The sequence below is a fragment of the Mus musculus genome, chromosome 9 (genome assembly GCF_000001635.26).
Source record: "Mus musculus strain C57BL/6J chromosome 9, GRCm38.p6 C57BL/6J".
Taxonomy (NCBI): Eukaryota; Metazoa; Chordata; class Mammalia; order Rodentia; family Muridae; genus Mus; species Mus musculus.
Window position 1 is genome coordinate 102,701,298 of NC_000075.6, and position 108,809 is coordinate 102,810,106.

Here is a 108,809-nt window from a genome sequence, read left to right on the forward strand (position 1 = left end):
ATTTCTCAACTTTTCCTCTGAAAGCAGTTCACAACTCCCTGAGCACGTGCTCACAGGAGAATGAGGAAGGCCGAACCAGAGCGGAAGCTATGCAGCCTGGAAAATGAAGCTATGCCAGAGGAAACACGGGAAGCTCAGCGTCTGTGGTCCTGGCTTGCCATTTTGCAAAGGATGCTTCATGCCTTTCCTGTATCGATTCTTCTTTAATTTCTCCCCAAATTCACTCACTCACTCATTCACTCACTCACTCACTCACTCACTCACTCACTCACTCACTCACACACATATTCATTCACTCACCCAATCACTTACTTAGTAACACCTTTACACACTCACTCATTCATACACTCACTCATTCACACCTTCACACACACACTCATTCACTTATTCACTCACTCTCACACACATTCACTACATATACACACACTCATACACATACTTACATACACACACACTCACTTGCATACACACATTCAATCACTCTCACATATATACTCACTCACACACACTCAGCCACACAATTCACTCATTTATACACTCACTTATTCAATCACTTTCACACATACTCACACACTCAGCCACTCTCACACATATACTCACACACATACTCACTCATACACTCACACATACACACACTCACACTCACTCATTCACTTACTCACTTTCACACACTCATTCACATACACACACCCATACACACACTCATACACACACTTGCATACATACTCACAAACACACTCATATACTCACTTGCACACTCACACACTCAGTCACACACACTCACTCATTTGTATACTCACTTATCCGATCATTCTCACACACACACTCACACGCATACACACAGCCACTCATTCACTTATTCACTCACTCTTACACATACACTCACTCAAATACACACTCACACACATACTCACTTACACACTCACACTCACTAAGTAACACAGGTTCACTCATTTATACACTCCCATATCAAATCACTCTCATGCATACACTCACACACTCAGTCACTGACACATATCATCACACACACTCACATGCACACACTCACACTCACTCATGCATTCACTCAGTTCCACATTTGCATACACTCCCTCATTGACACAATTCCCACTCATTCACACACACCCTCATTGACACACTAATCCACTCATTCACTCACACACTCACTTGGACATTCATTCATTCATTCTCTCATTTGTCCACTCACTCGTTCACTAACAGTGATAGAAAGTCAAACATGGCTGGCAGCTTCTAACAGGGCTCCCTGTGGACCTCACTTCTGGTTTCTATCTTGCACAATCCTCTCCCCTTGACAACCCACCACACCTAGAATCACATTCCTAGTAAAAAGAAGATGGTGAAAGTGACAGATTCGTGGTCATAAGGCAGTGCTAACGATACTAATTTCAACTTAGTTAAAACTACAAGGTTGGCTAGCATATGAAGCCAACGATGAGGTGTTATAGCCTGACAGGCCATAGGACCTGTCACCTCAAAGGAGCTTAATAGGTTCAGACCCATGTCATGTGTCTAATATCTGAAAGAACTACTTCTCACACCTAGAAGAACATTCCTGTATGTTCTAGAAACAACTTAATGAGAATTCTGGCTTCCTTCAGGCAGCCACCAATCACAAAACAACTTGGATCTTCCTATGGGGGTGGGGAGGGATCACAAAAGTCCAAGTTTTCCTGCACTCAGCAAAAAATTATGGAACCCTCTGGTAAATGCCAAATGTTGTTCTACCTATTAGGGATACAGCCAGTGATAAACAGACAGAAGTCTCTGGTCGTGTCCAGGTTATGTCAAAATTGAGAAGAAAGCAATGGGTGGACAGCTGAGACAGACAACCCATAGAAAGGCAATGAGTTGACATAGGAGAAAGTGGGCAGCACAGAACAGGGACCCCTGGTGTCTTAGGGTTTTACTGCTGTGAACAGACACCATGACTAAGGCAACTCTTACAAGGACAATATTTATTTGGTGCTGGCTTACAGGTTCAGAGGTTCAGTCCATTATCATCAAGGCAGGAACATGGCAGCATCTAGGCAGGCATGGTACAAGAGGAGCTGAGAGTTCTACATCTTCATCTGAAGGCTGCTAGCAAGAACACTGGCTTCCAGGCAGCTAGGACTAGGGTATCAAAGCCCACCCCCACAGTGACACACCTACTCCAACAAGGCCTCACCTCCTGATAGTGCCACTCCCTGGGCCAAGCATATTCAAACCACCACAGTCTCCCTGGGAACACCATCTGAATCAGAACCCATCAACCACGACAGTGTATTCCCTATAAACAGGATAGAGGCAAGGACTAACTCCAGCAAGAAAACCTGTGCTGACACAGTGCATTTCCCATTCTTAACTCACCTGTGAGGCCTGTTGGAACTGATCACAGGAATCCAACGGTAAGGGGTCTCTCCCCCGTACTTTCACCCTCTGCCTGGACAATGTCACTCAGACACATAGTCCCAGGTGGCAGGGTTGAAACAGGAGAGCCATTCAATGGCATCCCCCTGACACTACTGAGAAGAGATGGTAGCTGTTTGGTGTTGGGGCATGCCTTTAATCCCAGCACTAGGCCGAGGTAGGTGGAGCTGAGTTCCAGGCCAGCCTGGTCTACAGAGTTCCAGGATAGCCAAGGCTACACAGAAAAACCCTGCCTCAAAAAAGAAGAAGAAGAAAAAAAGTGTAACATGTTTGTATTTGTGGCACCACATGTGAGTGTGCAGGGTGTGTGCCCATGCACAGCACCTGGGAGTCTTCCTCTATGGCTTTCCATATTCTTCACTTGAGACAGGGTCTCTCACTGAACTAGCTGCTCTCCGTTTTGGTTAGGCTGGCCAGCAAGCTCTCAGTATCCTCCTGCCTCTGCTCCACATCACTGCCAGGGTTACAGAAAAGCTCAGACAAGCTGTACTTTTTTATGTGAATGCTGGGAATTCACCCTTACATCCAGGCCCTCTGCTTGCAGAGAAAGAACTCTTACTTGCTAAAACCATCTTCGCTGACTCAGATTTAAAATGACTTGTTCTGGGGCCCGGGAGATGGCTTAGTTATAGAGCTTGCTGAGCAAAGATGAAGTTTAGAAGAAGTTCGACACTACTTTCATCAAAACAGCTAAGCGCATAAGGCCTATAATCCCAGTCTGGGGAGGTAGCGGAGAATTGGATGAGCCCTGGAGTCTTCAGTCTAGCCAAATCGGTGAGCTCCAGGTTGAGTTGACCCTTATACCCCACACAGATGCGCACATGGATGCAAATGCACGTGTATGCACACATACACACAGATACACACACATGCACCCATCCACACACATACAAAGGTATTTTTAGAGATTTAAAAATCACAGAAAAAGGCTGGCGTGGTGGCACACACTTTTTTTTTTTCTTTTTTGGTTTTTCGAGACAGGGTTTCTCTGTATAGCCCAGAACTCGGGAGGCAGAGGCAGGTAGATTTCTGAGTTCGAGGCCAGGCTGGTCTACAAAGTGAGTTCCAGGACAGCCAGGGCTATACAGAGAAACCCTGTCTCAAAAAACAAAAACAAAAACAAAAACAAAAAAAAAAACAAAAAGCAAAAAACAAAAACAAAAAACAACAACAACAAAATCACAGAAGATATTTAAATTCAAAATGATATGTTTATATATATGTATGGTTTTATTTGTTGCATTGTGTTGGGACAGAGTCCAGGATGGCCATCACACCCAGCTTCAAAATGTCAAAGGCATAGATAAAGTATGGTGGCAACTCCAAGTTGCTATTTAATGTGCCTTATATTACAAGAGAAAATACCAATCTCTGACCTATGGGGTGGTAAACAGACATACAAGACAGTCAAAGCATGCTGTCCAATATCCCACTATACCCTGGTCTAATATTCATAGCCAAAAAATAAACATGCAAAACAGTATCTCATTTAAAAAATTTAAGAAGGATTTATATTTAACAAGTGTGGCAAGCTGAGATTCCTTTTCTCTTAAAATATTTCTAGAACTATTAACTTACTAGAGAACTACTAACTTAGTAAGGAACTGGTCCTTTACCAAATCATTGCCATAAAATATCCCCCTGTGGCTGTGGATTTGGTTCAGTTCGTAGATTACATTCTCAAGGCCCTGGGTTCAATCCCCAGCACCGCCTAAACCAGGCACGGTGGCACACACCTCTAACCCCAACACGGAGGGAGTAAAGGCAGAAGAATAAAGAGTTCAGAGCCATCCTCGGTACCTAATGGAGTCCGAGTCCAGTCTGGGCTACGTGAGTCTCAGAACATTTTTTTTTTCTCTGTATCATCATACAAGAGGGAGATGGGACCACTGACAAAGCCGGGCAAGATTATCATCAGCCTCGGCTTCTTCTGCTCCTGCATCATGAGGGACTGGATGCTTATTATTATTATTAATTATTACATTTATCTGTGGGGGTGGCGTTTATGCATGTGACATGGTACATCTGTGGAAGTCACAGGACAACTTTTGGGAGTCAATTCCTTCCTTCTACCATGTGGGTCCTGGGGCTGGAGCCCAAGTCATCAAGTTTGATAGCCAGTGCCATTCCCTGCTGGGCCATCCCACTAGAGCAGAGGCATCTTGTCCTTGCAGTTGCTCCGGGAAGTTCGTCTTTGGATTGTGTGTTAGCCACTCTGACCTGTTCCCCTCCTGCTTCGAGTCACTGTGTTGTTCTAATAAAGCAAGCAGCAGGGGAGAAAGCTGTGGGCTTGCGTTCTGGCCCCAATTCTTACTCTGTGGCTTTGATCTAGTTGCTTGGCCTCTCTGTGCTTCCTTCTGCTCATCTGAAAACTGGAAATACCTAATAATGGTTTGTTCACACTCCCTCCCCCCTGAATTTTCCACCCCAGCCTGCTCTTTCTTTTCCACTTTCAGGAGCCTGGGTTTACATGACAACCTCAAAGATCCTTTCTGCGTCTTCTACAGAAATGACCTTCTTGAACTCTGTGGTGGTGGCGGTGGTGGTAGGGGGGCATGTACTAGTTGTGAGGTCTGTGGTGGCATTGATAGCCTCCGAAAAGCCAGCTTGCTGGCTTTCACCACTCCTGTTACTTCTCAAGCTTCCGGACTGAGAAGTGACACTTTGTATTCTTAGCTTATCTGTTCTCAGAGAGGTTAAATCATGGGTCATTTGTCCAAGGTTGCCCAGGGAGTAAGCCCTCCATCTCCTTCTAAAAAAACCCAAAACAACCAAGAAGGCCAGGTAAAGGCACCTGGCAACAAGCCAAACATCCTGAGTTCAATTCCCAGGATCCACAAGAGGGAAGAGAGGGCTGATTCCTATAAACTGTCTTCTGCTCTCCATGCCTGTACTGTGTGGAGCACACGCACATGTGCAAGCATGCACACTCATGCATGCATGCATGCACAGACACACAGGCACACACAGAGACATACATACACATGCATGCACACACACTAAACAATAAAGTAATGGTTTTCTAAATTTGTTTTTTTTTTCGAGACAATGTTTCTTTGTATAGCCTTGGCTGTCCTAGAACTAGCTCTGTAGACAAGGCTGGTCTTGTGTACTGGCTGGTTTTCTGTGTCAACTTGACACAGGCTGGAGTTACCACTGAGAAAGGAGCTTTAGCTGGAGAAGTGCCTCCATGAGATCCAACTGTGGGGCATTTTCTCAGTTGTTGATCAAGGGGGGAGGGCCCCTTGTGGGTGGTAGTCCTGGGTTCTATAAGAGAGCAGGCTGAGCAAGCCAGGGGAAGCAAGCCAGTAAAGAACATCCCTCCATGGCTTCTGCATCAGCTCCTGCTTTCTGACCTGCTTGAGTTCCAGTCCTGACTTCCTTTGGTGATGAACAGCAGTGTGGAAGTGTAAGCCAAATAAACCCTTTCCTCCCCAACTTGCTTCTTGGTCATGATATTTGTGCAGGAATAGAAACCCTGACTAAGTCATCTTGAATTCACAGAGCCACCTGTTTCTGCCTCTATCTCCTGAGTGTGCAGGGATTAAAGTTTGCCACCATGCCCGGCTGGCTTTTTTTTTTTTTAATGGTATGTGAATGATGAATTACCCCAGCCCCATACTGGGTACTTAAGAAGGGTGCTCAATATGGAGCTGCGGTGATTGTTTAGCGGGTACAATGCTTGTTGGGAACTCCAGCTCTCTCATAAAAACTGAGTATAGAGGCAACCTCAGCACTTAGGACAGAGACAGGTGGACCCCAGGGCTCCAGCACCCATAGGGTGTCTCACAACTGTGTCACTACAGTTCCGGGGCAACAGACATCTTCTCCTGGCCTCCAAGAGTACCAGACATACATGCAGTACCCACAAACATGCATACCTACAGGCGAAACACCCATACATAAAACATAAATAAATAAATAGTTTGGGCTGGAGAGATGACTCAGCGGTTAAGAGCATTGACTGCTCTTCCAGAGGTCCTAAATTCAATTCCCAACAACCACATGGTGGCTCACAACCGTCTGTAATGGGATCTGATGCACTCTTCTGATGTGTGTCTGAAGACAGCTACAGTGTACTCATATAAAATAATAATAAATAACATTTTAATTAATTAATTAAAAGAGAAAGAGTGTTTGTGCTGGGTGTATGCCTTTGATCCCAACACTTAGGAAGCAGAGGTATGCAAAGTGAGATCCTATCTCAGACAAACAAACAAACAAACAACAAAAACAAGGCAAAACAAAAACAAAAACAAACCCTCCCTCTTTATTGGAATATAGTTATATAACTCTACACACTTGCCAAAGGTCATCAAACTGCACTAAAATGGTCAGATCTCATTATTTTCTACTTACTATTACATGCTTTTATATTAAATTCTACCGTATTACACATGCAGCTTTAACACTGTCCAAACGTCCCACTAATGATCTGCCTGTCCCCTCTACTCTCCTCCTCTGTCACCTCCCCTCACCTCTGACCTTCCAGGGACAAGCCCCCTGTGCTTCCCCCAGATCAATTTCTCTGTTGAAGGCCAGATTCCAAGTCACTTCCAGTGCTATTCACTTTGAATATAGTCTGGGTTTGAGAAAATAGCTGCCTGTCTTGGTCAGCGTTCCTATTCCTGTACAAGACATCATAACCAAGAAGCAAGTTGGGGAGGAAAGGGCTTATTCAGCTTACACCTCCACATTGCTGTTCATCACCAAAGGAAGTTAGGACAGGAACTCACACAGGGCAGGAACTTGGAGGTAGGAGCTAATGCAGAGGCTCCGGATGGGTGCTGCTTACTGGCTTGCTTCCCCTGGCTTGCTCAGTTTGCTTTCTTATAGAACCCAAGACTACCAGCCCATGGATGGCACCACCCACAATGGGCTAGGCCATCTCCCATTGATCAGTTATTGAGAAAATGCCTTACAGCTAGATCTCATGGAGGCATTTCCTCAAGGGAGGCTCCTTTTTCTGTGATAACTCCATCATGTGTCTAGTTGACACACAAAACCAGCCAGTACACTGCCAAAGGGTTTGAATATACAGGCTGGGGAGCTGGGGCCGTCATGTCTTCTGCACAGGGTTAGTCAAGGCCCAGACTTCACGTGGGCATCACTGTTCACTGACCCTCTCTGGAAATATCTTGAATTCTCTACTAAGATGATACGTTTATTGGTTTGTTGGTTTATTTGAGACCAGGTTTCTCTGTTTAGTCCTGGCTCTCATGGAACTTACTCTGTAGACCAGGCTGGCCTTGAACGCAGAACCTTCTGAGCGCAGGGATTAAAGGTCTGTGCCACCACTGCCCAGCAATGATAACTTCTTTACTCTAATTCATCTACTCCCTAGTTTCTTTTTAGAGTGAGTCTTATTTTTTCCCACATATCCTCACACATATGGCTTCTTTCCTGCAGAGACCTGCAGTCTCTTCACTCAGTAGTGTGCTTCCCAGAAACCGTTTCTCTGAGTCTGTCAGGAAGGTGTGCTAACCACCCACAAAACACACCGGGAGAACACCGGGAGAAACTCTGTACAAAGCCAGGCCTTATCTTGTCTCCCAAGAGACTCCAGCCCCAGCCCAGCCTGGATAATCAGCAGAACTCTTCCTAAGAGGTTGAAAGGGGCTCAGGAGCTGGCCACAGCCTGAGGAAAGCAAAGGGCCTCTTCACATGTTTGCTCCAACTGTTCCTACGTTTTATTGAAGAGAAATTTGCAGGCGGTGTCAGGAGTTCCCTGAGTTGCAGGTTCAACCCTGGGTTTCTAAATTTTTAGGCCTGAAGGACTCTTTCTTTCCAAGGTTATACCTTTGGCCTCAGAATTCTGGAGACGTGGAGCAGGTACCACACATCTCTGTAGTCCCAACAGACATGCCTCATCCCTGGGCCTGTCCTTGGCAGAGCGATGGGAACTAGCGATGGGAACTACCTCACACATGGAGGTAGTTCACGCTCTGAGGTAGTAGAACCAGCCCAACCACTCTGACTGAGCTTGCCAGCTTTCTGTCCTGACAAGGCCTGGAATGAGCTAGCACCATGGGCAAAACCAAAAGGAGGCTGCCTGGGAGGCTGGAGCGGGAGCAGCGCCTTCACGCAAGGCAGAGAACAGGAGGAACAAACTCTACCCCTGGGCCAAAGAAGACCTAAAGGCCTCTCTGGACCGGAACATCCTGGAACGCAGGAAGCAGATAAAAGAGGCTCCCACTTTCTCTCCACTGTCGGGTGTCCCCGGGGAGGACAAGGCCCTAACTCAGCAAAGCCTAGGACAATCTCAGGAAATGGAGGCGCCGGGTGCTAGGAAGGGGGAAGGGGTGAAAAGAGGCTGCAAGCAGGAATGCTGATCAAGCTCTCCAGGGTGCCCTCCTTCCGGTGTGAAGAGGCAGACCCACATCTCAGCCATGTCGCTCCAGAGACACTGCGGCAGCGGCAGCGTGCTGAGGGCTGCCCAGCATGGCCCCTCTCCTGCTTCGGCTTTCTCCCAGCTTGCTCTCACGTCTGTCAGCCCAGTTCCTTCCTACATCAGCTCAGTTTCCAGAAGATTCAAAGCTCACTCCCTTCACCAAAAGCACAGATAAGAAATGACCTCCATGGTCTCCTCACTGTCCCCGAGGCACAGCCACGGCCTTATTCTGTTTTTGTTTTGTGTTTTCTGAGAGACTCATTGCTATTGCTCTGACATGAAGCTCCCATTACTGCTAAAGTCATCACACTTTTGTGTGTGCATACCCTCGCCTCTGTGTGTGTGTGTGTGTGTGTGTGTGTGTGTGTGTGTGTGTGTCTGTCTGTCTGTCTGTCTGTCTGTCTGTCTGTCTATCCAATGGACCCCTAAGATACACTTGTCTCCCAGCCCCCAGTGGCCTTTCCAGGCTTTTACATGGGTGCTGGGATGCCTAAACTCAAGCAACAATGCTTTTGTGTGGAGACTTTACCTCCTAAGCCATCTCCCAGGCCCTAAATGCCTCCCTCTTAGAGAGGACCGGGCCGCCAAGAATCACATTTGAGGGAAACCGTAACCATGAAAGAGAGAGAGGCAAACAAACAGAAACAAGTGAACTCCAAGGAGACCAGGCAATGTGGACGCAGGCAGAATGAAGAATTTCTACTAGACTTTCAACTCCCAGAGGACTGAAGATGAGTTGAGAAACAAGAAGACAGTGTTAGGAAAAGGGGATCGAACAAGAACTATTCTAAAAGTTCAAAGTGATAGCGAAATACAGAAAGGTTGGAGTAAAAGAGAGAAAACTTCTAAGAAAAGAAAGATACCAGGTCAGGAAAAAAAGACTTAAAAGTTAAGCAATCATTTTTTGGAAGGTTTGACATCCAAATGACTGAACTTTCAGAAAAGAAAAGGAAGCAACACAGCCAACCATATGTGGCGACTTGTACCTATACTGACCCTATCTATAATCCTGTCACTATCAAGGCGGAGACAGGAGGATCTGTGAGCTCAAAGCTAGCCTAGTCTACATATTGAGTTTCAGGTCAGCTAAGAGCTATATAATGAGACCCTGCCAGAGAGAGAGAAGGGGGGGGAAGGAGGAGGAGGAGGGGGGAAGAGGAGGAGGAGGAGGAGGAGGAAGAGGAGGAGGAAGAGGAAAGGGAGGAGGAGGAGGAAGGGGAGGAGGAGGAGGAACCTGTATGAGGCCATCCCAGAGAGCTTAGGGACATGAAATATGGGATGAAAGGGACCATTTAAGGACCAGAGCAAAGGATAAAAGCACCGGAAGACATGCCATACATATGCCAGGGCACCAGATGTGTAGAGAAATCCCCAAAAGCTTCAGGGAAGGAGAGAATGGTTTACACACAGGGATGTGCAGCCAGGATCCTGTTTTCCTCCGTGGCAGCAATGGGAGGAAGACAGTGAATAACTCTTTCTAAATATGGGGGTTGGGGTAAAGATACCTTGGAGACAGAAGAGCTGGCTCAGCAATTCAGAACACTTGCTGAACTAGAAGAGAGGACTTGAATTCAGTTGCCAGTGCACACATGCACACATGAAGCAGCTCACAATCTGCCTGAATCAGCTCCAGGGGATCCAATGCCCCTTTCTGCCTCTACAAGCACACACATGGCACACACACAAATAAATAAAAGTATTCTTATTTATTTATTTTATATGTATGGTTGTTGTGGTTTGAATAAGAATGACCCCCACAGACATGCATTTGAATGCTTAGGGAGTAATGTTTGAAGATATGGCCTTGTTGGAGGAAGTGTATCACTACCTGTGGGCTTTGGGTTTAGTTTAGTTTTGTTTTTTCAAGAGCGACATTGTTTCTCTGTGTAGCCCTGGCTTTCCTGAAACTGATTCTGTAGACTAGGCTGGCCTAGACCTCACAGAGACCTACCTGCCTGTTTCTGCCTCCGAGTGCTGGGATTAAAGGAGGGCGCCTACACTGCCATCACGACCACCCATCTGGCTTTGGGGTTTCAAATGCCCAAGCCAGGTCCAGTGGCTCTCTCATGCTGTCTGCAGATCCAGATGTAGAACTCTCAGCTCTTTCTGCAGCATCATAACAGCCGATGTGCCGCCATGCTTCCCAGTGTGATGAGAATGGACTAAAACCCTAAACCTGCAAGCCAGCCCCAACTAAATGTTTTTGTTTGTAATTGTTGCCACAGTCACGGTGTCTCTTCACGGCACTAGAAGAGGCCAGAAGAAGGCACCAGGTTTCCTGGAATTGGAGTTACACATGGTAATGAGCTGCCTTGTGCGCGCTGGAAATAGAATCCCAGTCTTCATGAATAGCAGTCAAGATGACTTTAACTGCCAAGTAACCTCTCCGGTCACACTTCCTCCAACAAGGCCATACCTTCTATTGCTACTCCTTAAGCATTCAAATGTGTGTCTGTGGGGACCATTCTTTATTTGTTTGTTTGTTTGGGTTTTTTTGTTTTGTTTTGTTTTTTTGTTTTTCAAGACAGGGTTTCTCTGTATAGCCCTGGCTGTCCTGGAACTCACTTTGTAGACCAGGCTGGCCTCGAACTCAGAAATCTGCCTGCCTCTACCTCCCAAGTGCTGGGATTAAAGGCGTGCGCCACCACCATCCGGCCTGTGGGGACCATTCTTATTCAAACCACAACAACCATACACATTAAATAAACAAACAAACAAACAAACTTTGATTTGTGTGTGTGTGTGTGTGTGTGTGTGTGTGTGTGTGTGTGTGTTTGGTTAAAGGTCCTCTGAATCAAGAACAGCTTCTTTAAAATTTGCTACCTGGGGACTGGAGAGATGGCTCAGTGGTTAAGAGCACTAGCTGCTATTCCAGAGGTCCTGAGTTCAATTCCCAGCAACCACATGGTGGCTCATAACCATCTATACATAGATGGAGATCTAATGTCCTCTTCTGTCATGTAGCATACATGCAGGCAGAATCCTGTGCCTTTAAATTTGCCCTCTGCAAGTCTGTTTTTAGGGATCCTACAAGACAGCAAACCGAGAAAGATGAAGGCAAAGAGTCCAAAAAACACAGGACCAAAGAGAAGTAAATTAAGGGGAACCCTGAAATAACAATGAAGGGGGGATCTCAAGGAGAATACTGTCGGCTGGAGCCACTGTCTATGGTGTCCAGGGAGTGTGCCACCAAGACTGAGCAGGCCTGCCTTTGAAGTGGCAAAGCTTTGAAACCTCAAAGCCTGCCTAGAGTGACATACTTCCTCCAGTAAGGCCATACCTCCTAAACATGCCCGAAGAGCACCACCAACTGGGGCTCAAATACTTAACACAGGAGCCTCTGGGGTCCACCCACATGCAGACCACCAGAGATGGAGATTCTTTCAGCTCTGACGGTGCCTCTCAGGGGGCGCCCAGGACATATTTGAACAAATAAATGAGATCTGTGACAGAATAGATGCCGGGAAGGGTGAACAGGGGAGTGGCTGTGTTTCATAAGTGTCAACCCTCTTTGTCTTGAAGGCTGTGCTCCTCTAAGGCCACAGAAAACCCAGGAAAGGCTGAGAAGGGAGAAAAAGTCAAAAATCAAAATTGAAGCTATTAATCTGTTTTCTAAAAGATCTGGGTGCTGGGAATGGTGTCACACATTTAATCCCTGCACTCAGAGGCAGAAGCAGATGGATCTCTGTAAGTTCGAGGCCAGATTGGGGTCTATGTAGTAAATTCCAGGCCAGCTGGAGCTACACAGTGAGAATGTCTTTAAAAAAAAAAAACCTGGGAGATGTCTAGCCCTGAATGAAACCTTGTCCCAAACACTACTCTGTCACCAATACCTTACCCCAGATTTAAGACCCACCCTCCAAGCACTTACCCCAACAGCTGAGATGCCCAACACTAGGGGGCACTCTTCCATCACAGTGGCCCTGTCCTCACTCCTCCTCTAGGGGAAAAAGTGGAGGCTCTTTTCTGTAAAGACTGACACCCCAGAAACTCCTCATGTTGGATGCAGCTTCTTGTCACGGCTAGAGAGTCTTCCCAGACATCAATGGCTCATCCACTAAATCATTATCCACCATTCTTAGTTTCACAGCAAGTAGAGGTGTCAGGGGTTAAATTCATCTGTCTTAGTTCAGGGGCCTGAAGGTGGCAGCTCTGGGCTCCCTTCCCCATCCTCCGTGTGACAGCTATCTAGAGAAGAATAAACTAAAGGGCATCCTTCTGCAGTTTCTTCTTCTATGCCAACATCCATTTGCCATGACTTCCATGTGGAACTAGGTTCATGGTTGGTCTGGCCACATGTACACCCACACGGGGAAGGAAATGGAGCAATGGGCAAAACTCCTCTCTCCTTACCATGGCCATGGATAACCCCACTCCTGCAGCATCACCAGACTGAAGACCCACAGAGGATGGCCAGAGGCTCGAGGAGTACACGCAGCCCGGAAAGTCCAGCCCCTTCGGTTGTAGAAAAGCCACTCCATACCTTCACAGACACGGGGCCTTAATTCACAAATGCTCCATCTTTTGAGGATTTAACCCCCGAGGACACAGCCCCTTCCCAGCTACCCTATGTGAGCCTGCTGGTCTGAGACCTGGGAAGAAAAAGAGGAGGTCACAGTGATGGAAAGCTGGGGATCTAAAGCAGAGGTAGGGGCCATTGAGGATGAGCAGAAAGTGTGCAGAAAAACAAAACAAAACAAAACAAAACAAAACAAAACAAAAACCACCAAAGGCTCTTGCTTGGCTCCTCCACCAGTGGAACAGAGAAGGGTTGGTATTTTCATCTCTGTGGCACTTACATCATCAGCTCTTCTAGTGTTTTGTTTCTGGCCCTGGATACTAGTCGGCTTCCTGTTCCCATAACCTGTCAAGTAGAGTGTCAAGGGAAGCTGGGAAGGGGAATTTCACAACCAGCTGGTTTCCTTTGATGTTGCCACGAGAGCCCCAGAGTCCCTCCCCCCACCAACCAACCATTTGGGAAGTAAGTAAGCAGGTCTCTTCTGGGTAGCTCAAGGCAGGGGGCTCGGCAGAGGACCTGCCCTCACATTCCAGCAGGGGGCTGGGAGGTGCAGCTGCCTGATCAGGATGAGGAGGGAGGAGAGGGTATGGGCATCTGAACAATTTGCTAAACCCAGAACACACCTCGGATGCAGCCACACCCCTGTGAGCTGAGCTCTCCAAAGCAATGGCTTTCTCTGAGAACTGGGTCAGCTTTGCAGCTATCCCCGGGCAAGTTTCCAAACCCAGCAAGTCCCAGAGTCATCAGGGAAGAATCGTTACCTGCAGGGGGTGGGGAGAAATCAGGGAGAGAGAGACCGAGGTGAGGTAGGAAGCACCTGCCTCCCTACTTGGGTCTCTTTCTCCCTGTTCTCAGTGAAGATGGATGTGCAAGCAGGCTGGCCACCCCAGGGCCCACCAGTGTTTAAGCTCCCCTGGGACATTTGAGACAAGGCCACGGTCTCAATCCAGCACCCTGCAGAGCCAGGTGTGGTTGCCAGCTCAGGCAGATTCCACTGAGGCCTCAGGCCTGACCTTCTTGCAAAGAGGAGAAAAAAAAATGTGTGTAAATTCCATCTGAGACTCCCTCCCCAGACTCTGTCCCTTTGAGCCACATACCTAAACTGACTCAGGGCTTGTTTTGGACTGAAGTAGGCTTGCCCACCCCCCCAAATTGAACCTTTGGATTCTAGCTGCCTTAAACTGGCCCCTTTCTCAGAGTATCTCAGGAATGCTTGTTAGTCAAACATTTGTTAGGTGTCAGTGAATCCCAGGACTGCGCCATATGGCCTTTCCCCTGATTTTGTAATGCAGAGCATATGTGCCTGCACCTAGTAGGTGTCTCTCCACCAAGGGTTTCCAAGAATGCTGCCCATGAAGTGAGGGCACCTGGGAATCCCTTCTCTAGTCTTTGTCATAGGCTCCTACCGCAGCCAGCGGGGACAATGGTGTGTGTGTGCGAGCCACAATTTCTCTTTGTAAGGTAGCCTTTAGCTTGGCACATTTGTTATTTTCTCATCTGTGTCAGACACAAACAGAATCTAAAATGCAATATTTGGATTTCAAGTAAAACATATACACATTTTTTTGTTTTCTTTTTAGGCTTTTTGTTTTATCTTATATGTATGAATGCTTTGCTTGCATGTACGGTCAAACACCATGTAGGTGCCTCGTACCAGCATAATTTAGAATTGCCTATCAGATCCTCTGGAACTGGAGTTACAGATGGCTGTGAACCACCAGGTAGGTGCTGGGAATCGAAGGCACATCCTCTGTAAAGGCAGCAAGGGGGGTTAACTCCTGAGAACCCCTCCCTTTTAAAGGAAAGCTTTATACAAAAATAACCACATCCCTGACTATTGAGTTTGAAAGGTTTCTTGTCCTTGGTCCCCTCCAGCAAACTTAGGAATTGAGAACGCCGAGGGAAGGAGGGGGTTGGGCCCGGCAGTCCCGCAGCAGAAATTGGTCCTGATTCGAGGTGGATGGGACTGAGGAATGCACGCTCTAACCAGAAAGAGGGTGGGGGGGGCGGGGAGGGGAGGGAGTCAGAGCAGCTAAGCTGGAGGAGTCTCCTGGGGAAGTAGAAGGGTCCAAATGACAAAGGAGTCGATTCCACACCAAAAGCCAGAGAAGCGGAAGACAAAGAGGGTTGGCTAGGTGTAGACGAGGTGGAAAAGACACTGAAACTCGGGACAGGTAGGTGGAAGCAGAGACTCTCTGCCTTGTCAGGTTACGGAGACCGGATTTTGAAGACCAAGAAAAGGGACCTGGCTTCATTGGCTACTCTCTGTGTGACCCTAGGCAAGTTGTTTAGACTCTCTGAACCTTGGTTTCTTATTTATTACAGACATGATAAGAGCACCGTCGGAGGGTTACTGGAGTCGGATGGCCGAGTAAAAAGCAAGTGGTGACCCGCCGCGTGCTTGGCTTAAAGATGAGCGGAGTTAGGGAGGAGTTGGACCGAATGCCCAGTGAGTGGTTGATTCATTTAGTTAGGTAGTGGGTTAAATCCACCAGATTTTCAACCCAGATTCACACACTTCCTGTAGAGGCAGGATTAAAAGAGCTGGCCAAGGTGTTTGTAAACAATAAAAGTGCAATTCAAAGTTTGCCGCTGGGGGGTGAAATAGTAGGAGTTAGGAAAGAGGCTGGGCAGCGGCGGGCCGAAACATCGTTTCGTCTGCAACACTGTCAAGGCTGGGCGGATGTGAACTGCTGTGCAGTCCTCCCGCCATTTCCAAAACGCCACAGACCCTTCTTACAGCCACCATAGGGGCGTGAGAGGCTGATCCCTGGAGTCGTCCCTCGGTGCCTGTAGGAATGGAGGGTGAGAACCCGGTGCGGGCAGTGGTGGGGCGATCTTGGGACGAGTTGGTTAAGACACTCCCAACAGCTAGGACACAAAGCAGGGTGGCAGGGAATGAATGCCGCACGGCCGCCAGAGCCCAGAGTGGCAAGGGGACAAGGCTGAGGCCAGCCCAGCGGCCAGCCGCAGCGCCGCCTCCCGGGAGGAAGGCGGGGGCTGGCCCGGGGAGCGGAGGGAGGCGGAGAGCGGAGGAGGGCGGCGCGCTGAGAGGTTATTTGTGGTTCGCTTTGATCCCGAGGGGGAACCTGAAACTCTCACATTCCTGGCATAGCAGCCGCCTCCAGCGCGGGCTGACCTAGAGGCTGCGCACTGGGGCGCGAGCAAGCAGATCATCGGCGCCACCGACTAGTGCGCACCTCCGTTGCTGACTGTACCTAAGCCGAACCGGGTCTGCGTGCGCCGGCAGCCGCGGGCCGCAGCGGTAAGCAAGGTGCCGGGCACTCCGGGCAGTGCGCGAGGCCGGCGGGGACGCTTCCCAGCAGCAGCGGGACACCGCGATCAGTCCGACCCTTTCTGGAGATCGGAGCTGGGGTGGACGAGCCTCCCCGGGAGCGGGAGGGGAGACTGTGAACCCTTTCGAGGATCGATCCTGGGTGTCTAGCCTAGACTGCTCGCGCTTTTGTGGGGGTGAGGACACCATTCTCCGACCCACTGGGGCTGGAGGAAGGACAGAGGATCAGTGTTTGGGAGTGTGCGTCTCGCGTGCGGGGCAAGTGAAAAGCTGCGGTAGGCATATCTCGCTGAATTATGAGGTTACCGTGGCTGCTTTGTCTGGATTGGGGATACAGGTGGCTTTTACCCTCAGCTAGCTCAAGAATTCCTCTTTGTCTTCCTTGGAAAATCCTCTGCGGAGCCACGAACTGGCTCTCACTTAGAAAGAATGCAGCCTGCTGTCCAGTCCGGTGACGTCAGCGCTGAAGTATTTGGAAAACAAAGAGGGTTAGGGAGAGAGGCGTACCCGCGATGCTTAAAGACCTCTCGCGGTTGCGGGTTTTGCTCGCCCGGGGCGCTCGGGCAGCCACCGGTGCTAGTGGTCTGCCTCGGTAGAGGTGAGTAACGCCGGGACCCTGGACTGGCCTGGTTGACTTGGAGACTAGCGTTGGTTCCTTTTGCTGGAGTGAGCCCAGGCCAAGGCCAGAGACCCGTGTTTGCTTAGAAAGGTGGCTGGTTTTCCGAGTGCAGCGCTCCAGTGCAGCCCAGGTACAGCGCCCGTGTAAGGAAGTTGATTTTCAGTAAGTGCTCTTATATAAGTATTTGAAAGAAAGATTGTGCATCTAGGGGATTCGATTGGGACGTTTGTGCGATGAAAGGCCTCGGAAATGTTCGGTGCTCCGAGAGCCTGGCTCATAGTCGGCGCGCCTGGAATCTGCCGGGAAGGCTCAGCATTCCTTCTAGCCGCTCCCGGATCCTTAGCGCGAGTCAGCCCAGACAGTGATTAACTTAGGAAATACCGCGTAGAAAAAGCCGCGTGTGAGCAGACTCTTCAAGTCTTACACATTGCAGGGTGCAGTTGGGGGGGGGGGGGAGGATTAGTTGCTGGCTTGGGTATCGTCAGGGCTCATTACCTTTCTCCAGCTCTGCCAACATACCATTCCCAAACTGAGGTAGGACAGGGGGCTAGCATTAGTATGGCACAGAAAGGGGCCACCACCCCCTTCCTTTGTCTCCCCCCTCGCCTCATTACCCCATCAACTGGCATAGGTAGTTGTTACTAATATCAACAGAGATGCAGAGGGATCATCCCCTGTGTGCCTCTAGCATACACGTAGGGAGGGGTTTTTCTAAGTAGCAAATGTGTGTGCCAAGAAAAGAGGTTGGTGGTCATGGAAAATGTTTCCCTGGCTCAGTTACTGCAAGCTCCCCTCTGCCTCCTCACCAATTTCCATGGGGCTTCTTGTGCTGCTCACCTTGCAGAGTGGCTGCTAAGGTCATCTGTGACAGGGAGACTCAGATTTATTTTATCAGCAGCCTTTGAGCCCAGGGTCTGGCTCACGCGTCTTTATTCTAAAGAATCAATGGAATTATTTGCTTAGGGCTTCTTTCTGCTGGGCTACATTCTTTCTTTACCGCCTGCCAGTAAACTGGGAACCCTATTGCTAAGTGGTTGAATTTGATGGACGCCTGTCCTACAGTTTGCCCATGAGATTGTTTGGGGTAATGGCTGACTGCCGGGGACTGTGATATGAGATAGCCTTCTGGTTTTCTGTTGTATATCTGTAAGATCAGCTAAATCTCCATAAATGTTACAATGATAAGCATTTGCCAAGGATTTATAGCATACCAGGCGCTCAGCTTCTTACATTTCAACTCCAAGAGACACACTGTGTGTGTGTGTGTGTGTGTGTGTGTGTGTGTGTGTACATATATATGTATGTATATACATATATGCATATATATATTTATATTAATGGCAAACTAAGGATCAGAAGCTCAGTAACTAAACTTAATCAATAGATGGCCATATTAGCACTTGCATCTGGGCCTGTGTAAAACCACCCACCTACCCACCCAGCCTCCTCCTTCATCCAGAGTGTTCCTGCAAGTGCCCCTCCCTCCTTTGTTTGTGCTTCCTTTGACTGCTATTCTTTCTGTCTCTTAGGTGCTCTGAGACCAGGTGCCTGCTGGCCATTGTCTAGGCAGGTGTGTGCAAGCCAGAGAAGCATGAGGACACTGGAAGACTCCTCAGGGACAGTCCTGCACCGTCTCATCCAAGAGCAGCTGCGCTACGGCAACCTGACAGAGACTCGCACTCTGCTGGCTATCCAGCAGCAGGCCCTGCGGGGTGGGGCTGGAGCTGGGGGCACGGGGAGCCCCCAGGCTTCCTTGGAGATCGGAGCACCCGAGGACAGTCAGGTGCTGCAGCAAGCCACCAGGCAGGAGCCCCAGGGCCAGGAGCATCAGGGTGGAGAGACCCACCTGGCAGAGAACAGGCTGTACCGGCTGTGCCCACAGCCCAGCAAAGGAGAAGAGTTGCCCACCTATGAGGAGGCCAAAGCCCATTCGCAGTACTACGCAGCGCAGCAGGCAGGGTCCCGGCCGCATGTTGGGGACCGGGATCCTAGAGGAGGGGTGTCCGGAGGCGGCCGGCGACAGGATGAAGCTCTTCGAGAGCTGAGGCATGGCCATGTGCGCTCCTTGAGTGAACGGCTTCTGCAACTGTCCCTGGAAAGAAACGGTGCTCGGGTCCCCAGCCACATGAGCTCTTCCCACAGCTTCCCTCAGCTGGCCCGCAGCCAGCAGGGCCCCCAACCCCGAGGGCCCCCAGCTGAGGGCCCAGAGCCCCGCGGGCCACCACCTCAGTACCCACACGCTGTAATGGCTCAGGAGACTGCGGCTGTCACTGACCCAAGATACCGACCCCGAAGCAGCCCACACTTCCAGCATGCCGAAGTCAGGTAACCCCAGATTTCTTTCTAGTTCGGTCTCCCAGGAGGAGGAGAACCCCAAGATCATATATATCGTGGATCTCAACTGTCATGATCCCAATCCCAGGGCACCCCCACCAGTTCCTAGGGCTGTCTGATCTAGATCTACCCTCTCCTGTCTTGAGAAGGGAGAGCTGGGGGGGCTGGAGGGTAAGGGGATTTAGCTGATCCAGTCATGGTAGCATGCCTGTAATGTTTAGGTGAGGCAGGAGGATCACACCACCAGCCTGGACAACGTAGCAAGACTGTCTAAAACAAAAAGAAACTGACATCATTGCTTTAACTCAAAATATACATAGCATTGTCTATAGCATTCAAATAAGGAGGGCTCCCAGGGATGTGAATGGGGTTCAAAGGTGAGCATTTCTTTTTTTCTAAGAAAGAACTAACTAAAGACAATAGGAATCCTTACCAAACTTCTCCCGAGTTAAGTAGGCCAAAGGTGGAACTTATTGAAGGTTTTTAAGAGAAGGTGGACATTTTTTGTTGTTGGCTCATCATTGGGAGGTGTTGCTATTGAGGCTGAAAGAACTAGGTGGCTCGCTGGGCCACTTCTGTATAGTTACTGTCTGCCAGTTAATTACTTACTAGCTTTTCCCTTGTGCTTATGGGCCTAGATGAGTGAGTGAGTGAGTGAGTGAGTGAGCTGCTTTGGGGGGAAAGGGGGGGCTCAGGATGCTGTTGGACCAGAGTAGTGACTTGGCTTGACTTCCTGTGAAGTGAACTCTCGGGGAGTGTGTGTGTGTGAACTCTCGGGGAGTGTGTGTGTGTGTGTGTGTGTGTGTGTGTGTGTGTATTGGAGGGCATGATATGATTGGCTCTTAAGAGATCAATACTAGCCTTAGAGAATGGGTCATTGGAGCTAGGCTGGGAGCCCAGTTAGTATAAGCAGGAAGCCAGATCATTGCAGGAGTCCATGTTCCTAGAAATGAGGGGCTGCCTTAGTCATCTTTATTGGCCCCTGTGCCTTTTCCAGAGAAACAGGCACCATTGCTGTACCTCCTTTGGGGTGGGGTGAGGTGGGCTCCAAGGAACCTGGCTGGGGACCCTCTGGGTTCAAAGTCAGTCACCCTTGCTGAATCCTTATTTGGTCCCTCCATTTCCCACCAATTCGGTTTTCTTCACTCTGGAAGAGAATAGCCGCCTTGGGCCTAGTAGGGGAGCCAGGGGAGCGGGGATGTGTGGGGGTGTGGGGGGGGTGGAGCCTCGTGGGTTTACTCTAGCCTCCACTCCCCCAGACCCCCACCTCACCTCCCTTTTCAGGGCCGGTCAGGAAGAGTTTCTTCTTTTGGACCAGCCCTATTGAACCCTGCCAGGAAAAGATAATATCCAGGCAAGGAAGTGGGCTGTTTTGCAGGAGAACAAAAAGATAGGGAGGAGGGCGGTGGGAAATGGAAGAACCAGGAGCAAGTGTGAACGGAAAGGAGTCGTCGCCATTCTTCCCTGGAGCTCTCGATCATTCTCGAAGAATGTCAGTTGTGTCTGCCTGGCCTGTGGTAGGGAGGAGGGGGACAACAGTTATCTGAGGCAACCCTAAGAGTGACCACACTTGGCAGCAAGGGGGAGTTTAGTCAGTCTAGTGGCAGCCCTCTTCTCTGCACTCCCTGGAGCCTATAGGAGGAAAAAGGATGGGCAGGCTTTAGGGACTGAGTCAGGGGCTCAAAGAACAGGGGAGCGAGCCATAGGCTAGAGGGGTGATTTTGGACACTGGGGATGGCAGAGGGGGCATGAGAGATCCAGAAGTGAAATCCAAACTTCCAAGAGGCTTCTAGAACATTCTGAGTACAACTGAGAAGGCACTTGTGACACTTGGGGGTCACAAGGCCCCCAGAAAGAGCCTCTGGCTACCTGGGCCTAACTGTTCTCTAAACATTAGAGTGTAAGGATGTGTTACACTCATGGCCAAGGGCCGAAAGAACACAGTCCTGAACTCTGCTATGGAGCTAATCCAGGGGTTGCCCCTTAACTGAGGTGATCACCAACAGAGATGGAAGCTAGACAGTCATGGGTGAACCTGCTGTTACCAGCCATTTGGTCAAGCCTGGCTTCTGTGGCTGGAGACCCTTGTGATTTCGCCGACACAGGTGCCACTTGGCAGCTACAGCACTGGTCTGCTGAAGGCCTAGCAGCTGGAGCTGAAATCTGTTCCCCCTGGCATCTGATTCCCTGCTCTAACCTTAGCTGGGGTCTTGGAAAAGAATTTCGGTAGTTGTGGGTAGCAAGACCCTTGAAACAAAGAGGAGAAAAAACTCAGGTGAGCCGTTTTAGCTGACATGGCTTACCTGCTAGAATCCACTAGTAAGTGCCCTTCCTGGGGCCTGGGGACTCTGTGTGGCTTCCATCCCAAAAGATCCTTCTATCAATTCAAAAGGTCATGAGCGCGTCTTTAAAGGTAATATTTAAGCTGTATTTGCTTAGGACGACCCAGGTTGCTTGAACAGAATGAGCATCTGGATACAGCGCCACCGCCACCCTACCCCACACCCATCCTGCTCTCTGACTCTTGAGTCTTAGGCACATACCTTGTGGCACAGGCCCTCCCTCTGGTGGCTGCCTAACACTGGGGAGGCTCAGTCACTGGCAGTAATAGTCAGAGTGCGCGTGCACACGTGCGTGCTGTGTGTCTCGGGGCTCTGAGCTTTATTCACCTCTTCTTTCCCAGGATCCTGCAGGCCCAGGTACCACCGGTGTTCCTCCAGCAGCAGCAGTACCAGTACCTGCCACAGCCCCAGGAGCACTCTCCACCCCTCCACCCGGCAGCTCTGGGCCATGGACCCCCAAGCTCCTTTGGTCCACCTGCAGTGGAGGGACCACCCAGTGCCCAGGCCACCTTGGGCAGTGCCCACCTGGCCCAGATGGAGACTGTACTGAGGGAGAATGCCAGGCTGCAGAGGGACAATGAGCGATTGCAGAGAGAGCTGGAGAGCACTTCAGAGAAGGCTGGCCGCATAGAAAAGGTGGGGACTCCAAGGACACTCAGAGCGGTGGCCGGTGCAGAGGGAGGCAGAGGGGCAGGAAAGCCTATCAGGCTACCTTTTGCACCATATTCTCCTACACACACCCCCAGACACACACACACACACACACACACACACACACACACATCCCAAGCTGACTCCAGACAGCTGAGGACCGACCAAGAGGCCTGCCCTAATGCATGAGCAGTTGCTGGCCAGTAGTGGTTAGAAAGGACTCATTCACTAGCTCCCTGCACACTTGTACCCTCACCCTGCACAGCCCCTCCTGTGGACACCTCCCACAGAGAGCCCTTTGTGCACCCACACAACAGCCAGTCTGTTCCAGGCCAACACTGGCCAAAGAGAAAGCCCCTCCTCTCAGGGAAAAGAAAAAGCAACGCATTGGCAAAGCAAGCCAGCTAGGAGCACGTGGAAGACCTGTGGCTTCCAAGTGGGAGGGGCAGCCACATGCTCTGGGCAGAGGCAGCTCAGGCTGGGGTCTGGCACCCCCACTTCCTCGGTGAAGCCTGGCCAATTGTGTACTAAGGTTCAACTTTAGCAATAGCCTCAGGCTTTCCACTTGCTGTCTATCTACAGTGTTCTGGATAGGCTGAGCCACCTAGGTGCTCTCATCCCTGGTCCTTTGTAAACACTAGGCATGGGGCATGCTGGAGGTAGCCCCCTTGTAGAGCAGCTAGCCCAGTGTCTAGGCAGCAGTCTGGTCTACCTAAGAGGCTGCAGTCCTGTGGCAATCTCAGTAAAGTCACTGGCCTCCCTCCCTAGGACCCTTCCTGAAGTTGAATTAATTATCTGTCTCTTACAGCTGGAAAATGAAATCCAGCGGCTCTCTGAGGCCCACGAGAGCCTGATGAGGACCTCTTCCAAGCGTGAGGCCCTGGAGAAGACCATGAGGAACAAGATGGACGGTGAGATGAGACGGTTGCAGGACTTCAACCGAGACCTTAGAGGTAAGGACCAGGCACGAGGGTTGGGGTGTTGGGAGGACATCATCTGTCAGACTTTGGGGGCTCTGTTTTCAGGGGGAAATTTAGAATCTGTTCTGAGCTATAGAGGCCTACATTAGCCCCCATCGTTGGGCCCTGAGCTGAGCTGGGACTTCCTTATAATCCCATCTCCCCAGTTTAGAGGGTGCAAGCCTACAGTTAGGACCCGAGGGTAAAGCCCAGGCTGATAGCATCCCTCTATATTTAAAACATCTTTTCTCCTTATTTGAAACAGAGAGATTGGAATCGGCAAACCGCCACCTGGCAAGCAAGACCCAGGAAGCCCAGGCGGGCAGTCAGGACATGGTGGCGAAACTGCTTGCCCAGAGTGAGTAGGGGACCAGCTGAGAAACCTGGGTGGGTGTAAAGGCAATGAGGCACAATGACGTGGCCCCACTACCCCTGCCACTCCCTTCCCCTTCAGGTTTAACCCACCCTCACTACCCCCACCCCCCTTGCAGAGTGGTACAGATTCACTGAATGGCTGCTCTGGGAAGGGGTGATTTCCAAAGATGAATAGGGACTAGGGAGCCTTAACTGGCTGAGCCACACACTATGGACTCTCAGTCTCTCCTGTAGGGAGGCCATGACAGCCCTGGCAATAGATAAATGGAGGATGATGAGGGTTCTTTGGAGTTTTCCTAGGAATGACAGACAACAGAAAGGCTGGGGACATGGGAAGCTGCAGGGGATGGTCCACATGGTGAAACTTCCTGGGACAGCCACAGATGGGTTTAGTCAACAGCTACAGTCTGAAGGAGGCATTCAGAAAGTTTCTCTTTAAAACAGGGAGGTCCAGGCATCCTGGAAGCTTTATAGACTAATCAATTTGTTCCTTCATTAGTGGAGCCAGGCTAAGCACCTGGCCAGCGCTGGGCTGAATGTGAGAATCCATCCAGAGGATGACAGGGAGGTGAGATGAGCTTAAGGCAGGAGCAGGTACCCACAAGTTCAAGGGAAAAAGTGTTCCTGAGCCATGTTCCTGGTGATTAGGAAGCCCCTGGTGACCCTGGGAAATCTGGGAACAGCAGAAGTATGGAGGCAGTGGAGGAGGTCTCAGACACTGAGGGGAAATGACAGGCTTGTAGGTAAGAGGTATTTAGGAGGAATATGTATGAGGGTACTTTGTTAGGGGTGTCTAAAGAGGGAAAGACTCCAGAGAGAGGGGGTTTCTGAATGCTAACCGCCCCACCCCCTTCCTTCGGGGACTTAGAGTGCTTGCTAATAAATAAGCCTTTGGCAGGGAATGGGCTCAGATTGGGTAAGACCTGTGCTATCCACTACTACCTTTCAAAATGAGGTGGTTAAAGGTCTCTGGAACGGAGGTGAAGGGGAAAGAGGTGTGTCGCCTAGGGGTTTGCCCTTGGGAGTCTGTAGAAGCACCTACTGCTGTGGGAAGAGAGATTAGGGGTGCTTTGGTGGGAGGGGTGGGTTTTGGAGCCCGGCTCTGACGGAGAAAGGAAGTCTTAAGGAGGGTTTCTGGAAGCTTGCAGAGGGGGAGGGGGGCAGAAGCAGCCGGGAGGCGTTTCCTCTCCCCGGGGAGCAAGCTAGCGCCAGGCTGTTCTTGGCTTCTTGCTGGAGCCATTAATCTCGCAGCCGCGGGTGACCTGGATGCCTGGCATACCAGAGCTGCTGGGCTGTTCCGCTCCCAGCCCGTCCCCCCCTCCGTTCCCTCCCCTGTGCGCCTGACAGTGGCGCCCTTCGGCCCCGGCGGCGCCCAGCCTGGCTTTGGGAGGAGAGAGTATGAATACAAAGGGAGGCTAGGACCTGAATGTGGAGAGCTTGCTAAGATAGGCTCAGCCTCCCACCCTCAACCAAGGTATCTTAGAGATTGTACAAGGCATCTGGAAACAAAAAACACTGGATCCACAGCTGGAGGAACTAAGAAACCCCCCTAGCATTAGAAGGCTGTTTTGCTTTGTTTGTTTTGTTTTTCTATATAATCGCCATTTCTAAAGGGCTGAGGTTGACACTTTTTTCTGGAGGGTACAGAATTCCTCCCCATAACTGGCTTTCCCCAACAGCAGCCCCCATCTCTGCCTGAATTGTCTGATATGGGCCTTCAGGAGCTGACTCTGAGGCCTGACAACTGGTCCTGCCTGCTTTTGGACAGGTGTTGCCTTGGCCTGGCACAGGCTACAGAAGCATCTACCTCCTAGTACTGCTAGGTCTGGAGTGAGGCCTGGACATTCAGACACAGGCTGTAGTGCTAGTGGGTGAGAGAGGATGCTGTTTACGGGTCTGAACCTGGCTTCTTCCCTCCACTCCACTCACCAAAGGCAAGCCAGCAGAGTATGACCAAGTCATGTGTAAAGCATCATGGAACAGCCCCGTCTTTTCCCTCCACACCAAAGAGTGAGGCAAGCTAGGCCGATTGTAGCCTTCAGAAGGGCAAAGGAGATAGCCTAGATTGCCCCTTAGTGCCCCTTAATGCTGTTCAACGAGTTGGTGAAGGGAGGCCTCTGCATACTAGGGCCGTGTCCTAGCCACACATAGCCCAAAGAAAGTTAACATTTCTTCTGTCTTTCCAGCCACATTTTGAGAGTTCGGTAGCTGAGTGTAACCTTGGTAGTTACTGTTTTGGATAATGTAGAGCCATCCACTGTAGCAGAAAAATCTCACCAATATAGTTTTGTTCCAAACCCTGTTCCCTACGAACTCTCTAGAGAAATAAGCAGCCATTCTTGGTCGACTAGCCCAAGACTCCCAAAGGGCGAACATCCAGGTTCTTTCTTGCCTTGGCCAGGCTAAATGGAGAGGTTCCTCTAATGTGCAAAGTGCTCGGCAATTGCTGGAATCTTAGACACAAGTCTTTGGACCAGCATCCTTTTCAGTGTGATGCATGGTTTGAATTCTCTTATGATGTTGCATGTGGGCCCCCAGACCATGCAACAAAAGGGTCGGTGAACAGGAGAGGCTACCGTCCGCAGACTGTACTTAAGAGTTCATTTCGGCAAGCCTATAGGGAGAAGGACTGTGAGCAAAGCCTTATAGCCGGAGCCTCCCAGTCAGCCATTTGGTTCCTATGTTTCTTCCTCTATAAATCAGGAGCCTCAAATTCCTCCTGGGGGATCAAGTGTGATAAGGTTAAAAGTGCACGTCCTGCTTGCACAACGAATGACCTTGTCACAGTACCCTCCCTAATCTATAACAGGTTGGCACAGTGTCTGCCTGAGCAGTCTAGTTATCATGAAGCTTAAGGAAAATATGTTTTGGTAATGGTCATGTCTGGCACAGTTCAAGCAGCTGAAAGGCCACTTTGGTTTATTTGTTTGTTCCAGCAAGGGTCATGGGGGTCAGGCTCTGCCGTTTACTCTTACCTTAGTCTGCATCTCGCCGAAGTGCAATATGTAACTCGCAGACGCGTCGAGGGGGAGAAGCAGTTGTCACAAGTAGGCAAAGGTGGCCGCCATCACTGACCCTTTCCTCTTTAATGTCTCCTCGGACAGGCTATGAGCAGCAACAGGAACAGGAGAAGCTGGAGCGGGAGATGGCACTGCTGCGTGGTGCCATCGAGGACCAGCGGCGACATGCTGAACTGCTGGAGCAGGCTCTGGGCAATGCACAAAGCCGTGCCGCCCGGGCTGAAGAGGAGCTACGCAAAAAGCAGGCCTATGTGGAGAAGGTGGAGCGGCTGCAGCAGGCACTGGGGCAGTTGCAGGCTGCCTGTGAAAAGCGAGAGCAGTTGGAGCTGCGTCTGCGCACGCGCCTGGAGCAGGAACTCAAAGCCTTGCGTGCACAGCAGGTAAGCCCAGAAGACCTGTGCAGCTGGCAGTACCGGGCACAATTCAAAGAGTCCCTCCCTGCTCTCTAGTCTTTGTCCTCTTTGAAAGATGATTGCTTCATGTTCCCCTTGGCGCTGCTTGGTCCCTCTCAGGTGCTTTGTATAGCAAAGGCTCTGCCTCGAGCCCTACTGTGGCTAATAACAGAAATTTGGTACCTTAGTACCAGTCAGTAATAATGTTCGTGCAGAAGGCTTGACCACTCTAATCCATCTTCCCAAAAATAGGAAGGAAGATGTCTGAGTCTGTGCTTGGACATAAACATCTCTTGTGTTTACCAACCAAATAGAGTTCTGTCTCTACACACAACTTTACCCTGTCATAGAAGGGGGGCCAAGACTTTGTCCCAATGTGATTGCCACTCAAACCCAATTCCCACTTCAGAGAATTGCTTTTTAGTCGTATGTGTCCCTAGTCTCCTGACCACCAGAATTAAGGAGAGGATGTGAGGAGTTTTGCTATTCCCTATATCTCTGGGTGGAAGTAGGAAGGGCTGTCTGTATGTGCTGTCCATGACTGAACAGAGGGATGCATGTGAGAGACTTCATGTGAGCCTGAGGAACAAAGTCCCCCTCGTGCCAGCCTTTACCCTTGACCATGCTATTCCTTGCTCTACAGAGGCAGACAGGCACCCTCGCAGGTGGTGGCGGCAGCCATGGTGGGTCCGCCGAGCTCAGTGCCCTGCGGCTGTCTGAACAGCTGCGGGAGAAGGAGGAACAGATCCTGGCTCTAGAGGCGGACATGACCAAGTGGGAACAGAAGTATTTGGAAGAACGGGCTATGAGGCAGTTCGCCATGGACGCGGCTGCCACTGCGGCTGCCCAGCGCGATACCACTCTCATCCGGCACTCCCCCCAGCCCTCGCCCAGCAGCAGTTTCAACGAGGGCCTGCTGCCAGGCAACCACAGGCACCAGGAGATGGAGAGCAGGTACCACAGGGTCAGGCAGGGGTATCTGCGGTCAGGGGTGGAACGGTGCTACCCAGTCTCTTCCCAGTGTCCTTTGTCCCTGGTAAATAGGCCCCACCCATAGCAGCTCTGTATGTTTGACATTCCAGAAATTATAGACAATTGTTTCCCTGAGTGAATCCCTGGTATTCGCAGGCTGGAGGTGGGTGGGTACCTCCTAAGCTCTGGCCACTTCTCCTTCTCTGTAAGAGATCTTCATCTGAGTCTTGCAATAATAGGTGGGCTTCCAAGGCCAAGAGGTCCTGCCTGCCCCAGGGAGAGATGTCTGGGTTTCTTTGCAACTTCTGTGAGGTGGGTGGGCTGGAGGAGCTGAGCCTGTGGGTCTGACAGTGTGACCTCCTCCCTGACAGATTGAAGGTGCTCCATGCTCAGATCCTAGAGAAGGATGCGGTGATCAAGGTCCTTCAGCAGCGCTCCAGGAAAGACCCTGGCAAGGCCACCCAGGGCACCCTACGGCCTGCCAAGTCGGTGCCGTCCATCTTCGCGGCTGCAGTGGGAACTCAGGGCTGGCAAGGGCTCGTATCCAGTGAGCGGCAAACTGATGCACGGCCAGCGGGAGGTATGAGGAGGCTTGGTGTGGGAGGGAAAGGGGTAGGAATTTTGGAATGCATATTACCAGACTCTCAGAATACACGCCCACTGAGACCAGGGCTTCCTGACCCCCTCTTCTAAGGGATCGGGTTTAGCCTTTGGCTCCCGTGACTGCAACCTACATGGGTCCTGCTAGTAGAGTGGATGGATGCTGGATACAGATAGATCTAGGCAAGGGTGTTCCTGAGCAAATACTAAGAAATCCTAGATTCCAGCTACAAAGAAGGGCCACAGAACATTGATGCCTATCCTGACCCCATTTATTCCTATTTTAAAAGAGGAGTCTTGCTGGGCGTGGTGGCGCACGCCTTTAATCCCAGCACTCGGGAGGCAGAGGCAGGCGGATTTCTGAGTTCGAGCCCAGCCTGGTCTACAAAGTGAGTTCCAGTACAGCCAGGGCTATACAGAAAAACCCTGTCTCGAAAAAAAACAAAAAAACAAAAAAAAAGAGGAGTCTTTTCATTCTATTAGACAGCTTGCAAATTAAGAACTACCCAGTCCACCAAGTTTGCTTGGGGTGTCCTCCATTGGGACCGTGTCTCCTACATCAAGCTGTACCCATCAGTGTCCATTCTTTCTTACAGACCGGGTCCCAGCAGAGGAGCCTCCGGCCACAGCTCCTCTCCCTGCCCACACCAAACATGGCAGCAGAGACGGGAGCACCCAGACGGATGGCCCTGCAGACAACACCTCTGCCTGCTTGGCCTCAGAACCCGATGGCCTCCTGGGGTGCAACAGTAGCCAGAGGACACCCTCTCTGGGTAAGCACCCCACTTGGTTAGATGAGGGTTGGGAACATGGTAGAGGTGCAAACTGGAACGCATGGGCCCTGTTTTCCCCACGTTTCCGCAAACTCATCCACTGTGGAAAGCCCCACCGTAGCGAACTGAGGGTTGTTGGAAGTTGTCTCAATGGGAGGCAGGGCCATCGAGCCATTTCAGAAAGAAGGCAACGCAACAGGAAGCACTCTAACTCCTCCAGAGTTGCCCTCACATCCTCCTGTCAGTCCAGGAGCTTGACAAGTGAACTCAATGGTGATCTTGGGTTGGGAAGCTATTTGGAAGAGCCCAGAAAGGAGGAACTAAGCCTTTTCTCTTTCTACTCTTGTTTCACATTTGCCCTTGCATAGCTGCCTGTGTGTGCCCCATGATCTCAGAAAAACCACAGGCATGACAGGAACGCTACAGCCTGCTTCTAACCCTGGGAGCACCCTTCCACTGATCATTCAAGCTAGTTCAGAGTCTAAACACAGGCATGGGCTTCCTCGGCAGAGGGGAGGGGGCACAGCCTTGTGCTTAGTTGATCAAGGGAAGAGGAACCTAAGGGCTGAGGCAGCTTAGGGGAGGGGGTCTTGTTTAAAAAAGACCCTGTGTTGGGAGCTGAGGAGAACAAGTGGATAGTACTGACAGCATACACTTGTCTTCTTGTTTTTTCTCCAGACTCTATAGCTGCAACCAGAGTCCAGGATCTGTCAGACATGGTAGAAATACTGATCTGAAGGAAGGAGGCAGTGCCTTGGGGACCCCGAAGCCTGGCTCCCTCCTGGCATTCCGGCAGTTGTCTTCAAATGCTGTGCCTCACATCCTCCGACCAGTGATGCCTTGGTGCATGGGGCTCAGAGAGGAGCACCCCAGGGGAGCTAGCTAGAAAAGCCTGCACCCCCTAGAAGACTGCTTTTTGGCCTATATTTCTCCTATGACAATGAGGAAGGAAAAGCCAGACATCACCTGCAGCCGGAGGCCTGTTGCTGGGGCAGAAAGGAGCTGAGCCCCCTCCGTCCTGCCTGAAGGAAACAGCGGATTCTGACGCCCAAGAATGGCTGGGCACCAGCCGAGCGGTCTGCAGGGATCGTTAGGCCAGCTATGGTGTTCTGTGGCTAAGCATGGCTCCAGCCAACACTATCTGCTCTTCAGTCCCTGACTGACTTCCTCAGATCACTAAGACTTGAATCCTTGGGAGGTGGGGGACGATGGGAGTGTGAGTCTTTCGGGAGCCACCAGCATGTCCCCTTGGAGTAGGTTAGAGGTCACTTGAGAGGCCCCGCAGAGCAGTGTGTTTTGTATATAATTCTTTTTCCTTGGGAACAGAAGACTAAGCGTGCCGGTTCAGAGTCTCCTCCAGGGCTGTGCTGCCTGCCCCTGCTGCCACAGTTCTTGAAACATGTGACAGGTCTACCAGATGTTCCTCTGCCTGCAGTTCCTGGCTGTGGATTTTGATACTGGTTGGCTTTCCTCTGCTTTTTAAATCCCTGTGTTTCGTGCCCATGGGATTCTTATCACCAGCCTTTGTGAATGGCTCCACAGCTCCTATCCCTGGGACATCCTGTCAGTTTGGTTATAAACTGAGCCAGATGTGATGAGCCACCACAAGCGGACATCTGTCATGCCCAGCACCAGGTTCTCTTTGAAGAAACTGGAGAAGTTGTTCTCATAAATGTATTCGTTCCCACCAGCAGGGACTGGGAGAGGGAGCTATGTTGTTAAAACGAATCAGTGAACTTAAAGAAAAGTCCTCATTATGGTGCCCCCACCACAGAATGGCACCCTTAGAGGCTGGCTCCTCAAGTTTTGGTGCCCCAGCCCTGAAGCAGGGCCAGCTACTTGGAATTAGGTGAACTACCCCCACGTGGCAGACCACCAGCAGCAGTGACTTTGACTTCTGGTCTTAAAGCAACCCCCATTCAGCTCAAAAAGCGATTGGTGGATTTCAGATCTTTTGTGTTTTTCTCCTCTGGTTGTTTTGTTTGTTTTTCTTTCACTGTTTGAAGTTCTGTCTGTTGTTTGTTCCATTCCCATAGTTCTCTCTGCATTTCCTTTTTAAACATTTGCATTTGCTGGGCAATTGCGTATTTTTTTAATTCCCTTTCCCCTATGTAAAGCTGAGAAATACATCTGGTTCATGTACGTTGTTTACAAAGATAAAAGTTTTTAAAAAAAAAGGAGGGGGAAAAGAAGGCAAAAAAATATTGTGAAAGGAAAAAAAAAACAACTTAATATATTTTGGATTAATATTTGGTATTTCTTTTAAAGTATTTTTTTTGTGCTGTGAACGTTTTCTGCCAAAGACCATGACGTGTGTCTGTGTGTTTAAGTTATCATGAATATTTAAAGTGTAAACATGGCTGTTTTGTTACGCCACTCTGTACCAGGATTGCTGCTGCATTCCGCCAGGTATGACAGTATTTTAATAAAAAAAGAGCTTATAAGGAGATGTCTGTCTGTCTGTCTATTGGTTGAGACACAACCTAGGTTTGAGCCTCTAAGTTGCCCTCAAACCAGAAATTCTCCCACCTCAGCCTCCTTTCCTACGGTGGATTTACAGGTGTGTGCCACCACCCCCAGCTACCAGACTGGTCATCTGCAAGGATGAAGAAAAAGAGTGTGAAGATTTTGAGGGGTCACCCAGGTCTACTCCCTCCAAGGTCACGTGACACGTCCAACTAGAGATTGTGTAAAGTGTTATTAAGAACAGTTTAAACGACATGGCTGCCCCTGCCACCACACTCAGCCTATGGTGACACAGAGATCATCTGAGGGTAACCAGTTTTGATCTTGGCTGCTGTACAGTAGGCATAAGTCTGACACATTACCCCCTCTACCCTCTCATTCAGTGCACACAGCCCTGTTAAAGGATGCACGTACCATGTGGACCCTCCCACTGGGTCCATGCACAGTAGGTCAGAGAGTGTGATAAAGTCTTGGGCACCTGTCTTTAGCCTTCTGTTGTAATACCATCACCACCCTTCCCAAAGTTCACAAAGTATATTTCTCCAACTCAAAAAGAAAAAGGAAAAACTACCCATTAATCTTGGCACTGAATCCAGTCAGAACGCAAGTGGGCGGGCGTAAGGATGACCAGGAGACAGCAGACCACCAGATGGGCCATGAAGCCCATGACAGCAAAGTTAACCTGTGACCAACCATGGGTGAAGTCACATAGGGACTCAGCAGCCACGTTGAGGAATGTCCAAGCTGGAGTTCCAAAGAGGGTGTCTTTTGGCCAACCTCCCTTGTCATAGGAATGGAATTCAACAGGTGGGTAGAATTCAGAACACACAAAGACTTCACCAGCAATCCTGCAAGTGACTATGGACTTTGCTGTCTGCCTTCTGTGTGACTTAGTCTATAGACAGTCACCTTTATATTTCCTGTAGACCAAAAGAAGGAAGAAATGAATCCCGATGTGCCCAGAAAACCTCCACGTACGTGTGTGTACATCTGCACATGTGTCCCCCAGAGGAAATGTAGGGGCAGCAATATTTTCTGCTTTCTACTCCTCCATGACCCCATGGGCTCCCTTGTGAGTTTTCTCGGGGAAGAAACTAAACAGGTTATTCAGCGCTCTGCAATCCTCCCTTACTGAGCCAGGAAACAGAAACTGCAGCTGGTGGAGTTGGAGAGGCCCTGAGAAGAAAGGTATTTGCCTCAGGTGTCTGGACACCTGCAAAGGGGTGGGGCCTGGGCTAGAACCTGGGTGCTCTGCTAGGCCCTTTGGAAACCAAGTTGGTCAGAGGGGACAACCTAATCTGAGCCCCAACCTTCCTGTCTTGTCCCCCTGTCTAGGATGACTAAATAGGGGGAGCTGTGGGGCTCTGGGGCTGGGGGTGGGGGTGATGAAGCAAACCGATCCAGGCACTGCATATGAGCTACTAGCCTGGCTTCTCTCCTCTCTCTCACCTTCTGGTTAATTATTAACTCTCTCTTGGCATGAGCATGTGCCAGGCTCAAAGAGCTTGCTAACAATGTGCCAGAAGAGTGACTGTAAACAGATAGAAACCCACAGAAAACCAAAGTCTCTCCATGGGTCCCCAGGAACCCCAGCTGGACAGGAAACTTGTTTTCAGGGCTTCCACCTTGTCCCTTAGCCCAAGTGAAGATCTAACGGACACCCAGTGTCTTCTGAGACCTTGCTGGGTGAGCAAGTCTGCTGGAGGAAGTCCAGAGACCTCACAGCAGCAATGCCTTTTTGGACCGACTATATCTGGGTCTAACCCCATGCAGAGTACCACAGCAACTAAGTGTTCAGTATCCATTGGAAATGGGAAGACTTCATGCACCATGAAATCCCCCTTTGGACGTGCATACTTCCTTCACATCTTATATCACAGAATTTACCTTAAGCCAGAGTGGTCAAGCATGGGTCAGCTGATCTGCTTTCCACATGGCCTGTTAGTCCCCAGGATGACTTCTTGAACTTTCTGTAGCTGACAGGATTCCTCCCTACATCCTAGAGCCAGCAAATCTGGAGCCCACTTCCACCAGGCTGCAAAGGTCACTGTCTGCTCTAAGTTGGAGCCCTCTACCGCTAGAGCCTCCCATCATGAATCCTAAGCCTGCTATGGGGCATAAGTTCTTCCCAAAGTATTGGGTCTACAGAGAGTCGCCTTTAAAAAAAAAAAAACTGAATCTTATTTAATTGAATTTCTAAGAAAAATGATGCCAAAGGTTGAATCTGATTTTTGTTAAGGGACATGTTCATTATTGACTTCACATTAACTCTACTTAGGGGCACCGGGCATCGTGCCTGCCCAAAGAGATGATGTTTTAGGAAACGTCCGTGGCTGGGGCTTACCTCTGTGTCTTCTAGGTGGGGCTTGGAACTGGAGATGGAGTAAGTGGAGGTCTATGGCACTATCAATGTAGAAGCCTGGACAGATTGGCCAACCTAGCAAGACCTGAATCTACTTCTGACCTATGTCTTGGAACTCCTTTGTGCCACAAAGCAAACCTCTAGTCTCCAGCAGCAGGATGGAGCCCATGTGACATTGTTGAGGGGACGTGATTCTCCTCTACTCCAGCAGTCTACCAGTTTTGAATTTAGAGCAAGGCCAGTGTCATAATCTGTCCTCAGATAGGTGTCTTTTGCAAGCCCAAATGCTCCAACCTAAGGACACATTCCAGGTATATTAGGCAACCTTGTGATCATTTCCCTGTCTGGACTGACCCTTCCTGAGTCTTTCTGGCCCATGACAATGACATTTCTAGCTGAGGGAGGGAGGCCCCTGTCCAGACCCTCCTCTGTAACTTCTGCTTGTTTAACACAGTGTACTGTGGCAATCCTCTCAACAGATTGCATCAGCAGCAGCCATGCAAGCTTCTCCGTGGTACAGCAGCAGCTGTAAAGCCACTGCCAAAGCTGGCCCTGAGAACTATGGAGACCTTTATTTGTGTGTGTGTGTGTGTGTGTGTGTGTGTGTGTGTGTGTGTGTGTGTGTATACAGGTACACATGCCCTTGTGAAGAGGCCAGAGGAGGATATTGTGTCTCCTGCTTTACCAATGTTTCATCCCCTTGAGACAGGGTATCTCACGGAACCTGGTGCTAAGCTGTCAGCGAGCTGTCGGAGGAAACCGTCGGCAAGCTCTATCTATCCTCCTGTCTCTGCACCCCACAGGACTGAGGTTACAGGCTTGCTATGGTCACGCCCATGGAGTCTAGGAATCCAAACTCAAAATCTCACATCTGCACAGCACAAGAGCCTTCCTTCCTAAGGTGTGGGCTCTCTGTTTTTGTGTGGCTGACTTCGCTTCCCTCCATCCTATGTTTCTAAAGTGGCTATGGTGTCTCTTCCTTTCTTCCTTTCACCATTCACTGACTCATTCATTCATTCATTCATTCAATAACAGATGTTTACTGAGGCAGACCAGTCAATGTAAAGCGAATTCTGTTTCTGAACACTTTTATGTCCCAACTGTCTATATGCTCGTTGTATGCTCTCCCTAAGCCAAGCTCAGAAGTGCTTTCTGAATGAGTAGTCTAAACAGGAACCGTCACACATCTGTTTCTCTGGCTCCAGCTTTGATCAGGCATCAGACCCCTCCACACCTCCAGCATCGAAATAATACTTGGTGGGTTCGGCTCCAAGCATCTCACGTGTCATTTCTGTGTCTAGGATGCTTTCCCCATGGATAGCATCTCCCACTAGCAGCATCTATTGTTTTCTTCCTCCCTTCTTTCATGGTCCCACAGGAGCAGAAGACAGAAAAGAGCTGCATTCCCGGGCTGAGGGACCTCTTGTCAGGAGGGACATTCTTTAGGGCTCTGCTTGGTTGAGAAGGAGCCTCAGGTGAGATGACACAACAGTGCAGAGGCATGCTCCCTGTTTGCACAGTCACGTGTGGCCCTGAGCAAGATCCAGACTATAGTCCCTGGGGATCTTTTGACCAGAAGTCTCAAGCCCCTCCCCATTCACCAGACCCCCTGTCATTCCCTTGAGGTGAGAGGATGACAGGGACTTTGTGGGTGAAGTCCTCCAGGTTAGAGGAGGAGAAGCTGAGCCCCAGGGCCTGGGCTGAGCCATAAGGAGTGCATGAACAGGCAGCTGTGGGTGTGTGAGCCCAGAACTGGCCACACAGGATGGCTGGCCCCTGAGTCAAGCCTAGGCACTGACAGCCATGTGAGCCTATGCCAGCACAGCCGTGGGAACAGCAGGTCCCTCCACCCCTAAGGAAGCTGCTCTTGCCTGGAGCCATTCCTGCCTGGCTCTGCCAGCCCTGGGATCCCTTTAGATGCATGCCAGAAGTGGGGTGGGTACAAAGGCTCTTTCTCAGGTTTATCTTCTGGTACTAAGGCCCCAAATTCAGATTAAGATAAAGGCATCAATATGTCAGGCACATGGGCTCCCGAGATCATCCTGTAGTCTTCTGGTGACAAGCTCCTTGCCCTGCCTCCCTGGAGACAGAACCTCTGAAATCAAGGTTCAGGGAGGAGGATGGGTTGCTTCTGGGGCTAGCCTCGAATTAGCTATTTTGCCAAGGGAGTAACCTTGACCTTTTGACCTTCTCACCTCCACCTCTGAAATGCTGGAACTATAGGCATATACCATGACGCTCCTTTGGGGACATTCAGGGTTGAACCCCAGACTTCGTACACATACATATTCTTCTTAAAGCAAATCTGATGGGTGTGTGTTGTATATATGGGTACCACATTTGTGCATTGCCCATAGAGGGCAGATTAAGAGGTCAGCTCGTAGATATGGAGACAGCTGTGAGTTTCCATGTGGTTGCCTGCAACCAAAACAGTATCCTCTGCAAGAGAAGCCATGCCCTGTATGACAGACATCTCTCTGGCCCTCACACGCATGTTCTTATGAACTTGCATCTACATCTACAACAGACATACAAATGAGTCCCGAAACTACAGACTCATCTGTGCTCTGAGCAAAGGCCAGCCTCTTTGGTGAGTGGCAAGAGTGCGGATGAGATGAAGTCCACGTGTCTGTCCAAGTCGCATCCCCAACACAGCTCTGAAGGAGCAGGCAGCAAGCGAGCCTATCCCCTCCCTCTCTACCAGCTGCAGAGAGCACAACACCAAGCAGGGTCAGGTTAGACAGGAATAACCTCAGAACTCCTGGGTCCTGACTCAACAGCAGAAGCAGACAGCCATACGCATTCTTGACAAGTAGGTCACCCTGGCCAGCCCACATGCTGGGACCTAAGATCTACTGGAAAAGATTTGGGAAAAACCCAGGTGTTGCAGACAGCCCAGAGTTTGGTTGGTTGGTGTCTGGTGCACTGGTACTGGGAAACATGTTTCACAACACCACTGGGTATTGTCACTGGGCCCAGAAAGCAGCTGAGGAGGGGCTGCAGTATGGAGGAGCAAGAAAACCCAACCTAGCTGTGTACTTCCTGAGCCCATCTGCCTGTTGGGTGCTGTGCTGGGTGTTCTGCTGGGACACAGCCCTATAACTTGACTTTTCTTGCTTCCCTTTGACAGACGTGGAGACTGAGGCTACATGATAGCAATAAATTCCTCGGGGCTGGGGCTTCTTAAACTTTTCACACACATATACAATAAATAAATAAATGAAAATTTTAAAAGTTAATAATAGGGAGACAGGTTCCCTGAGTCCCTCTAATAAATTGGATGACTAATCTGAATTCTGGGGCCTGACTGGAGGGGCCAGTGGGAAAATATATGAAGATCCCTTAGCATGACATTTGGGATAGAGCAAATGTCCTTGGAGACATTGTCATTATTACTATTTTACTATTTTTTTCTATCATTATTCTAGAAGAAAGTCTAGTAGACTCTCTTGCAGCTACATTCTATTACTAACTTTCCAATCTAAACTTGGTATGGTGGTGCATATCTATGATCTCAGCACCGGAAGGTAAGTAAAGGTAGGAAGGTAAATTCAAGGTCATTTTCAGCTACGTAGCAAGTTTGATGCCAGCCTGGGTGACATGAGACCTCCCACGAAGCAGCTGGCATGCCACAGAGCAGCTGGAAGGGCTCCCCTTTACCTCCCACCAGACATACATACGAGACTATTTTAGACAAGTGGGTAAAAAGCTCTCCACCATCTCCCTTAGGGACAAGGAAAGCCACTCTGCCTCTCCATCCTTTGTCCCCAGCATTTCAAGCTGCCCTTTGACTCTCATAGTAACATTGCAGTTACAACACAAAGGCAGTGAGTGACACAGAAGAACACCAGAGACAGCCAGGGCCAAAGCCCTGCCTGACAGCTCTAGAGTGGACCCCGTGCAATGTGAAGTCTCTGGGCTCTGGTTTCAGTACTCTAGGCCCTGTGTCTTCCACACCAGCCTTCCCAGAGCTGGGCAATGAGTCCACCTGGAATGTGTAACTGCCACGCTCGTCGCTGCACTTAAAGAATTGGCCTCTGCCTTCCCTGCCAAAGCAAAGATTCAGATCAGCAGATCCAGCAAGGCCAGACATTGACTGGGAATGGTCCCCTCAAGTCAGGACCAGCGGTGCCTCCTCTTGGGTGAGACCCGAGTGTTTTTTTTTGTTTTTGTTTTTGTTTTGAGGACCAAATATCCATCACTTGACAGAGCCTTTATTAATGGTGATTTCATCGTGGTCCCAGTCATAGGTGACCTTGAGGGAATTGAATAGAAGGAAAACAAGAGACTTGGGGGACTTTGAAAGTGTTGGGACAGTAAATGACACAGGTCTGGAGAGTGAGGAAGCCACAACAGGATGCTCTAAGAAAACCTTTCTTTCTTTCTCTTAAAAGATTTCTTTTATTATTTACGTATATGTATGTGTGGGTTCCCTAGAGGGCCAGAAGAAGGTGTCCAATGTCATGGAACAAATGTGATAGAGTATTGTGAACAGCTTGATGTAGGTGCTAGGAACAGAACTCAGGTCCTCTGTAAGAGCAGTGGTTAGTAAGCACGGGGCCTTTCTCTCTAGTCCTAGCAAACTTTTACAGCTAGAGAAGGTGTGGGGGCTGCCCATTCCAGGATGTTCATTCCAGCATTGTTTAGTAACAGTGAATAATTGAAAATAACACCACGGTCTAAGCACAGGGGACAGATGAAGAAATTATGGTTTAGCCATGCACAGGTGAAGCTGGTGGTTCACAGGTTGGTTGTCTGGCTTTTAAAGGTACATTTGGTTTCTTGCAGAGAGAGAGAGAGAGAGAGAGAGAGAGAGAGAGAGAGAGAGAAAGAGAGAAACAGGAAGAAACCGCTACCTCTGTGAGGAGGCTGTTCCAGGTTGTCAAATTCTCTGCCTCACCGTGGTTACTCACCACGGTCAGTCTCTATCATCACTGGGTGCAGACCTGTGCATGCTATTCTCTGGATCTGGAACGTTCTCCCTGCCCCTTTCCTAGCCCTCTGCCCTGGTAAGTTCTTCTGACCCCTTAGGAGTTAGCATTAACATTATCCCTCTAGGGAAGGCTTTTTGACTGTCCCACACTGAGTTAGGTCACCCTGTTTCATGTTCTCATTGTATCCCTGTAAAACTTCATTAGTGCCATTTAGGAGAGCATTTGTGACAACTCTCCCTCGCTTAGGCATTCCACCTAATGAAGGCAGAGGAACGTGGAAGATCTAAAGTCACCGTCAGAAGCAGACCTCCAGGACCCGTGTCACCCTCGGATACCAGATCCGATGAATGAAAAGCTTATGAAGCAGTGGTATTCCCATAGTCTAGAAATGATCTTCCTTGGCTAGAGAGATGACAGGGTGGGTGAAGGGGCTTGCTGCACAAACATAAAGACCTGAGTTCGGATCCCAGAACCCAGGGAAAGGTAGGCTATGAGCTTAGAGCTAGGGAGAAGCTACGAGGATGTGAAGTTAGAGGGATCTCTGGGGCTCACTCGCCACCAGCTTAGTACTAGCTCAATGGTTCTCAGCCTTCCTAATGCTGAACTCCTTTAGTGCAGTTCCTCCTGCTGTTGTGATTCCCCCAACGACAAAATTACTACTTCCTAGCTGTAATGTTGCCACACTTATGAGTTGTAATGTAAATATCTGATATGCAAGGTATCTGGTATGTGAACCCCTGGGACCCACAGATTGAGAACCACTGTTCTAGGTTCAGGGAGAGTCCCTTCCCCAAGGGAACAAGGTGACAAATTAGAGCAGAATACTCAGAGTTCCCTCTGGACTCCAACTTCCACAAAGATGCACGTGCCTATGATCAGTTGAATACTTCTCCCTACCCCCCCCCCCAAATGTATTGTTAAAGACACTATCTCACAATGTTTCTCTGGCTGGCTTAGAACTTACTATGTTAACTGGGTAGACCTTGAACTCATGGAGATCCTCCTACCTATGCCTCCTATGTGCTGGGATTAAATGAGTGTGTCACCAAGACTGGCCCCCAAAACATTTTTTTAATTACAAAGGAATAAAATTGTAACTTCAGAATGTGTGGGGCAGTGGGCATGGGGGAATAAAGAGAGTGAGAGAAAAACGGCGTCCGGCCAGAGTTCTGGTGCTCTGGGCAGGTGGACTCAGGAGGACTGCCAGGGTGGGTGTCTGGCTGTGGGAAGCCACAGAACTCCAGCCTGCAGTGGGGTGGACAAGGGGCGTCTCACAGAGGCCAGAGATAACAGGTTCTCAGTCTCGGGCGTCCCAGACACCGCTGGACACGGTGGAAGAGCTGAGAACAAAGTGGGGCCGGTCATCCCCAGGGCCGAAGGGAGGACAGGGCAGGGGGAGAGGGGGCTCTGGGGGGTTCTCACATGGGTGAGAGTCTTTGGTCTGGTCTGTGGCTGGAGTGCAGGAAGGCCTTCCAGCGGGAGGTTAGATGTGGCTCTTTAGAGGAAAGCTTATTCCATCGTTCAAGCACAGTGGGCCTTGATGAGCAGAGACAGTCTATGGTTTTAGAGCTTTATTGTAGAGAGGCATGGAGAAAGAGAGGAGGTAGAAAGAGAGAGGCTGGCCATGGCCATGTGGAAAGAGGGGGGAAGGGAGAGAGAGAAGGAGGACTAGAGATGAGAGTAAGAAAGGTGAGAGCTTAAGGAGAAAGAGGGGGAGCCAAGCAGCTCCTTTTATAGTGGGCTGGACTATCTGGTTATTGTCAGGTAACTGTGGGGAGGAGTCTAGCCAGAATGTCAGGAGCTTGGGGGCTTTATCTGTGTGACTGATAGTCACAGAATTATGGAGTTGGGGACCCTGTCGTATCAGGCACCTGTCTCTGGGGATGTGGCTCACTGTTCCTTCCCTTGTAGAGTTTTCTACTGAGTCTCCGGAGCAAGTCCCATTCAACCAAAACAGGCTGCCTTTCACAGCCCCACAAGAGTGGAGAAATCTTAAGCCATGTGACCAAGGTAAACATCACCAGTCATTGGACATAGTGCCATCATGAGCCCTGTATAGAATGTACCAAGAAGGGCAGGTCACATCTGTGGCTCCCTTCCCACCAAGGCACAAGATGCATCTCCATATGGGAAAATATCACACAATTGCAAATTCTCTGTTGTTTTGCTTGAGACAGGGCCATCTTATATAACCCAGGCATATAAGAGCTCATGATCTTTCTGCCTCTATCTCTCCAGTGTGCTAGGGCTACACCGGCTAGGACTTTAAAAACAAGAACCTTTCTATTCCATTTATGATTGGGGTGGGGGTATAACTTTCAGGAGTTGGTTCTTCTCCTTCTACCATGTGAGCTCCAGGACTCGAACTCAGGTTGCCAGGCTTAGTGTGGCAAATGCTTTACCCATTGAACTATCTCCCAACCTTAGACCACTACTCTTAAAAAAAAAAGTCTTAAGGCAGCTGGATGTAATGGTACATGTCTTTAGTTGTAGCAGTCAGGAGACTGAGGCAGGTGGACTTCTGAGAGTTTCAGGCCAGCCAGTTCAAAAGAAAAAAAAAAGTTAGGGAGAGGTGGTTTAGTGATTAAGCGCACCTGCTGCTCTAGCAGAGCACCTCCATGGTGGCTCACAACTGTCTGTAACTCTAGCCCCAGGGGATCCTCATCTATGGGCACCAGGCATGCACATGGTAAAGACATACATGGAGGCAAATCACACATACACATAAAAATAGATAACAGGTGTGCGCCACCACCGCCAGGCAGATTCTTAGTGAAAAGCTGTTGTGTGCAAGGATTTGCTTCATGTCTATGTCACCAGATAGCCTATTAGCTTCATGGAGTCCGAGGCCACAAATCCTGTCTTGTCATTGTTATCTCCTGACGTGATGTACCCAGTAAATATGTGCTGATAAACAGATACAGTTACGGACATTGGGGACATGGGGAGTCATGGAAGGATGTGGAGGGAATGGGGGAACATGGGAGACATGGGGGATCGTTGGGGGACATGGGGGCATGGGGGATGTCCATGATGCATTAACTGACAAAATAGGACATGTGAGGCCAGTTTTATAGCTTGGTTGGCATGACATCCTGGGCTCATTCATTCTCCAGCACTGGAGGCAGGAGGATCAGAAGTTCAAGATTACCCTCAGCCACACCAAGGTCAAGGCCGGTCTGGGTTTTGTGAGATGGTGTCTGAAAACAAAGAAAATTTAAACAACCAAAACCTATGACACGAAATAACTCATATGATCTGGGGATAAGAGCACACCCCTGTAATCTTAGTAATTAAGAGGCAGGAAGATTGCCAAAAGTTGAGACTAGTCTGGTCTATCCAGTGAGTTCCAGGCCAATCAGAGCCACAAAGCAAGACCAGTCTCAAACGCAATTGCTTAATTAATTACAATTTAAAAGTAAACAAAAGCAAAAATACCTATGCCAATGTTTGCTTAAATAAAAAGAACATAAAGAAGAGGGGTGGTGGTCTCATTCACCTTTAATCTCAGCACTCAGGAGGCAGAGGCAGGGAAATCTCTGTGAGTTTGAGGCCAGCCTGGTCTACAGAACAAGTTCTAGAACAGCCAAGGCTACACTGAGAAACCCTATCTCAAAAAGAAAAAAAAAACCATAATGATTCAGAAATAAACTGGGGACAGTGGCTGTCACTGAAAGAAATAGTCAAAGGTGATCTTTATTTTGGTCTTAAAAAACAAAACAAAGGGCTGGTGAGATGGCTCAGTGGGTAAGAGCACCCGACTGCTCTTCCGAAGGTCCAGAGTTCAAATCCCAGCAACCACATGGTGGCTTACAACCATCTGTAACGAGATCTGATTCCCTCTTCTGGAGTGTCTGAAGACAGCTACAATGTACTTACATATAATAAATAAATAAATCTTTAAAAAAAAAAAAAAAAAAAAACAAAACAAAACAAACCCTTTGTGCTGCACCTGGGTCCCTACACACAGACCTGGAGCCAGTCCCTGTGGGGCGGGCAGCCGATGCAAGAGTATGAGTTCGGCAAACTGGTACCAGGATGCAGGATAGCCACAGGCAGCGTAGGGATACAGTACTGAATGGAGGCAGTAATCGCCCTCCATTTCTCAGCTCTGTGATCCAGGCAGCTTATGTTTCCTGAGCACGTCTTCTAAACTGGCACATCCATTCCCAGGAGGTCGGAACTCATGGCCATTTGTTGTGTGGCTCACAGGAGTTTTTCCTCTCACAGTTCTGGAGCCTTCTGAGGCTAAGATGTAGTCCAGGGTACACCACTCTGAATGTGTTGTGGGAGACGTCTTCTTGCCTCTTCTGAGCTTCTAGCACTGTGGCTCTCAACCTTCCTAATGCTGTGACCCTTTAACACAGTTCCTCATGCTGTAGTGACCCCCGAACCATAAGATTAGTTTTGTTGCTATTGCATAACTGTAATTTGTTCCTGTTATTCCTGAATTATAATATTAATATGTGTCTTCCCATGGTTTTAGGAGACCCGTGTGAAAGGATCAAACTCCAAGAGATCTCAACCCACAGGTTGAGAAACATTGCTCTAGAAGCTCTTGGCAACTTTAGTATTCCTCTCTTATAACTGAAACACGTCCATCCCTACCTCTGTGTCTCTAGATCTAAATCTTCTTCATATGCTCTTTCTAATCCAGTGTGGCCATATCCGATTCCTTCTTCTTCCTCTCCTCCTCTTCCTCTTCTTCTTGAGTCTCACATAGCCTAGGCCTTGAACTGACTATCCTGTCAAAGATGACCTTTGAACTTTTGCTCCTCAGATCTCCACCCCCTGAACCTTGGACTTACAGGTACATTGCACCATGCTGAGTTTATGTGGTGCTGGGGACAGAGGCCAGGGCTTTGTGCATACTGGGCACAATGCTCTACAAACTTAGGGACGACCACCGCTCAGATGTCATCTGATTTTGATTATACCTTTGTTTTGGTTTGGTTTTTTGTTGGTTTTGTTTTGTTTGCTTGTTTTTTTGGTTTTTCGAGACAGGGTGTCTCTGTGTAGCCCTGGCTGTCCTGGAACTCACTCTGGCCTCGAACTCAGAAATCTGCCTGCCTCTGCCTCCCAAGTGCTGGGACTAAAGGTGTGCACCACCACTGCCCAGCTTAATTACACCTTTGAAGCTGTTTCCAAATAAGTTATACTCTACAGGTAAAGGGGTTTAGGTCCTGAATATCTAATCTAATCTAATCTAACCCAATCTACCACTGATACCCATTTTCTATCACTGCCTATGGTGCGTCTCAAAAACGTAAGAAGCTGTTTAAAGTAACATTGTATCTACTCACAATTCAGGACTCAACAGTTAGGGCTGGGCTCAGCTGGAAAGTTTTGCTGATTTCTCCTGAGGTCATTAGCATGGTTTTTTGTTTTTTTGTTTGTTTGGTGTGTGTGCGTGTGTGCATGCGTGTTTGTGTGTGTGTGTGTGTGTGTGTGTGTGTGTGTGTGTGTGTGTGCGTGTGTCTCCTTCACAGCCTCTCAGGCTCTCCTGGTGGATCAGATGAGGTCTATGCACACGCAGCTAGACAGAGGATAAAAGCATACGCTTCCATGCCTGCTGACCCTTCCAGCCTGACTGGGCTGCTGTAGGTTTTTATGGTCATGCAAGCAAGGCAAGTTCAAATTCAAAAGACTCAACTTCTCTGTAGAAGTGGCAGAGGCAGATTACAAAGGGGCCTGCATATGGCAGTAGTGGAAGTACTGAGCTGTCTTTACAAATGATCTCCGTAGACCTCCAGTTCTGGAAACATAAGGTAAACAGATCCAGGCCTTTCATGTTAGAACTCATCCTAGCAGCTGACCAGGCTCCTGTGGGGAAAGCTTGGTGAGTGCGCATGGATGTGCAAAAGAAAGCAAGGTGCTCTATTGTGAGTGGCAGACAGCATGACTCCCATGCCCTAGGCCCCTGGTGGCCCCAATCAGAGACTAGGATCATAATTTAAGTATAAAGCAAAGATGGCCCAACCTCAAACCCTGAAGAAACAGCTCAGATTCATATGCAATGCTCGCTGAGGCAAGATGTTTTATGACAAGAGCTGGTAGGGAAATTAGACTGGAGTTACTCCTTGGCAGAGTCCCCTGTCCCTCCCTTCCTGCGGGGTGAGCTCTCTGCCCCTTTCCCCAGTGACTGCTCCACAGAGCTCTGGCAGGCCACACTGCAGTGGGAGGGAAAGCCCTGGGGGTATATATCGGATGTCATAGGAGGTGAAGTCCTGGCTGCACTTTTCACTGTGTGACTTTGAGCCTGTTTCCTCATCTGTGAAATGTGGGCTCTCGGAGCTTTCATAAGAACCAAGAATGCTTTGCCAATGCTGCAATCATCTCTGAGGACCACACAGCCCCTGGCTTGCTCATGCATGCATGCAATAGTCAACCTTGTCTGCCGAGAGCAACATACTCTTCCTAGGACTTTTCTCTGCCTTCTTCATCCTCTGCCAGTCCTCTCAAGCCTGAGCTTTGAATGAGAACGCCATCTTCTTAGTTATCCTCTCCACTGTGGATCTTAGATTTCTCTCCTGAGGTTAAAACTTTCTTTTTAATTATATTAAAATTCAATTCTGCCGAGCAGTGATGGCACACGCCTTTAATCCCAGCACTTGGGAGGCAGAGGCAGGCGGATTTCTGAGTTCAAGGTCAGCCTGATCTATAGAGTGAGTTCCAGGACAGCCAGGGCTACACAGAGAAACCCTGTCTTGAAAAAAACCAAAAAAATAAAAAATAAAAATTTAATTTTAATTCTTATTGGTTGAAATGCCTTTCATTTTTTAAATTAGGTATATATGTGCTGGCAAAGGAGTGTGTGCATGAGGGCAGGTCCCACAGATCTAGAGGAACACGCTGGATTCAGAGTCCCTTGTGAGCAGCCACACCAGGTAAACCAGGAGTGAACTCTGGTGTACCCCTGAGTCATTCTCCTGCCTGACTTTTCTTCTCTTTCTGTCTTTCACTCATGTGTCCTACCTTCCTTTCTATCTTTTCTTTTCTTTTACTTTTTTTATTGCATTCCCCTAAGATGGGGACTGATCTGATGCCAGGGACTCCTGCAAGCCATCTACCACTGGACCACATCCCTAGCTCCTTCCCTGAGGTTTCTCAATGTGAATGGCCAAAGAACTGGAGGTTTCAGAACCAGAAACCTCTAACTGGTTATGTGTCCCACCGTCCTGGGGAAGAACCAGAAAGGAACGGAAGAGGCCACTGAATCCTGGGGCTGGGTCAGGCCAGCTCCCAGCTGTTTCTGAAGACTTTTTCTAAAGAAACTTCCCCTTAACATAAACTTGCAGTGAAAGGAATTTTCACTAAGACGGTTGGTTTGTTCAACGTTTATTGAGCAATTCAACCTGGCCTACCCTAGACACACAGCAGAGACATCGTGAGTCCTTTCCCCTGAAGAAAGAACAGGCTCAGAGTGTGAAAGGAGCTGTCACTCAGAAAGGACATGCTGAACTCAGGGGAGGCTGCAAAGGCCTTGTGGAGGGAATGCCTTAAGTCTGTGGGTGAGTCTTTTTGGCAGTGCTGAAATTCAAAGTGAGAAGTCTCACAAGAGACAGGAAATGTTCTGTTTTTATTTTTATTCATTTTTTTTCTCTTCCCCCTTCCCTTTCTCCCTTTTGCTCCAGACCCACTCGCTCTGCCCCCGCCCCTCCCCTCGCTCCAGGCCCTTCCCCGCTCACTCTGGGCCTTTCTTTTCTTTCTTTCTCTCTCTCTCTCTCTTTAAGATTTATTTATTTATTTTTATGTATATGAGTACACTGTAGCTGTACAGATGGTTGAGCCATCACGTGGTTGCTGAGAATTGAATTCAGGACCTCTGTTGGCTTCAGTCCCCCCTGCTCGCTCTGGTCAACCCGGCTCACTTAGACCCAAAGATTTATTTATTAAAATATCTAAGTACACTGTTAGCTGTCTTCAGCCACACCAGAAGAGGGCGTCAGATCTCATTACGGATGGTTGTGAGTAACCATGTGGTTGCTGGGATTTGAACTCAGGACCTCTGGGAGAGCAGTCAGTGCTCTTAACCGCTGAGCCATCTCTCCAGCCCCCTTCATTTATTTCTTAACAAAACCAAACCAAATAGGGTCTCATGTAGCCCAGATCAGCTCCTGATTCTCCAAGTAGCTAGGGATGACCTTGAATGTCTGATCTTCTGGCTCAGCCTCCTGTATGCTGGGGTTACAGGTGTGTGCCCTCATAGCCATTTTTGGGGGGATTCTGAGGATTAATCCCGGGCCTTATGCACAGCTACATTCTCAGCTCAGAGACTAGAATGGTTCAGAAAAGCCTTGTTAGCTTCTGTGAGTGAGCAGAAAATGGATAGACAGTGCCTTGCTTGGAACTGGAGTGTCCTCATGGACTGGGGCTCAGGCAGAGAAGAATAGGGAGTCATTTTATTCTTTGGATTTCTTGTTTCAGTTTGGCTTGGGTTTGCTCTTGTTTCCATTTGATTTTCCCCAGATTTTTTTTTTCCTTCTGGCTTATGAGGGCAGTAGCTCTGTGGAGGTCGTGGGGCAGCACCAACAGTCTAAACAGTTGTCGGTTCCATCCTACAGAGCTGCGTGAGATGGATTCTGACCACCTCGCTGTGGATTGGCGCAGCTCAGGAAGCAGTGCAGCTTGACACAGAGCTTGGGAAGCACACCCCCATTGATGGTGCTTGCTTTGCAAACATCCCTGATTGCTGCGGCCTCTACAATCCTCTGAATGACGAACAACTTCATGGCCTCGTCCTTGGGCACACACCGGTCAACATCACTGCACAAGGTTGAGGCCCTTTTTGACGTGATCGCTGTTTCTTTTTCCTGTCTGTCTTTCTCTCTCTGTGTCTCTGTCTCTGTCTCTGTCTCTCTCTCTCTCTCTCTGTCTCTCTCTCTCTCTCGTCACCTTGTAGCCAAGACCTAAAAATTCTTGTGGGTTTTGTTTTCTTTTACTTTCTGTATATGTGAGTTTTATCTGCATGTATGTCTGCATACCACATGTATGCCTAGAGCCTGTGGAGGTCAGAGAGAACTTTGAATCCCTAGAACTAGAGTTACATACAGATGGTTGTGAGCCTGCCCTGTGCAGAAGCAGAAAGGACTTGTAACTGCTGAGTTATCTTTCTGTTTGTTTGTTGTTTGTTTTTTACAGATTTATCCTATTTTTCATCACATGAAAAATAAGATCTTGTTTTCTTAAGTAATTGCAGAGTGACAGACACCAGAGTAAGGACTTAATGAACCAGGCAGAAGGACCCTTCATCTAAAGCAGCCAAAGAGTCGAATGATTAGAAGGGAGCATAAGAGAACGTGGTTAGCTCAGTGCAAAGGGATTACCAGGACACATGTACTCAAAGGCATTGTTAAAGACCAAGGACAACACAGATGCCACCGTGAGGCAGTGTGAACAGGTGAGGCGTGAAATGCACATAGCCAGAAAGGCGGCAAAGATTCAGCTCCATCTTCCTGGATACTGCCCTGTTTGCCCATCCAACCCACAAGGCACCCGGTTCAGCTTCTGCAATAAGAGGCAGTATGATGCCCCAAAATGTTTGATACCAGGCTGTGATAGCCCTGAGGACAAGATCTGCCTTGTTCCTGTGGCAGACCCAGCTCCAGCCTAGACCTGGCATTGGGTAGAGGCTGGCAGTTAAGAGTTGCTAGCAAATAGATGGCTTCAGAACTTTCCAGAAAGCTAGTGGCTGATAGAACCAAGGAATTCCTTAGACCAGAGTACAGAATGGCAGGAAAGCACCAAAGTACACAGCAAGCTCAGACCAGGAGAGTTTGATCTCTGTGTCGAGCTCAGAGATGGAGAAGGACCCAGTAGGGTATCATGCTATTATACCAGAGCTACAAGGAGGTCCTGGTCCTGGATAGGAGGAACTCATGGGCAAAGGGCTAAGGGCAAACTAGGAACCTAAGACCTGTGCAACCATAGAAAGGCTCAGTAGAAGGACCCAGATATAGCTCTCTCTTGTGAGACTATGCTGGGGCCTAGCAAACACAGAAGTGGATGCTCACAGTCAGCTATTGGATGGATCACAGGGCCTCCAATGGAGGAGCTAGAGAAAGTACCCAAGGAGCTAAAGGGATCTGCAACCCTATAGGTAGAACAACAATATGAATAACCAGTACCCCGGAGCTCTTGACTCTAGCTGCATATGTATCAAAAGATGGCCTAGTCGGCCATCACTGGAAAGAGAGGCCCATTGGACTTGCAAACTTTATATGCCCCAGTACAGGGGAATGCCAGGGCCAAAAAGTGGGAGTAGGTGGGTAGGGGAGTGGGGGGGGGAAGGGTATGGGGGACTTTTGGGATAGCATTGAAAATGTAAATGAGGAAAATACCTAATAAAAATATTTAAAAAAGAAAAAGAAAAAGAAAGAAAGAAAGGCTCAGTAGGGCCTGGGAAGATAGCTCTGTCAACTTGGGGCTTGGACTTTGATCTCTAAAACTCATGTTTAAAAAGTTGTGCATAGAGCCAAGCATGGTGATACACGCTTTTAATCCCAACACTCAGGATGCAAAGGCAAGCTGATCTCTATGAATTTGAGACACAACTAGACTACAAAGCAAGTTCCAGATTAGCCAGAGCTATAGAGCGAGGGAGACCCTGTCTCAAAAAGAGACGGGGGTGAGGGGAGAGGAGAAGGAGGAGGAAGGGGAATGGAAGAAGAGGAAGAAGAGGAAGGAGAAGGAAGAGGAGGAAGAAGAGGAGGAGAGAGCTATGTGTGGAATGTACGTGTAACCCTAGGGTTGGAGAAGCTGAGAAAGGTGGGTTCTTGGGGGCTCACATGGCAAGCTTTAGGCCAGAGAGAAACTAGTCTCAAAAAAAAAAAAAAAAGAAAGAAAGAAAGAAAGAAAAGATGGTGTTTGAAGAAGCTGATTTTTGGCTTCCACATATGTTTGCATGTACATTAGCATCTGCCCTCACTTGTGTTCCTACACCACACACACACACACACACACACACACACAGACACACACACACACACACACACACACACACACACACATACACAGCAAAAGATCTGAGGTCTGGTCCAGCTATCTCTGGAATGTTCATTATGGTCAGGCCTTGTATCCAGGCTCAGTAAAAGTCCAAGAACTGAGTGGCCAAGATCCATACTTGGGAACCTGAGTCAGCCCTGGCAGAGTTGGTAGATACTGCAATCGGGTGGGCAGGAGCTATAGGCAGGGTCCCTGCGGCTTGTCAGAATGTTGCCGCCTGGGCCCTTTCAGCTGGATGCTGGGTTGGTAGGGGAAGAGTACTAGTAGGAGCAGAGCTGTAGGCAGGGTAGAGCTTTGGGTCTGACAAGGTCAGAGCTACTCCTGTTCTGGAAAAAGAAAGTCAGGGTAAACATCTGGCCCGTAAGTACCATGAACAAGCACTCAAGGGTACAGGAAAAGGGTCAGAAGTGTGGCCTGAAAGGAAGTCGAAGCCATCAAGGAAAGCCAAGAGTGTTGAAGCAGGGTTGAATGCTACCTTGGCTGTATGTGTGACACTAGAGAGGAGATGTAGGTGGGAGTGCAGTCAGGCCCACCATCCATGATTCCAAAGCCCACCACACCTTGCACCATGCTCACTCTTTAACACCTTTGACTCAAACTCTCAACAGCAACCTCCGTGAAGGCCGAGGGGCATCCGAGAACAGGAGCAGGCAAGAAGCCTGTGCCTCTTCATCCCTAGACACATCCCTTCTTGTAGACTGACTACTGGGCAGTAAACCGTGAGGATAATGAAACCCAGAATCCCAGGATGGAGGAGGATGCTGCGTGGCTAGCAAGCTTCAACCCTTTTCTAGAATGGAATCCTCTTTAGTAATATAGTGGGTTCTCAAGCAACTAGGTCTGGCCTGTAGGCCTGCCCCACCCTGCCTGATCCTCCCAAGCCCTGGCTTCCCGTTGGGCTGGTCCTACCAAGGTAGAAGGCTCCAGGGCCATATTTTGGGCCCTTCCCTCCCCTATACCTGCGTCAATGACTCTTTCTGCCTTCCACCCTAGCTTTAAGGAGGGTGCTCATCGGAGGCTTGGCTCCTCATCAACAACCCAAGGCTCTCCAGCCTCATCAACTGTCAGGCAGATTGGGCTTGGCTGTGCTTCTGATCCAAGTTCTCCACCACTGCCTACCTCAGCACCCTCCAGTGATGTGCAAGTTCCCAAGACCCACCTTAATGCCCCTCTGCCCAGCTCCAGTTGGTGGAGACCAAGCACATGGGCAGGGCAGGAGTGTGAGACTTCCTAGCCTTTCCCCCTTGAGCCGACCCTTCAACTACCCCCTCACTTCATTCCTATGGAAAGACCAAGCCATGGTTTATAATACTTCCTCTGAACTCTTAGGAGGAAGATTTTTATAAAGCAGGGACTTGAAGACTGGTAACACCATGTTCTGAAGGTTGCTGTAGTTTGCAATTAGTTCTTCACCAAAGCAAGAAAGAATAACAACATCAGCCACAGGCCTGGGGGGTTGGGAGGGGAGCAGGGAAGCTTGAAAGCCAATTTTTTTTATATTTAAAATGTTTTATTTTAAAATATTTTTATTATTTTTAATGATGTGTGGAAGTGTGTCTGCATGTAGTGTCATGTGAATCCAGGTGCCTGCAGAAGCCAGAGCCATTGAACCCCCTGGATTACAGCTACAAGGGCTGTGAGCCACCAGATGTGGGTACTGGGAACTGACCTCAGGTCTTCTGGAAGAAAACAATTGCTCTTAACCTCTGAGTCATCTTTCTAGCCCCATAAAATGTTTTACATTTTTGTGGATGTCTCTCTTGCATGTATGTCTGTGCCCAATTTGCATGCCCCATCTCTGTGTTGGACATAAGAGAGCACTGGATTCCCTGGAATTGGAGCTACTGATGGTTGTGAGCTGCCAAATGAGTGCTGAGAATGGAACCTGGATCCTCTATAAGACTGACAGGTGCTCTTAACTGCTGAGCCATCTTCCCAAGGCCAAGCATCATTGTCAGGAGCTACTGGACTGCCATGAAGAGTAGACTGTAGCAGCTCTTGGCAGTTTTCCCTGGGGCTGTAGGCAGATGATAAAACCCACAGTATAGGAGTAGATGTGCCCGACAGAGGAAGCAGAGACTCTATAGGAAACACAGAGCTGAGGCTGGGTACCTGGGAGCAGCCAGAAGATCTCACAGTGCAAGAACATGCAGTAGATGCAGATGAGTTGGCTGCATAAGGAAGGAGAGGGAGGACAGGAAATGGACCAGGCTGATCAAGATACCAGAAGAATTTCTATACAGCTAGAGTGAGGAGAGCGTGGGTAGGACAGGCAACCCTCAGGGAACGCCCAAGGTTTGGAAGAAGACTCTTTGGCCAAGTGGTCATTTGATAAAGGGGGGTATGGCTTACCATTGAGGATCCTGGCCATGTCTCAAGAGAATACCCTCGAATACTCGCTCACTCCTGCTTTGACCCCATGAGCTTTAGATATGACTGAATCTGACACACACACACACACACACACACACACAAGGGGGGAGTATTGGATGTGTACAAGTGGTTTGCTGACATTCATGTCTATGTACCATGTGTCTAAAGTGCCAAGGGGCCCAGAAGAGGGCATCAGGTGCCCTAGGACTGGAGTTACAGTCAGTTAGGAGTCACCATTTGTGTGCTGGGGATCAAACCCAGGTCTTCCATAAGAGCAGCCAGCACTCTTAACCCCTGAGCCAACTCTCCAACCCCACATGGCTGAACCTTTAAAGCCACTAGAGTGAGTTCTATCAGCTGTTCATCTGTCCTCCTGGGACAGAAGTGGCAATCCTGTATACTTCACTTTCTTAACCATGTAAGGAACTTATTTTGCAAGTAAGTGTCTGGAGCTCAAACTGACCCAAGAATTTGACTGAAGTCACACAACACATCAGACACAGAGGAGGTTCAAGCCTGTCTAATATCCAAACTCTGGGTAATGTAAATAGTTGATATATGCTTGTCACACATATATTCAACAGATTCCCTGGGCATGTAAACTTGGGAAATGCTGGTTTCAGTGAACTTGAGCAGACTCTTTTCACAGCATGGAGAAAAACTTTAGGCCATGGACTCTTGTCCCAGTTGGAGTTGCTGTCCCTTAGAAGCAGGACCTCCTGTCCTGTAAGGTCAGAGGTGGGGCACTGGAGGCCTCTTACTTCAAGCTGTTTATATTCTCACTTTACATCTATGGCTCTCCCCACAACACATACACATCTTATGTGTGAGGAGAGGGGACTGGTTTTTAATTAGACTTTGAAGAATCTTGGGTGAAGGATAGTGGGGAAGCCAAACACCTCTGACCCTTAGTTGTCACAAGAGATACCTTCATTCTACGTACAGGGCCTAAGGCCTTGATCATCTATGGTGACATGTCTTTGGGACACTGCCAAACAACAAAGCCATTTCATGTATTAAAGTTTGTTTGGAAGGGACTTGTGGATGTGGTATCATTTTAATAAAAAGCTGAGAGATTAAGAAGCAGAGTTGAGGTGGAGAGAAAAGAGCCACATTTAGGGGAAAGAGCATACTCACATAGCCCAGTCCTGGGAGAAGCCAGGAATGGAGCTGTTCTTGATGCAGCAAAGAACTGGATTTGGATCTGCAGGCATGAGAACTATGGGAGATGCTTGAGGCAGAGGTCATTTGATGCAATCTAGGAGTAGGGACTGGGATATGAGTCAGTTGGTAGAGTGCCTGCCCTTTGTGCACAAAGACCTGGCTTGGGTCCCCAGTATCGCAGACACAGAGACTGGAGGTTCGTGCCTATAATCCCAGCTCCTGAGGGGTAGAAGAAAAAGGATCAGAAGTTCAAAACGTTCTCTGCTACATAGCACAGTCGAGGCCAGCTTGGAGGCCACACACACACACACACACACACACACACACACACACACACAAACTCTTAAGGCACCCCCCCACCCCAGCTTCTCTCTCATTTCTTAATGGAATGCCAGCTTGCACACAGCTATTCCACATCTTGCCTTTTTTCTCCCCTCCTCCCTCCTCCCCTCCTCCAAAGCCTCTTTGGCCCAGCGTCTTTGTCAGCAGTGTTCCCTTAGGTTCTCGCTGTATGAAGCATCTTTCTGTAACTTCTGCTGGAGAATAGCTTCTGTGGACACCACGGAATGTCTGGTTATTGAGAAAGTGCGGAGAGATGACCTTCCCCCCTGAAGAGTGCCATTGGCACACTTCCCTCGACCCTTTCTGCCTCCTGAGATCAGCCTTCCTGAAGTCCATCCCTTCCGGGGAATGGGGCATGCCAGTAGGGTCCCCAGGGACATTCTCCCCAGCTATGCTGGACACTTCCCCACCCTCTAGAGTAGATGCCAGAAGAAGAAGGGCAAGTGGAAATGGGGGTGGGAGTGGAGGTAGCGACAGAGTGGAGACAGAGAAAAGGGTCTGACTGAGGCCTGTGACCCCTGCTGCCCCCAACCCATGCTTGTCATGAATAAGGCCAGTGGATGGAGAAACACTAGTTTCTTTCTGGCTTCAAGGCTCTGGTTGGATTACTCCTTTGATGTGTTTGTCCTTTGGCCTCAAAGGGACGGCTTCGACTTGGTAGCTCATGATAGCCTTAAGTACAGCAATCCAAGGTCACCAGGCCCTCTTTCTAACACAAGTCCCCTTCTCCCTTGGCTTTCAGGAAGGACCAAGGCCCCAGAGCCTCGTTAATCTGTTGTCAGAGTCCCTGATGGCATGCTAGGTATTTTTACAATTGTTCTAAAATCCCATTATCTCCACCGTCCGGGTTGCACAGGGGCCGCCATTGGCTGAATACGTGACCGACCACCAATGATTCCCTCCAGGGAACGCCAGGCAGAGCTCCCTGGGCTGCTGGCCATCATCCAAACATGCTCCTCTCCGTGGAAAAGAAGTGATGTCATACACGGAAGGGGTGGTCTCCACGCACAGGATACCTGTAAACACCGAAGCATGTTTCAAAGAAAAACAAAAGTCAAATTACAGAGCTGCAGAGCTGGGAGGGGCTCGGTGTCCACTTTACTCGTTCTCTCAAGGCAGCCCAGGCTACACCGGTCACTTCCCACTCACCTGTGTGTGTTATTATCTGCTCAATTCATCTAGAAAATATTTATTGACCAACAAGTATTCTAGATGCTTGGGTGACATCCAGAAACGGAGATGAGCCTCTCCCCTCCCAAGGGCTTGTGTTCCGTGGAAAGATCATTGGTAAAAGGAGAAGGCAGAAAATGTTAGAAGGTGATACGCGCAAGACAGATGAGCCAGGTGAAGTGAAGCTGGGGAGAGCCAGCAGAGGACACCTCTATGGAACATTCCAGAAGAAGCAGTTAGAGAGCAGCCGGTCAGGAACAGGAGAGAAGTAGAGCAGAGAGAGGAAGCCGGCGGGGGAAGCCTGAGCTCACTTGTCCCAGCTCACAGTGAGGACTTAGGGTGTTAGGAGAGCCAAACAGGGAGCCAGTGAGGGAAGGGGAGTGACACAGTTGTTCTTTGTTCCCAGGAGAGCACCTAGAAGGTGAGGTCTACCTGCAACTCCATGTCTACACAAGGTCTGACAAGAGTGCAAACGTTCTGGAGCCTGGAGATGGCTCAGTGGGCAAGAGAGCGAGCTGAGCAAGCATAGAGATTCACGTTCGAACCCCCAGTACCCATGTAGAATGCAGGTATCGCCTCTTGCATATCTGTAACTTCAGTGCTGTGGAGAGCAAAGACAGGACAATTCCAAAGGCTTGCTAACCATCAGTCTATCTCCAGGTTCAGCGAGAGAGCCTGTCTCAAGGGAGTAGGGCAAAGGGTGCAAACACATGAGCATGAACACGTACGCACATACATACATACATACATACATATACACATACACACATACACACATACACTCCACACATAGATACACCATATACTCACAAAAATACACATGCATGCACACACACCACACAAATATACTCCACACATACATACACAAAAATATACCACATTCTCGCAGACATAAACATTCATACATATACCACACAAATACACTACCCATACATACCCACACAAATACACTATATATACATACAGAAATACATCACATATATACCCACACAAATACACAATATGTATACACACAGAAACACACCACATACTCATACAGCCAAACATAAACATACACCATACAAATACACTACAAACACCTACCCACACAAATGCACCACACACTTAAACACATAAACCTGTACATGTATACACACTACACTAATGCACACATAAATGCATCGCACACACAACACACATGCTCACACACACATACCACATGCACACACACACAGCACAACACCCATACACATTCAACACACACCACACACCCTCTCACACACACTACACACACATCTACACATTCAGCACATGTGCACACCATACATACGTGCATACCACCACAATACCCACCACGCACATACACACACATACACACACCACACTCTTACACACATACACACACCATGTACACTCCCTTCATACGTGTACAGAATGCAAAACTTCCGCTGGAATGAATGAAGAAATGACCCTCATACTTTCCCCCCCCCAAAAAAAAAAATAGGACAGAAGGGCAACTGGACAAACGTGCCTGCAATCTGGGAACCGTATCTAGAGGTTTGTGCTTCAAATGCCTGGGGGGCTTCTCACGACCCTTGTACACAGATCCTTACCCACAACCGTGATTCCTAAAGGTTAGGACGGTCCCGGACGGGATAGAACATGAGCGTACCACTTTAAAAAAGGATTTCTTTGTTTTCCTTCTGTCTGTATGAGTGTTGTGCCTGAATGCATGTATGTGCACGGTGGGTGTGCATGCCATACAGTGCCTGAGGGGGCGAGCAGAAAGCACTGGATCCCCTGAAACTGAAACTACTGATCATTGTTAGCCACTATGTAGGTGCTTGGAACTGAACCCTGGTCCTCTAGAAGACTAACAAGTGTTCTGATCTGCGGAGCCATCTCTCCAGCCCCGAGAGTATGTGCACTCGCTCCGTACTGGGGAGGGAGCACCCCACGGAGACACTCTCAAACACCTTTAAATAAATGATTATTATAAATGATTGTTAGCTAAATCCACAGATGTATGCATGCCTGAGTGAAACGTTTGGTTGCTCAACGCCACTTCAACCGAGATGGTTGGAACTATTGTTTTTTTTGCTGTGACTCTTACTATGATTATCATGATTGATTGTTTGTTTTTTCTAGACAGGGTTTTTGTTTTATGTGTGTATGTAACAGTCTTGGCTGTCCTGAAACTTGTTTAGTAACCAGGCTGGCCTTGAACCCCCCAGAGATTCATTTGCCTCTGCATCTTGAATGCTGGGCAAGCACTCTACCAGCTGAGCTACATCCCTAGCCTCAAACACTTGGAATTATTATAAACAAACAACATTCCAGAGAACAGGAAACCCCATGCTGTTGCTTCCTGTCCTGCATCTACCCACGGCCCTAACAGGACATCTCCTCTGGTTTCTTATGTTACAGTGGTTTTTACCTGCTCTGTCCTGTCCAAGCTAGAGTGTAGGGATTTTAGAGTGTCTAGAAGCAGACTCCTGCCTTGCACACCCCTGTGTATTCCTATGGAGCTCTGAACCAGTAGGGTTTCTCTCTAAATTAGAGGGTTGCTGAGGAATGAGGGTCTACTAGATAGCCCAATGTCCCCAGAGAAAAATATAACAGAGCCCGGGGTATAGAAGCATGGGGGTGTGACAGTGGTAGAGGGGACAGGCAGGCAGGCTTCATCCCATTTCTCTCAGGAGGATGTGTAGACAGGCTCACATGTCAGAGCTGCAGGGGCCGAGACCAAATGCTGCAGGGAATGTTGGAGCCATAAGCACAAAAACCAAGAACCAGAAGTCCCTCCCGTCCGCAATGTCCCTTCGCTTAGCCTGATGGCATCCAGAGAGAGCCTGGAGCGCCACTCTGGGCTGCTGAGTCTCACGATTCTTGGCCTCTGGCGTGCAGGTGCTGGCTGCCTGAGATTTTTCTGCCTGTAAACAGTCAAGGGCCCCTGATTATCTTACATAGTTGGAATAGGCACTCTCATTTTTTTCCCCTCCTCTTCCCAGAATTCAATAAAGGCCAGAGATTCCACAAGCCATCTGACTCAACTTGATTTCCTCCTTCCTCCTGTTTCTCCACCCTATGACCCTGAAAAGGCCCAGAACCCAAGGCTCTGCAGCCAGGCCCTAGCCTGTCATTCCAGCTGCTGGTCAGGAGTCTTTAATCTTATTGGTCACCTGGTACACTCGACAGAGTGGACAGCTCTATACTGCAGGAGAATGGTGGCAGGAGGTGGGGGATGGGGAGGATAGTCAACAGCCTAGTACAGATCAGGCATCCTGAGTTCAAATCCTGGCTCCCCAATTAACAATATGGGGAATGAGTTATCCTGTGTGAGCCAGTTTCCTCCCGTGTAAGTGGTGTGTGTTCATGGTTTCTTTTCCTTAAGGAGGCTGCAAGGATTGAATGGACAGTGCACAGAGTTCCTAACAACGGCTCTAGTGATTATATTTCCATCAGATAAAGAGACAGGAGGCTCAGGTCTGCGGGATTGACTGGGGTTCAAGATGGAGGGAACACTAGGATTGGCATTTTACAAAGAGAGCAAAAGGGAAGGGGTCCAGGAAAAGTTTGGAATGTCTAACAGGAGCCCTTCAAAAAGTTGCAGAGCTGGGCTTGATGGTGCGTGCCTTTGATCCCAGCACTTGGGAGGCAGAGGCAGGCAGATATCTGGGAGACCTACATAGGCCTATCTACACAGGGAGTTCTAGGCCAGCCAGAGCTGCAAAATGAGAAACAAACAAGCAAACATCACAGATAGAAACAGCTGCATAACAGAGGACTCTGAGCCCAGTCAGCAAGCTGGGTGAGAAGCCCAGGGTGTCCAGTCTAAACTTCGAAGGTGACAGCACTTAAGATGAACAGTGTCCATCTTAGGAGGCCATGGAAGCCTTGCCAGGAAGGACCTCACCTCAGGTCTGTCTCTTCTCTCTCTCTGCTTTCTCTGTGGTGTTTGACTTCAGAGATTGACCCTGGACCCCCTTTTTTCTCTCTCTGTCTCTGGCTCTCTGTGTCTCTGTCTGTCTCTCTTTCTCTCTCTGTCTCTCAGTCCCTCTCTTTGTCTCTGTCCCTCTGTCCCTCTCTCTCTGTCTCTCTCTCTGTGTCTCTCTCTAACACCCCATCTTGCCCTTACTCCCCTCCACATTCACAGTTCTACTTGAATTCTGAAGACCATGTGAGTTCTGAGTCCCCCCTGCCTCTATCATGCTGGTCTCTCTGAACACTCTGCTTCTCCCCAGCTGCAAATGACAACTTCTCAGGTGTTTGGGTTTTTGGAAGAAAAAGGAGTCCAGACACAAATGTTCATGTCTGTGGGCCACTTAAGGCAGATGGAGACACCCCCTGAACTATTGCTTTATGGCATGTTTCTGTGAGCTCCTCTCTCTATGCACATCTGGTCCACCATCATATAGCTACTACTACTATCCTGGAACTCACTCTGTAGACCAGGCTGGCCTCAAACTCAGAGATCCACCTGCCTCTGTCTCCTAAGTGCTGGGATTTAAGGTGTGCACCAGCACCGCCTGGTGAAAATACTACATCTTTGGAAAAGGGTATGCCTGCTTGGCATCAAGATAGTATCTTGGCTCTCCGGGTTTTTTGTGACTCAGATTTGGGGAACCCTTTCATCTGCCTCTGTGCCTGTGATAACAGAGCTCTGTGGCTGAGTCAGGATGCTGCTGCTCTAGCCTACAAACCCTCAGCCCAGTAGAACCGAGTGATTATGACCAGTCACGACACATCCTATCCTGGAAACTGCTGAGAGAATCCATTTCCATCGTTACCATTGTAAGCTAAACAAAAAAAGAAAAAAAGAAAAAGAAAACCCGATGTGAGGCAGGATCTATGTTCCTTAGCTCAGTTTGGCTTCAACACGTGCATGTTTCCAAATGCCATAGACCATAAGATACACAATTTGCATTTACCAATTAAAAAATACTTTAAAGGTGAAAAGCGGAGCTGAGGTCAGGCTAAAGGAGAAGGGCTGGGAGAAGGTCAGCCAAGCTACCTCCAAACCACACCCCGCAAGTCAGCTACAAAGGACTTTGCAACTTTGCTAGAGGCTGGAGGACATGCCGTTGCTATACTCAGCAATCTAGGGCAACGAGAGCCCTGCCCTGACCGTATTTTAGGGTCCAGCTATCTGCATTTCCGCCCCCCCCCCCCAAGCACCCAAGCTCTAGCCATGCTGGGATGTAAGCAGAAGAGTGCACCTCTCCTCTGGTAGACTCAACTGGGTCTCAGTTGTGGACCCTTTGTAGGGTAACTGAAGGCCTCTCTTATTAGTGAGAGGTATGTAGGGCCAGGAAGGAAGAGAGGAAGCTGAGGAAGAAAAGGCACTGGCTGACTGACCGCTGTGAGAATCTTGTACAGCAGGAATTACTGAACCCATTGCATGGATGAGATTAGGGTATCTGTCAAGGTCATTTCTACACAAAGAAGAGCTAAGCCACAGACTCCCATCTGACTGACTTGAAAGCAGAGGCCTTCTTTCAAAAGCTTAAGATCTCGAATCACACCATGGCAATACAGCAACTCTATTTACTATGCATACATGTGTTTGTGTAATTAAGATTGGGTCTCATGGAACCACAGCTGGCTTTGATTTCACTTAGTCTAACAAGAACTGTGAGCATCCCTCTGTATCTCTCAGGTGTTGGGATGACAGGTATGTACTGCATACCCACAGTGCTGGGAACCAAACCCAAGGCCTCATGTACCCTGGCAAATATTCTCCCAACTGGCCTACATCCCTACCCCATTACCTAGTGTTTTTTGTTAGTTTGGCTTTTGAGACAGCATCTTACTCTGTAGCTCTGACTGATCTGAGACTTACTCTGTATCCCCAAGGGCATTGAACTCACAGCAATTCTGTTTCAACCTCAACTGAGATAACAGATGTGGGCCACTAGACACTGGTTAATTTTTATTAGGGGAAGGGGCATTCCTGGGGTTGGAACCTTGTGTATTCTAGAGAAGTTATCTACCTTTGAACTACACTTCCAGGGTAACCTTTTTAAAATTCTCCTTCTAATTCATTTCTTGTTCTGGTGCCAAAAACTATCATGTATTTTTATGGTTGCTCATTTATCACTGTATTTTAATGTTTATAATGCTGTTAGTCTTTATAATCATCACTTTTGCTTGAACGGAGTGGTGCATGCCTATAATTCCAGCATTCCAGACATAGAGGCAGGAGGATTGGCCACAAATCCTCAGTGAGCATGTCCTACAAAGAATTCCAGTCCCATCTGGGACTGTAGTGTGCGTCTCTGTCTCAATTAAAAATAATAATAAAACCACTTTTACACCCCAGTCCACCCTGCAGACGACATATGAGTCAGTCAGCCATCAATGAGCATTCAATGCCTCAGCATGGTAAATTGTCTCCACCCAACCCTGGTCTGGGAAGCAGGGCTCTCACCTGCCCTGTCTGGAAGGTTATGTAGGTCACTGGAACCTGACTCGACCTGCTCTATCGTAACAACGCGTACTAAGAGTGTCGGGAAGGTCCCCAAATTCTCTGCATCTCCCTGTGCTTCCCTCTTATAGGCCCGGCCTGGTCTGTTCCCATGCACACAGGCCACAAAACTGGAAGGCACCAAGGTAGTATCTTGCTGGTGGTGACATGTCCCCGCACACAAGGACCAATGAGAACGACACCAAGTCAGCCATGCTCCCAGCACTGGGATGGGAGCAAACTCCCTGCCAAGAGCCCTGAGTAGCTAAAGCTTGATGCCCATTCTCTTGAGAAAGCCCCTTCTAGAAAGTTCCTCTTTCTGGAAGCAGAAGCATTTTAGGCAAGGCGAATAGGCCAGCGCAAAACGCCCAAGGTGATGGGCCGAAGATCACATTTTCAGGATGCCTCTCTGCTTTATGTGTTTGCAAAGCAGATATTTGGGGAGGTTGGGCTCCAAATTGCTTCATGGTTGCCAGCCTCGTGGGAAATGGCTCACATTCTTAGCATAGTTAAAGAGCTGTGAAGCAACAGAGAAGATTGCTCTGAGGCCTCTGGGGAGCTAAGGAAGATGAGCCACGGCGTAGGCATGCCTCCCTGGACGGGTTCTGAGATGGGATGCACCAGTTATTTTTTTTCCAAGAAGGCAGGGTTGTAGTGAGTTTCTGAAGGGTCCATTTGTGAGAGTCACTTCAGGGCTTATGCAAGCCCAGGCCTGATTGCTTTCCAAGACCACTTAAGCAGCCCCTGACCAGATAAGCACTCTTCTAAACAGGCAGAAGTTAGCTTCACAGCATTCATGAGAAAAGCTTACGCTATACCCACCGGGTTGGCAATTAGCATTTCTCCTTTTTCTTCTCCTCTTCCCTTTCTTCTTTTCATCCTCTCTTTTGTAGCCCAGGTTGGCCTCGAACTCTCTATAAAGAGAACCTTCTTATATTCCAGCCTCCATCTGCCATGTGCTAGGGACTGAGATTTCTAGTTGACTGAGATTTCTGGGGTTTTGTTTTTGTCCCCTCACCCCAAGTTCCTCCCTCCCCTCAGTATACTGCCGTTGAAATTTTTCTTTTAATTGAGAAGGCATATCATTTCAAAATCAACATCAGTAACATTTTTATTTATCCTTTGAGAGCTTTATACAGGTATATAGTTTATCTCAATTATATCCACCTCTCCAACTCCTCCAACACATCTTTCTCAACTTTATATTCTTTATTTCCTTCTCCTCCTCCTCCTCTTCCTCCTCATCTTCCTTCCTCCTCCTCCTCCTCCTCCTCCTCCTCCTCCTCCTCCTCCTCCTCCTCCTCCTCCTCCTCCTCCTCCTCCTCCTCCTCCTCCTCCTCCTCCTCCTCTTCTTCTTCTTCTTCTTCTTCTTCTTCTTCTTCTTCTTCTTCTTCTTCTTCTTCTTCTTCTTCTTCTTCTTCTTCTTCTTCTTCTGTCACTGAGTCCGATTAGGGTTGCCCCTGTGCTGATGAGTGTGAAGTTACTGTTTACTGGGTCATAGGCAGTCTACAACAGCATTTTAAAAAATAAGTAACCAAGTAAAAAGGCCCTCAGGTCAAAACTGTTTATTGCCTGTCTTGATAGTAAACCCCAGTGTCTTAGTCAGGGTTTCTATTCCTGCACAAACATCATGACCAAGAAGCAAGTTGGGGAGGAAAGGGTTTATTCGGCTTACACTTCCATACTGCTGTTCATCACCAAGGAAGCCAGGACTGGAACTCAAGCAGGTCAGGAAACAGGAGCTGATGCAGAGGCCATGGAGGGATGTTCTTTACTGGCTTGCCTCCCCTGGCTTGCTCAGCCTGCTCTCTTATAAAACCCAAGACTACCAGCCAGGGATGGTCTCACCCACAAGGGGCCTTTCCCCCTTGATCACTAATTGAGAAAATGCCTTACAGTTGGATCTCATGGAGGCATTTCCTCAACAGAAGCTCCTTTCTCTGTGATAACTCCAGCTGTGTCAAGTTGACACAAAATTAGCCAGTACAATTGACCCCTTGTCAACTTGACACACAAAAACATCACTAGTAAGCCTCAACCCTTACAATCTTATTCATCCCCAAGATCTAAATAACTTTAAAAGTCCCACAGCCTTTACATATTCTTAAAATTTCAATCTCTTTAAAATATCCATCTCTTTTAAAATCCAAAGTCTTTTTACAATTAAAAGTCTCTTAACTGTGGGCTCCACTAAAACAGTTTCTTCCTTCAAGAGGGAAAATATCAGGGCACAGTCACAATCAAAAGCAAAAGTCAATCTCCAACCGTCCAATGTCTGGGATCCAACTCACGATCTTCTGGGCTCCTCCAAGGGCTTGGGTAACTTCTCCAGCCAGGCCCTTTGTAGCACACGCATCGTCCTCTAGGCTCCAGATGCCTGTACCCCACTGCTGCTGCTGCTCTTGGTGGTCATCTCATGGTACTGGCATCTCCAAAACACTGCATGACCCCTTCAGTCCTGGGCCTTCAATTGCAACTGAGGCTGCACCTTCACCAATGGCCTTCCATGGCCTCTCACAGTACCGAACCTCAGCTGCTTTGCGTGACCCCTTCATGCCTTCAAAACCAGTACCACCTGGGTGACCCTTACATATTACCAAGTCCCACTGCAGCAGGAGTACATCCTTGGCCATCTCTGGAACACTGCCTCTTTGTGCTTTCAGAAAACACTTCCCAGAAGATGTCACCTCAATGATGCTGGTCTCTTCTTAATCACCGCTAATTTCTTAGCTCCAGCTAACCAGCATCAATAGTCCCAGTAATGCAAAGTTTTTGCTTTGGTAGTTCTGGTATCTTGTTAATCACAGCTGATTCTTCAGCCCCAGCTAACCAGAACTACAGAATCTTCACAAACAAAACAGCAATGGCCCTGAAAAGAGTCTTTAATTTTTCCTCTGAAATTTCACAAACCAGAGCTCCATCTTCTGCAGTGTTCTCAACATTATCTTCCAAGCTCCTACATGACATCCGACAGAGCTCTTAACAACGGATGGATCTTCAAGCCCAAAGTTCCAAAGTCCTTCCACAGTCCTCCCCAAAACATGGTCAGATTGTCACAGGAATACCCCACTCTGCTGGTACCAATTTGTCTTAGTCAGGGTTTCTATTCCTGCACAAACATCATGACCAAGAAGCAAGTTGGGGAGGAAAGGGTTTATTCGGCTTACACTTCCATACTGCTGTTCATCACCAAGGAAGCCAGGACTGGAACTCAAGCAGGTCAGGAAACAGGAGCTGATGCAGAGGCCATGGAGGGATGTTCTTTACTGGCTTGCCTCCCCTGGCTTGCTCAGCCTGCTCTCTTATAAAACCCAAGACTACCAGCCAGGGATGGTCTCACCCACAAGGGGCCTTTCCCCCTTGATCACTAATTGAGAAAATGCCTTACAGTTGGATCTCATGGAGGCATTTCCTCAACAGAAGCTCCTTTCTCTGTGATAACTCCAGCTGTGTCAAGTTGACACAAAATTAGCCAGTACACCCAGATATGCTATCTTTCTCATCCAAAAATTCTAAATCCTATATCCTCTTTCCAGCAGATGATTCTATGGCCAGCCACCCAGCTGGAAAAGAATATAGGGTCAAACCTGTCACTGGTGTGTGTGTTCCCTGCTGGCTACAGTGGCTGGTGGCCAAAAACCACACCTATTGAATTCCCTGAACTGAGAAAGCAGCATTCCTGAGACCACTCAGTAGTCCAGGCAGCCTCAGACAGCCATGCCAGGAAATGCAGAGGGAGAAGAATTCCTTCCTGGTACTGCCTCTGGGGCCAGCACACAGGTCCTCCATCCTGCTGCTGGGGTGGCTGAGCACCTAGGGAAGTTAACACACATGCCACAGAAACCTTGCCCACTGAGGCTCTGAAGGGAGTAGTACAGCGAAGCAGCTCGCTGTTCCGTGTCTGTCTGAATGCGAACCAGGCAGAAATGCTCCCGGGGACTTGAGGCCAGGTGTGTGACTGGGATAAGCAAGGTCCTGAGACTTGGGAGGAGGAATGAGAGGCATGTCTCAGAAGTGTGGAAGCCCAGCAGGTGTGAGTGCTAAAGGGTTGAAGGGAGACAGGGCCTCCCTAGAGTTGGAACCTCCTGTTAAGCAGAGGTTCTCAGCCCTACCACCATCTAGAAAGCTCTTAAGGACGGCAGTATACTTTATGCATCATAACCAATTTAACCCAATTCCTCCAAGGTGGCACCAGGATTTTTTTAAACATCCCTATAATTACAATATTCATCAAGGCAGGAGAATCAGTGCTTTGAAGATATTAAATGTAGGAACCTCTTGAGTGATTCACCCGCCATCTTTTCTCTGCGGGACTGATTCTCAAATCTCTGCAGTTGCCTACTGTCCCCATTGCAACCTATTTCCCTGCTGACCACCCAGCTGCAGTGAGCCTAGCCATCTGAGGTTTACAGTCACCTAGGACCCAGGCTTATGACCACGTGTAGCTACCAGCAGGCAGGCGTTTATCTGTCCAGTGAAGCCGACTATACCCATTGGGGCAGGTCCTATGGTGCCACTTATGATTTCTTGACACCAGCCGACCTACCTCCTACATCCATGTAAGCCACATCGCATGCTCTGTTATTTCCTGGGTGATTTGCATACTAAGGCAATCTGACATTTCAAGCAACCTTGATGGGAGAGTTGACAAAGTGTCCAATACAAATGAACAGCCTCAGCCAGGCGGTGGTGGCACACGCCTTTAATCCCAGCACTTGGGAGGCAGAGGTAGGCGGATTTCTGAGTTTGAGGCCAGCCAGCTTGGTCTACAGAGTGAGTTCCAGGACAGCCAGGGTTATACAGAGAAACCCTGTCTCAAAAAGCCAAACCAAACCAAAAAACAGCAAATGAACAGCCTCACTGTCCAGGAATAACCCTGGTCATGGCAACGGGTGTGTGCAGTATAGGGGAATATAGGAAGAATGGCCAAGCCATGACACTTGGACTTTCTCCAGGGAACACAGGCACAACTCACATAACTAAACCCTGGATTAGTTCTCTTTTTGCACTGATCATCTTCAAAGACAGGGTGGGCAGTTCCATGCAGCAGTGTGGGCAGTTCCATGCGGCAGTGTGGGTGATAGAGGCTGTTTTCTGTTAAAGACAACGTCCGATATTTGCTGCAGTCACTTGAAGAAACTTCAGTGTGGTATTCCAAACTCATGCATTTATATCTGCTCTCTTTATTTCAAAAGGAGCACCCAGGAAACTGGTAAATGGACTGAGTGTTTAAGAGCAGGGGGAAATGGGGTATCGCAGCCAGAGAGAGACCTGCTGTGCTAGGCAAAAGGCAACTGCGAACCTGAATGGTCCCCTATAGAACCTGAATGCAAATGTTCCTGTGAGTTCTGAGTGGAGGGCGGATATGGCCCTGGCGCAGGGGCAGGGGAGGGAGGGGGGACAGGCAGACAACCTGGGTTGAATGGCTTTGAGTCACAGACTAGAGGGGTAGATTCTAGGCTTCACCATCCAAACTTCACCATCCTGAGTGAGAAGTTGTATGAGGGATTATGCTGTACTAGACAAGGGATGGAGGACCAGTTAAGATGCTACAGCAAGCCGAGAAAGGATCGTTGATACCTCCAGGCCTTCCTGTGGCTTTCAAAGAAGTCACCTGTGGCTCCATGGGGGCAGGTATTGTATGTCCTCTCACAGATCTTACCCAAGACATACATGCAAAGATCTCAGTCACCCCAGCTCCATATCCCTGAGCTCCTAAACTAGTATGAGAATTGGTGGCTCCCAAATGCCAGGAGGTCCACTCTCAGTTGCTCTCGCACAGGGGCCGACACCTGTACTTTATGAGGAAGCCCACGGACATTAACAGTCACTATCCAACAGGAAACAAGCCAAGGAATCTTTAGCCTGGAATGTTTTTGCGAACATGCTTTAGGAGTTAGAGCTGCTGGGGTTTCTGGGAAACAGATGAGCTGGAGTTAGGAATTCAAGATGACTTAAGGAGTGAGTGGAATCATCTGTAAATGAAAGAGGCAGAAAACAGGATTAGAGAGAGTCATTGGACTCCACAGACCTGCTAGGCTCAGTCTGTCTCTCGTGGCCATTAGAGGAGTCCACTGTTGGATAGATGTGAAGAAGGGACTGGGCTGTTAGCAGACAGCAGGCTTGCAATGGGCAGTCCTATTCTGGAGGCAAGCATTGACTGAAGATGTCTCTGAGCTCTGCATCTGACTAAGATGTCTTAGTGTCTGTGTTTAAGACCCCTCTCCTGGGCTCCTGGCCAAGTAGGTCATCCCTGTGAGTTGAACCACGGCCTGTCTCCAACAGGGGCCATTTTCATGTTGCATCATTTTACTTTTCTCCGGCCTCAGTAGGCAGAGGCATCTCTCTAGGGGGCTGCTCTGACCCTCCCTCCCCCTTCTTCTCAGCCCTGAGTCCTTTTTCTTTTCTTCCCCATGTGAGGGAGAATGCATATGTGTGTGCACACATGTGCGTATGGAGATCGAGAGCAACCATGGGTGTTATTTCTCAGGCATTATCCATCTTGTTTTCAGAACGGGGTCTCTCTCTTTGGCTTGGAATTGCCCGAGTCATTGTATAGGCTAGGATGGCAATAAGCCACAGGATTCTGCCTATCTCTGTCTCTCTGGTTCTAGGATCACAAGCATGGTCTACCGTGCCTGTTTTTGTTGTTGTTGTTTTGTTTTTGTTTTGTTTGCTTGTTTGTCTGTTTTGTTTTGTTTTGTTTTGTTTTTAAACATAGATTTGGGACATAATGCTTACAGTGGAAGTGCTTCACATACTGAGCTATATGGCCCCAGCCTTTCCTTTTATCTTTTGTTTGTCTTTTGAAAAACACTCCGCCCCAAGCCCACCAGGAATAAAATCAAAAGGTGAACATTTGCCTCATCAAATATCTGTACCTTGAGTCCCTGGGGGCTTAGCTTCCTAAGACATAAACTCGGCACAAGTCACAGTCGTGAACAGGCAAAGATCCCATAGTAACTTAAAGGCCAGGAAGACCAGACTCTCAGATGACGAGACGCTCAATCGGACTCCCAGCAAAAGAAATCCAAGCTAAAGCTACATCGAGATAGATACCGTAACCGCCTATCAGATTGGCAAAGATCAAAAAGTTTGATTTGGCTCTGAATTCGCCGGGGTAACAGCAGCTCACGGGCTGGGTCAGGAGCATGACTTGACAAAGCCGTGTGGAAGACGATTTGGCAACCTGTCCCTACGTTCCAAATTCCCACGGTCTTCAAAAGGCAGAAGAATGTGATAATTAAGAATGTGAGTTGGAGTCAGACACCTTGGTCTGAGTCCCAGCTCTGCCAGTCATTTCACTTCCCCGAGCCTGGATTCTTCTCGTCTGCAAAATGGTATGAGTTCGCACAGCTCTCAAGCTGGTTTCAAGCGTTGTTATGATGCACCGATCGTTGTAGAGTACTTACGGCAAATCCCAGCTTTCAGAAATTACTATGCGAATGTTAATGATCCTTATTATTAATTGCCCCAGCAATTTGACTGCTAGGAATCTACCCTACAGACACCCTTGCACGTGTGCTGACCTTCCAGTGCCACTCAGTGAAGCACCGAGGCTGCTGCACAGAACCAATCCAGATGGCACAAGCAGCTAGCTTAACTCAGGTGTGTGTGAAATAATATACTCGACTGATAGGAAAGAAATGGTGAGTGAACAGTTTTTTTAATTTCTGTTCAATGTGCCACAGCACGGTGCTTTAAATATCTGTAAGCAGGCAGGGTAGAGAGGGCCACATGCCTATATCTTAGCACCTTGTAGATCAGGAGTACAAGGCCTGACTGAGCTACAAGAGACCCTGTCGCAAAAAAAATAAATAAAAGGACTGCAGATACAGCACAGAGGCGGGGTGCTTATCTAGCACATGAAGGGATATGGGTTTAATTCCCAGCACCAGACAGCTAAAACCATCACAATAATGAATAAGAATCAGGGGAGTACAAACTCATGTGCATCTTATCCATAATTACAAAATTCAAAAACCTCGAATTTTTTTAAAAAAAAATGGCACAAGGATGATTTGTAGCAAAAGCTAAATTCAACGGACTGAAGGCTGATTATGGATTTATCTTATTGGTGCAGAAATATTAGTGCTTTATCAGAGTGTGGCACAAGCCACAGAACACCGCCTTCCTTCATTCCTTGAATTCCCAATTCGAAAGGACATTGCTCCCGCATTTTTCAGGGTTGTGGACTTATAACTTGATTTATGCCCCCTCACCCTCCCTCCCTCAGTATTAATATATCCCTGCACAGGAAAGACTAACCCGGTTGCTCTCGTGAAGGAACTGTGAACTGGGAGGGAGCGTCTTTTGAAGTATTTCAGTCTACGGTTTTAAAGAGTATATGGATACTTTCAAAAGGGAGAGAGCTCAGATTTAAGCCCTAGGCGCGTTCACCGGAGACCCGCCCTCTGCCCGTGCTAGGCGTGGTAAGCTGCCTGGGAACTTGGACCTGGGAAGTAGGGCTCGAGGGTGGGGCCAGGTGGGACGCGAGCCTCACGTCTGAGTCACAGTGCTGCCCTGGGCACCGCAGTGTGGTCGCCTCCCTAGAAAAGTGCAGATGATGAGGGTGACTCAGGTCCCCCATCGGTTTCCTATTCTACATTTTTCCCACCTGGGGGGGGGGGTCGAAATTTGCCCCTCACACACCTCCTCATCACATGTCCCCAGCAGAGGCCCAGAAAAAGGGCACTGGGTCCCAGAACCAAAGAAGTCACACGGGCAAGCAAATGAAGACAGGCTGGGCAAAGCCTGGATGTGATTTTTAAAAATATATTATTTTTATTATATTTTTAAAAGATGTATTGATTTTTGTTCCATGTGTATGAGTGTTTGCCTGCATGTATGTAGATTGATCATGTGGGCGCCTAGTGCCCTGGAGACCAGAAGAAAGTGTTAGATCCAGGAGTTACAGATGTTGTGAACCCCCATGTGGGTGCTGGGAACTGAACCTGGGTCCTCCACAAGTACAGCCAAGTGCTTTTAACTGCTGAGCCATCTCTCCAGCTGCTTTGTTTATTTTTAAAATGTTGGTCTTGCTAATTTGCCCAGGCTAGACCTGAGTTTCTGGGTTCAAGCCATTCTCCTGCCTCAGCCTTCTGAGATTACAGGCATGGTGATACCAAATAATGACAGGAATTAATTTTATTAACACTGAGATGATCCAAATGTGAATTGAGTGTGGCAGCCTGGGATTTATGGCATTTCTGTCTGATCTTTTCTTCTTCTGTGTGGGTTCTTGTGAAATGTGTGTATATCCTTCCATATTTTTCTCTAAATCTCTCTAGATAATCATGCAGCATATATATATACATATATATATATATACACACACACATATATATACACATATATACATATATGTGAGTTTATATGCATATGCAAATCTATCTGTGTACATAATGGTCCACATGTATGTGTATTTCATAACTCCGCAAGAATATCTGCACATATATAACCACATGTACACATGCTCACACAAATATTTATATACAAGCATATGTACAGTTATATCTTTAAGTATGTCACAAACTCAAGAATGAACCTGTCCATTATTCATTCATAGAAAATGTTCCTCAATAAATCTCTTGAAACTCAAATGACTGATACTTAGAGAACCAATACCAATAGGACACACATATATGACTATAGAGTTCACACAAATCTATATCAGTATTCTACAATAACTACAATAATAATATTGTGTGGATATTGATAGGGATTGTAGTATCGTCACAGTATTGTTCACAGTGTCCAGAAATTATAAACAAAGCAATGTCCATTCATAAGCTATGCTCAAATAAAATGCCACGCCTCCAGGTATCAGAATGCTGTACAAGCCAGGCAGTGGCTGTGCACACCATTATCCCAGCACCAGGGAGGCAGGTGCAGGAAGGTCCCTGAGAACCAGGACAGCCAGGACTACATAGAGAAACGCTATCTGGAACTCCCTTCCTCCAAAAAAGGCACTTACTCCCTGTTTTTTGAAGACCCAGGTTCAGTTTCCAGCACTTATGTGGTGACTCAACCATCTGTAACTCCAGTTCCAGGTGACCTGACCCCCTATGGCCTCCATGAGCTTCCTGTACAAATGCACACACACACACACACAATTTTAGAAGAAGAAACTGTCAACACCGTTAAAAAAAAATGAAAAGGGGGCTTAGCGGTGACGAGCACTGTCTGCTCTGTCAGAAGACCCAGGTTTGAGTTCCAGCCCTCACATGGCTGCTCACAAACATCTGTAATTTCAGTTCCTGGGGATCTGATGCCCCCTTCTGACCTCCGTGGACACCAGGAGCACATGTGGTACACAAACATACATGCGGGTAAAAGATCGACACAGATACAAATAAATAAATTACTTAAATAAAACAAATAAATAATTTAAGAAACGAATGAAAGAATTAAACTAGTGATGGATTTTTGTGGGTTTTTTTTTCAGAGCATTTTTGTTTGGTTTGGTTTGGTTTTGCTTTGTTTTTGTTTTTCGAGACAGCATTTCTCTGTATAACCCTGGCTGTCCTGGAACTCACTTTGTAGACCAGGCTGGCTTTGAACTCAGAAATCTGCCTGCCTCTGCCTCTCTCTCTGCCTCTCTGCCTCTCTGCCTCTCTGCCTCTCTGCCTCTCTGCCTCTCGGCCTCTCGGCCTCTCGGCCTCTCGGCCTCTCGGCCTCTCGGCCTCTCGGCCTCTCGGCCTCGGCCTCGGCCTCGGCCTCTGCCTCTGCCTCTGCCTCTGCCTCTGCCTCTGCTGGAATTAAAGGTGTGCGCCACCATGCCTGACTTTTCCAGAGTATTCTTTTTTTTTTTTTGACAGCTCCATACATGTATGTATACAGTGTATGTTTGAACACAGGACTATTGATAGATTTTCATTGTATTAATGTATTCTGTAATGTAGCAATCCATTATTAGTATTATTTGTATTAATGCATAAGAAAAGATGTGCACAGTATTTAAGTAAGCCATTGATTTTAGAGATTTATTTTAATTATGTATGTGTGTGTGTAGTGTTTGTAGGGGTATGTGCACTCATGTGCAGTACCTAAGAAACCTAGAGTTACAGGCAGCTGTGAGTTATGGTAAATTATGCTAGGAACTGAACTCAGGTCCTCTGCAAGAAAAGTATGTGCCCTTAAGCACTGAGCCATTTCTCCAGCTCTTAAGCCATTTGTTTTACCTAACAGTTTGAACCGAGTGCTATTGAAAGGGTCTAAAACCGTCTACTTCCATAAGCATTGCATCCGAACTCCCCTTAGCCACAAATGCATCAGTTGCCATAGCAATAGGTATTACATTTCTTTTTGTTTTAAAAAGAATTGTTACATTTTATTTATTTTGTGTGCATGCCTGGCATGCATGTGGTGTGTGCTTGCCACGGCATGCCTGTGGAGAAACTTGCTGGGTCAGTTTCTCTTTCCACCGTATGGCTCTCTGGGATTGAACTCTGGTCTCAAGACTAGCAGCAAGCACCTTTGCAGGCTGAGCCATCTCGTTGGCCCTGATTGATTTGCTACCGTTCTCTTTCCATGTATCAGTTTAGTTGTACACAAACACGGTGGACCTGGTTCTCCTTGAACTTGCTTTGTAGCTGAGAAAGAACCTGACCCTCCCGGCTTGGCTTTCCAAGAGCCAGGGTTGCAGATGTGAGACTCTGTGCCCTGCCTTATTATTATTATTATTATTATTATTATTATTACTATTATTAATGTTGACTTAATCACCGTAGTACTAGTAGTTTCTCATAAATTTTTTGGTTCTCTGTATGGGTCTTGTATCAGTTGCCAATATTTCTACTGAGTCATTTATTTTTCCAATTTTTAGATATTCATGCTTACATAGTCATCAACTTTTAAATGTGTGTGTGTGTGTGTGTGTGCCTTTTGTCCTCTGATTTGCAAATACTTCCCAATTTTTTTTTTGTTTGTTGCCTTTGTGCTACATTTTTCACACAGAGTTCAACAACTCTGATGTAGTTAAATGTTGTTCTTTTTCTCTCTCTCTCTCTTTTCCAAGGCACTGGTTTTTGCCAAGGCTTCTCCCTACTCTGTCTTCATGGTTCATGAAGGTTACTAGAACTCTAGCTTCACATGTGCATCACAGATCACAGGCAGAGAGAGAGAGAGAGAGAGAGAGAGTAGAAGAGGATCCCGCAGGCCTTTAAAGCAGTGCCTCTCAACCCTGAGGGTCGAGTCCCCTTTGGAGGTTGAACGACTATTTCATAAGGGCCACATATCAGATATCCTGAATATCAAATATTTACATTCTGATGCACAACAGTAGCAAAATTACAGTTATGAAGTAGTAACAAAAATAACTATGGTTGAGGGTCACCACCACGCGAAGAACTGTGTTATAAGGGTCACAACATTAGGGAGGTTAAGAAGCTCTGCCTTAAAGGGATCTTTCCAGAACCTTTGCATAGCAAATTCTTCAGAGCCTTAGTTCGCTGCACGGCTGGCATGGCATTGTTGAGCAGTGCAGTCTCATGCATTCACATACCAGAACACCCTTACCTCTTGGCATTCAGAGGACAGGAGAGAACACACACAGCTGGGGTGATCTGGAGCCATACAACCCACCTCTCAGGACAGACAGAGCCTCTCTTCTGCCTACACAGAGCTCCCACTGGGGAGAGGTTTCAGCTCAGAGACCACATTGGTCAAAAATCTCAGAATGGTTGTAGTTTCAAATGGGGATGCCTCTGCCTCCCGCTGTTCTCTCTGTGGCCTCCCCAGGGTGAAGGTTTGTGGCTGGGTGGGATAGCTAAGCCTACTGGCTCACAGGTTGAAGGTTCTGGACTGTGGGGGAATATACCACTAGGCATTTCCAGGCAGATGGAGGCTTGAGGGAATCGCTGTGATCCATGCCAATCTGGTGAGCGTGTCTGTGTGGACAAAAAACAACATTGGAGAATCCTTTCTAAGTGGGTGCTTTCCCTCCCTAGCCACCCACGAGCCTGTTTGTCTTTGACAAGGGTCCAGATCAGGGCCAAGTACATCTACCTGGGGTCAGCTTGATAAAGGCAGCAGGGAAAGGTCGATCCAATGAAGGGTAGGGGCCATGAAGGAAAGAAATTGAGAAGGTGTGGCTTCCACCCAATGCAAGCAAGGCGCACTGACTGTGCTGCACTTGGATTCTTTGACAGGCCTGCATTCCTGCCCAGCTCTACCAGTGGTGGCACAAGCCTTTAATCCTAGCACTCAGGAGGTAGAGGCAGGCAGGCAGATCTCTGAGTTTGAGGACAGCCTTTTTTACAGAATGAGTTTCAGGACAGACAGGGCTACACAGAGAAACCTTCTCAACCTTGCCCCTCCCAAACAAAACAAAACAAAACAAAACAGAAGAAGAGGAGAAGGAGACAAGAAGGAGGAGGAGGATGAAGAAGAGGAGGAGGAGGAAGTAGAGGAGGAAGAAGAAGAAGAGAAGAAGGAGAAGGGGAGGGGGAGGGGGAGGGGAGAGGGGGAGGGGGAGGGAGAGGGGGAGGGGGAGGGGGAGAGGGAGAGGGAGAGGGAGAGGGAGAGGGAGAGGGAGAGGGAGAGGGAGAGGGCGAGGGAGGAGAAGGAGAAGGAGAAGAAGAAGAAGAAGAAGAAGAAGAAGAAGAAGAAGAAGAAGAAGAAGAAGAAGAAGAAGAAGAAGAAGAAGAAGAAGAAAGAAGAAAGAAGAAAGAAGAAAGAAGAAAGACAAAGACCTATCTGGCTGGACTTTATCCATCCCTAATCACTCAGAAGGCCACTTGTCTTTCAACAAAGACCCAGACAAAGGCTATCTACCTAAGATTGGCTTGGTAAAAGTCGTGGGGGAAAAGGTGGTCCAATGGAGGGCAAAGGTCATGAAGGGAAGGCACTAAGAGGGCATGGCTTTCACCAGCTCTACATTCTCTGCTCTACCACACACTGTTGGGATGCTCGCTTGTTTTTAATCTGTCCAGTTTGGCTCTGTGCGCCCAGTTCCATGGACTCTGCTTGGCACCTGGTAGGCACCCCAATAGTATTTGTGGGATTGGTGAACAAATACACAGGTGTAAGAAAGTCTCAGACATTATTCAGATCCTTGTGTGGGCAGAGTTTTGCACACATCTAAGGAGTGATCAGGGATCAGGATAGAAGGGAGAGAAGCAGAAGCCACAGTGACAACCTAGAAAAGGCCACAGCCTGGGCCCTATGGTGAGCAGGGTCAGCCTCTCTAGTAGACCAGGGCTATCTGCTCAACGTAAGCGATACCCAGGTATACCTAGAAGCACTTTTGTACGTCCCCATCATTCCCCCGAAATGAACCCATCACTACTGCCCTGCCCTGGACAGTTGGCACCAAAACCCTGCCACGTCCCCACTATGGGACTGGCAAGGCAACACACTCATGCAGAGGCACACACACCCAGCCAGAGATCCTCCCCCAAGAGGATGACTCAGAACCACTGGAAGACTGGGGTCCGTTAACCAGGCCACCTCTCTTCCTGGGCATCCATCCTGGGCTCCCGATGTGGACCTGCCTCTTCACAGCCTGGACAGTAAGGGATTTTCCCAACCCCAGCCCGCTGACATGTGGAATCTTAAAATAACAAAGCCAGACTCCAAGAGAGGAAATTCTAAGAACATGAAATAAGTCAGGAGAGCAGAGGTGGGTGTTTATTTTCCATGACCACCTACTCCTCTGTGCCTGGGCTCCCAGGCTGGGGGAGGGGTCCGACGAGAGTGCCACAAAGCTAGAGGAAACCCTTCTTCCTGTGTTTGCAGAGGAACAATGCTGGAGGCGCCCTTCCAAGGCCTGCAACTTTTCCTCTGGACAGAGGATTGTAGGTCTCCACGCATTCCTAGGAGGAGGTCCCGCAAGGAATGTCGAATATAAACATTGACTTTTCCATCACTCAGTAAAATCCGGACACACAAAAGTCACAATCCCCTGGAGTCCTTCTTTTACTCAGGTTCACCGCCCCAGGTAGGCATGGGAGAGCCCCGCCCTGCAGCTGGATCCCTGAGAGCATTGACCTCATTGGTTTCCTCTGTCCCTACCTCCCAGCGATGCCTTCTGCCTATGCCTCTGCTTCTGCCCACCCCTTCCCTGGACCCTTGCCACCTCCAGCCTTCCTGGCCCCAGTGCACATTGCTTCATGCATCCTGTGTCTAGCCCATGAACCATCCTCCATACTGTACCTCCGAGCCCGGCTCCTTTCCCTTCTAGAACTCCCCATCTGCGTGTATTCTGGGACCTTTCTAAGAACCTGGTCACACACTAGTCTCCTCTCCTGAACACAACCACCCCAAACCAGGAAGTGACAAACAAAACGCCCTGCCCCGCCCCCAGCCTGCCTTTTTCTCAGGCAGTTTACAGAAACCAAACTGCTTAATGGGGCAAGTCCTAAGACACTGGCCAGTACTTGCCAAGCACCTACCAGTGAGGGTGCCATGCTCAAAGGGCATCAAAACCCCCGAAGCAGTGTACTGGCTCCCAGTCCTCACGCAGAGCCAGAGCTCCATTAACTAGTCAACACCATGCGTTGGCAGAGAGCACACTCCATCTTCTCTGTAGTTCAGCTGAGCATTTTGGCAGGCCCTTTGATGGCCACCGACACCACGTGCTTTCTCTCCATCTGCAAGATTTCCCTTCGTCTAGAACCCTAACTCCCATTGGTCTTTCAGGTTACTCTCCAGGATCTCCTAAGGGTTCTTCCTGCATCTTTGCCCCCTAATCTTGGTTATTCATATATCTATATATCTATATATCTATATATCATCTATATATTATCTATATATCTGTATATCTATATATCTATATATCTATCTCTATACACACACACACAAACACACACAGCCCATATCACAGTGTATCACAGGCTGCCACAATCAGGGTCCCAGTCCCTTGGGGAGAGTAGATGTTTGTACCTCTCTGTCCCCAGAATTGAGCTCAGGCTCTGGCTCAGAGAAGAGACTTAGTAAATATTTGTGGACTGAATTAAAGCCCTACCCTTGGGTATTCAGTCACCTTGGCTGCTCTGAGAGCCTCTAATCCCTCACTGGGTCATCTGCCTTCCTTTCTCCTGTCCCAGTCTTTGCCTTACACAGCAGGTCTCCCAAAATGTGCAACTCTGGGGAATCTGAGCCTGTATCCCTTGAAGCTGGTAGCCCAGAAGGACAAATCCTATGCCTCCTTCCACGGCATGGCCATTTTCCAAATGTCCAAATATATTGCTTTGGGTTTTTCTTAAGCCATAATCGGCCTCAACACTTCCCTGCAGGGATCTAGAGCCAGGTCCCGCTGCCCTAAACCCCCAAGGCCTCATCCTTAACTTGGATGGACAGGGCTCCGTTCTGCAGGCTCAGTGGGGTGTCTGACCAGGTCCTGCCTGGTGTTCAACGGAGGGAGGAGGACCAGCTTGTGCATCCAGGGCGCGCAGTGAACACCCTGTTCACATTCCTGAGCCAGCCGGAATGCTTGGACGAGCCAAAGGCCGCATTCCTCCGGCAGAGGCCAGATCTCAACCCAGGCTCCTGCCCCGCCCCTCCTTGGCCAGGCAAGCGCAGCAGAGAAGCCCGGCCCTAGTCCGTGCGGACTCCCCCTGGTGGCCAGGGCTATCACTGCTCGCTTGGACTCTCCATTTGTAGTTTGTATTGGACCATGGATCACTGCCTTCCTTCTGCCGGAAGCTTCCAGATTCCAAGCTGTGTGATTCCCATTTGTAGCTCCAACGTTTGCCGTTGTGACCTATTCTAATATCCTGGTACCCTCCGCCCATTCCCCACCCCTGGCATCCTCTCAGGAGGAATCACCGCCCAGTGTGTCACCTTCCTGTAGGTACTTTCAAGGCTAGATGAGTGAGTGGCGGGCCTCACCTTGGCCCAGTTACTCAGTGCCCACAGAGTGGCTTTTCTGAGACTCTCGTAAGGTCTTAAGGAAATGTAGTCGGTCCCTTTTCTTGGTGGCCCTCGGCACTGTGAGCAGACTCACATATCAGGGCTGTGTGGATAGGAGGGTTGAAAGTTGAGAGTTAGCTTCCAGGATGCTACCAGCACAGTAATACGAATATGCAACTCTCCCAATATCTAAACGCTGCTCAAAGAAGTCAGCAAAGGATTTTTTTTTTTCTTAACCTAAAGCCAGGATTAGGCAGTGCATGCTCAGCCTAAGGGAGAGGGATGTACAAGGCTCACGTACTTCTCATGGAGGGACCTGCCTACATTCCTGGTCAGTAGGGACTTTGGGCAATGGGGCAAGACATGGCTTGTGTTTAAATTGATGGCACATGCCTTTGAGCCCAACACTCAGGAGGCAAATGCAGGCGGATCTCTATAAGTTCGAGGCCAGCCTGATCTACAGGAACAAGTTCCAGGACAGCCAAGGCTATATAGAAATACGGTCTTGAAAGAAAGAAAGAAAGAAAGAAAGAAAGAAAGAAAGAAAGAAAGAAAGAAAGGAAGGAAGGAAGGAAGAAAGGAAGAAAGGAAGAAAGAAAGGAAGAAAGAAAGTCAACCATTCACTACTTTGACCTCTTACAAATGGAGCCTTGCTGTGTTTGTCTTCATACCATAGCATGAGTTCTTATGGAGCCTTGGTTGGCCTGGAACTCACAAAGATCCTCCTGCCTCTGTTTGAGTGCTGAGATTAAATACATTTTCTTCTTCATGTGTTTAAAATCTTTTCCACTTTCCCAGATTGTTGACCTATCTTTCTTTGGAGGAAAGGAACAATAGATGAACACCATCTACATAGGAACACAGACATGGTTATCTGCCTGCACACCTGCTGACGTACCTAGGAACCCAGCAACATAGCACAGCCTGAAGCTTGCATTGCTCAGGAGGGTGGATCCAGGAAAGGCGAGAGAAAGAGCAAGAACCAAACTCTCATTGAGCAGCTTTTCAGCTTCTAGAAAGGGTGGGGGCATAGGAGGACTCTGTTCAAGGTCGAGTGTGGTGGCTAGTTTGTCTTGTGTGGTTGCTTTCCCCGCCTCTTCAAGCAGGAAGATAAAGGGGCTCTTTAGTTGCTGGCATAGGTCTTTTCCATCATGTCAACATGGAGACCCATAGTGACAGGGTGGAAAGAGGCCATGAAGCCCTGGGTTTGAGAGTGCAGCCCTGACTCAAGCTTCTCCATCTTTATCCCCATCTACTCTTCTCAGGGTGTCCTGGTGGGTCATCAAACGGACACCAGGGCGATGCTTCAGTGGGATGTGAGGATGCGTGATGTGATAATGACTAAGTCAGACTCAAAAAAAACCACCATTTCTCAACTACTTACCAACCTTGGGCCCTATTCCCAAGAATCTCAGTATTCCTTGGAGGTGACAGTGTGTTAAGACAGAGGCAGGTCCAGGCACAGCTGAGGCACAGATGGGTGTGTTAGAGTCACCTACAGCAGAGAAGAACATTGGGGTGGGGGGAGCGCGGCCTAGAAAGGACTTTAGTGGAATCCTGGGAGATATAGGACCATAGAAGCTTCTCCCAGAAAGGGGGGGGGGATCTTTCTAGAGTCTTCTTTCATACCCTGAGGCCACCATGTCCCTGTGCTAGTATTTTGCTAGAGAATTCCTGTCATTTCTGCTACTCATGTGTCTAGATCAGCTAGCCTGTAAGCCTGTGCTCTAAAGCCACTTTCTGAAGATGGATATGATCAAAGATTCCCTAGGCAAGGGAGTGGTTTCAGGAAAGAATTAGTCTCAGAGTGTTGGCCTCTTCCTCCTGGTAATGCTTCCTTCTGCCCGGAGCCTTCTGCATGTTAACCTTCAGACCTCTGTGTGTCCAGGGGGCTGCATGGAAGGCAATGGGCAGGGCCCAGTCTCATAAGCAGGGTGAGTCTCCTTCTGCACAGCTCCACTCCATCGGCCCTTACCTTTCCTAATTAGGTGGATGTCTGGCCTCCTTGTGCTTAGAATGAATAGAAAATTACCTGGCTTGACTAATTTCATAGGAAAAATAAGGCCTTGTAAAAAGCCATTTGGTGTATATTGTTTTGTCTGCATGTATATCTGTGCACCACATGTGTGCCTGGTCCCATCAGAGGCCCAAGGACTGAAGATACAAATGGATATGAGCTGCCAGGTAGGTGCTGGGAATCAAACTTGGGTCCTCTGGAAGAGGAGCCTGTGCTCCTAACTGCTGAGCCATCTCCCCAGCTCCCAGATAAGAAGCTGTTTACAAGTTTTTCTTCTGGTTCTATTCTTTATTTCTTTCACATTTATTGGCTTATTTTGTGTGCATGCGTGTGTGCCTGCATGTGTGTGCTTGACGTGGCATTGTGTGGAGGTCAGAGGGCACCTGTAGGGAGCTGGTTCTCTTCTACCATGTGAGTCCCAAGGATCCAACTCCTCGGGTCATTAGGCTTGGTGGCAAGTGACATTAATCACTGAACCATCTTACTGGTCTTTCGTTATTCTACATACTTTAGATGGAGTCCTTAACTCCTGATTCTTCTTCCTCCCAAGGGCTGGAATTACAGGCACGCACCATTCCATCCGGTTAATCTTGGAGATTCAGCCTGGAGCTTCCTGCGTGGTAGGCAAATGAACTCACTGAGACGAACTTTGTCTTTGCAAAGTTTTAAAATTTATCTTGTAATGTTTGGAGTTGGGGGAGATGGACTGGGTTTGTCGATGTGCCTCCTGGTCCCACTCAGAGATTCTGAGTCAGGCAGTCTTGAGTAGGGTCCAGGACTCTGCATATTTTGAGACTCATCCCCAAGTAATCCTGCTGCTGCTAGCTTGGACAGGAATGATAAAGGTGAGTTTGCATTCCTTCTCAGCAAATCCACCCAGTGTGAACTTCTCCTTTGTCAAGACTTGGACAAATCCCACAAGATTACTTTTTAAATCCGCTGTCCCTAAAAAAAGAATTTCACGGAGGAATGTAGTTTGGAGGAAGGCCCTCCCACTGAACAGGGATAGGAAGTGCACGGTAAACTAGGGTAGAGCTGGAAAAGCCCCACCAAGCAAGCCGAAGAACATGCTCGGGTGAACACGCTCGGGTGAACATGTGTCGACTCCTTTTCTTCAAGCCTCTTCCTTTCTGTACCAGGTGCCAGACGGTCCCGAGGCAGAACAAAGCCACAGAAGACAGCTGATATGAAAGGCTTTAGCCTTCATAGAACCAAAGTCCCCTTGGGTCATGGTTCGAGTGTCTGTACCTTGACTGCCAGGAACAGTCTTCAGAGTCCAGTTACCCGGGTCCTTGGCCCCAGACAAACTCCAAGAGTTGATAAGATAGGAAGGTCGTCTTCTTGGCTGTGGCACACACTTCCTCAGCCCTGGCCTGATTTTGCTTGCATCCCCGCTGTGACATGAGCAAGCACGCATGTCACATGTCACGAGCTGCTGTTAAGGTCAAGGCTCGGGGACCTTTGATATTACCTCAAGCTCATCAGAAATGAGAGACCTGCTATTGTTTCAAAAGGTTTGACAAGCTTGAATTTGGATGGTACACCTTGTCAGCACTGTCCTCGGTTCAGTGTCATTGCGTAGCTGAGAGGTCGGACAGGCACGGGAGTGATATCTTAGGCATTTTTCCAAGCTCGAATGCAGGTACTGGCGACACTGCATTCGGGCCCTCATTTCTGAAGATGCTTAAACACCCCTCCCCCACTTCCTTCCGTGAGGACTCCTTTAGTTACTTTGTGACACCCAGTCCTTCCAGTAAGTAGAAAGGGTGTATGCAATAGAATTCTGGTTACAGGGAGGTGACTCCACCGTCCTTCCACGCTCACTATATAGCATGCACTCTGCTGACCTTGTGACACAGGACCTCAGAAAGCATCAGTGCCAGTCTGGATAGCAAAGGTGTTTTGTTTTTTGAGACGGGGGTGGGGGGGGTGGGGTGGGGGGTGTGCCTCTCACATTTCTATCTCTAAAACTAACACAGTAAATACGTAAGTAAATGTTATACAATGTTCTTTCTCTTGCCCTTAACAGATCATTTTGCATACCCCCCAATTTGGAGATCATTGACATGGCTGGAATCTTCCTAGCCAAGGACACACATCTCTGAGAGCCCGCATTTCTCTCTCAAGAAGGGAACACACACACACACACACACACACACACACACACACACGTATTTAAAAAAAAACCAAAAACAAACAAACAAACAAAACACCTCAAAACCATTTGAGTAGGTCTCTACAACACAAAGAAACTCTGTCCTAGGAGAAAAAGTCGTGCTTCTACTTCTGGATCTGGGAAGCCACACTCCCATTATTCTGGGTCGGGTAGGTCCCAGACTGGGGGAAGGGAAGGTGGAGAGGGCACCAGGGCGTCTGAATTTGTGGAATTCCTTTGGACTCACTGGCAGTTCTCAAACTGCGTTCCTGGAGGGATAGTGGCTGTGTTGTTGGCCTGAGCATGGGGAAACAGCGGCCCCTGGTGGTGAAGTTATGAAATGCTCTCCAGGCACCGATTAGTAAGTCTTGAGTTTGTCTGGGGCCAAGTAAGTCTTAGTAAGGCTATCACGAGACATCTTGTCCTTCCAAACTCTGTAAGCACTTTCAGAGAGGCTCAAATGTCCTGAAAGATTAAAAAATGAGGGAACCATTTGTTGCTGTGCTCCCCGGTGGCTATCCTCGTAGCCTTGAGAGGTGTCGGAGCTTTTGAGGTTACTAATGTCAGCTACTCTGTGCCAGGAAGTGTTCACACAATCAGGCTGGAAGGTGTCCATGGTGAGGCTAGGGGCTCCTGCCAGCTTGAAGCCCCTCCTCCTCATGCCCCCTTCCTCCCTAGGGATTCTTTGCTCCCCCACCCATTGCCTCTCACCCTCTCATTTAGCTGAGCTGGTTTCTTGTTTTTGTAATAGTGGGTCTTGAACCCAAGTCCTCACACATGTTAGGCGAGCACTCTGGCATTGAGCTATGCCTCCTGCCCCCCCCCCCAAACTCACATTTAGCTTGCTTATCTCTCCACTAAAGCAGAAACCATCAGGACTCACATAGCCTTGCACTGAAATACAAGAGGACTACATAATTGCTCCTGCTTGGTTTCTGTTTTTTTGGTAGCTTGGAAGACAAACCCGCTACACTGTGACCATTTTCTTTTGGAAAGGTCTGATGTAGCCATTCCGCTCCGGCATGGACTGGGGTAGAGAATAGGCAAAGAACCACCCATTCCAAAAAAAGAAAACATGATTTCCAAAGAAATGCCCTGAAGCCAATTGATCTCCAAAGCCCATCTCCTTGGATGCTTGTGAATGCTTTTCCTTTTAGGGTTAGAGGACTGAAAACGGCTCACCCTTTCCCTGCCTTTTTCCTCCCAGGGACATGAGGACTGTCTCTCTTGGCTCCGACCTTTCAGGGAGGAGAGACGCAAAGGCTGTGGTAAACCCATGGACAAAGGATTTTTATGAGCTCAAAGGTGTTTCCAATTTCTTTTCTTCTTATTTTTTTAAGATTTATTTATTATTATACATAAGTACACTGTAGCTGTCTTCAGACGAGCCAGAAGAGGGCATCAGATCTCATCATGGGTAGTTGTGAGCCACCATGTGGTTGCTGGGATTTGAACTCAGGACCTTTGGAAGAACAGTCAATGCTCTTAACCACTGAACCATCTTGCCAACCCTCCAATTTCTTTTAGACTAGACATTAAACACCATTAACTCCAGGACAAGTGCAGGTACAGACACCATAATGGGCTAGTGATTCCACTAAGTATGTCATGTATTTATGTTGAAAAAAAAGGGGGGGGATAATTTGGCTTAGCGGTGGTGGTGGCCTTTAATGCCAGCACTTTGGAGGTAGAGGCAGGCAGATCTCTGTGAGTTCAAGGCCAGCTTGGTCTACAGAGGGAATTGCAGGATAGCCAGGCCTACACTAAGAAACAGAACCATCCCACTCCACCCCCAAAAGAAAAAAGTGTAATAGTTTAGCCAAAACTTGGAGACAAAACTATCCCAGTAGGACCAAGGGACCAGCCGTGAGATAAGGAAGAGGTGTGAATGCTAACTCTTTCCCTCTTTCTTCCTTTCTTTTTAAAGATTTATTCATTTACTTTATGCATATAGGTGCTCTATCTGCTTGTACACTTGCATACCAGAAGAGGGCATCGAGATCTCATTACAGACCGTTGTGAGCCACCATGTGGTTGCTGAGAATTGAACTCAGGGCCCCTGGAAGAGCAGCCAGTGCTCTAAACTGCTGAGCCATCTCTCCAGCCCCTCAACCCTTATTTTCTAGTAACAGAAGCTAAGAGATAACATGTGGGGGTCTGGAGAGTCAATTGTGACCAAGCCTGGTGACTTGAGTTTGGTCACCATGAGCTGTATTTACTTTAATTATTAGAAAATGAGCTTTTCAGATACTTCTTTGATTTTTTTTCCAAACATAATAATTTAGAATCTTAAAGAAACCAGTAAAACGTGTCAATGTTGATAGACATTTTCAGAATAAAAAGACCCAAAGCTGGGAGGTGAGGGCAGGAGATGAAGAAGACTCAGACCAGTCCAGACTCTAAGCTAGGGCGAACATGTGAAACTCATTGTGAATGTATCCTTTATTCAGCTAGCTAAGGTAATTGCCATCTAGGGGGTGTACTGCTTCTGTGTGCTAACCTAGGCCTGCTCCTGTAAGCTTCTAGCCTCTATACAATCTTCTTACCTAGGCCTATAATGTTTTTGGCCTCTGAGACTTGCTGCTGAATAAGTTCACCCTTTCTTCTTGTAACTGAGCTCATATACAGACCAGTTCAACTCAGCTGTACTGGCTCAAATGCCTCTCCAAGCTGACTGATTCAATCTGGCTTCTCTCAGTTTCTCCTGACTTGCTCTGCTTGGCATCAAACAAACTCTAGCAATCTGTCCTGATCTTCTGGCTCCTTCTCACTCTTTCTCTAACCTGTCTCTGTACAACTGTCCCAGTAAAACTGTCTTCTTTTCTCCCGTTCTCTCGGACGCTCTCTTTTAAGGAGCTCCCCTTTCCTGTCTTCTCCTGAGAGTTGGGCACATCCTATTCTGTCAAATCTTTCTCTGATTCGTCACTTTGTCTGCCACTCAATTAGACATCACTTTCAAACATGGGTGCTCCTTTCTACAATCTAATCTTACCTTTACTGGTTGGAATTAAAGGTGTTTATTAAGGGCATATCTGTGTTCTAGCCAGAGGGATTAAAAATGTGTGTCAAGGGCTGAGCCATATCACAACTAGGAATAGGTTTTTAAGTAAATAACCATCCTGGGTCCACAGTGTGATCAAATATCCTGCACCAATGTATACTTTGTGATTCTACTTATTTTATTTTTAAAATTTATTTCTTCGCTATGTATACATTTATCTGCATGGATTTATGTGCTGTGCACCATGTGTGCTGCACATGTGTGCAGGTGCTGGTGAGGCCATTGGATCCCCTGGAACTGGAGCTGCAAGCAATTGTGAGCTGTCTGATGTGGGAGGAGGAACCCAACCCAGGTCAATGGAAGAGCAGTCAGTGCTCTTAATCACGAAACCATCTCTGCAGCTACAGTGGGAAAAGTGAGCAATGCACACCAGTGTAAACATCTTCACCTGCCTAGATGCCCACAGAACCAGAGAGCCCAGTGCTGCCTGTGGGGAGGGGCTGTGCATGAAGAGTCAGAAGAGCTGTGTCCTTCATCTCAGACCAGAGGAATCCTTTCACTCTTTTCAAGGTAACAACATGAAGAACATAAAATGACATCCTCCAGATGGTGGTACTTTGAGTTCATCATAATTTTCTTAAAATCATCTGCACTAAGCAAAAAAGAAAAGAAAAGTCTTAGCCTTGTGTTTTATTTATTTATTTTTATACTTTTTGTTTGTTTGTTTGTTTTTCGAAACAGGGTTTCTCTGTGTAGCCTTGGCTGTCTTGGCACTCACTTTGTAGACCAGGCTGGCCTCTAACTCAGAAATCCGCCTGCCTCTGCCTCCCAAGTGCTGGGATTAAAGGCATGCACCACCACTGCCTGGCTTTTATACTTTTTAAATTACATTGATTTATTTACTTCGTGTTGGGGGAGATGTGCATGTGTCATGACTTATGATTGAAGGCCACAGAGCAACTTGAGGGACTTGGTTCTCTCTTTCCACCATGTGGGTCCTGGGAATTGAACTCAGGTCACCATGCTTCAAGCTCCCTCCTCCACTGAGCCATCTTGCTGGCCCCAGGCTAGTGTGGTTTTAAGGGTCCTCTGAGTGCAACAGAGACTAGTACAGAACACTCTTGTGTATCTGGGTGAGATTTCAGAACTCAACGGGGAATGTGCACACGATTCCAGGAAACAAACAAATAAACAAACAGGTCAAATACATATACGAGAGTGAGAGCCACCTTGATGACAAATTTTGTAACAGTAGGCTGCTACAGACAACAAAGCACAGTTTTCCAAGTTTTGGAAGAAACTTAAATTGAATCTGAAACTTGATAGTCAAATTTCTAACCATCACGAAGAGCAAATAAATTTTCTGAAACCCCATGAGTCAGACAATCTACCCTCTCCTTGCTTATGAAGAAATTACTCCAGGGGCTGGAGAGGGGTGAAGAGCCCTGGCTGCTCTTGCAGAGGACCCCAGCTCTACTCCCAGCATCCACATGCAGGCTCACAACCATCCATAACTCCAGTTCCAGGGCATCCAATACCTTCTGACCTCAGCAGGCGCCAGGCACACAAATGGCACACAGAATAAAACATTAAAACAACCCATTCAAAAAAGAACAGCCCAAGAGTTCGTAGATGGAAGCTGTATATGAGGATAAATATTAAAGTGAGAACAAAGATGAGTTGGTACTTGTTTGGACTGTGGTACTTGGGATATTCTTTGATCTGCAGATACTTAATAATAACCAGGGTTGTTTGTTTGTTTGTTTTGTTTGCCACAGGCCTTACTCTGGACTCACCATCTTCCTTTTGGAGTGCTAAGATTACCTGCATGACCACCATACTTAGTGTCTTAGTTTGGGTTTTATCGCTATGAAGAGACACCATGACCAGGACAACTCTTATAAAAGAAATTGGAGCTGGCTTACAGTTTCAGGTGTTTAGTTCATTAACATCATGGGGAGAAGCATGGTGGTATGCAGGCAGACATGGTGTTAGAAAAGGAAGTGAGAGTTCTACAGATGATCCACAGGCAGCAAAAGGAGATTATGTATCATTCTGGGTGTAGCTTGAGCGTAGGAGACCTCAGAGCCCACCCCACAGTGACACACTTCCTCTACAAGGTCTCTGTTGTGTTAGAATCACGGCTTGTCCGGACAGATCACAGCAGGTCAGTAAGTTCCACAGGAGAGAGGTTTATTGGGGGATGGGGGAGGACAAAAGAGGGCAACAAATATGATGAGGGAAAGAGAGCAAAGGTCAGGAGTGGTCTGCCTTTTATTTGGGTTGTGACGTAACAGCTTGCAGGTAAAGGTGGGAGGTGGGTGGACCAGATGGACACTAGGAATGTACAGTGATTGCTATGGCAACAGATGTGCAGGTCCCTGTTGCTTAGTGACCTGCAACTGTAAAAGCCAGTTTCTGAAGCCAACAGCCACGCCTCCTTCAACAAGGTCACACCTCCTAATAGTGCCACTCCCTCCCGATAGGCCAAGCCTTCAAACACAGTCTGTGTGGGCCATTCCTATTCAAACAACCACATATAGCTTAAGATTGCCACCACCCCCCTTGTTTCACATATATGTGTGTGTGTTTGTATATGTATGCAGGTACAAGTTCATGTGTGTGTAAGTGTGTGTGAAAATTAGAAGTTGATGTCAGACATCTTCTTCAACTGCTCTCCACCTTTTAAAAAGAATTAAGGTTTATTACATTTTCATTTTCATTTATGTTGGTATGGCATTTGTGTGTGTGTAGCATCCGATCTCCTGAAACTACAGCTACAGAGAGTTGTACGCCATCAACATGGATGCTGGCATCTGAATGCTGGGACCTTCTGGAATGGCAGCAAGGGCTGTAACTGCTGAGCCATCTCATCTCTCTAGCCCTCTGACATCAATTCAGCTATACTCGCTGGTCTGCAAGCTAGATGTGCAAAATCGGCAAGCTCTGTGTTCAGGGAGAGACCTTGCCTCAATAAATGAGTGGGAAGCCACTAAGGAAGAAACTCAACGTCAACTTAGAGCCTCCACATGCACATATCACACACACACACACATGCACACGCACCAACACGCACTCAAGAAGCAAAACTGAAATGTTGATGTTGTAGGCTGGTGAATTTCTGGATTCCCAGCATTCTGGAGGTGGAGGCAGGAGGATCATGTCGTCCTCCACCCCACTTGGAGATCAAGGGCAGTATAGGTGAAATGAAATCCTGCCCCCCAAAACAAACACAAAACAAGGTAACGTGACACACATTTCTTTTGCTCTGATAATCTACAAAGTGAACTAGAAACATTCCTTAATTTTGTATGTAAGTTAAATGCTCTTATATTTCCATTTAAAACTGGCAGTGCAGAATATAATGATGAATGGTGGAATTCATACTAACTGGAAAATTTTCATTTTTCCTTCCTGAGAATGACATTAAATAGCAACTAAAACGCCACAATAAATCATGAAGAAAGAAAAACATTCATAGTTCAGGATCTTTGGTAGTGTTTTCTGCATTCTGAGCAAGGAGCCCGGCACTTTGTATTTTGTACAGGGTCCTGCCCGCCTGGCAGCCCAGGGTGACGGAAAGCTGCTTCAGGATTCTACACAGGAGGTTCACCTCCCGGGACCTTGGCAAGGCACATGTCTTCTGCCCACAGTGGGGGCCAGAGGCCCCGATGTACAAGGCTCCTGTCACATAAGGCCCTAGGCACTGAGGATCCTCTGCATATACAGCCCTCAGTGGCTTAGGAAGACACAGTGAGGTCTCTCTTTTAGCAAATTCCCAAACTGGCATCTTGGGGAGTAGAAGAGAGAATGTGGAGATGCTGAGTGTTCCAAAGACCCCATGGAAAGTAGCCAAACAAGGGCGGTGTTCTACTCCAGACAGACCGGAGGGGAGGGCAGGCTGCTGGAGACTGTTCTAAAAAAAGGGGGTGTATATGGCTAAAAGGCAAGCCTAGGCTTCCCTGCTACCCTCTGGGAGGACCACAGACAATGCTCTGAATGGGAGATGCCTGTCTGCAAGTCAGCTGCCTTTAGATTTGTGTAAATTTTGTCTCAGATAAACTTCTCCCAGGCATGTCTAGAATCAAAACCAAAAACCAAAACGAGGTGACATGATGAGATGTTTCTATGTGTTTTGATGAAAACTCAATAGGCATATGATGATGACCTATGAAACAAACAAACAAAAGCTAACAAAAAACAACACAACTTGGAAGGTGAGGGCTAGAGGACCAGTTCAAGGCCAGCCGTGCTGACATAAGAGCAACAGTGGCACATGCCTTTAACCCCAGCACTTGGGAAGCAGAGGCAGTCAGATATCTGAGTTTGAGGCCAGCCTGGTCTACAGAGTGAGTTCAAACCCTGTCTTGAAAAACTGAGGGGGAAAAAATATACCCATAAACACACAAAATATTTTATTGAGAATATCTAATTTATTAGGAAACATATGTTAACACAGACAGGGCTAAAGGGCCGTGTTATGCGTGTAACAACTTCATCTTACGCAGAGTTCACGTGCTGGGACTCGTGGCTTTTTGGTGCTAACCTGGAAGGTGCTGCCCCTGATTGCCAAGAATCCTCAGCAAACTGGTTCACAACCAAAGATCCAAACACTAAGATGCAGTCATAGTCGGCAGTGCTCCCCACCCCCTCCCCAGAAGGCTCTCTCCGGTGCTTCCCCTAAGAGCCCAGCTGTTGGCACCCAGCGAAAGGACAGGGCACCAAAAAGGAAGTATCACAGCCAGAGATTTTCCTGTCACTCCACAGGGACTGACCGCCGTGTCTCTGAACAGGAAGGAGAGGTACTTTTTTGGGCCACTGCCCTGTGGCTCCGTTCTACCTTTGGGTGGATTTATTCTATTTTCATGGTTTCCCTAAAATGATAGTGGTTCAAACCCACTTCCTTCCTTTATGGCAGCAGGCCCCGCCCACATCCTCCGCACTGGCTGTTAACCTTTCTCCCTATTTTCGGTGGTACAATAAATTAACACAGCTCACATAAAGGGAGTGGAGGGCATTGTATACATACGGAATTCGACTGGAATTCATCAACCTGCTGTCTATCTCCCTTCCCAGTCACTGCGCACCATAACGCACCATGCGCACTGCGTCCCTGTGCGCCATCTCTCACTTGGTAAATAAAGCACAACGCCTCTCATTTCCTTTGTTCACGTCTCACTTTTATGCCCTAAATCTCCCCCCACCCCACCCCACCCCACCCCCACGTTTGGGTGACCAGATAAACGTTAGGACACTAGAGTTAACATTTTCATTTTAGATGAGCGAAGGACAATTTTAATTTTTTTAGTATAAAATATCACAAATATCATATATAATATATAGAATGTACTAATCCTAGCAAGTATTTATCTCTCTGAAAGTCGGATTTTTAAGTGGACATTGTGAGGTTTTTTGTTTTTTAATATCTTGTTTCGTTGTCGCCTTGATTTTTTTTTTTTTTTTTTTTTTTTTTTTTTTGGTTTTTCGAGACAGGGTTTCTCTGTATAGCCCTGGCTGTCCTGGAGCTCACTTTGTAGACCAGGCTGGCCTCGAACTCAGAAATCCGCCTGCCTCTGCCTCCCGAGTGCTGGGATTAAAGGCGTGCGCCACCACGCCCGGCTGTCGCCTTGATTTTTGAAACATGTCTCATTGTGTAGCTCTGCTTGGCTTGGGACATGTATGTAGACCAGGCTAGCCTTAAACTTGCTGCGATTCTCCCACATCTGCTTCCCAAGTACAAGCTCAGCTCGGTGAACTGTTATTTGCTGGTTCTCCTACAGCCGCGGTGACGTCACTTAATAACATGTAAATTAGCTTGTATCACTCGAGTTCCAAATCCAGCACAGTTTCCCTGGCTCTGCGCACAGTCCCTTCCCTAGATCTCCCCAGATGTGCTCTCCCAGTCCTTGCTACCCCTCGTTTCCTCCCTCCCTCCCTCCCTCCCTCCCTCCCTCTCCACCACTTGCTCCGAGACCACAGGAGCTTCCTTGTTCTTTGCTTCTCCCAAATCTCCACTTCCTTCTCCTTCGTCTGCTTTAACCCAGTTGATGTTACTCTCTCTGGAAAGCTTTCTCCAACACCCCTCTAAAGCCCGAAGCCTCACCACCCTTACCCTCTCTGCGTTTTCCCTGTATCCCACCTTCCAACCAATCACCCGGTCGGTCGGAGGACAGGATCTGTCCTGTTTAAGCTGAATCTCCAGCCTCTGGCCCTGCCTGGCAACTGCAGACTTTCAATAAGTATTTGTGAATTAATGAGAAAACCCAAGGCCAGGAAGTGCAGCCCGGAGAAGCCCAGGAATCAAGCCTTCGCTTTGTCTGTCCTCTACAGTCCTCTGTTGGTCTAAAACTCCTCTTACTTTTCTCCCCCAAGGCCACCCTTGGCCACTGTCCCGGGTCTAACTAGGACTTTTCTAGGCACTGTCGAGAATGGTAATCTAGCATCCCTTTCCTGCCCCACCTCCACCCCCTCCATGTCTCTTTCATTTCTCCCTCTCCACGAGCGAGCATTTATAATTTAAAAAGGAAGCGAGTGACTGGTGCTGAGGGCTCAGTCATAGAGTGCTTGCCAGACAAATGTGAGAACCTGAATCCAGTCCCCTGGAACCCATAGAAAGGTGGGCTGTGGTGGCATAAGCTTGTAATCCCAGCAATAGGGAGAAGCTGACCAGCCAGCATACCTGAGTTGAAGAGTGTTCTAGGCTCCACAAAGAAGAGGTCTGTCTGCCTGAGTGTTCTCTCTCTCTCTCTCTCTCTCTCTCTCTCTCTCACACACACACACACACACACACACACACACACACAAGTGGGGGATGGTAACTGAGGAGCAACACCTAAAGTTGGCCTTTGACCTCTAAACACAGGTGCATGTACCCCCCCAACACATACACAAACTAAGTGAAAAGACTTCACTTTGTAGCCGCTGAGACTGAAGAGTGGTGGTTGGGAGGCTTTGAAAGCTGAGAACAATGCCAGTAAGCATCCACTTCTTGCCATGTTTGGTCCCAGGCTTGGGTTCCCGGATGAGAATTACCAGCTCTCTGGGTACCAATCAGGAGAGAAGGGACTTTGTTCTGGAAGCACAATTGCAGGCACCGAGAGCAGCCCTTCACTTTCTGTCCCCACTGGGATTCCGGTGGGAATTGGCAGGGGCTGCAGTTAAGTGTCTTAGACATGCAGGAAGACCTAACTGTGACCTTCTGAAGTACGGTCGCGTTGTCTGGTCATCCTCTTTAGAGCAAGAAGGGACATAGAGGACACGCACAGGCTCCTAACCTCATTTGCATGTGAGTGAACGCCTTCTCATTGTCCAGAATCCATCAGGTAGCTCTATGTCCTTGGGAAGGGGCACTGTCTCTTCCCCAGTACACTCTTGTGAGAGAGGCAGAGGAACACCAGAAGCCTGTTCAAATGCAGAGATCTCTACTTACCCATCCTACCTCTCCGATGATACCAGAGAATTAGGACAGCATCATCTTTCATTTTCCTGGAGCTGGCACTTTCTTTCCTTCCTTCCTTCCTTCCTTCCTTCCTTTCTTTCTTTCTTTCTTTCTTTCTTTCTTTCTTTCTTTCTTTCTTTCTTTCTTTCTTTCTTAGTGTAGTAACTATGCAGAGGGAACTTTCAAGGCTCAGAAAGGTTAAGAGAACCAAGGGCTGTGCTGGTATCTCAGTAACTCAGTTGAGCCACACCACAGTTCCTCTGAGGGGATGTTCTAACTGTTCTAACTTCATTCCTGTTGCTGTGATAAAAATGCCCCGACACACACCTTTACTTCTAGAACACAAGAGGTAGAAGCAAGTGGATCTCTGTGAGACCAAGGCAAGCCTTGTCTATATAGCAAGTTTCAGGACAGCTAGGGCTATCTCAGAAAAACAAAAGTCCTAGATAGAAAGGCAACTCAGGAGAGAAAGGGTTTTTTTGTTTGTTTGTTTGTTTGTTTTTAGTTTATAGTTATTCCAGGTTACAGTCCATCATTTTGGAGAAGTCAAAGCAGGAACTTCAAACAGCTAGTTGCATTATGTCCACAGTCAAGAGAATAAATGTATGCATGCTCACTTGGTTGTACTCGGTTGGATTTCTTCACTCTCACATAGGTCAGGATCTCTTGCCTAGGGAATGGTGCTGCCCACAGTGGCCTGGGTCTTCCCACATCTATTAACTTAATTAAGAAAATCTCCTATTGACATGCCCAAAGACTAAATCCACTGTAAACTTTGTTTTGTTTTTGAGGCAGGGTCTTACTATGTCCTGGAACTCACTCTGTAGGCTGGCTTCAAAGTCACAGAGATCCACCTGCCTCTGCCTCCCAAATGCTGGAATTAAAGGCATGCTCTTCCATGCCAGGCCTATAAACAATCTGTCATTGAGATTCACCTCTCAGGTGATTCCAGGTTGTGTTGAATTGACAATTATAAGTAACTGTCACAGGAAAGATACCCAACTGTTCCTTCAGGTCTCTTCAGCGACATTGGCGGGAAACACTCACTGCAAACCCTGCACAACTCACACAAGGTTGACTTAGAAGCACTATAAAGCTCAGTGTAGGAAACAGAAATTGTCTCACCACGTGGGAGGTGGGACAAAGTGAAGGAGATCCGAAGCATAGAGATCAGGAAAAAATCAATCTTATCACACTCCTCTCTACTTGCCCAGAGAGCAGAGATGCTAAGCTGACCAGATTGGCAGCCAGCAAGGGCATCCTGACTTTGGGTCCTGGCTCTGTCACCTGCTTGCCAATCAACCTCATGTGAGTAGCGTCCTTACCGAATGACTTCCCAAGCCCAAAAATGGTCTTTACAGCATCTGCTTTCTGGGGGTTGGGTGGACATGCTGCAAGCTCACATGGAACTCAGCACACAGCTGGCCTTCTGTTAAAGGCAGCTGTTAAATGTTGTTGGGTAGGATAAGAGGAAGCTGGAGAGACTGTGAGATTTAGAAGGAAGAGTGAAAGAAGCCAGAGGGGGCTTCCCAACATTTCCTTCCCTTTCCTCCCTTTCTTTCTCCATCTTCTCCATCATCATCATCATCGTTATCATCATTGTCATACCACCATCACCACCATCGTCATTGTCATCATCATCATCAGTAACAGTAATAACGATATGCTGCACTAATGCAAATGAAGAAGTTTAGGGGAAAGAAGGAAATAAGAGAACAAATACCCATTTTGCATTATTGGCAACCAAAATATTTTGTTTATAAATAAGCTTAAATCCTCTAGATACTGTGTCTTGAAACCTTTTCTATGTTGCTATCAAGGAATAAGACAGGTTTAGTACCAAGCAACCTCTAAGTCAGAGGCTCATTCCTTGTTCATCCAGTGTCCCCTGTAGCGCAGAGTGACCCTCACACAGGCTGCCCTCCATAAGATGACTTAACAATGGAGACCTCTTAAACCCGTGGCATCTTTGGCTGAGCACAGGTCTTGATGTAATAGAGAATTCAGAGGGTCTGGAAGGCTTGAGTTCAGAATAAATATTTATCACCTCCCACCTCCTGGTGATGGTCAGAACTAGTCCCTGAGGCAAGACAGAGAGTGGGGAGGGCTGCAAATGCAGCCAGCCGGGGGGCCAGGAAGAAGAAAATTGAGAGCACCACAGAGTGATGTCTTCAGCTTTAGATTTGCATACCTCCAATGAACTCCATAATTCATGTTTAGACATTTTGACTCTTGCTAGTTTTTCAGTATCACAAATATAACTTGGCTCTCCAAGTTTCGCTGGGGTTGTAGTTAGAATCGGCGCTAGCTTTGACAGTGTGCTATTATCAGATCTGGGAACCACCAGTTTTGGGCAGCTCCTCGGCTCCCATCCCCCATTGCCCCAAATCATACTGTTTGCATGGGCTGGGGGGTCACCATCCAACTTCTCAACCAGAAATCTGCATCAAGAGTTGCACATGAGGCTCTGGGCCTGACACCCTTGTGGGTATTGGTCAGCACATGGGACAGATATAGTCCATCCATCCATCCTGCAGCCTCTACCCACACCACCTCTACTGGAGGGTGCTTCACAGAGTGATGCTGAGAATTCTGCACACACAGTATGCTGGTCTGCGGCACCATGCAGAGGTACAACAGTACTGAGTCCTGCCTGGCTACGGAAGGGATAGCATGACAAGTGGGATAGAGCCAGCAGGGTGTGGACCTCCACAAGTGTTGACAGTTGCTGGGTGTGAGGCTTGTTATATATATGTATATAAAACATCATCTTCCTCTTTCAGGAAATATTCTCCTTGCCACGGTTATTGGGGAATGTCCTCTCTGCCAAGTTAATGATTCCGTGATAATTAGAGACAGCATAGTCTGGGAGGCAAGGGTGAGTCTAATGTCTCAGCAAAATGGTAAACACTGGGACCTTCAGGATATCCCTTAAGGCTGTGTGAAAGAACCCTGAAAACATGAATTCAAAAATATATAATTTCTCAACTATGTAAAATATAAGGATGCAATATGAACTATATGAGGGGCTTCACAGACCTAAAAGAGCAAAGGCAGCTGCACTATGAGCCAGCTTGTCAGAAAACTATTAAGGAAAGAGACAGAGAGATTTGGGGAGTGGTGATCACAGGGCAAGATCCTAGTTAAGTTTATTGTTTGTGCTTTAAAAAGCAGGCAGATTTATGAGTTCAAGATCAACCTGGAAGAGAGCTAGTTTGGACCCAGGTGCGGTGAGAATCGTAATCTCAGGACAGGATCTCACCCAGCTACTTTATTGTCTGTGCTTACAGAGGCAGGCAAATTTCCGTATACATTTGCGATGTTAAAAACAAATGCTGGACTGGAGAGATGGCTCAGCGGTTAAGAGCACTGACTGCTCTTCCAAAGGCCCTGAGTTCAAATCCCAGCAACCAGGGCTCACAACCATCTGTAATGAGATCTGACTCCCTATTCTGGAGTGTCTGAAGACAGCTACAGTGTAATTACATATAATAAATAAATAAATATTTTTAAAAATGCTGTCTCTTTCTAAGAATCAAGGGGCTGGGGTCATGGAATACTGATTCATGAGATAATCAAAAGGGAACCTGGAGTAAATGACTGAATTAATATGTAATTAAGACTGGGCTATGGTCTGGGAGAGCTGAACTATCTGGATGAGCTGTCTGGAGGTCTGTAAAAAAAAAAAAGGCTGTTTTGAGCAGAACACAGGTTGTCAGCTTGTACCCCACAATTGACTTCGACCAGTTCTTTAGCTACTCTCAAATACCCCTTCCTCAGAACCCCTCTCTGAGCTGAGGCTGGTCCTTGGCACAACAGTGTGCCTTGGCTGGCTCTGTACAAACTTGGCTGCGTGGGGCCTGAAGCTGCATTGTTTGGACATGGGCCCTCACACAGTCCGTCATCAACTCTACTCCTGTAGCTTCTCCCAAAAATGCTCAACGCAAGTTGAGTCACCTATTCTTAGGGGGAGTTTGACTCTGATGACTCAAACATTGTCATCTCCCAAGGCCCTCACTTAGAGAGAGCTCAGCTCTCTTCATTTTTATGTGTCCTATCTGGTTGAATCTAGGAGCTCAATAAATAAATATAAAAGGGGGTTAAGGACAGAAAAGAGTGAACATGTTATTAACCCCACATGCACATGGGAATATTCACCAGAGTGTGAATTGCAAAAGAAAAAGGTGTGGATTTTATGCTTTTTAGACAAAGAATATTAGGGTTGTGAAGGAATGGCCGGGCAACGGAGATCTGGATGAGGTAATAGCTTCTCAAGACATCACTAAGATGAATGGGGGCAATGATGAACCTGCTAGAAGATAAAGTTAATTCTACATTTGTGTGTTCAGGATCACTGCAGCCTTACCAGCCTCCAGGACCAGGGCCATTTCCTAGCCTTGTAGACTGTGTAATCTCGATGGGCAGCTTGGTAGTATTTGGAGTCACCTAGCAGACACATCTCAGGGTGTGAAGGACATGCCTGGAAAGGCTTTCCAGAGAGGATTGACTGAGGGGGAGGGCTCATGTCCATGCAGGCAGCACCTTCCTCCCAGTGGGTAGTCCAGATATAGAGGGGTCTGGTGAAACATCAGGGTCACCTGCCTGCCTTTGCTCCCCTCCACCACTGCCGTCACACATCAGTTTCTTTGGCCTCCCAATGTGGACTGAAGGCCAACTGCTCTTCCAGGTGATCCCAGGCCTTTAACACTACCTAGGATCAATGGAAGCGTCTCTGCGGACTGAGCAGTTATCATGTTCTTTGTCCGTTTAGCGAGTTGATAGGCATTATGGGACTATCCAGTCCCTATGATGCATACCAATCTAATAAATGCTTTTTTTGTGATATACAGTCATTCTGTTGGCTCTGACTCTATAGAAAACCATGAATGATACAGTATGTGAAACACACTCCTCCCCAAAAGATTTTTTTTAATTATTATTTAAAATAAATTAGTTTACTTCACGCATATGGGTGTTTTGCCTGCAGATATGTCTGGTACCACATGTGTACCTGGTGCCTGTACAAGTCCAAAGAGGGTGTTAAATCCCATAGAACTGGAGTTATAAACAGTTGTAAGCCGTCATGTGGGTGCTGGCAATTTGAACCTGGATCCTCTATAAGAACAACAAAATGGGGTTGGTGAGATGGCTCAGTGGGTAAGAGCACCCGACTGCTCTTCCGAAGGTTCAGAGTTCAAATCCCAGCAACCACATGGTGGCTCACAACCATCTGTAACGAGATCTGACTCCCTCTTCTGGAGGGTCTGAAGACAGCTACAGTGTACTTACATATAATCAATAAATAAATCTTTAAAAAAAAAAAGAACAACAAAATGATCTTAATAATCCAGCCATCTTCCCAGCCCCTCCCCCAAAACACACACCATTTTTTCTTTATTTTGAGACATGGTCTCACTATGTATATCTTCAGTTGGCCTGGAGCTCAGTATGAGACCTTGTTGGCCTCAAAATCATAGAGATCAGCCAGCCTCTGCTTCTGGAGTGCTGGGATTGAAGCTGTGCACCCTGCAGCCAGCCCAAATGGCCATTTCTGAGGTTATAGTTCTTGAAACCATTTTTGCTTTAATCGACATTCTAACTCGGTTCATTTTGTGATGGGTTCTTCTTTCTTAGTCGCTTTATCCTGGTGGCAGTTACTTTCATCACCGCTATTGACCAAATGCCTGGTGGATGCCTGTAACAGGAGGAAGGTTGATTCGAGGTTATGGCTTAATAAGCTTCAGTGTGTCACAGTGGAAAGGGCATGGCAGAGCACAGACCTCAACGGCCAGGAAGCAGAGAGAGGATGCCAGCTCCCTTCTTCTTTCTCTTAGTCTGTCCAGGCTCCCACACACATTCAGAACAGGTCTTCCCACTAGCAAATGGAAACAAAGTCTCAGCCTACAAGTGTGCTTCTAATCTCATGAGACCTTCTCAATGCCTTCACCTTGCCAGTTAAGATTAAAGATCACAAACTTCAGTGTTGCCCTTCCTAGGTAGGTCTTATTCATTCTTCACCCCAAATCCCTAAGCAACCCCGAATATTAGTAGATATAAACTCCTACTTGCATAGACAGCCATCCTCTAACACAGCGGTTCTCAACCCGTGGCTGTGTGTGATCCCTTTGCGCAACCTTATTTCCAAAAATACAATTATTACATTACAATTCATAACGGTAGAAAAATTAGTTATGAAGCAGCAACGAAAATAATGTTATGGTTGGGGGTCACCACCACATGAGGAATTGCATTAAAGGGTCACAAGATTGGGAAGGTTGAGAAGCCCTGCCCTAAAATCACTCACTGGGAGCACTGGCCATCCAGAACTTTCTGGACATCGCTAATGTTAACCACCATCCAGAAGAATGTCAGACTTCACTTAGACTATTTTTTGGGGTAAATTCCCAGAAGTAGGGTATCACGGTCCAAGCATAACAATATTGTTCATGGTTCTTACACCTAATCCTCACAGTATTCAGGAGTAGCGATTGTTTTAACTTCTGCCATTGTCCTGGATGGTGACGTTTCTCCTTGTTTTGATTCATGTTTCTGAGGTGCCTGCATCATCCTTCCCGAGCTTGTCTCCATGCAGGGGATTTGTGAATGCAGATGTTGGGTAACTTCTTCAGGCCTTTCTCTCTTTCTTTCTTTCTTTCTTTCTTTCTTTCTTTCTTTCTTTCTTTCTTTCTTTCTTTCTTTCTTTCCTTCTTTCTTTCTTTCTTTCCTTCTTTCTTTCCTTCCTTCTTTCTTTCTTTCTTTCTTTCTTTCTTTCCTTCCTTCCTTTCTTCCTTCTTCCTTCTTTCCTTCCTTCCTTCCTTTCCTTCCTTCCTTCCTTCCTTCCTTCCTTTCCTTCCTTCCTTCCTTCCTTCTTTCTTTCTTTCTTTCTTTCTTTCTTTCTTTCTTTCTCTTTCTTTCTTTCTTTCTTTCTTTCTTTCTTTCTTTCTTTTCCTTCCTTCCTTCCTTCCTTTCTTTCTTTCTTTCTTTCTTTCTTTCTTCTTCAGGCTCTCTCTCTCTCTCTCTCTCTCTCTCTCTCTCAAGGTTTATTCATTTATTTTATGTATGTGAGTACACTGTCACTCTTTTCAGACACACCAGAAGAGGGCATCGGATTCCATGTGAGCCACCATGTGGATGTTGAGAATTGAACTCAGGACCTCTGCGAGAGCAGTCAGTGCTCTTAACTGCTGAGCCATCTCTCCAGCTCCAGGCCTTAATTTCTTAAACTGATTTTGGGAAGCTCTTTGTATAACAAAGAAATCAGGCTTCTGTTTGTGGTGATTGCATCTTTGAGCTTCTGTGCAACCATACACATTCTGGTCTCTTTGTGTTTTAATTTTGGTTACTTAATTATATTGTTTTGTTTTATTTTCATTTTTATTTTTGTAATACAGAAGTTTTAAATTTTCATTTACACAAATCTGTCAGTCTTTTGTGGCTTTTCTCTCTCTCTCTTCTTTGTTTTTACAACAGAGCTTACAAATATATTTCCTTTGCAAAAAGTATTAATTAGTATTTGATTCTGTTTTCCTCTACATTGTCACATATGTGTTATATATCATTATATATTATATTAAATATATGTAGATGTAATATATAAATATATTTGGACTAAATGAAACATTTTAGAGTCATGCCATTTTATAATTTGTTATTATTATTATTATTATTATTATTATTGAGAAAGAGTCTCATTGGCCTGAAATTCACTCTGTTGATCAGGCTGGCCTCAAACTCATAGAGAGCTGCCTGCCTGGTGCTGAAATTAAAGGCACTTGTCACTATGCCCAGCCTGATTTTTTTTTTTAATTATTTTACTATTGTATTTTATATTTATGGTTATTTTGCCTGAATGTGTTTGTGTACCACTTTCGTTCCTGGTACCTATAGAGGCCAGAAGTGGGCATCAAATCTGCTGGGACTGAAGTTACAGACGGTTGTGAACCACCATGGTGGTGGGGGGAGGGCTAGCAATCAAACCTGAGTCCTCTGGAAGAGCCTGTGCTCTTAATCTCTGATCCATCTCTCTGGTCTCATACTTTTTTTTTTTTAAAGTAAGAATCAACTCTTGTCTGTAAGTGTATTGAAATGTTATTAATATTGTCAGGGATTGGTTCTTGACCATGGGATGGGTCTCACTTTGGGTCAGTCATTGGTTGGCCATTCCCTCTGTCTCTGCTCCATCTTTGTTCCTGCACATCTTTGGATTTTTTGAGTAGGTTGCTGTCCTTATTCCTCCACTAGGAGTATTGCCTGGCTATAGGAGATGGCCACTTCAGATTCCATATCCTCCATGTCTAGAAGTCTCAGCTGGAGTCACCCCATAGACACTATGGGACATCCCTCTCCCCACGCCTTTACGCCCATATCAGGTCTCTGGCACATCCTAGAGATGCCCTCTTGCCTGACAATTTCCATTCTTTCCTACTCCCTACACCTGATCCCCCCTTCCTCTCCCCATTCTCTCTCCCTCCCAGTTCTCTCCCTCCGTTCACACCTGATATCTATTTTATTTCCCCTTCTGAGAAAGATTCAAGCATCCTTCCTTGGGCCCTCCTTGTTATTTGGCTTCTTTGGGCATGACTGTCCTCTGAGAGGCTCCACTCAGCAGACGATGAGAACAGATGCAGAGACCCACAGCCAAACATTAGGTGGAGCATAGGGAGTGTTTTGGAAGAGTTGGGGGAAGGATTGACGGACTGGAAAAGGATAGGGGGGCCACAAGAAGACCAATAGAGTCAACTGACCTGGACTCTTTGGGGTTCTCAGAGACTGAACCATCAACTGAAAAGCTAGCATGGGCTAGATCTAGGCTGCCTGCACACAGGTAGCAGATGTGCAGCTTGGTCTTCATGCAGGACTCCCAACAACTGGAGGGAGGACTGTGCCTGACTCTGTTGCCTGCCTGTGTGTTGTGGTGAGTTTTTGGTTGCACTACTTTGATGTGCCTGGGTAGGCCATGCTATCAGTCACCGGCCCAGATTCTCTTGGATCCGAGGATGAGACACACACACACACACACACACACACACACACACACACACACACTAGCTCATTTTAACCTGCCTTTCTGGCTCAGTGGCTGGGTTCTTTTGGTTTTTCCAGACAGGGTTTCTCTGTGTAGCCCTAGCTGTCCTGGAACTCACTCTGTAGACCAGGCTGGCCTCCACCTCAGAAATTCGCCTGCCTCTGCCTCCCAAGTGCTGGGATTAAAGGCGTGTGCCACCACTGCCCTGCTGGCTGGGTTCTTCTAAGCCTCTTGTGGCTAGCTTGGCCTTCCCTTTACTCCTAGATCAACACTTCTAAATCTTCCCTCAGTTTGTTGCCCGGTTACCTTCTGTGAAGTTCATTGGTCTTGATGCCCAAGACGCTTTCAGGCTGCCCTTCTGTGGGCTGCTTTCCCTTTCTGCGTACATTTTGGAAGACCTCCACCAGCATCTTCGAGTCTGTTTCTTCTCTCTCCCCCAAGTATCTTGAGTTTCCTCTTCCTGTCCTCTCCTCTCTCCTAGCCTGTGGGAACCTGGAAGTCCTGCCTCTTCCTTCCCTCCCAACCACTGGCTGCTAGCGTCTTTATTGATGGATCAAGAACTAATTGGGAACAAGGACCTTAGTGTATGGCCACGCAGACTCCCCGATCAAAGCATCAGAAACTTTTCCCTACACCCATGGAACCCGCTTTCCTAACTGGGCCACCTTGTCTGGCATCAGTGGGAGATTGTGTGCCTAGTCTTGCAGTGACTTGATGTGCCAGGGTGGGGTGATAATGGGGGGGGGGCTCATCAGAGGTGAAGGGTAGGGGGGAGGGGGAGGGAAGAAGTATGTGAGGGGAGACCCGGAGGAGGGGGGGCTGTGATTAAGATATAAAGTGAATAAATAAATAAATTAATGAAAACAATCAAGTCTTAAGGCAGAGGCTATGTAGAGAATTGAGGGGAGAAGCCATCTACACAAGAGGGTGCTATGACAAACCTAACTCCCCTTTGCCACGTAAAAATAGTATATTCACATAATGTGAGGGAGCCATGATGCAATCTATCATAGGGCTCAAAATCCAGTAAGGCTGGTGGGAGTTAGGTGTGAAAGAGAGTAATGGTTTCCTCCTTCAACATCTGAAGGTGAGGTAGAAGAACAACCAGGCTGGGCCCTAAGCCCAACCCCATCATGTGGCTAAGGAGCTAGGGCAAGCCTTTCGCCATGTTCAGAGCTGTGTAAACTTTCCCCCACTATTAGCTCAGCTCCAGTTCTTGGCTTTAGGCTCCACACTAAGGAGTAATGGTGGGTGATGAACAGATAATTCCTTCATCTCTAATTCAGAAACATTGGCTTTCCCTGACCTCTGCAACCTCCTGACTCACAGGCACTGCGCCATCTAGACGTTGGTGAACATCTCAGCAGTGGAGTGACTCAGAATATCATAAAGTTCTCCTCATTCGTGGAGGGAGGACAGCACCGCTTCTAGATGAGAGACTGCAGAATACTCACCTCCTTTGCTCTGAGAGTCAACTCCAGCTTCTGACATTTATAAGGCAGGATGAGATAGTCTCCAAAGATGGCTGCCGGCAATCCCCTATCTCTCTAAATGCACTTGCATAGAAAAGAGGTATCTCACCAGGTTAGCAGAAGTGTATCGACTAATGAAGTGTAGAGTAAGTTCTGGGTTTCTTGAAGCGAAGTCACAATAGGCTCTGCATGGTCCTCACTGCAGTCTTTCTGGACCCCTGTACAGTTCTGTGAGGAGCCCAGGATATGGGGATCCAGCTGAGATTAGATGAACTTCCAGTCAATAACAGGATAAACTATGAACCATCTCGCATCACCTGTGGAACAGCTCTGAGACTGGCTTTTCATGGTCACTCGGGGACCCTGATCCTCTAATCATTACTCTGCTATTCAGATGTGACCACCACATTGTCACCATCAGGTTTAGGCTTCTAGACAATATGGAAAAAGGAATCAAGGAGGGAGGGGGGAAGGAGGAGGAGGAGGAAGAGGAGGAGGAAGAAGAGGATGAGTCATCACCAATGCCTGAAAGTGGCTTCATCAGTTCCCTTCAGTCCAGTATCCTTGCCAAGACCTTGATCCCATGACCTCCCCTAAGCCCAAAGGAAAATGGAAAATGAAGTCCAGGAGGCAATGGACAAAACAGGACATTGGAAGGGCAGTGGCACAAGCTGGGTCACAAGTTCTTATCTTTTTCTCAGTCTGGGAGCTGAGTCTAGGCAAGAGCCACATGTTCGTCTTGGTCCCTAGTGATGAGCCAGTGATAACCCAGGGTGAAACTCCACTCCTATTTTCAGAGTAAATGAGGCCACAGAAGTGGTCTAGGCTGGTACAGTAAAGTTGTGTGCAAATGCAGAGAGAGAATCTCTCTCCTGAGCCCGGAGAGAGAAGACAGATGTGGAGGAATTTAATTGGGAGAACACAGGGCTTGATGGATCTTGCCAGAACACAGAGCTGTTAATGTTATGATTTGGGGGGGATTTAACTTGACAGCTCCTTGGCACAAGTTTAAAGAAGTGGAGCTGAATACCTCACTTTGCAGCAATTTATTGAACAGATTCCAAAATTAAGAAATTCCTCAACTGTTTCAAAATCATGTTAAGAAAATGCACGCCTGGAGCTAAAAGGCACTCTGGTTCACTGCCACCTCTGCTACTATCAACAAGCCGAAGCACCCAAGTGCACATCAGAGCCTCACCTGGCTGCCATTCCACATCCCCGTCGGGCCTTCGTGGCTCCAGCAGACCCAGAACACAGATGCACACACTCACGTGCAGATGCCAGACACCAGTTGTCTCCAGGAAGCCGTGCTTTGTGGCTGAGCCCGGGCTGAACATACCACTCCTGAAAGTCAATACAGGCTTTGGAATCTGTGCAGACGGAGTCTGAGTTCGGGCTCAGCTCCTTGCTACCAATTTTGGTCAAGTTATGTCACCTGCTCAACTCTGCTTCCTTCACCTGCAAAGTCAGGCTTTATTGGGGCTACATTACTGGGTGTGTAAAAACTGAATGAACTTCTGGGCATTGGTCCTACCAACTAACAATTAACAGTAAACAACAATTCAAAGAATTATGAAAGCTGGGGTTTCAGGCCAGTGTGGTACTTCAAGTTCAAGGATATTAGTAAATATCCCAAAGCCAGGAGTAGTGGCTCATGCTTATAATCTCAGTGCTTGGAGGGCAGAGGCAGGAGAATTATCATGGGGTTGAGGCCAGCCTAGGCTAAATAGTAAAGTTCTAGACCAGAACAGAATGAGACCGTATCTTGAATGAATGAATAGCTGACTGAATGAATACACAAATAAGTAAATAAATACATCAGAAATGATACCTAGTTATAGCTACTAATAAAACAGTTGTGCATACATGGAATGTTATTCATTCCTATGACTCCAGCCTGACCTCTGCTGTGATCAATCTCACTCCATGATTCCTAGGTGAAATGTGGTGTTGCTATGTTCAGTACTCCCACTCCACGTCCTCTGTACTCCTCCTGGGTCCAGGTGTGATCTGAGGGCTTTTCCATCAGACACCTTAAGGAGAGAAAAGTAACTCCTTTTGGTGTTTAGGTTACCCATGGTTTGGGAGCCATGCTGTTGTTGGCTGCTGACCTTCTGTGGCCTATAGTAATGTGATCTCTGGTCAGTGGCATATTCCGTCCCATCCTACAGATCCTCTCCTGCCCTTCCCTCAGTCACAGCAGCCAGGCCTGTCCCTTCTTTTTTCTAGGGCTGGCCAAGCTCATCCTTCCAGTGGATGGGTATCACCCTGTAGGTCACCGTAGCTCCTACAGTCAGCTGACTGTGAGCTCACAGAAGCTCTACAAGCCACATTTGGGGGTATGAAAAACTGGGTTCACTTAAGTCTAAAGGCCTCAAGCCACCATTCTTTGGGCTTCTCTTTACCAGAGGGTAAAGGCCTGGGTGAGCAAGCACAACTGGGAAGCCAAGCGCCTGCTCTTCCTTCAGTCACAAAGCCAGGCTCTCCCAGGGATGGGGCCTTCTCACCTCATAGCAGAGCTCACAGTGAAAAGAAGGGATATTTGACTATTTACCCTCTGTCTCTGTCTCTGTCCCTGTCCCTGTCCCTGTCCCTGTCCCTGTCCCTGTCCCTGTCTCTGTCTCTCTCTGTGTCTGTATCTGTGTATCTCTGTCTCTCTCTTTCTCTCAGCACAAAGCTTGAATACTTTGTATAAATCGCAGGGTGTGCACAAGCGCGAGTGCTTTTCTGGCTCCTTTATCTCCCAACCAGCAGAGAGTAAAACTTTTTGACATGCTATGCTTTGGCGTTTGCTCCTCTTGTTATCAACAGCCATCTACGGTGGTTGAGGGGATTACCAGGCTACGTGAGGGCCCAGCTATCAGCTGCCCTCAATGGATACTTCACACTCTGACTTGTCTCAGTCAGTGCTCTTACTCGCTGAGCTCTAAGTCGCTCCGGATCTCAGTAAGCTCCTGTTGGAAAGAGTGCCTGGTTACTCTGTCCCCGGAGTGCACAGAACCTCCCCCTGCAAGCTCAGTTCACACTCCACATCTCCCTCTGACCTTTCACTGAGTTTATTGTCATCAAAGTTATGTAGTTAAAACCAAACAAACAAACAACAAGACTAGCAGGGCAAACAGTGCCCCTCTGCCTTTCTTGGAACTTCCCCAACCCATTTCGTTCCCCCAGCTGACTGCTGTGCTATTTCCCACTACATTGCCAAAGAATAGGGCTCTATTGCTGCTTCTGGGGTTTTCAATGTAGCCATTATCTGCCAAGTTTATAGTATGGAAGATGGAGGGTTTGTTGTTTATTTATTTGTTCATTTTGTTTTGTTTTTGAAAAAACTCTGTCACATACTACTAGCTTCCTCTCTCTACACTACACTTAGAATTTATATTACTGTAACAATATAAACACTAATCATGTGATAATGTCCCATTTTTATAATTGCCTTCCCTATTTAACAACCCTTTCTTCTTCCTGGTGTTAGATATTGCCCTTTCCATACTTTCCTGTACACTTAACTCTAAACCAGTGCTCTCTTCTTGGGACCCTCGTGCTCTCTCTGAGGACTCTGTCTTCTGACTATCGAGCTTTTTGTTTTCTAGATCCCATGTGTTGGGTAATCTGAATCGGCTTGGCCATTCCACATGGTCTAGATTCTTTCAGGAAAGACGTATGGCTTCTAGTGTACGTTTCTTCCTATTACTTGGAATAGGAAGTATATATATATGTACACACACACACACACACACATATATATATATATATATATATGTATATATATATACACACACACATTACTAATGTATACTAGAGCAAATTCTGCCAGTGTTCAGGGGTTTTTGTTGTTGTTTGGTTTTGTTTGGTTTTGTTTTTTAACAAACAGGCATAAAGAATTACAGGGACCTTCTGGGTGATGTCCTTCGTTTCTATCTATGGATATCCTGATGAAAATCTTTTTTTTTTTTTAGTCATTCTAGGGCAGATGCAATGTATTTTGACAACAGAACAGCCTACATCGCAGTAGGATTAGGTAGCATGGGGCTGTGACGTACGTGTGTTTGTGTGTTTGCATGTTTGAGGCACAGGATCAATGAGATGCTAGACCACAAAACCTGTTTTGAAGGTGCGAGGCTTGTGAGCTTGAGATTCTTTACCTGTACACGAAGAGATTTTTTTAAAAGATTTATTTATTTATTTTATGTATGTGGTACACTGTAGCTTTACAGATGGTTGTGAGTCTTCACGTGGGTGTTGGGAATTGAATTTTTAGGACCTCTGCTCACTCTGGTCAACCCCTCTTGCTCAGTCCCTGCTTGCTCTGGCCCAAAGATTTATTATTATAGGTAAGTACACTGTAGCTGACTTCAGATACACCAGAAGAGGGCGTCAGCTCTCATTGCGGGTAATTGTGAGCCACCATGTGGTTGCTGGGATTTGAACTCAGGACCTTCGGAAGAGCAGTCAGTGCTCTTACTCGCTGAGCCATTTCACCAGCCCATAAGAATAGATTTTAATAGCTAAAAAAATTAGATGCCAACACTCTTGGGGTGTAAGTGCTTAATTCACTGGGTGTGTTTGAAATGCCAATTCAGTGTCTCTGTGATATAGACTGACATTAATGTATACACAAGTGTATATTAGTGTTGTTACATTTTCACACAATGTAACAGTACACCTTCTTGTTCTTGGTTTATTTCCTCATTATGATGCAACAAATCCTATTTAAAAAAGAAAAAAAACTTCCTAAGGAATGATTCATGGGAAAGAATAATTTAACCCTGTTGTTATCTTATGATGCATTTTGAGATCTTGATTGAAAGTATCTTTATTCGGCTTCCCCCATCAGTGGATAGTTTGGCTGGGGATGGAATTCCAAGTCAGAAATGGCTGCCTCTTAAAGTATTCAAGGCAGTGCTTCCCGATG

General features: G+C 47.8%; 1 protein-coding gene and 2 long non-coding RNA genes across 6 annotated transcripts; 2 read left to right on the forward strand and 1 right to left on the reverse strand.

Moving 5' to 3' along the window:
• The first annotated feature begins 15,793 nt into the window (after positions 1 to 15,793).
• Amotl2 (angiomotin-like 2) lies at positions 15,794 to 32,121 on the forward strand. 4 transcript variants are annotated; one of them, XM_006511772.3, is made up of 10 exons: positions 15,794 to 16,145; positions 18,784 to 19,579; positions 22,272 to 22,566; positions 23,390 to 23,534; positions 23,806 to 23,898; positions 27,020 to 27,315; positions 27,971 to 28,281; positions 28,671 to 28,879; positions 29,496 to 29,672; positions 30,351 to 32,121. In XM_006511772.3, exons 1-10 carry the CDS (start codon positions 16,139 to 16,141, stop codon positions 30,407 to 30,409), a joined length of 2,388 nt encoding a protein of 795 aa, XP_006511835.1. In that variant the 5' UTR covers positions 15,794 to 16,138; the 3' UTR covers positions 30,410 to 32,121. The 4 variants fall into 4 exon arrangements, with proteins under 4 accessions (XP_006511835.1, NP_062738.2, XP_006511834.2 ...); NM_019764.2 differs by lacking the exon at positions 15,794 to 16,145 and adding an exon at positions 16,507 to 16,605 and having other exon boundaries at positions 30,351 to 32,120; XM_006511771.3 differs by lacking the exon at positions 15,794 to 16,145 and adding an exon at positions 17,096 to 17,233.
• A 6,229-nt stretch (positions 32,122 to 38,350) lies between these two features.
• Positions 38,351 to 55,388, forward strand: Gm5627 (predicted gene 5627). Its single transcript, NR_033301.1, has 4 exons — positions 38,351 to 38,642; positions 46,223 to 46,321; positions 47,999 to 48,209; positions 55,060 to 55,388. It is a non-coding gene; the product is annotated as a predicted gene 5627 (long non-coding RNA).
• An 18,418-nt stretch (positions 55,389 to 73,806) lies between these two features.
• Positions 73,807 to 77,278, reverse strand: Gm46151. The gene is made up of 2 exons (XR_001779358.2): positions 77,089 to 77,278; positions 73,807 to 74,822 (listed from the first exon to the last, which is right to left on the reverse strand). It is a non-coding gene; the product is annotated as a predicted gene, 46151 (long non-coding RNA).
• Between the last annotated feature and the right edge of the window lie 31,531 nt (positions 77,279 to 108,809).

Coding starts and splice junctions, on each gene's coding strand:
- Amotl2 (XM_006511772.3), top strand. Junction 23,899..27,019: donor GGCGAAACTGCTTGCCCAGA/GTGAGTAGGGGA, acceptor CTCCTCGGACAG/GCTATGAGCAGCAACAGGAA. Junction 28,282..28,670: donor CACCAGGAGATGGAGAGCAG/GTACCACAGGGT, acceptor CCTCCCTGACAG/ATTGAAGGTGCTCCATGCTC.